The sequence below is a fragment of the Halichoerus grypus genome, chromosome 14 (genome assembly GCF_964656455.1).
Source record: "Halichoerus grypus chromosome 14, mHalGry1.hap1.1, whole genome shotgun sequence".
Taxonomy (NCBI): Eukaryota; Metazoa; Chordata; class Mammalia; order Carnivora; family Phocidae; genus Halichoerus; species Halichoerus grypus.
This window is the reverse complement of record NC_135725.1, coordinates 51,946,350-52,062,282: the sequence shown is the minus strand read 5'-3', so window position 1 is coordinate 52,062,282 and position 115,933 is coordinate 51,946,350. Positions and strand designations below refer to the sequence as shown.

The 115,933-nt window shown below is 41.5% G+C and overlaps 1 protein-coding gene across 2 annotated transcripts; it reads right to left on the bottom strand.

Moving 5' to 3' along the window:
* Positions 1-21,766: 21,766 nt before the first annotated feature.
* On the bottom strand, positions 21,767-114,895 carry TEK (TEK receptor tyrosine kinase). 2 transcript variants are annotated; one of them, XM_036106368.2, is made up of 23 exons: positions 114,494-114,895; positions 73,897-74,208; positions 64,970-65,080; positions 63,955-64,107; positions 61,080-61,211; positions 60,368-60,508; positions 59,675-59,803; positions 56,544-56,695; positions 54,774-54,918; positions 49,516-49,677; positions 48,220-48,354; positions 43,483-43,770; positions 41,211-41,510; positions 39,232-39,386; positions 37,178-37,388; positions 34,662-34,772; positions 32,004-32,194; positions 31,349-31,462; positions 27,111-27,181; positions 26,038-26,078; positions 25,021-25,117; positions 23,580-23,679; positions 21,767-22,757 (listed from the first exon to the last, which is right to left on the bottom strand). In XM_036106368.2, the coding sequence occupies exons 1-23, from the start codon at positions 114,543-114,545 to the stop codon at positions 22,683-22,685; spliced, it is 3,378 nt and encodes a 1,125-aa protein (XP_035962261.1). In that variant the 5' UTR covers positions 114,546-114,895; the 3' UTR covers positions 21,767-22,682. The 2 variants fall into 2 exon arrangements, with proteins under 2 accessions (XP_035962261.1, XP_035962262.1); XM_036106369.2 differs by having other exon boundaries at positions 39,235-39,386; positions 114,494-114,894.
* Between the last annotated feature and the right edge of the window lie 1,038 nt (positions 114,896-115,933).

Sequence of the window (115,933 nt, the reverse complement as noted above, 5' to 3'; positions counted from 1 at the left end):
ATTTTGTTGGGTAAGGTTGAGTTTTGGAGAGCCACATACCATTGTAATAGCTATGGTTTTTTTTTATTCCACAAGAGCCAATTTTGTTTGCTCAGGGGCAGTACCACCCTCACCGAGAATACATAGCATGAATTCAAATAATACAGAAAAGCATTAAAAAAAACCCAGCTAGGAGCACATGGTTGGCCAGTTGTTTAAGCATCCAATTCTTGATTTCGGCTCAGGTTATGATCTCAGGTGGTGAGATTGAGCCCCATTTTGGGGTCCATGCTGGGTGTGGAGCCTGCTTAAGATTCTCTCTCTCCCTCTCCTTCTGCCCCTCCCCCACTCTCACCCATGCTCTGTCTCTTAAAAAAAAAAACTGAACTAAAAACACAGCCAGACAACCTTCTTCGAAATCTCCTATATAGACTCATATAAGGGGGTAATTATATAAAATGAATACAGAAATATATATTTTAATGATTTAAATGAATACAATCATTTTATGTATAGTCTGACTTTTTTCACTGAATAAGGTATCATAGAAGTCTCTAGTCAATCTAGAATCTGTGTTAACATCTAGATCTGTATCATGCTTTTTAATGACTACGTAATAGTCGATTGTATAGAACCTATAGTATTGATATTCCATTGTGTGGAATGTGTAATACAGATGAAACAAATGCATCTGAGTATTAAGTTGATTACATGTTTTTACTACCATAAGTTCTGTGATTAATGGAGTGTGAACTCTGACATTTCCTCATACTAGAGCAGATATATCCTTAGCATAAATTCCTTGCACAGAGTAGCTAGCAGAAAGGGTCTGCATGTTTAAAATTGGTAAATATTGCTAACTGCCTCCAGAAAATGTTTGCCCTTTACATCCCCCACTAATAAGGTAGGAGTATATGTATTTGTCTTCACACCTTGCAAAAGTTAATCATTTATCCTCTTTCAGGGTGTGAAAGAATAGGCCAGAAATGAAGTTATTTTAGTCTTTTTTTTATTACTATGAAGACCTTCCTTTTCCTCTCTCTTTTAAAATTCCTTTTTGCATCCTTCTGCCCCCTTTTGTTATTGGCCCATCATCTGCAACAGCTTTTTGCATATCTCCTTTAAATGCGCTGCAGATGTTTTCTTCAGTTTGTTGCTTGTACTTCAGCCTTATTAAGTTTTAATAATATGGAAGGTATTTTCCTTTTTGGTTTCTGGGTTTTGTGTTATGCTTACAAAGGCTGTTCTAATTTCAAGAATATAAAAACTTTATAATTTCTTCAAGGCATTTAAAAAATATACAGCACTTGAAGTAGACTTAAACGTGCATTAAAATATACAAGGTCTCATGAACAGACATTTCTTGAAAGAAGACATACAGACATCCAGATGGCCAACAGACACATGAAAAGATGCTCAACATCACTCGTCATCAGGAAAATATAAATCAAAACTACAATGAGATATCACCTCACACCTGTCAGAAGGGCTAAAATCAAAAACACAAGAAAGAGCAAGTGTTGTTGAGGATATGGAGAAAAGGGAGCCCTCGTGCAATGTTGGTGGGAATGTAAACTGGTGCAGCCACTATGGAAAACAGTATGGAGGTTCCTCAAAAAATTAAAAATAGAATTACCCTATGACCCAGTAATCACACTACTGGGTATTTACCCAAAGAATAAGAAAACACTAATTCAAAAGAATATATGCACATATATGTTTAATGCAGTATTATTTATAAGAGCCAAATTATGGAAGCAGTCCAAGTTTCCATCGATAAATGAATGGATAAAGAAGATATATACATACATTATATTTTATATACATACATATATGTACACATACATATATACACACAATGGAATATTACTCAGCCATATAAAAGGATGAAATCTTGGCTGTTTGCAACAACAAGGAAGGATCTAGAGTGTATTATGCTAAGCAAAGTAAGTAAAAAATAGACACATACCATATGATTTCACTTGTATGTGGAATTTAAGAAACAAAACAAATGAACGAAGGAAAAAAAGAGACAAACCAAAGAACAGACTCTTAACTATAGAGAGGAAAACTGATGGTTACCAGAGAGGAGGTGGGTGGGGGGATGAGGGAAATAGATGATGGGGACTAAGGACTACACTTGTGATGAGCACGGGGTGACGTATGCAAGTGTTTAATCACTGTATTGTACACCTGAAACTGATATAATACTGTATGCTAACTATACTGGAATTTAAAAACTTAATAAAATAAAAATTAAAAAAAATATACAAGGTCGCTTAGGTTAGTATTTTTATAGTATTCTAACTTCCCCCCCTTCTTTTCATATTAAATATAGCACACAGAAATTGAACATAGAGGTCTAAGTACATATTTTGGATATTTGCAATGGAAATAGAAATGATTTGCAAATTGTTAGAGTTGTAGTCAATGATGATGAAAACTCATTGACTCACATTTAGACATACTCTAGCCAATATACAAAATATATTAGCTTTGGAAACTATGAAGCCTGACCTTTTTAGTAGTTCAGTAAATTTAACTTTTTTCTCAAGTTGGAATTGGTTATGAAGTTATTTGGTCTCACTTGTTGGGTGCTTGTTCTAAGGTAAAAATAAAGTCTTGACTATGCTATACACCTTTTTTGTGTTCTGTATTTTTTTATGAAGCAGACTAATAATTCATGGTCTCAGGAGAAAAGTTCTTGTATGTTCTAGATGTGTCTGGAAGCAGTAACAGCAACAAAACAACTGGATTGAAAAAGAATGAGAAGAGAAGTGGTAAGCTTGGTGTAATGATGACAGACCCTTGTCCATATCACCTTAAAGGGGAACTAAATGCAGCATAATGTAATTATTAAACTGTTGTTTATGAAGGATCACCTGCAGACCGTGCATACTTGATATCCTTTTTAAAAATTAGTATAAATACATGAAAAAAATGGGCTCTACTTAGGCAGCATTTGAATTCTCAACCTCTTTTTTTTTTTTTTTTCTTTGAGAGGGTGAGAGTTAACATATATCCAGCCAGCAAGAGTCGTGCTTCTCAAACTTAACTTGCATCTAATTGCCTGAGAATCTTGTTAAAATACAGATTCTGCTTCAGCGGGTCTGGGAACAGCCTCAAAGTCTGAATTTATAACAAACTTCGAGGAGCAAGAAGCTAGAGAAAAGGTGTTACTTGAATTTGGTTGTATTTTGAATAAAACCAGGTGGTAGTACTTGTCCTCCAAGTACTTGTCTGAAACAAAGTAGGTACTTCTAGAATTTCCTAATACTGCTCACACAGAAGAATTCTTCCTTTTACAAAAGGGTTTGCCAAAGGTGATCTAGCAAATTCTGCCAGTTTTAAATAATAGGAGAAATTTTAAGAATCCATTAGTATGAGGGGATTTAAGGGTTAGTGATGTTGGGAAGAGATCCTTGAACTCATGGATTTTGCCTGTGTGAAAGACACCATGTTTACTGCTTGTAAGCTTTTGCACTCTTCTTATCTCTGTGACTATTAAGAATCAATAAGCATGATTTGGAACCAGAGGATCTGAGTTTGTATATCAACTGTGCTGTGTACCCTTGGTCATGTGTCCTCATTTCTCTGAGCCTCATTTCCCTCATCTATGAAAACGAGGTCAATATGTTTGCCCTTCTGGGTTAATATAAAGTTTAAATCAAAGTCATTAGGATAGTTTGGCATACGCACTAGCTATTACTGATCTGATTCTTACTTTCCCTTCTCTTATCCAAAGTATAGGACATCAGATGATGCAGGGAACTATATATATATATATATATATTTTTTTTTTTTTTTTTTTTTTTTTTTTTCCCTTTTTGTCAGAGGATATGGAGAGTCGGATTCTTTTAGGCTACTCTCTTACTTAATGTTAATCAGCATCCTAGCTTTTCATGTCTGGAAGTGTTAGTAGACTCTAACCTTACCACTCCTTTAAAACATGCTATTTAAATTTTATTGAACAGTCCTTTTTTTTTTTTCTTAGTACTCACAGGAATTATTCTCTACAGACATCTGAAAGACTACCTTCTAACTGAAGAACAGTTACATGAAAATAACTATCCCCAGCCCAACCCTGACAAACCAGGAAGTATTATTTTAACCTCAGGCATGACAAAAGCGCTTGTAAATGACAGTAAGTATATGGGACCGAAAATGATCCTCGCTACTTACTAAGGTTAGAACACTGAAAGGATTATTTCCCTTTCCACTTCATTTCGAGTATCTAAGTAGTGTATCTTATTTTCATAATTTATTTTATTAAATCTTAATAATCATTTCAGGTAAGTATGAACATTGCTTCCATTCACAGGTCAAATGACTTGTCAAAGGTCCCTCTGAAAATAAGTGGTAGAGCCAGGATTTCAACCCAAGGAGTCTGATTCTAGAGTCCTTACTCCTACTATTCATACACATATGCAGTGTCATGTTTTGAATACTTCGTATCCTTTCATTAGGAATTCTTATCAAAAGATTTACAATTGGGGGGCGCCTGGGTGGCTCAGCCGTTAAGCGTCTGCCTTCGGCTCAGGTCATGATCCCAGGGTCCTGGGATCGAGCCCCGCATCGGGCTTTCTGCTCCGCAGGAAGCCTGCTTCTCCCTCTCCTGCTCCCCCTGCTTGTGTTCCCTCTCTCACTGTCTCTCTCTCTCTCTTAAATAAATAAATAAAATCTTAAAAAAAAAAAAAAGATTTACAATTGGTATTATTATTACACGTTTTCTCTAAATGCTAGGCATGGTTAGTTAAAACTCATTCCTCCCCTGCCAAAAAAAGAAAATATAGGATACTTAACACCACAACTGTCAAATCTTAGGTCCATTAGAGTTTGAAATGCAGTTACAGGAATATTTTTCAGTGACTACAAAATATTTATCTTTGGTATCTTTAGAATTTTTCTCAGGATTATCTTCACCATTTGTGATACCTTTTTTTTTTTTCCTAAACCCTTACCCCAGTTAAGAACATGGGCTCCGAAGGAGGAAGGCAGATCTGGGTTTGGATGCTGGTTGGATGTGGATAAGCCATTTAACCTCTCCCAGCTTTGGTTTTCCCAGTTCTGGATGATAGTAGCTACCCCATCAGCTTGTTGTGAGAATCTGTCCCGGGAATGCATGCGAGATGCTTGGCACAGTGCGCGCCTCAGAAGCTCACAGTAGACATTCAGATAAGAGTTGCTTTCATCATCGGAGCCAGTTTGAGGAATATTATTCATAAATGGGTCTAGTGAAAAGCTCAGATATACGCTCAGCGACTTCATATATATACAGGTCACTATATGTCTGAAAGGGATAAAATAATAAAGACTTGCTTATTTCAGGAGCTACTGTGTACTAACACAGGTAATTAATCAAGTTGGGTACAGTCAGACTGTGGGGCTAATGCCACAATTATCTGGCGTTAGGCTGACTCTGGGGACAGACAGGGGATGCCTGTTTGAGGAGGGGGCCCCGGTGCCGTGAGCAGGCCACCCGCAAGTCCTCCTCTGATGAGCCCTGTGACTTCTCCTGTGACTTCGTGGTCAGCCCTGGGTGTGTGATCCGTGCATGATCAAGAATGCACAGGCACTTCATTCCCTGCACTTCAATCCATTGTTCTTTTCTCTCCGTAGATTCATGAATAATTTCACTTCCTACTTTGTTTTAGCTTCCAGGAAGATATGTTGTCGTTGTGGGAAGATGTATGGTGTGACGCCCGCAGGCAAACACTGCAGAGTAGAAGAATGTAACTACCACTTTGGGCCCATGCTGAGTCATAAAGGCAAGTATTTGGTAGCTCTCTTGCACTTAGTTGACCAGCCAGTGCCCAAGTTGTTGAGAGAAAAGTGGAATAAAGTATTCCCTTCGCTGTATGTATTAAATGCAGTCCCAGAAAGAGAGACTGTAACCCCTGAAGTTTGAACCTCTGACCACCGCTTCGTACCCCTGCGGCCTGCGGGCTCGGGAACACCCAGGCTGTGACGGTCGTGCAGAAGGGCCTCCAGGCGGTCAGCTCCCCCCGGACTTCACCTGCTTTGCCCCTGCCAGGGTTAGAATAGTTTCTTTGCCACCCCGCCAGCTCCCATCTTCCCTGCAATATGGTAGTTGGCTACAGTCCACTCAGGTGGGTGTTTTGCCTACGCAAACCGAAAACCTGGGTGCCATCATTAGTCTCCCTGTACGTGTGCACGTTTTCGTCTCAGTAGTGCACATGTCTCATCGGCTCTCCCTCAGGAATATAGCCTGAGCCTGTGCTGTCTCCACCTCTCCTGCCCCTGCCCAGGTCCAGGCCACCCCCATCTCTGTCCCCAGTTGTTGCACCATCGTTCTGCTCAGTCTCCCTGCTTCTACCAACCCCCCAAATCTATTTTTCACCCCCAAACTCCCAGAATAACTTTTTTACATCTAGTCCTGTCTCTGCCCTGCTTTGATGAAAAGCCTTCGGTTACTTTGCTGACCCTGCCTGATTTGGCCTGTGTCCCTTGTTCCCTTCACAGTCCCCTGGCCCCCTGTCCAGAGCCTCCTTGCCTGTTGTTCTCTCTGCTTTTGCCGTGGCTCGATCCTCCTCATCCTCTGGGCCTCTGCTTAACTTGTCCATCCACAAGGTCCTTTCTCAGCCTCACCATCTGAACGAGGTCTGCCCTCTTCCACCCCTGCACACTGCCTCTTCCTTTGCAAGCACTTAACCACATTTTATAATGATCTAGTCATTTATCTGCCATCTCCAAAAGACTGTAAGCTTTGGGAGGAACCACCATCCATCCTTGTTTTCTCTCCTCATTGTCTCCCCAGCACTTAGCATGGTACCTAATGCATATGGACCGTCCATAAATCTTTGGGTGGGTGTGTGGACACAGGAATTATTCATGTAGAGATGGGCATGAATATGAATGAGATTGTACTAAATGCTATGAAGAAGATAACGCAAGGAAAAGGAAATAGAAAAGAACAGTGGGCTTGATTGAATGACAGAAAAAATACGTGGATAAAGAATAAAGTAAATCAGGCAGGTTTGGCCTGAGTGTTTAGAGCATGGAGGGCTTAGTTTCACAGGGAGAAGGGACTGTAAATTTCAAAAGGAGAAAAACAAAGAGGGAAGACGCTGAAGGAAGAGTAAGTGTAGTGGGCAGACCGGTTGCGCTAACCAGACAATACAGCGTAATAAACAGAACAAGAACTCTGGAGTCAGCAGACCCGAGATTTGGGGATTTTTTGCCACCTACTTTATCTGAGACCTTGGGCAAGTTATGTCAGCTTGCTGAGCTTTTGTTTCCACCTTCATAGAATGAGCTTTAGGTGATAATTCGGTGAGGTGACATGTCAAAGTCCTGGCTTATGACAGATGCTGCGTTAATACCGGTTCTCTGTCTCCCTTTCTCATCACAGGAGAAAGTAAGATAAAGCTGTGGGATGTCAAGATTGGATGAGTAACGTAAGGCTGGTTAAGCATGAGCCTTCAGTGCCAGCCTGAGAAATTGGCATTTGATCTGTAACATACAAGGGAACAACTTGAGAAAAGTGATAGAATGAATGTGTGCTTCAGGAAAATCAGTCTTAACCACATTTAAAGGAAAACTGGTGCAGAAACCACTGGAGGCAGAAGGATTTAATAGGGAACAGCTGAGAGAATATTTACCTTGTCCAGAGGGAAGAAGGGCTGAGGTGGATAAGGGAACAGATGAGCTGGAATATGGGAGTGGGGTAAGAAAAGAGTTATGAAGGCTTGGGATTATTGCTGTGAAAATGTGCAAAGTGCCTGGTCAAAGATGCAGAAGGAGAGGGCATAGGATTTGGTAGGTCCAGCCAAGGCTGGAGGCGCCATCTGTGTTGTGGTCTCAGCCTCCATAACTGGGTGGTTTCTTGGGTCAGATCAACAGCTCAGACACAGGAAGGGAGAAGGTGGTAGTTGGAACCCCTCAACCAGAGGGCTCCAGTAGAGAGAAAACGTCAAGGAGTAGGGAAGGTTGAAAAGATAGTTGAGGTAAAGTCAAAGCAGAATAAAGTAGTGACACCAGGGGTGCCTGGGTGGCTCAGCTGGTGAAGTGTCCGACTATTGATTTTGACTCTGGTCATGATCTCAGGGTCCTGGGATCAAGCCCCTTGTGGGCCTCCCCACTCAGTGCGGAGACAGCTTGAGATTCTTTCTCCCTCTCCCTCTGCCCCTCCCCCCACTTTCATGTGCCTATTGTCTCTCTAAATAAATAAATAGATAAATAAAACCTTAAAAAAAAAAAAGTGAATGCCAGAGGATTGCTGAGGGACCAGGGCAAAATCAGGGAAAGAGGAAGGAAGGAGACGGAAGGTGTTCAGGACATTGGTAATTGTAATTCACCTTCAAAGTGTGACCCATAAGAACTCTGCTTCCAGGAGTTGATTTTTCCTGTTCATTATGTAATATCCAAAACTAGGACTATGTGGAGTGGTAACATCAGATCATGTGCACGGCAGTGTCCTTAAAGGTCTTTGAGGGTAGGGTAAGACACGTGCTCTGGGAGTGAGCCACTTCTGCTTTATAGAGTTTGCCTGTTTTGATTTGTATTTTTTGTTGGTTTGCAGTCCTCGGTGGCTTAGAGACACGGTACAGCTGTTGTGAAGGTGTCCTTGGATCTGCCGGGTGTCAGGTTGCCAAGGTAGGGCTTGTCATCCAGACCACTGTTCGTGTCGGGACCAGAGGTGTTGCCTCCAGAGACCAAGAAGCATTTGAAAGAATTCATTAGCTAATTTTTAATTGAGGAAATTTTTATGAGTGTAATTGCCCCTGCACGAATAAATAGTAATTTATTTGGCAACGTTTATTTCAGCTTCACGTTCATGACCAGAAAGAAAACATAGAGGGCTTTGTGAAGACTTTCGTCAAGTGCCCACCCGCCGATGGTAATCCCGGTGTATTTGCTGTGAATTGTGAGGTGGTATGTCAGTGTTTTCTCTTCCACCCTTCTTGGAGTAATTACAAGCGAATTATTGTGGCGCACTCTCCATTGTATGACAGCACTTCACTGGGCTTTATCCCCATCCCACAAAGCTCTGCAGTGTAGTTCACATACTTTCAGAAGCAACTGAAGCTGAAGAGAGGTGACTTGGAGGAATTCCCATACCTAGTAAGGGATAGAGCCAGGAATTGGTCCTTGGTCCTCTTTTTATTTGTTAATTTTTTTTTATATATCACCCATGATGGTTCTACTCCTCACATTGCTGAACTTATATGGGTGGAAAATGTTATAAATAGTACCGTTACCCCCGAATCAACATAAAAACTTGAATAAATTTTTCAGAAACTCTTGTTTATAGAGACAGTAAAATATTTTTAGGGATTTTTCTTCATATGAGAATCAATATGAAAAAGCAGGGAACAAAGAGAACTTGGAATCCTATGACCTGGGAAGCCCCACCCCTTACCCGCTGTCACCCCCCAAGCAAGTCTCCTGGGTGCTCTAATCTGTAAAGTATGGGGTTAATAATCACTCCATGGTTACTGTGAGAATCAGGTATACTAAAATAGGGGAAAGTACGTTGGACATGTCAAACATCATGTGAACGGTTGTCTCTGCCAAAACCTAAAATTTTTATTCCCTATGGTATATTTGGAGAGCAGATTAGTAGAATTTAATAATGATAAGTAGAGAAGGGCATTGTTTGAAGCTTAGGTCTTTAACTGGAAACAAGGCTGCTTCAGGCTTTGAAATCAAGTATCCTTTCCATGTTGTCCTCTACAATGCCATGTTTATGTATTGTAAAGATTTTCTTTTGTAATTCAACAAAATCTATAACCGCATTATCCAATAGGTAACACTCAGTTCCTCAGTCATGCTAGCCATATTTCATTTTTTTTTGAGAGAGAGAGCATGTACACATGGAAGTGGGGGAGAGGCAGATGAAGAGGGGGAGGGAGAATCTCAAGCAGGCTCCATGCCCAGTGCAGAGCCCAATGCAGGGCTCAGTCTCACAACCCTGAGATCATGACCTGAGCCAAAATCAAGAGGCAGATGCTTAACTGACTGAGCCACCCAGGCGCCCCTCATACTAGTGGCTAGTGGCTGCCATACTAGACACATAGAAATAAAACATTTTATCATCATGGAATGTTCTACTGGATAGCACTAATGTCTAATAAAAATAATTGTAAAGACTAAGCCAAGAAAATGGAATGATTTTATTAGCAGAAATACTACTAACATTTAAAAAAAATTAAAGCTTGGAACATCTTTTACAAGACTGTCAGATCCACTGACTGGCTTTTGTCAGCAAATCCAAATAATATGATTAAATTGTATATTCTAGTTAGAAATATTCCTTTAGGATATCTAAGATGTTAAAATGTTTACTCAATATGCTATGTAAGTTTAATATGTCCCCCCACCCCCTTTATAGTGCTATACAGCCAAAGGTTTGGAACTTACTCAAGTGACCGTGGTTGATCCCAGCCTCCAGGTGGTCTATGATACATTTGTGAAACCGGATGAAGAAGTCATTGACTATAACACCAGGTATATAAAAGGGTTGGCTTTTGAGAATGTAGACTATTCAACATGTAGTTTAGGTGAGTTTTAGCTTAGTACTTTTATTGAGTCAATGTTACACCATGAGTTATACTGTTTTCCTTTAGTTCATTCATTTGTTCAAAAACATTCATATTTTATTGAGTACCTTGCTAAAATTATGCAGACAGACACTGTGTTAGACCCCAGGTTACAACCTTAAATAAGAGACAAGGCTTCAGCCCTCATGGTGTTGACATGTTGGAGGGGTAGGTAGGAGGCTAGAGAGGTAAAAATATTGAATAAATTATTTTATTCATTGTTCCACCATTAATCAGTTCCTTTTGAAAATACGATATTAGCCATTTCCATTAGGTAAAAATACCCATTAGATAAAAATTTCTGCAATCTTGTAGACATGTCCCTGAGTATACATGGCTTTGATATGGCATGCAAACTAATGGTTCAGTGCAGATTCTATTCGGTGAATCATTATTATTAAAATATGACATATTTCTGACCCAAACTCAGTGCTAACTTTGAAATGGTACAATATAGATGTGCCTTTAATTTTTAAAAACCTCGTATGAAACACCAGTGATATCACTGATCAATTGAACTTGGGTTTCCTAAAGGCTTATAAGCCATATAACATGACCTATTTATATACTTACTCAAATATAAAATGGCAAGGATCTAAATTTTTACTTTAGAATAAGAAGTGTTTATTATTGATGTTATTGTATTTATTCAGTTTTCTTTAACACATTCTCCAAAAGTACTTAAAATTACTCATTTATATGTGTGTATATATATATGATTTGTTTACACATATAAATATGGCTTGTATATACACATACACATATATAGTATATATAATGTACATAGTATACATAATACAGTGTAGTATATATAATATCTTATGTAATATTGTATATAAAGTATATGTATCATATATAGTGTGTGTATGTCCATAATTTTGGAACACAATAAAACAAAGTGGTCATGTAAATTAAAAGTTGTTTTGATGATAAATATTGAGAATACTTATAGAGAATTCTAATAAGCATTTTTAAACCTAAATTCCCTCACAGTTCATAAAAATGGTTATATGCATAAAAATCAGTTAAAGTTGCTATTATCAGAAAATACATTTGTATACTAATCTTTCTCCTGACCTATTTGGATTTTTTTTCCTACTCATTTTTGCCACATTTGAATAGCCCTATTTTATTGGGGTTTTTTTTCAGCTTTATTGGGGTATATTGACAAACAAAATTGTAACATACTTAACATTACTGTACTTCTAGTGGTACTTATTCTTTCATGGTTTAATGGAATCTTTCCTAACTGCTTTTTTGGAAATAATTTGGTAATTATTGATATTCATAGTGACAAAATGATAACTGAAGGGCTTGCATTATAAATAATTTTGAGTCTCAAAAAAACTTCAAATGCATTCAGTGCATTGAATTTTTTAAAAATGTTTTAAAGTAAGCCCAAGTACTCCATGATAATTTCTTCTTAATCCAAAGAGTTGATTAACTATTTATCAAATTCCCTAAGCTTGATGATGGAGCCAGGTATCTTTTTTTTAACTATTCAAGTATAATTGGCATACATTGTCAGTTTCAGGTGTACAATATAATGATTTGTCATTTGCATGTGAAATGATCACAGTAAGACTAGTTATCATCTGTCACCATACAAAGTTTAAAAACTTTTTTCTTGTGAGAACTTTTAAGATTTCCTTTTTTAAACAACTTTCAATTTTATAGTACAGTATTAATGATTAGAGTCCCCATTGCTGTACATTACATCCACTTGACTTATAAGTGGAAATTTGTACCTCTTGGTCTCCTTAACCCATTTTTTCTACCCCCAACTGCCTTCCCCTCTGGAAACCACCATTCTGATCTCTGTATCTGTGAGTTTTGTTTTGTTCATTTATTTTGTTTTTTAGATTCCACATATAAGTGAAATCATAAGGTGTTTGTCTTTCTGATTTATTTCACTTAGCCTAATACCCTTAAGGTTCATCCATGTTGTCACAAATAGCAAGATTTCTTTCTTAGAGCTAAGTGGTATTTCTTTGTAGATATTATGCTGCATCTTCTTATCCATTCATCCATCAATGAATAATTAGGTTATTTCCATATCTTGGCTATTGAAAATAATGCTGCAATAAACACTGGAGTACATATGTCTTTTCAAATTAGTGCTTTCATATTCTTCAGATAGATACCCAGAAGTATAATTGGTGGATCATATGGTAGTTCTGTTTTTAACTGTTTGAGGAAGCTCCATGTTTTGCATAGTATACGTCTATGTACCATATATACTGTATACCGGCAGTATGTTGGCTACACCAATTTATATTACCACCAACAGTGCACGAAGGTTCCCTTTGCTCCACATCCTTGCCAACACTTGTTATTTCTTATTTTGTTGACAGTAGCCATATAACAGGTGTGAGGTGGTATCTCATTGTGGTTTGGATTTGCATTTCCCTGATGATGAGTGATATCGAGCATCTTTTCATGTGTCTGTTGGCCATCTCTATATCTTTGCAAAAATGTCTATTCAGATCCTCTGCCCATTTTTTAATCCGATTGTTTGGGATTTTTTTGTTGAGTTGTAGAAGTTCTTTATATACTTTGGATATTAACCCCTCACTGGATAAATGATTTGCAAATACCTTCTCCCATTCCGTGGGTTATTTTGTTGATGGTTGCAGAAGCTTTTTAGTTTAAGGTAGTCCCATTTGTTTATTTTTGCTTTTGTTGCCATTGCCTTTGGAGTCAGATCCAAAAAAAAAAAAAAAAATGATTAAAATCAATGTCGAGGAGCGTTTTGCCTGTTCTAGGAGTTTTATGGTTTCTGGTCTTAGAGTCAAGTCTTTAATTCTTTTTGAGTTAATTTTTGAGTATGGTATAAGATAGTAGTCCACTTTTATTCTTTTGCATGTGGCTGTCCAGTTTTCCCAACACCACTTATTGAAGAGACTATCCTTTCTCCATTGTGTATTCACTCTTTCTTTGTCCTAGATTAATTGACCATATATGCATGGGTTTATTTCTGGACTCTCTATTCTGTTCCACTGATCTCTGCGTTTGTCTTTATGCCAGTACCATACTGTTTTGACTACTATAGCTTTGTAATATTGTTTGAAATCAGGAAGTGTGATGCCTCCAACTTTGTTGTTCTTTTTCAAGATTGCTTTAGCTATTCAGGATCTTTTGTGGTTCCATACAAATTTTACAATTGTTTGTTCTATTTTTGTGAAAAATGCCATTGGAATTTTGATACGGATTGCATTGGATGTGTACACTTCTTTGGGTGATATGGTAATATTAATAGTGTTCTTCCAGTCCATGAGCATGGAATATCTTTGCATTTACTGATGTCCCCTTCAATTTCTTTCATCAGTGTCTTAATTTTCACTGTACAGGTCTTTTACCTCCTTGATTAAACTTATTCCTAGGTATTTTATTCTTTTTGATGCTTGTAAATGGTATTTTCTTAATTTTTTTAATGAAATTTCATTATTAGTGTATAAAAATGCAGTAGACTTTTGTATATTGATTTTTTTGGACCCTGCAAATTTACTGAACTCATTTATTCTAACAGTTTTTTGGTGGAGTCTTTGGATTGTCTATATATAAAATCATGTCATCTGCAAACAGTTTGAAACTTCTTCCTTTCCAATTTGGATGCCTTTTATTTCTTTTTCCTGCCTCGTTGTTAGGTAATACTTCTTATACTATGTTATAAGTTATACTAATACTTCTTATACTATGTTAAATAAAAGTGGAGTCATGTATGTTTTGTTTACAGGAGACAATAATATCAATATATACTTTAAGTTAAAAATACTTTGCCAGTATTTTTATGTCTTGCTTTTCTCCTAAATTGCAGTAAAGCATAGAAGTAGCCATGTTTCTGGACAGTTACTTAGAATGTGCTTCATGGAGTCTACTAGTGTAGTTTTCTGCATGTATTTCACTTGTTCTCATAAACCATTAAGATAGGTAATTAACTCTACAGATAAAACTGAGACCAGAAGGTTAAGTAACATTCTGAAAGTCAAATATAGTGTGTGTGTGTGTGTATATATACACACACACACACACATACCACATCTTCTTCACACTTACTATATTTGACTATATTATATATATATACACACACACATATATATATGTATATGTAATGGAATATTATTCAGCCATAAAAAGAATGAAATCTTGCCATTTGCAACAACATGGATAGAGCTAGAGAGTATTATGCTAAGAAAAATAAGTCAGAGAAAGGCAAATACCCTATGATTTCACTCATATGTGGAATTTAAGAAACAAAACAAATGAGCAAAGAAAAAAAAAGAGAGAGAAACCAATAAACAGACTCTTAACTATAGAGAACAAACTGATGGTTACCAGATGGAATGGGGGGATGGGGAAATAGGTGAAGGGGAGTAGGAGTACACTTACCATGATGAGCACTGAGTAATGTATAGAATTGTTGAATCACTATATTGTCCACCTGAAACTAATATAACACTGTATGTTAACTATCCTGGAGTTAAAATTAAAAATTTAATAAATAAAACAGTAAAAAACACCCCACAAATATAGTAAGTAAGTAGTAGAGTCATAGCAGAGTTCGAACTTAGGTTATCTGGATTCTGCCTAGGGCTCTTCCATGGTACCCATATTTCATATTTAGGCTTTATATTTTTTATTATTTGAGTCCAGTAGACACACAATGTTACATTAGTGTCCGGTATAAAACATTGTGATTCAACATCTCTCTATTATTCTATGCTCACGAGTGTAGCTACCGTCTGTCACCATACACTATTAAAATATTATTGACTATACTCCCCATGCTGTACCTTTTATTCCCATAATTTATTTACTCCATAATGAAAAGCATGTATCTCCCACTCCCCTCTGCCCATTTTGACCATCCTCCCATCCCCCTTCCCTCTGGCAACCATTAGTTCTCTATATTTATAGGTCTCGTTCTGCTTTTTGCTTATTTGTTTTTTAGATTCCACATATGAGTGAAAGCTCAGTCTGACTTACTTAGCATAATACCCTTTAGGTCCATCCATGTTGTCATAAATGGTAAGATCTCATTCTTTTTTAATGCTGCATAATATTCCTCTGTGTGTGCACCACATCTTTATCCATCAGTGGACACTTAGGTTGCTTCCATATCTTGGCTATTATAAGTAATGCTGCAATAAACATAGGGGTGCATATATCTTTTTAAATTTGTGTTTTTGTTTTCTTTGGGTAAATACCCACTAGTGGAATTACTGGATCATATGGTAATTCTAGTTTTAATTTTTTGAGGAACTTCCATATTGTTTTCCATGGTGGCTGTTTTAGGCTTACTTTAATGAGAGATAAAGCTCAGATTATACAAAGAGAGTTCAAGGGAACTCTGCGAACTCCTCATGTCTCCCCCCTCCCAGGTTTACATTAATTAATCCACATTACATTTTACAAATATAAGCTAGTAAAGGATAGCTGATGGTCGTAAGTAAGATCTTTGTTTTGTTCAGTGAGTGTTTGTCACACTGGGTCAGTGATGTGTTCTAACTCTAACGGATGAAATCCAGCGAGTTACCTTCTTGCATTGTGTGTCTTACTGGGGCAGGTTTTCTGGTGTGGTCGAAGATGACCTGAAGAACACTAAAACATCGATCCGTGATGTCCAAGCCATCCTGTTGAACCTGTTCAGTGCTGACACTGTACTAATTGGACATAGCTTTGAACATAGTCTCTATGCTCTTAAGGTAAAGAATTACAGCCTTGTACTTTCACAGAACAGTATGTGTTAAGATGGTAGTCCTTATTATTGCATTATCATTGATTGTTGATTTGCCCTGTTAACTAAGAAGAAAAGAATTGCTGTCCATGTTGATAATATAGTCCAACCATCATAAACCAGAAGCGGTATAAGACAGCTAAAGTCATTGGGCTCGTCCAGATCAAAAAGAAAATCCATTAGTTAGGATAAAGCCAGAATCATTGTTTGACATTGTCTTTAATATTCAAATGGGTAAGACTAAGTTTATCTAACAGGTTATTTTATTCACCTACTTGGAGATACTTTTTCATATTAAATCAGGTAGGTCTTACAGGTAGGCTCAAAATCAAATGTCATGTTCATTTTTCTTGGCATGATAGACTTGAAAATCTACCCCTTAATATACTTCAGGTTAAAATTATCTGTTCTTTGCTCTAGAACAGGAGTTAGAACACTGTGGCCGGTGCTGGCCACCTATTTTTGCAAATATTTTTGTTAGACCCACTGCCCCCATTCACTTCTGTATTTTCTGTGGCTGCTTTCATGCTACAACAGCATTTTTAAATAGTTACGACAGAGACTGTGTGGTCTGCAAGCCCAAAATATTTACAGCTTGGCATTTTTAAGAGTTTGGTGACCACCTCTGTTCTAGAACACTAGTATCCGATAGAACTTTCTATATTTTCACTATACACCATGGTAGACACTAGCCACATTTGTTATTGAACATTTACAATATGTCTAATGTGACTGAGAAAATGATTCTTTCATTTTTTATATTAAATTTAAACAGCCACATGCGGCTGGTGGCTTACCACTTGGACAGCACAGCTCTTGAACTTTGGAGACATTTGCTGATTCTTTGTTTTAGCCACCCCGAGGACTTACCTTCATGCAGAGAAGGGCTCGTTCTTCTTTGGTGCAAGAATACAAATAAGGCCATTTAAATTTCATAGGTGAATGTCAGCCCTGTTCTCTGTAAAGCACCTGGTATTCAAAGTATAGATTTGTTTCCAATAGCAGTGTTGTGTTTGCCTGTGACAGATAAGTCTGGCATGTGCTTCTACCCAGACCTACCAAACTGTGCGAAAAGAGAGGTGGGGACAGACCTAAGTTTTCTTTGAGAAAGTTCTTCCAGGGATGTCCTTCTGTCGCCTCAGAGACCTCACGTCTCAAACTGAACTTCTCACCATGACTTTCTCTCCTTTTTCAGGAACCATTTTATTCCACCTGTCTCCTAGCCCAGACAACTCCTGGATTTTCCTATTTTTCTCTATTTCTACCACTGTCTTCTTTGATTTATTCAGTACCCCACAGCCAGGAGCTGGTGTCTGGTTGGTAGTTGACACATTAAAGGAGAATTTAAAGTGCTTCTAAACATGGCATACGGGTGCTAAATGTTAACTTTCCAACTCCTCATTTTTCAATGAGACTTTAAATTATTCTTGAAGCTAATCTTCTTGCATGCTCCTTTCAAAAAACAGCTCCCCTCCTCAAGAATCCAAACTGGTACCTAACTTTCTAGGCTCTCAGTTATCTGACTGCTCTTCTTTTTATCTATCTTAATTTCTGCTGTATGAAACTTCAGTGGAAGTTTATGCATCATCTTTCATGTATAAGCACAGGAAATTTGGACATAGACGCGACAGGGTCCTTGTCTATGACCCCTCCCCAGACACATACAAGTAAACCACTCATATGTGGTAGGACATGTGCTAAGTTGAGGTGTGCCCCCCTCACCGGAGTCCCAAGGTGGGAATGTGACTCTGCATCTACCCCGAGTCTTGGTTGGAACCTGTCTGCACATGCTGCCCCCTGGTGGTGCTCACAGGAGGAAAGTGGATCCACAAATCAGACCGCTTAGATTTGATTTCCAGGTACTCTCCTAACTCCGTTCTTCATCTCTCAGAGCTGCAGTTCCCTTGGCTGCAAAAAGGGCCAATATCATAAAAGGGACAATAAAATATCTACCTCATTAGGTTAGTCTGCAAGTTGTAATGATTAATCCATGTGGAGGGCTTAGTGACTGATAGTCTTAGCTGCCTCACATTCCTTGCCCATGGAGCATAGTTCTCCCTCTACAATGATTGTTGCTGTGATCAGTGTCGTTATTCTTTGGGGAGAGCTTCTGAGAGGATTTTCTCTTTCATTTGACAGCTAATTCATACTTCAGTTGTGGACACGACAGTTCTGTTTCCTCATCGGCTAGGCTTGCCTCACAAAAGATCCCTCAAGAGTCTAGTGGCTGACCACCTGCAGAGGATCATTCAGGACAATGGTAAGAGCCTGTTCGCTCCTGATTAATATCAGGATCCTAAGTCTGACTTGAGTAAACAAACCATGGGATTCATGGTAAAAGGTCTGCTCCCTGAAGTGCTTAAGGTGGGTTTTTCTGTATGGATTCTCTCCTAGGGTGGAGAACCCTAAAGCATCTTGTTATGTAAAAAGCACTAAAATGCCCACTGCCTGGTGTCGTCGTGGATCTTCCACGGGCATCAGAATAACCATTACAGAGAATGGTGGCCAAATCTTTGTTCGGCAAGTTGCCTGGCCTTTGAGTTCATGTATAAAACTTCTGTGGGTGTGGAGATCTAATTCCAGTCTAAATTTAGCTGGGTACCCCTTTTCATACGAGCTTTTCATCAAATGAGATTCCAGAATTCACTGGGTTTGGGTCATCTCACCCAGAGTAAATTGTGTGTGTTGTGTTAGAAAAAGAATTGTTCAAATTCAATAGATTCATCATATGTGCACTTGATTTATACTGGTGGTGTGTGTATCTTGCTCTCAGAACATCTGTTTTTTCTGATGAAATACACCCAACATTAAACAAGTTAATCAAGTAGAGCAAGGATAGCTTCCAACTACCCCGTAAGTGGCATTGCCCTGTGCACAGTTGAGCAGTGTCTGCCTTGGAATGGAGGTTAGTGACTCTCTACATTCATGCGTGCCCGTGTAGGCTCCTCTTTCGCACAACATAGAAGTCTAAGAAAATTAATTCTGCGTATGTTAAAATTTATGTTACAGTGCTGTGTTTCTAAGGATACCTAAGATATGGGAAGGCCCTCTGATCAAAATACCAAGTGTACCGTGTGGTCTTTATTCTTTCACTCTTTGTCTGTTAGAGACTGCTGTTGTCTCGGTGGGTCTTTGTCTGTTTTGCTAAAAATGCATCTCAAAAAATTCCTACAAAATTCTGTTATAAAATGTAATGTGTTCTATTGAAAACCGTCTTGAACCTTAGACAGGAAAATATTTCACTTCACAAAAAACAGCTTATACAAACATCTAATACCCCATTTTTTTCCAGAATAACACAAATGAAAAATACCATACCGTTTTAGATGTGCTGATCATGTGACTTTTCTCATTTAATCTCATACATCGTTTATTATTCTCACCAGAACTGTAGGCTTTATATTTTGGGTAAATTTCATGCACTTGTATCTAAGGTCATTCTTGGTGTAGAGAGCTGTACTTTTTCTAGGACTCTCTATTTTTTGGCTTTTTGCCAGATCTTTTACTAATGCCTGCCGCTTTGTTCTCTGTAAAAGAGGTATATGGGGAAGGTGACAATGTGAGGACAGGCTACATAGGAAGAGGGAGATGTTTGCTAATCTAGACTTATGTATAATCTTTACAAAGGAATCAGAATCGTATTTTGGTAAGTGCCCAGTGTTAATTTTTTAGACACATGAACTTAAGGCTTCGTTTTGTGAACCGCTGTGGTAGTATCACGGATGAAGTCGTTGTAGGTCTAACACGTTGTTTTATATTCTGTACCGTTTGGAGGTCACAGTTCAAGTGAAAGTGCTGCCGCCTGCATGGAACTGGTTCTCTGGAAGGTAAAAGAAGACCTGAAAGGGAAGAAGTAATCACTTTGCCTGAGCAGATCTGAAATCCCTGCAGTGTTGTTTCAGTGACGTCTCTCCTGCTGACAGTAGAGTTGGGTCTATGATGGTAGGAAGTTTCTTGACCTTTTTCTTCAAAGAGGAGAAAGAAAAGTGCTGTTGAGGTTTATTTATTACCTGTTCAAGGTTAAGCTTCCACAGTTTATTTCAGAAGCTGTGCGTGGGGTGGGGGGCGGTTAGTTGGGAGGATTAAGTTTGTTTGAATTTTCGACTCTTCCTCATGGATCGCGTGTGACAGTGGATCGCGGTTTACAGTTGAACCAGTGGGCCCGTGTCCTCCATCAGGGTCATGTCTCTGGTGATGTACATTTCTTTTTCTCTCCAAATACCGAAAACCATCTTGACCTAACAGAATTTTTTTTAGGTCTCATATAAATAGAATAGATTTTCCTCACAAAGTAAATGTAAACTTTTCAGCGTACTCTGTTAACATAAAGATTTTGGTCATTTGGCTATTGTGTAATGTGCTTTTATTCTAACTGGTGTACTGTGACTGGATTTTAATTCATAACAACTCATTTTTTTTAAGGCAGTATCCTCTGGATCTTCTAAACACAGTAACCTGCATTCCCAATACCTGAATTGTCTCATTCTTTTGAGGAGTTAGTGCCATCTTTCTTGCTTTCTCAAAATGTGGACACTACATGACTTTATTCTGTTTGATTACTCTTAAGTAAGTATGACTCTTCAATATTACTGTTGCTGACATGCTACAAAATCACAAAGGTTTTATTGCCAATAGAACAGGTGAGTCAGTGTAATCAATAGGAGGGCCTCTGTGCCGGAAGTACACCAGTCACCTTCTGACAGTTGCTTGTGCGGATGCCTTCGTATTGTGACTTACAAGTAACTTAATGATCCCTGAACATCTTTTTCTTGCTGTCCCACGTACTTCTCAGCCAGGTCTCTTGTCATGTACTTGAGGTGAAGTAAAATAATTCAAATTTAGATCATTATGAATCTAAGTAATATATAATTAAGAAGGTCAGACTATTGTAAGGAAAAAAAAAAAACGTTTGTTCCAAAGTCATATGCAAAATTTGAAGGGATTATCGGCATTTTCAGGTCATCCTTGTTCAGTTCCACGTACTTTGAAACTAAGCGCGGTCGGAGTATGTCTACAACACATGGGTAAAAAGCCAAAGGTGCTATGACAGGTATCCGGACCTGTGTTCGAGGGCTCTTCACTGAGTTTCCAGCTGTTGATTCAGGGTATGCTAGCAGCCTTGCTTGTGCTGTCTCTACCTGAACACGCTGCTGTGAACAGAGGGCCCTGCTATCGCCTCTGAATACGTGAGGTGGATTAAGGGGCAGGAATAGGGAACTTTATGCTGTATGTTGACCGATTTCACACTGTCCCATTTAAGAGAGATTGCAGTTCTAAGCCCTCAGTTGACACTGGAACACTACTGGAGGCACAGAAAGTGGACTAGACAGAACCCTTCTCGATGTTTCCAGTCCTGCGAGCTGGAACTAGCATGTCTGATGGAGTACCACACCCACTGCGCTACGGGCATCTTACTGACGGAGCTGGAGGACGGTAACTTGAAAGACATCTGGCAAGACCTAGGAGAAACATTCCCAGACGAAAAACAGGTAGGCAAGACATTTATTCACTTACTGATGATCTCAGGGCAACGTGTGCCTACGGTATGAACTGTAAACTCACAACTGATCAGCATGGAAACTTTACAATGTGTAGTATGTGAAGGGACGTCCTGTCGGTACAAATGTCACATGTCTCCCAAATAGAATCCCAGGGTTCCTGCTGGATTTCTTAAAATACACAAATCAATGTCACCAGAGAAACTAAAACTAAATCCCATTAATTTATCAAACTTGTACTTCTCTAAAGATCCTTAGACTCCTACGGAAAGAGGGTTAAGTCCCCTTCTAGATGGACTGACTCGTGGGCTCTGGAAACACATGACGGAGGTGTCCAATGACCAAGTGAAATTGAAATGGCTTCTACAGGTGGGGGAGAAAGTTTAGAGATGGATAGAAGAATCCCTTTCAAATGTTCACCTATGTCCTGATAATCTAACGTATTTCCCCCACTTTCCTCACCGGTGCTGTCAGGGTGGGTGTGAGGTTTATTAACAACATCTTTGTTCTATACGGCAAAACATTTTATAGCATTCACTATGAAGGTAAATATCAAAAACATCCAGGGTGATAATGAGTTAGGCATCATAGTAATTGTACTCGCACACCTTCCTGTAAAGTCCGTATTTTTAGAAAAATATATTATTGCATATGAAACCATAAACAGGCATTCTGAGTTCAGCACATTCTTACTCAAAACAGTATATACAGTCCTAGTAGAGTCAAAGTGTCCTATAGATTCACACACAGGGGTTTCTGCGGTCACGTCCCAGACATACAGCAATATATATACATTTTTATATTCCGTGTCACCTCCCTTGGCAGAGTCTTGCTGGCTTTCTTGGCATCAGGGGTCTGACACACCTGGAAAGGGGCAACATTACATACAGATGGATGTGGGTTGTTCTAGGCTGCTTCTTCAGCAGAGCAGTCGATCCCGGCGTAGGCGAACTTCTCATAAAGTGTAGTGTTCACGTAGGTCTGCGAGAGCAAGAGCGGTTCAGAGACACAGGCTCCCTCCGGCCTGCCACCGCCAGGGGCGGGAATAGTCAGACCCTAACTTGCTTAACTTGTTTCGATTCAAATACTAGGTACCTGGGGGACGTTTTTCTGTCCTCAGTCCCCATGTTGTATTTGACAACTTTCTTCCTGAAATGCATCCCTTGCCTTCTACACCTAAGACTTCATCCTCTTACTCTCCTCAGTCTCTGGGCCATTCTTTCTTATCTCTCTCTGGTCCCTCCGGAAATGTCCCAGTCTCACGATCATTTCTCAGTCCCCATTTCCCTCTGTGTGATCTCACCCACGTCTCCGGTTTAATTACCCCTTGAGTGGTGACTTTCCATCTATTTCCCTAACCTAAATTTGTCTTTTCAACCTCAGATCTGTATAGCCAACTACCTGCTAGACCTTTTTAAGGAATTCCTGACCCTCCCCCTAGGAACCTGCAGGCCAGGCCGTATGGTCTATCAGCTGTGTGTCCTCGGACACATCACTCTCACCTCTGTGTAGATTTCTTCTGTAAAATTCGAGAGTCAGGCTCGATTACTGAGGAGGGTCCTTCTAGCTCAGAGGCTAATTCTACCTGTTGTACCGTGTGTGACTCTCTCTTTTATAGAAATCTTATTAACTTGGACATTGTAACATCCTCAAAGTTGGGGGCCATGTCTTTTATGACCCTCTCTTGCCTCAGGCTATGCCCAGAACAGCTTGTTGAATTGTATCAGCTTTTTTTTTTTTTTTAACCATACAGGGTGCATGACGAATCGTGACTCAAGAGCCTGCCTGGAACTCCATGCTCACCTTGCGTTCTTCTAACATCCTGTTCAAGGACACCAGGATCTGGGCAAACGAGGGCCTCTCGTAAGGCTTCTCCCGCCAGCACTGTCTCATGAGGTCATACCTTTGAAAACAAAGAGTTAAGCAGTGAACTCTGGGACTCGGCTTCAGTCCTGGGCATGGCCCGGTGTGGGGTATGGAAAGGAGAGAAGGGAAGGTAGCCATTTCACACATGGGCATCTGTGCTTAACCAACAGCACAAAAGTAGAGCACCGAGTTTCTCTCTGGCCTCCCCCCGCCCCCCCTCCCCACACACACATCCCCCTTTCTTCTGTCAGTAAAACTAGTGCGTATCCTCAGTACCGTTCCTGCGGGATCTTGGTCTCAGCTCTTCTGATGATCTGGAAAGAGCTGACTCATGTGTCTAGGGCAGCATCTCCCTTGGAATACTCCATCTCTCAAAATGTAATTTGTTTTTTTTAAAAAAGGGTTCCATGCTCTAATAAATTTGCAAGAGCCACCTATTGCATCTCCCTCTTAGGGAATAGCAGACTAAAAGCTTGAGAAGTCTTGCCATTACAAACAAAAAACCTGTGTGACCTGACTTAACCTGGAACTTGCCCCCTGTAAGTGACCACAGAGCTCCTTCTGCCTTGTATCATCTATTTGCATCTTGCATGTACCAGGAACATAGTGGGGGAAGCGCCGGTCTAAGACAGTACTCCCCCAAATGTGGTCAGAACCACTTGCATTAAAATGCATATTCCTGGGACCCACCCTAGACCTATAGAAGCAGGGTCCGGGGGTAGGGCTCAAAATTTCACATTGGGAACCTTATGTGCCCCAAAGGCTACCAACGTAGCAGGGTCTAGGTTCCTGCCTCTTGTACCAGTGACCTAATTAATACCACACTTTCTTAGAAGTGGCTCCGTGTGGACAATAAATCCTTGGCTGAACCTAGAGCCTTGCTCTTTCCTATCATGCCCGTCCGGCAGCAGCGACTGCAGGTAGTTCTGGGAACGGTGGTTTCACATCATCCTTCCCTGGGGAATAATTCTTAGTCCTGGAAAATTATCCTTGCAGAATCAAGATTCTGGGATTTAAAAAAGATCCATCTTCCTCATGTCACAGCTCTGAAATCTCTATCCCCGAAGTGAGCCTCAAGGTTTCATACATTTATTCATGAATTTCAGATCTTTTCTCCATTTGTTGCCTTTCCTCATGTCCACCTTCCCGATCTCATCACCTTCAATTCCTGCTGGATTTCTACACAGATAAAGCTCTTAACTCCCTGCCCACTGCAAAATGGTCTTAGTTTAAGGAGCCCCCCTACCTCCCTTTATTTTGGCTATTTGGGAGGGCGATGTGTGTGTGAATGAGATAACCCCTTCACTAGAGCCTGTCTGTCCCAGGAACACGAGGGGAAGGTCAAGATGAAACGGCCCTAGGGTGTGGCCTGGCTTACACCTCATCATCACAGTTGAGGGGCTTCTCCAGTCGGTAGCCCTGGGGCAGCTTCTCGTACAGTTCTGCACATGTCATCCCGCAGTAGGGAGTGCCACCTGGAAGACAGACAACCACGTTGCCCTAAGCCCCTGCTAGTGTGGAACGCAGTGTCACCTGCCCCGAGCCTCTCAAGCCGAGAGACTGGGAGAAAGACCGGGTGTGTCAAGGGAGGGTGCCCACCCAGCGTGATCTTCCTGTCTGAGCAAACCCACTGCACAGCCCCGCTGCACGTAGGCCTCCAACCACACTGCAGGGTGGCCATCCCCTCAGTGGAAAGATCCAGCATGGGGCTCCTTACTCACAGTGCTATTTCTCTTCCCCAAAGTCAGCCTGCCCAGCTCGTCTAGTGTACCAGTGAGATGTTATCTTTTCCTACTTGGGAGTCTGCAGTTAGGTTATCCACTTCCTATTTGATCTATAATAGTTACTGCCCAATTTTAATTATAAAACATGCTTACTATAGAAAACTTGGAAAATACAAAAAAGTTAAGAAAGCAAGCAATAGTTTGTATTACTCTTCTGTGTACTCCTTCCAGGTTTTTCATGGGTAGTAGTTATAAAACTGGGATCCCAGCGTAAGGAAATTTCTGGATTTTGACATGCATGTTTCCACATGCTATTAAATGGCCTTCAGAAATGACTTTTCATGGCTGTGTGACATACCATCTTCAAGTTGTACAGGCAAACTTGCAATAGTTCTATGACATCCCTGCTCAGAGACAACCTCTAATGAATCTCCCAGCTACCAGGTTGTTAGTATGAAGCATGACATTAGATACAGGGCTCTCAAAAAAGAAACATGGGAACACACACACTCAGACACAGAAACCTATCAAGTTCTATTTCCCAGTCCCATCTGGCCGTGCCACATCAAAACATAAAAATGGCACCTGTGGAACGACACAGCGAGGGAGCACGGGAGGGGCCCACTCCCGTTGCCCGAAGTCTCACCTGGTAGATAAACATGGATACTCACCTAAGCTAACGATCTCCCACAGTAGCACTCCATAGGACCATCTGCAGGGGACACGACAGGGAAACCAGTAATCAGCAAACAAGTTGACCAGTTAGTTTTCTGCCTCAAAAGTCAGGGTGACGGACGCTTTGCCAGAAAAGGAAATGTCAAATGTGGGCGCTCCCTAGGACAGGGCCCTGGCGTGGCATGTGTTTACCTCCTCTTGGGCCGATGGAAGGATTCTACCAGGGAAACAGCGTTAGAGCCCCCACTCGCTTTAGGCGGAGAACATGGGATGGTGCTGGGGACAGCAGGTGCAACTCTAAGCTGAGAGATTGGGGTTAAAACCCAGCTCTGCCACCCTGGTACTCGTGTGACCTGGGACAAGTTACTGAACCTCTTGAGGCTTCTCAGTGTGTTCTGAAAGTGGGAACACCAACTGCTGCCTCTAAGCTCTGCAGAGAGGATGTGAGAGAACATACAAAAGGCACGTTGCATGCAGCGAGGACACGAGTACTCACCAGCCCTCTGCCCTTCCCCAGGCAGAAGCTAAACTCCCTGGACAAGTCACCTCAACCCTCGAGGCCTCCGTTTTCTCCCGTCAATAAAGGTGTGAGCCACCTGGCCTAGGTCTCACTCCCAACCCTCCCGTCCACCGGCAGCCTGACACTTGTCCCTGCAGGCTGAGAGCAGAGACATGCTCTTGCTCTGGCCTGCCTTCTGTCCCTGCCACCTCAGACCCCCAGCAGCTAGTCCGGGCTGCCTCCACGCTCTGGGTCCTGTACGTTGAGGTCGGTCTGGGACTTGGAGCCACAGGAAGCCCCATATGCCCCTTGACTCTCTACAGACTGAGAATTCACCACTTCTCCTTGACCGGCAGAAGGAAACCCATGGCCTGCTACCAATGGCCTTACACGATGAAAACGGTCTACTCTGAGGCTTCCTTTTGTAGACTACTATGAATTTATTTCCTGGGCTTACTGATGAGCTTTATTCCACAGAGGGACATCATAGTCCTGCTTCTCTTTAAGAACTCTGTCAAATGCTTATTTTCCTGGGGGGAAAAAATCCCTTAAAATAAAAGGCTTACTCACACGTCACTGTTGGTTGTATACACACTGTAATTCAGTGACTCGATTGCCATCCAGCGCACCGGGAGCCTTCCCTGGAGAGAGCAAAGTGAGAGAGCACTTAGGCAAGACAGGGACACTGCCCGGGGTGCGCAGCTTGCCTGGAGCTCTGCTTCACCCAAGCCCACGGGGAACTCCACTTGCAATTCCCCAGACACAAGGTATGGCGGACTCAGGGACTGCTGTTTCTGTACGTGCCACGCACAAGAGTGTTCTCAAATCCAAAGACATGCAAAGAGGATAAGCCCTGCTTGCTTCAAGGAGTCCCTATGGCAGTTTTATATAAAGAAAAATAACAAGTGTAATAAGTGTGGGTATGTGTGCGTGTGGGTGGCTGTGGGCCTTCTTGGTAGGCATCTCATTTATTCACTTTGTGGCTCTCAGAGGCCCTCAGAGGTTTGAAAGGGGAGGGAGGCAGAGAAACCAAGAATTAAACTGTAATGTGGGAGAGGCTCCGGCCATGTCAGGTGACCAACTGTGGCTGGAGGAGATGGGGAAGGCTTTCAGACAAGGGGACCTCGGAGCTGGGTCCTGTAAGATGTGTAGGTGTCATGAGGTGACTCGGGGGGAGGAGAGCTCAGACCAAAGGGAACTGTGTGCGTACACATCGGTGGAGGGGGAAATCGCTTCCCGTAGATGCAGTTTACAATGGGTTTGGAGATGGCACGAGAGACACTCATCCTTTGGGGGCTTGGCCCTGACTCTGTCCAGGTTGTCCTCATTTCTTTAAGTCCAACCTGGGAAAAAGGAATGTGGACTGGACACTGGGAAGTTTGACTTCTATGTTTTAGTCCTAGTTTCATGGTGATTTGGGGCTCCCTCCCTAACGACCCACCGTAGGAATCACATGGGCCCTACTGAGAGATGGCTGCCTCCTTCCCAGGGATTTGTCCAAGCTCCAGCAGTGGTGTTTCAGCCCACCTTAGCCAACAGGTGGGGCAACATCAGGACTATGTGGGGGATCTTCTCGGCCCCCCTGAAACAGGAGCAGGCATTCTCCCAGGCCACCCATCCTGAGACCAGCCCTGTCCTGGACCCCAAAACTTCTCCTGAACATGCCCTTGTCTCCTAGGTCTTTGTGAAGTAGTCATATTCTGAAGCTCTTTCTGATTTTAAGTCTGATTGGCACTTTACGGTTCAGTTATAAAACTATCTCTTCTCAAACCTACTTCTTCAGTGTGTCCTCAACATTCGCCTCCCTCCACTCCATGCCCACCCCTCCCAACCACCCACCTGTTATCCTGGCTGCTGCTTCCCCTCCACAGGAATGCAGAGTCATTGACACTTTCTGTCTTGTCTTCGCTTTTATGTACCTGCTAGCTTCTGACCTCATGCCTCCCAATTACTAAGTTCCATGTTCGCTTTTTTATTTTTCTCATTTGACATCTTTTGGATCTGTCCACTTCCACCTGTCCCCCTTGCTCTCTCACCGAAGTTCAGGCCACCATCGCCTCTTACCTGAGGATAACCTCTTAACTGATCTTCCTGCTTCAGAGTTTCACTCCCTAAGGATCAGTCCTCCTCACCATAGCCAGACTGATCACTCGAAATGGCAAATCCAGCCACATGGTTCCTTTTCTTAAAGTTCTTCAATGTTCCTTATTGTTCCAAGATCTCAAGTCCTTAACTGAATCCAAAATTTTTTAGCTGGAATTCAAGAATCTTCAAGAAGACCTCATAACCCCTGCCTCCTCCCACCTTGAATTTTAACTCTCCCTCTTCTCTGCATTACACTCCAGACACATTGAATTACTTGACCCCCAAATGTTTGCCTTTAGGTCTTTATATATACTGTACCCTCCAGGTCATCCAATTCATTCCTGTATCTCCAATATCTATTTAACATTTGTAAAACCCAGGAGTTGGCCTCCTCCAGGGAGCCCTCATGACTGCCCACAGGCTCAGTTCAGTGTGCATTCCTCCTCTGTGCTCTCCTGGCCCTCAGCACTCACCAACTGTTAACAATTGTATATTGCGTGTCCGAGCTCTTTAAAAGTGGAGACTGTCTCAATTTATGTTACCCCAAAACCTAGCACAAGCATGAAACACTCTAGTCATAAATAAATCAATGATGAGGGGCTGGATCTATCACGATAATAAAGCCCCAAATCACTTAGTACGTTAGTTTGCAACACTTCTAATATTAGCATCACCTTGGGGGCTTAAACAACAAACAGAAACTGATGTAGGAGCCCCACCCCAAAATGACCAAAATGACTGAATCGGCCGTAGGACTCAGCATCGGTACTTTTTGAAAGCTTCCCAGATGATTCTGAAGTGCAAAGAGAGTAAAAAATGGCTGGTTTAAACAGGAGGCCAGAGAAGGTAGCCGCTCTGCCCTCTGGTGGTACCTGGCCACACTGCACCCTTCTTGCAGGGAGCTCGTTTCTCTCCATTCCCTCACCTTTCCTCCGCCTCGGCTGCCCCTTGGTCTTTCCTCCCAGACCCTCTGTGCTGCCACAGAACACTTCACCCAGCTGCTAGCAGACAGAATTAAGTTCTGACCCATCTAAGCGCTCTGCCCCTCTAAGCATTTTCCCCAAACTCCCCAAGACTGCCGAAATCCCTGCCCTTTATGAAATGCCAAGCAAACTAGCATTTCCCCTGGGGATCTGAGGACAGCATCCAAATAAAATGTGTAGGTTGTGGGGCTAAACTGTGTCAGTGCCTCCACCCCGTCACCCAGAGCACCACAGCCCCCAAATGCCAGAGAGAAGGAAAGGGGCTCTGTGAAGGAGAGCGCAAGCCTCAGATGGCCCAGGAGAAACAGGGAGAGTGGGAGTAAATGGGTGAGTGGTGGGTCCTGCTTCTTTAAGACAAGCCCAGCCCCTCCTCAGAGAAACATTGCCGGCTTTGGGTCAAGCAAATTCAGAAAAGCTGATAAGAACAAATGAAAAAAAGTATTGCGTGGAAGCCAGCCCTTGGGGAGGCGCCTACAGCATCTGAAAGCATTGACATTGATAAATATCTGGGGCCCCACTGGATGTGTGTGATGGTCTCTAAGGGCCAAAGGGGCCCCACTTCAAACCCTTATCCAAAAAGGGACTGGAAATATCCAAAATGGTTATGTTTACTGGCATAGTAAATATATAAAAATATGTATGTTTGTGTAAGTAAAGGAAAAATAAAATAAAATGTGTCAAGGGGGTGAACTATGGGGTCATTTGCTTTTCGAAACATTCTTGAATATTGTTTGTGTTATCTTGTCAGTAACTAAAATAAGTATATTGGAAAAAAAACAACAAACCCTGAATAAGAGGATAAACACAGAAGCCTGAGCCTGGCTGAGGCACTTTGTTACCCACAAACATAAAGGATCATGTGAAAACTGCAGTAGTCCCAGGAAACCTGAGCCTGAGCAATGTCCGTCAGACCTAGGAAAGAGGGGCCATGCCACTGGGGTAGAGCCACCGAACACATACGACCACCACGGGAACTGTCAGCCCCAAGGCTCTGCACTTGCCCACCCACGCAGGGAAAGCAGAGGGCGGCGCCATGTTGTCAGCAGGGCTCTCAAGTCCCTGGAAGGGGCATTTCTGGGACTTTACGATTTCCGCTGGGCCACAAAAGCAGAATGAGTCCAGCTTCCCTCCTACTGTAGTGACGTTCTCCTGGGATCTTGTACTTGAAGATTAAATATCACTGTTTGGGAGAGGAGGTATCATCAGGCGAATGTGGATTTGATGTGGGCTTGGAGAGACAGTGGAAAACTTTTGGTGAAGAGAGAACTCTTCTGTGGGCTTTAGAAGTTACGAATTTCTCTCCAGGGCCTCCTTGTGATTTAGGAACCTCATTAATTTATTTCCTTTATATTTGGAAAGTATGTTAAATGTCTTTTTTTTTTTTTGCCCCTCCTATGCTTGCTGTGCATGAAGGGGGATTGACGGAGCTCCTCAGAGGTTTCTGGGTCTGACACTTAGGGGTCTGAACTGGATGCAGACCAGAGCCCCTGCACCATGAGGCTTGCATGTAGCATCCCTTGGCCACATGTGACGGTGGCTTTTCACTGGTAAATGTGGAGCCCTCAGTCATTTTAGGAATCAAAACTCTGAAAGGATGTTTGCTGGGCCCGGGCACTATCTCCTGGGGTAAAGAGCCAGGTGCCTAAGTCACCAAAGAACAGCAGTATTCCAAGAGAAGGGCCATTGGGAGAGGGAGGGGCCCTGGGGAGGATGTTCTCAGGGTCTGCGCTCTGAACTTACCATTGTCTTTTTCACATATACTTCTTGACCTCGGGACAATCCAAAATCTGCTATTTTGGCTACATAGTTTTCACCAACTAAAATGTTCCTGGCAGCCAGATCCCTGTGGATAAACTGAAATTTTAAAAAACATCATGTATCTTCAGCACTTTTGCTTGTTCACTTCATTCTTCTGTCACAAAGCCACTGGGGCAAGAATTTTGGGAAATAAAGAAGAGAGGAATCCAAGTCCCTTAAAGTTCCTCTCCAGAATTTTCAGTGGATTCTGCCAAATGACCTGCCATGTCTTGGGAGAAGCATTTCAGGAAAAAAAAAAAAATAGAAAGAAAAGGAAAAAAAAGAAACCCAGATCACTAAATCTTCCTGTTGCCATGTAAGTCATCTGCTGTTATGCATCATTGGGACCCAGATGCAGCTAAGATGGGTTGAGGCACCTCACCAAATACATATGCTGAGATTCACTAAATACAGGGATTGTTAGTGTTCAGCCTTAACTTCTATATAAGCAGAACAGTAACAAAGAGATGAAAATTAGGGAGATACTAAGGGGAATTACTGGGGAGGAGGACTTGAAAAATGTGTAGATTTAACTCAACTCTGATTTTGGAGAGAATTTCAAAGGAAAAATGGCCACAGCAAGGTCCTCACAACAAACCTGTTTTTGGCTCAAGTAGTCCATACCCCGGGCCACATCAGCTGCGAAATGGAGGAGCTGCTGGGAGGACAGCGTGGAGGCGGTGCTGTTGGCGATGGCGAAGGCCGGATCGGTCTCCAGCACTCGGCTCTTGCGTAGGAAGTCCAGGAGGTTTCCATGGGGGGCATATTCGATGGCCAAGTACAGGTAGCCTGTGGGGAAAGGGAGAGACACCACCTTCTCAGTGGCCCTCAACAGCTGTGAAATTTCTGAGATGTACGATGGTCCTGGGAACTGCTCATAACACTCGGTGTCTAAAAGCAACATGTCTAGCAGTACCAACCTTGGGAAGGCTGGCGACAGGAGGAAGAGAAGTTCCATGCTCCTGCCATGCTTAAAGGGCCCCATGCTTGAACCCAGGGTCTCCTCTTTCCCACTGCCCTCCCTCCTGCCACCCGTGGACTAACATGGAGGCTTCCTGAATGCTTTCACCTACTCAGTAATAAGAGTAGAATGAAATCAACATGTTTGCCTCCAGAAGATCTAGGACAGCTGGTCTCCATCACCTTTTATTTTTATTCAATATTGACTGAGAACTAATATGAGCTAGGCATGTTATTCCAGTCTCAGCTTTTCCTGAGGTTATTAAAAAAAAAAAAAAAAAGATTCAGTATCCATGGCAGAAGGACCCACACCAGGTAACTTTCTCTCTCCTGCTTCTACTCCTCCCCGAAAACTCTACTAAGTCACCGTATTGCTGATTAGCTTGCCGGTCAGCAGAGTCTAATGTCAGAGATTGCATTTTGCTTAGAGAAAACAGAAAGCACAAACTTTTAGAAAGACAAATAAAACAACGGGTTCCTTGAAAACATTATGGTCCATTGTCTTGGTTTTATTCCAAATTGTTTTTGTTTTTTGTTTTTTTTTTTTAAAGATTTTATTTATTTATTTGACAGAGAGAGACACAGAGAGAGAGGGAACACAAGCAGGGGGAGTGGGAGAGGGAGAAGCAGGCTTCCCACCGAGCAGGGAGCCCGATGCGGGGCTCGATCCCAGGACCCTGGGATCATGACCTGAGCCGAAGGCAGACGCTTAACGACTGAGCCACCCAGGCGCCCCTTCCAAATTGTTTTTTTTAATAAAATTATTTTCTTTCATAAAAACATTGATCTCTAGAGTCAATGAAAAGTAGAGTGCTTATGGTCTTTTAAAGTTAAATTTTTTTGGTATGTCATTTTTCGAATTTAAAATGTCGAATGATTTTGAACTTCAATGACATTCTAAGACATTGAAATTCTGGCAAAAAAAAAAAAAAATCTAGCACTGTACCGTGTTGCACTGTAAGGCAAGATACATCTCAATGTTTTCTCACTTCCTTACTGAACTATGAATTTTAAGAGCCAACCAATTACATGCTAAGGTGATGACAGAGTAAAAATTTAAAAGATATATTTTTCTGTTGTTGGTGGTTACTTTTTTGTTGTTGTCAGCTTTCATTTACTGCTGTCCCACGCTGATTACTCTTTTCAGGAAATAGCTCAAAAATAAATGTCATTACTTCATTATTTAACCTAAGGGACATGATCTGGCTTTCAGAATTACACCCTTATTGGATCACAGAATGATATATTGTTTGAAGCCCCAGTATTTTTAGTTTAATAAATTGAGGAAAAGGAAGTAGTCTCTTTTCTATTGTTGCTGTTTGTGCTGCAAAGTCAACAAGAGGTTGTCAAGTTTGTAAATAATTGCTGTGTGGAGCTTTTTTTGTGGGAGCGAACTTTTCCATGAAAAATTAAGTGTAAGCATTGCTGCAGAACAATAAACCCAGGTAGCCTGGAGAAGTGAACTCATAGAAGTACTCAATAATATCTGAATTAATAATATAACTTGAACTTTAAGAGTATGTGCGACAGGGCGCCTGTGTGGCTCAGTCGGTTAAGCGACTGCCTTCGGCTCAGGTCATGATCCCGGGGTCCTGGGATCGAGTCCCACATCAGGCTCCCTGCTCAGCAGGGAGTCTGCTTCTCCCTCTGCCCCTCACCCTGTTCTCATGCTCTCTCTCTCAAAAAAATAAAATCTTAAAAAAAAAAAAAAAGTATGTGGGACATAGGATAGTTGTAAAGCTCCACTGTAATTGTACCAGTAATGGTTTTGGAAAAAAAATAAAGCTCAATCAGATATAAGCTTATTATTGTTCTTATTTTATCCTAATCATCACCAATGCTTCCACATCACAGTTGATTGTTGGCATTCATGGATTTAACATTCAGACTATCAGTGTCTTGAGTTTGGAGGGAAAAAGGTAAGCAATTAAGAAGAGCCAATGCACTTCTCTCTTCCTAATGCTGAAGGCTCCCCCAGTCTACCTAAGCAATAGTAGCTGAGGAAACCTCTGGATCAGCAAGGATGGGAGTGTGCAGCAACCATGGATACCTTTGAGCAGTAATGATGAACCACATCAGAGGGCAAAAGATCCAACCTCGAGACCTACCTCGAAAAAAATGCCAAACCTCAGCACAATTTATAAATGGGACTAGACATTCAGATTGAAACTGCAACTTTAAAAAAAAAATAGGTGACATTCTTAAGATTATTATCTTTACTGATTTTAATATGGAATGTGCCTGTTTCAAAAAAAAAAAAAATTCTGGCAGGAATGATAGGAAAAGAGCATCTTACCACGATGTTCACACGCTCCCAAGAGATTGATGATGTTTGGGTGGTGGCCAAGTTTACAGAGAACCTCCAGTTCCCCAGCGAAGTCCCTGTGGTCATCTTTGGAGGCGTATTCTGGGAAGAAAGTCAAGAGTTGTGATCCCTCTCTGTTAGGCCTCTTTAGAAACAACTGTCCTCTCCTGTTCCCTTCGGAGGACCTTCAGGGCACTGAGTCACTATCAGTTCTGGAGAACTGTACAGAAATCAGAGATTACTCTAGGAAGAGTACTTGGAAGTGGTAACACTTCGGGCTGACGCTTCTTTGTTGTTGGGGGCTGTCCTGTGCCAGCAGGATGTACGGCAGCATCTCTGGCTTCTCCCGCTAGGTACCAGCAGCCCAACCAAAAATGGATCCAGACGCTGCTGAATGTCCCCCCAAGGGGCAAAACTATCCCTGGTTGAGAACCACTGCTTTAAACTTTTCCTTGTTTAAGCTCTCAAATACCCCGTGAAATGACTTGATAGAGACTCTACCTATTCTAGCTAAAGCCGCTGTCCAGCAATAAATATGCTGAGCAAGAGAACCAAAGTTTCAGTGCAACAACACAAGGAATGCACACACCTTGCTTTCTTACAATAATTTTAACTTGCTTTTCCACAAACCAGTCCTGCTAAAATATAAACTCAAATCCAACAGCATTTTCATGGAAGTGCTTGGTGGTCAGGAAACTGAATTGTGTTTGTTTCTGTTCTTTTCATCCTGTCTCTCCATTAGCACTTGGAGCAGAGGAAGAACCATCAGGTACCAACCAGGCTGAAGGGAAGGCTCTCTCTGGTTGATGCACAAACTGATCAGCCTTGATCAGTGACAGAGCACTCTTACTGTTTTTTGAAAAATAACATTGCGTAGGAAAGGTGGGAGAGGGGGACAGTTGGGTGCTGGTGGCCCTGTGCATGCCTGAATGTGCTTGGAAATTACAAAATTTTTCATAAGGGTTACGGGTACCCATAAAACTAGCTAGTAGGCAATCCCAGGTCAGATACCCTGTTCATACCACAAGAAGCCCGAGGGTCAATGCCTTGGGAGCATTTTTAAAATGAAGTTATTTATAAGGAGGCTGTCCTCCTACTTCAGTAATTGTCCTCCTTTGAATGCATCACTCTCCCTATAGACAGTTTCTGCCCTGACGCCCCATTTAAGCTATTTCACCTCTTCACATGGGCATGAGACAATCAGGCTCAGGTCAGATTTTAAAAGCCCTGGTTTTACAAGATTCTATACCCTGTTTCTTCATACTATCCTTACTGTTCCCCCAAATTCCTCGTGACTAACATAGCAAAACAGAAAAGAGATTTATGGATATTAAGCAAAATTGTGTGTGTTCATGTGTGTGTGTGTGTGTGTGTGTGTGTGTGTGTGTGTTTGAAACATACTACTATCTCTAAACACAGACACTATTTTATTTGTTTTATTTTATTTCTTTTCTGTCAACACTGCAATAAGCAGCAATGATTTAATTAGATTTAGGGTTAATTCCAACTTTAGGCTCAATATTGCCGTCAGAAAGGAAAACCTATCAGCAACCTTACAGAGCCTGCATTGTGAAGCTAACCAACAACGGGGAGTTAATGAAATTCCCTGCTCTAACACATGGCTTTCCAAGCCCTCATGCTAGACAAGCAACACCGCAGCTTCATAGTCAAGCCACGCATAAACTGCTCCTTCACACAAAAGAGAACACAGCCAGGACCGCCAGTGAGCTAGTCACTCTGCTTTCTCAGATGATGTTTATTAGCCAGCTTGGTAAGTGGGTAGGCACCAAGCAGTCCTGAGATGAACACAACTGGAAAAGATGTAGATCTTCTGACCTTAGATCGGCAGTTTTCAAACTTGAGCGTACAGAAGAATCACAGAGCACGCTTGTTAAGAACACAGATTCTCGCGTGTCCCCCCAGAAATTCACATACACTGGACCCGACAAAGGGAGAGGCCAAGCAGATGCATTTCTAACAATGTCTCTGGGAGATTTGATGCAGATAATCCATGAAGACAGTGGTTTGCAAAGTGTGGTCCCCAAACCCTCAGCATCAGCATCACCTGTGAGCTAATTAGAAATGCAAATCCTCTGGCCCTGCCCCAGACTTGCTGAATCAGAAACCAGGGTGGACCCCAACAATCTGTTTTTAACAAGCCTTCCAGGTGATTCTGATACACACTCAATTTTGAGAACCAAGTGCATCAAGAGAAACAACAGCGCTCCCCTAAAGTTAGAAGTATGTGACAGAGAATCTATATTCTCACATCCCAATGAGTCAAGACATTGGCATTTAAACAGCTCATGCCTTCATATGTATGTCCTGACCCTATCACTGGCTGACCTCAAAGGAACTATCACCTGCCATTGCACAGAACAGCTGTATTTGACATCATGCCAATTTTTTGTTTAAATAATGTAAGACCATAGCGGAAAGATTCAACAGGAAGTCAAGTTTTCTCCCCACCCTAGTGAAATGCTGACTTGATCTGGTCAAGCACTGACCTTTCATCCTCTTGATGGCAGCGTCCATCCGTAACCCATCCTTCTTGATGCGCGCCTTAAGAACCTGGCCAAAATTACCCTCCCCGATCACATCTTGAAATTTGATGTCATTCCAGTCAAGCACTGGATAAATTGTAGGATCCGGGTTGTTTTTGGCCTTCCTGTTCAGGGCCAGAGTTCCTGAGTTGAACTGCACAGCTGGTTCTTCCCTCTGGAGAAATAATATTTTCATGGTTTTGTGTCAGGATTTTTCATAATTCTAATGTGCATAAATACTCCTGGCTTGTATCCCATACCAGGTAAAACAAGAAATTGTCTATCTAATTCCAGAATGCAGATGGAAATAGGTTTCATCTAACAGGCTGTCTATAGGGCTGCATGAGCTAATTCCAGGCCTCAGGTGGAAGGCATGCTACAATCGATTAACAATGTCTGCAGAGTGCAAGCATAGGGGAATAACAGCAGGTATGCCACAGGATGGCACATCCCCAAGTTAGTCACGCTTGAGTTTCTACTGAGCTGTGGAATGAGCAGGTGTTCAGTTCTGATTTGGAAAAGAACTCAGAGATCCCGTCTGGGGCAGTAACAGGCTGTGCCTCACTAAGAGCTCTCCTTGCATTGTCTTGGCCTATTCTTGACTCTCACTCTGACTTATCCTGAACCTTAGAACCTCTCAAGCCCACTCTGCAGCAGACTCTGGCCCCAGGATGACAGAGGCTTATAGTCAAACCCAACACAGCATCACCTTTTCTCCTGAGTTTGAGAGGGTGCTGACATATCATGACAAAGCTCCAGCGCACCTAGCCCCCTTGCTGGTCTGTCCTCTCCAGTGACAGCCTGAGTTGAGTCAGCTCTGACATAGAGTCAGATGGCAACACTCCCCTTGTCCTCCAAGGAGGGGAATCTCAGGGGTTTGTGGACATGAAGCTGTACCTCCTCTGGAATGTGTAATTGTACTCAATGTTTTATACATGGAATTGATAAATTGGGTACAGATTTATCTTACAGAGCTTGAAACCACAAACTAGAAAAACGTTCAGCCTATGGCATACCGAAGAACTCAAACAGGGTGTATACTGGTCAGGTACGATTCTGTAAACCTTGGTTACTAGTCAAAATTTCTAGATGAAAGAATGAGGCAGTGCCAGGTATGAACTATGACTGCCAACTGATGGGTACAAAGGAATGGAGACACACATGTACCTAAAATTCATATATATTACATAAATAATATATATGAGGAATAATAAGACTGTGGGAGAAATTAGAAGTATAAAATAGGAACTAGAAGTAGGAAATGTGGGGAAAACTTGTCTAGCACAATACATCGTTACCCATCACACTGAGGTCTGGTTATGCTCATGTCCTTCCTTACCAACAGCATTCAATTCTTCATGTTGCAAGATTGGTCTCCCTGGTGACTCATCACTAGGATGACCATACATCTCATTTTGGCAGGGCAATAGTTCTGTTTTAGCCCTGGCTTCCTAAATAATTATTAAGAGCAACATTTCCACTCTCAAAATCATTCCAGTTTGGGGCCCCTGGGTGGCTCAGATGGTTAAGCCTCTGCCTTCGGCTCAGGTCATGATCCCAGGGTCCTGGGATCGAGTCCCACATCTGGCTCCCTGCTCAGCGGGAAGCCTGCTTCTCCCTCTGCCTCTGCACCTCCCCCTTCTCATGCTCTCTCTCTCTATCTCTCTGTCTCAAATGAATTAAAAAAAAACCATTCCAGTTTGGACAACAAATTACATAGTCATGCTGTTTATCTCCCATTTCATAATGGAAGTCAAAGAGAAGAAGGGAAATATTTGTTTTACAAGTAAACTTCCTGGTCCACATCTTTTTTTTTTTAAGTAGGCTCCACATCCAGCGTGGAGCCCAATGCGGGGCTTGAACTCATGACCCTGAGATTAGGACCCGAGCTGAAATCAAGAGTCAATGCTCAACCAACTGAGCCATCCAGGCACCCTTCCCGGTCCACATCTTTAAAGCGAAGATTCTGCATACATGCAGACTTGTACTTATTAGCTAGTAGGAAGATGAGGCACTACCACGTTTTGGAAAGCTTGGGCCATTCTCCTTTGGACATTTGCCCTCTTCAGTTGCAACATGATCAGGAAGGCCAACAGCACCGTCAGGCAGGTCATTCCCGCCGAGCCAAGGATGGCTATAAGCAGCATCTTGCCACCTCCAAGGTCCACTGGTGCTGCACAGAACACAGGAGAAGCAGCAGGGTTAGTTTAGGAGAGATAAGCCAAGACCATCTATGGGTGACATCGAGGTACAATGGATATGTAATGGCGGCCCTGGCTCTGCCACCTAATTGCTACGGGACCTTGAGCTCCTCATTTATATGTTCTGAAACTCAATGGAGAGGAGTATGACTCACAGGGTTGTTATAAGACCTAAAAAAAAAAAAAAGGAAAAGTGCTAATTATTAGTTGTTACCATTTGTCCCACTTTTACTTCCAAGTAGAGGCCCAAGCAGCAGCACATTATCAAGTAGCAGGGAGAATGACTAACTAGATATAGGACTTTGGGAAAGTGGCTAAACCTCCCTGCACAATTTCCCCACCTAGAAAAGTTCTCAAGTTCTAAGATGCTGAGCTTAGAGTCTATAAGATTTTTTTTTTTCTTGTTTAAAAAGCTGATGGAGAAAACCTGAGAATACCATTGACAGAATGAAGGAAAGGAGGAGGGGAAGGAGGGAAAGACAGAAGAGGAAAACCATTAAATTTAGGGCTCAAGTCAAAATAAACTATTAAAGATTATGGTCTAATCCATTTCTTTCCCTAATTTAAACTCAAAACTAAATGCAATATATCTTTATGAAAAACAGTACTTAGAGCATGACCCCATCTTCTTACAAGAATTCTTTTGTGATTATCTCTCTTTCCTTCCTTCTATCTCTAAGCATGGGTACATAAAGACACATCTGGAACAGAATGGTGAGGCTTTTGTTGTTTTGTTATGCCTTGTTTTTAATTTTTCTGTTTGTATTTTATGTATAGCTTGGATTTAGGGCCTGTATACATTTTACCAAAACACAAATAATTGTAAAAATAATGTCTTTATTAAGGGTGTCAACTGAAAACTCCAACTCTCTATAATTGGCAGACTCATCATTCCTTGGACATTTCAGAAATATTCCAAAGAATCAGTCCTGAAAATATGGCATGTTTCATTTTATTTCTTAAGCCCTAGGTAGCCCTCGAAAGCCAAGAAGTTTTTACTACTCTAAGATTTTCTGGAAAAATAAACTCTAGCCCAGATTATAAATCTGCAAACTTTCCATCTAATGTCACACATTGCAGAGGGCTGGCAGGTGCCACTGCAGACAGACTTCAAAGGGAAGGTGCTCCAGGAGCTGCAGTCCCACCTATCCTGGTCCCTTGTTCACTTAACTACATTTGACTGGTATTATCAGTCACAAACACTGGGCATCGTGTCCTTGGCACTCTGAGGGACCTACATCTATCTCAAAAAGCTTACTCTCACTGGAGTGGGGGTTAGTGGTGGACATGGAGGCATCATAACTTGGATCCAAAAAGTAAAAAAACAAACAAATAAACAAAAACAAAACAAAAAAACAGGAAAAACAAAAACAACAACTTAGAATTGCATGGTGTCATCTAAGCTAAAAGAGGAGTTCATTTGAGAAAGAATGGAGTTGGTTCTTGGAGCATCCCACTGAAGCACCCTCATAGGCCTGCCTTCACTAAGCAGGTTCCACATTCTTTTTCCATGGAATCGAATTCACATTCCTCAGAGCTTCCATTGCTGGATGGGGAGTGCAGATTAAATGGGCTAATTTAGTCTAAGACTTAACAAAAAGAAAATGGATCAACACAGTATCCCTCTCAGGAGCATTTTCATTTTAAGAACCTATCTAGAGATGGTGAAGCCTATGTAGACAAATGAATTATGTCACATGACATACACATGAGGTAAATATCTTAATTAAGATAGTGGGGCTTCTCTGATACTCTCCAGAAATAATCCTAGGTAAATACCTGTCCACTCTACCAACCTTGAGATTTAGAAAGGGTCATCAGTTCATGAGAAAAGGTTGGGTTGCTTGACCCTATGTTGTTCTCTGCAAAAATGTCCACCTGGTAAGCTGTTTCAGGCTCTAGGCCCTTGAGCTGATACTGGGTAATGGTGGCATTCTTGATCTTCACATCAATGTGCTGGTCTTCATTCTTGCCCTGAACCTTGTAACGGATGATAATAGAAGAAATAGAATAGCCATCCAAGATTGTCCAAGAGATCATGGCTGAGGAGTCTGTGATGTTAGAAATCTTGATATTTTCTGGTTGAGGAGGGAGAACTAGAAATTTAAAAAAAAATTCACTTAAGTTACACTACCATCTTAGATTATTATGCTTTTAAGGGATACTTACTGTCAGCTCATAAACCAAGAATGGCAAATAGGTGTTTTCTCAGGTTGTGATTCCAATCAATTGGAAGTGGACTCCATGCAGACTTGACAAAATGGCACAAGACAGGAAAATAACAACACATATATCATCACATATCTTCTCACCCTTGCATTAAATTAAGACATCAAATTCTGTTACAACCAGTAGAAATTGGGCAAAGTGTACCAACAAATTCATCAAAAAGCAGAAATCCCACTGCTCAAGAAAAGATACTCAACATTGCTAGTTATCAAGAAAATGAAAATTGAAATTAACAGTGGGGTACAATTTTTTACCTTTGAGATTATGAAAAATAAAAAGGTCTCCAACATCAAGTGATATAGATATAGGGAAAGGATATATGTACAGAGATTGATATAGGGAAAATGGTACTCTCATATACTCCTGAACATCGTACACATTGAATGAGAAACATTGCCTATCAGTTCTACTTCGGGACATATTCCCTAGGAAAGCTCTCACACCTATGCACCTGGAGACATGCATAAGGATGGTCATTGCATTTTTGTTTGGGATAGTTAAAAAAAAAAAAAAAGGAAGGAAGGAAGTGGTACAGAAAGGAAACAACCTAAATGTCCACCTCAAAGGGAATATATAAATAAGATGATATAGTCATAACATAGAATATTATGCAGAAGTTAAAAAAGTATATGTCAGATCTAAACAATGAACATGGGTAAGATAGGAATCATAGTGTTTATTCCAAAAAGCAAGAATGGTATGTATGCATATGTGCACTTGTGGATGAATCTAACACATTGAGCCAATTCAACCTTGAATGGAAAGATACACAGCAAACTTATAACGTGGTTGTCTCTGGGGAGCCAACCATAGAATGAGAGTAGGGATGACGGTCCAAGGGACTTGTGATCTGTATTGTGTTTTTACTTCCACAAATCAACAAAAGGGCTGAAAACAAATATGACAAAATATTAACAGTTGTTAATTCTGGGTAGTAGGAATGTGGGTGTTTGTTGTATTATTCTCTGCACTATTCTGTAATTTTTAAATTTCATAGAATTTTTAAAAAGTGATGAAGAATCCCTGAACGCTGACGTAGCAGGTGAGACTTCCACATGTCACTGATACAAGAGAGTGGCTGGAGGAACACGGAGCTGTTTTCTACACCTGGTATTGAGCAAGTGGAGATGCAGCTGCAGAAGAGAGCCTGAGACATCAGGTGTTGGCAAGGGACCCCATGATCCTAACCTAAGTGGTAGTCAGTGTGGCCAAGACATATTTTATCTTTCCAAGGACTCCAAAATACACAGACACAGTTCTAATGCAGTGAATCTAAACAGAACTCTTTGCTTAATGATGAAAAACTTTCAATACTACCAAGAAACCCAGGAAGTTCCAACTAATTTTAAATGACCAATCTGAAATAGAGAAAAGCCTGAGTTGCAGAATATTTTGAAAGAAAAAAGGTTTTATTACTCTCAAATATATTTTATAACCCTAAGAATTATCTACTATGAAGATTTTCAAGCAGAGTCATTTAGCTTTTAAGATTAGGAAAGACCTATCTAATTAGCCAGCATCTAGAGGGCTGAAGAAACAGGACAATCTTGAAAACTGTCCTATAACAAATTAAACATACCCCAGAAAACCTTATTCATGTTATTAATTTACTTAATAAATAACTGCATACCAAGGAAAGGTAAATTTTAGCACAGTCCTGCCTTTCTTACGTATTACACGTTATTTAAATGGTTTGGTGTGTTGGGGTGGGGGCACTAATTAGCTTCCATCCTTAACTGCCTTTTATGATGTCTAGCAGTCTTGACTTGATGGCAGCTAAGTCCAAGCAGCAGTAGTCAAATGTCATTCAGGCAAAGTGGGGCCATGTGAGTTACTTACTGTCACTAAGGGTCCAAGCGATGAGATCTTCACTCCATTCCCCCTGGGCCTTGGTGTTGACTCTGGCTCGGACTATGTACTGCTCCCTGGGGTGTAAATTGTTAAGTAGCACTGAAGTCAGGTTGCCTGGCACTTTGATATTCTGCTGGTCACTATTCATTTGTACAGACCTTCTCTCCACTTCAACATAGAAATCATCTTCTGAGCTTGGAAATATTGGTTGCCAGGTCAAATTTAGAGTGGTCTGACTTTTTGGTAGGAGAATGAGACCTCTTGGAGGAGGGAGACCTGGGAGAAACCAGAAAGATCATGATTTTTTTTTAAAAGATGTTTTTATTTTTAAGTAAGCTCTATACCCACCGCGGGGCTTGAACTCACGATTCCGAGGTCAAGAGTCACATGCTCTACCGACTGCACCAGCCAGGTGCCCCTAGATCATGATTTTTGCATCGGGTGAAGCACAACAGCCCCAAAGGGCCGCTTTACAGAAGAACCTTGGCTTCTAGAATAATAGACAACTTCACAGACCATCAAAGAAACACAAGCTAACAGCCATGTCATACTTTTTTTTCTATCAAAATTGCAAATATTTATAACAAATCTAATTGTAGTTTGAGTAACTATAATAGAGGAACTCCTTTAGAGAACAACTTGGGAGTAGTTTTCAAGAGCCCTAGAAATGAACGTCTGCTTTGGCCCTGACCGCACCAGGGATTTATCCCGAAGAAATAATCCAGAGGAAGAGAAAAACCAAAGTGCATGAAGACATTCATTATGGCATTATTTAATAATAGCAAACAATCAGAAGAAACCTAAATGCTGAAAATAGGAAAGTGCTTTAATAAATTATGATATAACCATCCAATGGATTAAAATAGATCGTTGGGAGTAGTATGGGAGGCCAAAAAAAATATTTCTAATACATGAGAAAAAACTCTAGTTGCAATTTGATAAAAGTCATGGCTACAATTGCTGAAGGGTAGGGAGGGAACTGATAAGACAGTGGATTTTCCAAGGTTGTGGGATAGGAGGGGTGGGTAACTAACTACCCAGTGTTTCGGTTACGATTCTGAGCGATATATTTTTACGCAATTCCAGGGTTACTTCCCCGTAGCAAGAATTTCAAGCCCTGGAACGGCTGTGGTGGCAGGGCCTGGGCTCGCCCTGCTCTGATCACAGCAAGGTGCTGGCTATGACCACACCTGCCCTGGCCCAGAACCTGGGCTACCAGACAGGCACCCGAATGCAAACAACATGGGTTTTGAAATGAAAGAGATAGGAGCCTGCCTAGTTTTGCGGCCTTGGGAAAATTCATAAGCTCTCCAAGTTCACATGTAACACAAAATGGAAATACTTATCTTTCAGACTCAGGAGAAGCACATGGGATAATCGATGTGAAAATAGAAGGAGTCAGGGACTCTTACATAACCTACTTTCCCTCCTTCCTTCCTCCCTCCCTTCTCCCTTCCTGTCTTATCTTGCGTCAATGGGCACAGAAGGACTCTGTATTTTCAGTTATAATAGTAAATTGACTTTTCACTTCCAGATATCAAGTATTTTCAAAACATAGAATAGGGATCCTCTAACTCATGCATTCTCAGTGGGGACAGTATTGCCCCTTAAAGGGGGCAAACACTGGTTCGTGGGATACGAGAACATTTTAGATATTACAATTGCTTATGTAGGGCCACAGTATATAAATATATCTATGGTATTAAAATTCATGGCAGGGGAGACATTAGGACAAAAGAGACATTTTGTCCTAAGGACACAGGTATCTAAAGGGGGCGGTAATTGAAGGAGGAGGAAGGTGGGGGCGGGGAGAGAGAGGAAGAGGGAGAAAAGGTTGGAAAACTGCTCTTTTCGGTTAGAAGTGAGAGAAAGGGTCTGTTTCCATACACCAAGACGGTGACTCCCACTGGCCAGTTCTGACCGGTGTTACACTAGGGAGAACCAGCGATCAGGTCTCACAATTCACTTGGCATTATGCTAAAGCAATAATTATTCTCTGTAGTCTTTGTAAATAAAATCATTATTTTAACTATTTAATATTAATACATGTATTACTCTAAATAACTATTATTCTCTATAACCTTTACAAGTTGAAAGAGGTGATGGTAACTCCTTTCGCTTATCTCTGAAGTTTAAGTTCCAAAAGAAGCCGCCCAGAGGAGGCAGGCAAACTTAAAATGACAAAGCAGAACAGAGAGTTGATGTTTTGGAGCATATATGCAAACCTCCTAAGTCTAGGCCTGGTACAGAAGAGTCACTCGATAAATGGTCATTTCCCTTTTCCTTTCCTTCAGGAACATGACTTACCCTTCACCCCTCCCTACCTGCCCTCTTTCTGCCTGTGTTCAGAGTGTGATCTCTTCCCTCCGCTCCTGGCCTCCTGGTCTTCACCATTAAATCAACATACTTATAAATAGTGCAACTGCCAGATGAATTAAAAAACAAACATCAGCAAAATTCAAATGATGGGAAAAGAAGAACCTTCAAGAATTCCCTCCCCACCAGGGCACCTGGATGGCTTAGTCGTTAAGCATCTGCCTTCAGCTCAGGTCATGATCCCAGGGTCCTGGGATCGAGCCCCACATCGAGCCCCACATCGGGCTCTCTGCTCAGCGGGAAGCCTGCTTCTCCCTCTCCCACTCCCCCGCTTGTGTTCCCTCTCTCGCTGTCTCTCTGTCAAAATAAATAAAAATCTTAAAAAAAAAAAAAAAAAAAATTCCCTCCCCACCTACCCCTGAGAACTACTTTGAAATATTCCCCAAGAGACTTCTAAATACATCCAGGCTGGAACATACTCTGAGTACTGAAGACAGTATCGTGTGGGTCTGTGAAGTGTTTTATGATCTGTTCCATAAATTCTTTCCATCTGAGTCAGATTATGACCTTCGCCTTGGATTCATCAACACTGGCCAGAGAGAGAATTAACTACCATTTGCCTTTTAGCAGCAACCTGACCACAGAGCAGAGACCCCTTTGATCTCTTCATCTTCTAACTTATATAGAGTTTCTGGTGTTATTTTTTGTATTTGCTACCTGGTGAGGTCCCGGGAAACCATCCCTTATTTGCATACTGCTTCTCCAAGGACCAGAGTAGCTCTTGAGTTCCATTTGGTTCTTAAAGGATGCTGCTGGTGAGATGGAAATTTGGGGGTGGGGGGGATCGAAGGGGGCAGTCTCTGTTAGGGATGCAACACCCCTGCAGGAGAGCACACTCATTCTGAATCCTTCTGCCTTTACGAAGTAGACTAAAAACAGAAAAATTTATCAATTGGGATAAAGAAATGGTATCTTTGGGCTCCTAGGTAAAATAATAATAATAATAATAATAATAATAATAATTGGAGAAATAAAAGGATGTGAAGTCTGAAGATCAATTTATGAACCATTCTGAGACGCTACTTGTCAATCTATAAAATGGGGAAGATAATTCTTACCCTTTAAGGTTATATGAATGAAATATATGTGAACTTCAAACTATACAGGGCTGACCAGGAGACAGTAACAAATGATAAGACACAGTGAACACTAGAAAAGCAAACTTTACAAGGGATCACTCCCTTGTTTCAGAGAGGGGTACCTGGGTAGCAGAAAGCTGGAGTCCAGGTTAGTGTCAAGGAAACTTCACAAATTCCAGGGACCCTCAATGAACACAATAGAAGGGCAATCGATACTAACATTGATCAATCAAATATCGCTACATATATTACTTAGAATGTATGGATCAAGGATCAACAACATCAAGTACAATTTGCCAACTTCTTAGAGCTGCAAAATCATGAGCCCAACCCTGGCCCCAAACCTACTGAATTAGAAACTCGAGGCGGGGGGTCAGAAATCTGTTTTAACAAGCTCTCCAGGTAATTCTTATGGATACTAATGTTTGAGAACCACTGATTTAGAAACATGGAGGCCTATATCCCATAAGAAGTAGCTTAAGGGGGACGCCTGGGTGGCTCAGTTGGTTAAGCATCTGCCTTCAGCTCAGGTCGTGATCCCAGGGTCCTGGGATTGAGCCCCGCATCGGGCTCCCTGCTCAGTGGGGAGCCTGCTCCTCTCTCTGCCACTCCCCCTGCTTGTGCACGAGCGCGTGCTCTCTCTCTCTCTGACAAATAAATAAATAATCTTAAAAAAAAAAAAAAAGAAGTAGTTTAAGGAGGTAAATCGGGCTGCCTGTAGGAGGCAGCATTTGGGGGTGGGGAGGTGGAACAGGGGTGGCTGTTCTTCAGATAAAAGCTTCTCATCTTATTTGATGTTTTAACTCTGTGCATGAGTTACTTTGGAAAATGAGAAATCAGTTTTAAAAATAAATAAACTGGGATTTCTGAAGTACATATGTGCCAAGAGTCTGGCTTAGGCCCTTAAGATGGAAACAGGAAGCTGTTGGTAAAACTCAGGAGCCAAGCAGTTGCTGCTAAGTAAATCCCAACTCCTAAGGGATGGCCCTGACTTCCTGAAGGCTCATCTGCTTCCTCCACTATCCCCGTACTGCCGCAGACACCCTCCCCCAGGGACATAGACCAGGAGTGCAGCCCAAAGAAAAGAACTATTTGGCTCCAAGCTGCCCACCTTCCTGTCACTTTCCCACCCATTCAAAAGCAAACTCCTTCCCCCTGCATCCCCACCCACCCACTCGCCCACCACCACCCTTCCTGGTCTTCCTTCCTCTTTCCCCTTCCTCCCCCCTCCCACCCAGTGCAGGAAGAAATGCTGTTTGCTTCCACTGACCGATAGAAGCAGTTGTGAACCGTCTCACCGGTCCCGGATGCCCTTCCCCACCCTCTCCACGCCGGACCAGCTGCACGCAGAGCTCGTATTCTGTGCGAGGTTCCAAATAGCTGAGTGTAACAATCTCACTTGTCACTGCAAAGAGGGAAAGTCCAGGAAACTTAAGTTGGCATTCTTGTACATTGTTTAAAGTGGAATGCTGTTATTGTGATGTGAACTGGTGTTTGGTTTTTCAAAAATACAATGTCTAAGGGAAACAGGCAATCCCCCCCTTCAGGGCCTCAACATTCCTAACACAAGGAAAATGAGGCTTTTTTAAGGAAGTTTCCAGGTTACGATGTACACACTAATGTAAGAGTCTCTGAGCCACTTAATCACGTCTGCTCTAGGGCTTTTGTCTTTTCATTTGTAGGGTAAAACCACACAAATCTTCAACTATATGGAATAACAATTAGATTTAAGGGGGGGTGGGGAATCTCAATTAAAATAATGTAATTTAATTGCCACTGTTTTTAAATACATAGTGATTGCAATCAGGCTATCAACAGAAGAGATTCTTTGAGGGTTTGCTTACAAAGACCAGAGAGCAGATTTGTAATCGTCATACTATTTACAAATGGAGGGCTCTGAAGTCATTGAAAATAGATCTCCTAAACAAATAGTATATGCATCTTTTCTCCTTAGCTATTTGCTTTAGCCAGGCTCTGTTCTCCACAGGTATTGCAAAAGTACCGCCTTACCATATGGTAAATTTCCAGTTGGTAAGAAAAAAAAATCGGGCTGTGTTCACGAGTTCTTAGAACACTTTGTGGATGTCCACTTGCAGAAAGTGACGATGGATTATTACCACCGTATGACTGCTTTTTAATAAAACCTAGCCTTTGATATTGTCAACAGCAACTTAGCAAATCAGCCTTATGTCACTAGGATTCTGAATTTTGGCTGAGTCTACAATAGAATGTGAAGAGCTCAGTAACAGTGCCATGACTTAATTCCACATATCCAGGTCAGCTGGGTTAATACTAAACCAAAACCTCCTTTTGTTCTACTTTTTGTGACTTCCTCAATTACCCACATACAGTGCATAGAGGGCCCTTTTTAGGAAATCACGGGCATAGTGAGACTAAAGGATTGGTAGGTAATTAACTCTGAAATGGAATCCTTGGCTACAGCCACTGTTACCCTGGGGCAGAGGAATGAGAGTGGGAGAAAGGATTTCTCTATTTCTATATGTGAGGAATTTTTTTTTTCCTGGTGCCACTTCTTTAGCTGGAGTCTTTCCTGTTCAAACCTTACCTTGAATATGCCGCCAAGCTTCATAATGATTAACAGGTTTGTATAGAAGCTTCTTGGATTTGATTGGTCCATCCCCAAAGTAAGGCTCAGAGCTGATGTTGATGACAGCGAAATTATGTCCAGTGTCAATCACGTTTGGGGCATTCAGGGGTTTTGGAAGAACTAAACAAAATTTTCAACAACCAGATTAGTCTCTAGAGTTTGATTATCGTACTTTGGTGAGGATAGAGGAGGGGTAATCTTACATTTCCAACAAAACCCTCTAGAGGCAAGTGCATAGGGAAACGGTAACAGCAGACAGAACAAAAGACAGGCAACGGAGTCTGACACCTGACAGACTGTTGGTGACAACTGAGTAAACCCTGTGATAGCTCTGTGGTTTCTTAGGGCCATAAGCTTCCCGTTGTTGCTCAAGCCCATGGCGCACATGCACACAGACCCAGTCAGCCTGCAAATGACAAAGAACGACTCCTCTACTGGGGGTACTAGAATACTCCTCGTACATCTTGATCATGGAGTATTTGTAATAGAAAAATTAGACTGCGCCTGCGCACAGTAGCTGCCATAGAGCATGCGTAATGATATGCAGAGTTTTTAGAAGTTCCCCGTCTGTTCTCAGAACCTTTCATGACTATATCACCCGCTCGTTATGACTACCTATAAACAGCAGAACTCCCCTACGTCTACCCAGGGCAGCTCAGATCCTGCACTCTGCCCATCCCCTTTCAGTGTGTACTTTGGCTTTGCAATAAAACTTCTTCGGCTATTCTCTGACTCCTTGAATTCTTTCTCATGAGGAAGTCAAGGACGTGGCACTGGCTGGTGGTTGAGGTCTCAGGGCTCGAGAACTCCCCCAGTCTTCCGCATCACTCAGTTCTCTGTTCATATTCAAAGCAGTCGCCTGCGCTGTGATCGCCTGGCTTTGCTCTTGCCCCTCCAACCCCCTATCCACAAAGTACTTCTTAAAATATGATCACTCCTCTGCTCAAGACCTTACCATGGATTCCCATCATGTTTAGAATAAAATCTAAAATTCATACCATGACCTGTCAGGCCTTGCACGATTGAGCCCCTGCCTCCTCTTCCCCTCACCCAATACCCTCCAGTGCCACTGACCTTTCTTTTTATTTTATTGTGTATTTTTTTTTAATTTTAAATTTAAATTCAATAAGCCAACATATAGTACATCATTACTTTCAGATGTAGTGTTCAATGATTCATCAGTTGCAGTGCTCATCACATCCCATGCCCTCCTTAATGCCCATCACCCAGCCCCTGAACTTTCAATTTCTCCAACAATGCAACAAGCTCCTTTCTGTTTCAGGTTCTTTGTAAATGTTGTTCCCCTGAAAGCAATGCACCAGACCTCTCACCTTTCTCTGTTACCTCTTAACTGATCATTCAGCAATCAGCTCTGATGTGATTTCTTCACAGAGGCTATACCCCTCAGTTAGGCTTCAAAGAACTTAGTCTTTTCCTCCATTGCAATTTTCATAATTTATTAGTCTTAGAGATTTTGTGTGAACATTTGATATTGGTCTTCCTCTAGACCATGCATGTTCTCTCTATCCTTTCCTTTCTTTCCTTTCTTTCCTTTCCTTCCTTCCTTCCTTTCCTTTCCTTTCCTTTTTTCTTTCTTTCTTTTTTTGACTTAGAGCAACACAAATTTATTCTTACAGTTCCAGAGGTCAGAAGTCAGACATGGGTCTCACTGGGCTAAGATCAAGGTGTTAGTAGGGCTGTAAGGGAGCTCAAAGGGAGACTCTATTTCCTTGTTCTTTCCAACTTCTAGAAACCACCTGCATTCCTTGGCTTGTGGCCCCTTCCTCCATCTTTAAAGTCAACAACGTCATGTATCTTGAACCCTTCTTCCACTGTGATCACTTTCTGACAATAGGTAGGTAAAATTCTCTGCTTTTAAGGACTCATCTGATTAGAGTGGGTCCACCCAGATAATCCAGAATAATCTCCCCATCTCAAAGACCATGTATTCTCAATAGGATGAAATAACACCCCCATGTAGGTTAAAATTAATTCTTGCAGGATTGAAAAAGCCTCAGATATTACAATGGTTTGTGGCCTTCCAAAGAGCCACAGTACATAAACAGATACGCAGTACATTCATGATATTAACATTTTATGGTGAGGGGAGGAGAATTTGGGAATAAATTTCTAAAGGGGCTCCTTGGTGAGGGGATAATGATCGAAATGTGGTAAAACACTGCAATGGACTCTAAATTCCATTAGGTAAAAGACCATGTAGGTTTACAGATGCTGTATAAGTGTTTGTCAATTGAATTTCTAGTGAGTTCTATAGCTCCATCAGCCCATCCTTCTTAAAAATGCATACCTGTTTTTTTTTTTTTCTCCCCAAGGATGTATGCTACGTAACATAGAATCTTTCAGATTCTGCCAGTGTTTTTACTTAGGGCAGTTCCTGAGAAGAGTGCACTTCTGTGAGTAAATTCATTTGTTAAGTCATACTTCCCTTGTACGATCAAATAAGACCACCTGTTTGCTTAAACCAGCAAATGCTTATTTTATTGTAGCTATTAATGCCAGGATCTTGTAAAAATGATACTTTTGTAAGCGTGAAACAAACTGCTCCAAAAGCTTCCTCTTAGTAATTTATCATTTTATTTTTTGTCTTTTAGTAATTTGTATTGAGATATACATATTATAAAGTGCAAAAATCTTAAGTGCATTTAGCTCAAGGGACTTTACCTGTGCACACACCCATGTAACCATTACCCGGATTGAGACGGGGAACGTTTCCAGCCCCCTGAAAGGCACCCTTGTGCCCCTTCTCTGTCAATAGGGAACTATTATCCTGGCTTTTGTCACTATCATTTAGTTTTGCCTGTTCTTTAACTTTGTATAAATGGAATCATAAAGCATGTATTTTCGTTTGCTCTTTATTATGTCTATGATATCCATACTATTGCAGGAATTCTCTTTTATTGCTGTTTAATATTCCACTGTATGATGTTACGAGCTGAACTGTGTTACCCCAAAATTCTTATGTGGAAGTCTTAATCCCCTGTACCTCAGAAGGTAACTCTATTTAGAGAGAGGGTCTTTAAGGAGGTAATGAAGTCAAAGTGAGGTCATTAGGGTGGTTCCTAATCCAAGGCAACTATTGTCCTTATAAGAAGATTAAATTAGGACACACACACAATGGGAAAACCATGTGAAAATACGGGGCAAAGACAGCCATTTATGAGCCAAGGAGTGAGGCCTCAGGAGAAATCAACTCTGCTGACACCTTGATCACTTACCTAGCCTCCAGAACGTGAGAAAATAAATTTCTGTTGTTTAAGCCACCGCGTCTGTGGAACTTTGTATGGCAGCCCTAGCAACCCATTAGGTATGAATACACCACAATTTATTTATCCCTTATAATGTGGACGGATAATTGGGCTAATTTCAGTTTGGGGCTATTATGAATAAAAATGCTCTGAACATTGAAGACGTCTTTTTGAACATATACACTCATTGCTTTTGAGCTTATACTTAAGAGAATTGCCAGGTCATAGGTCTGTGTATGCTTAACTTTGGCATATATTTTCAGTTTTCCAAAGGGGTTGTACCAACTTGTATTCTGGTAGTAAAAGCCTTGCATCTTTTTTTTTTTTTAATACTATGATTAAAGATATTGATTAATTTACCTAATGGCAATTTTGATTTTATATCTATCAGTAAATATGACATGAAGAGGTATCAATAACTTAGTATAACAGATGCTTCTATGCGTTGATGTTGTGTGCTGTGTCTTCCACTAAAAAATAAAAATTAGAACCACTGACTCTTCTGAATCTTAGCAACATAGTTTATTTTTGACTTATTTATTTTCCATGGGCAGCAAACATTCCAAGAAGCTTAAAAATAAGGTAATTTGTCTTGTTTGCATATCATTTCCTTCCTTTCAAGAACATGCAAGATATAAGAAATTGTTTTGATCATGTGAATGTTCTACTGAATAAAACAGATCAGGGCTTTTTCCAGTAATTCCAAAAAATACTAAAGATTCTGTGGCAGTTTATGTGGATGCTCAGGGTAGAGAATCCCAGTCTACAAGGCTGTATTTAGGTTAATGTTGTTATTGGTCTCTTAAAAAAGATTATGTTCTGGGCATTTACCTTACTTCATTTATGGAAATCACCTCTCGGATAGCCCAAAGATTCCTCATCAAGTAACAAAATGGGTAAAATACAAGTCAGCGTTTGTTATCTTGCTTCCTAAACTTTAACACAGGAGACTCAGAAAACGAAATGGTCTAGAAAAGATGGTGCAGTATTTGGAGCCAGGAGACCCAGGTTCAAAACTAAGATTTACTCCTTAACAGATGTGATACCTTATACAAGTTAACTAAACCCTCTGAACCTGTTTTCTGACTGGTAAAGTGTTGATAACAGTATCTGTTGCAAACAGTTCTTATAATAATTAAATAAGATGAAGTATGTGAGGTACTTAGCCCAGTGCCTTTCTACAAAATATGTCCGAGAGCCGTTAGCTGTTTTTGTCTAAATGGCCTCATAAGAAACTTCCAAATTTAAAATTCCTTGTGGTATCTATGTGTACCAGCCAAGCTAACTCGGATTTACCTCCACGTTCCTTCTCCCCATCAAGCCACAAATGTATAGCCATCTACTTAGATTAATGTGCATTTTGAAATACTAATTCATAGCAGGAAGAATACTCACAATGCTGAACATGTGAAAAAAAATTATTCATGTTCATTATATAGCATAGCCTGGGCTTCATAATAAGTGAGTAACTCTCAAAGTATTTTCCAACTTATTTTGTACAATAATGAATAGGAAGTCACAACAATGATGAAGCCAACTTTTCATGTACTATAAACACTACTAGACATGTTGTGCCAGACACAATTCCAGGTGTTTTGCATATTTAACAAATCTTCACAGTAACCCTGAGAGGTAGATGAACTAAACTTCATTGTCAAATAAGGAAAGGCTCAGAGAGGTTAAACTCATTTGCTCAGGGCTATACACAAGGTTTCTAGCTATCAGGGACAAAAACCAAAGCCAGGGCTATGTGACTCCAAAGGTCATCTACTTAATCCCTCCTTTCCATTTTCATGCATATAAAAAAAATTTTAAGGCGTAGTATCCTAGAAAATATCCAAAAAGTCATTTTAGTGTTCAGATAACATTTCTATCTGGGAGCAGCACCCAATGATACATAAACACAGTGCATTGAGGATGCAAGCTCTTCCTCTAGAAAATGGAGCTTACCTTTAACAGAAATGTTGAAAGGCTTTTCCACCATCCCAGCCACTGTGTTCACACTGCAGACCCAGACTCCTGAGTCAGGGGGGAGGATGCGGTGGATGGTGAATGTGGCCACTGACACATGACTCGTAAGGTTGAAGTCTTTTGGCTGGAAGGGTCAAATACAAATAAAAGCTTCTAGGGAGGCATAAACACACGAAAGGTCCATAACACTGACCCCATCTCATTGTTTGATAAGAAGTTTTCTAGGAGAGATTAAGAAGCCAAATGCAACACTAGTATAATCATTGGCTTATTTCCAAAGCTATTGTAGTAGCCCTGAAAGTTTATATTGGATTGATGCCCTCTCAGATCCTGCTGTTGTGTTTGTGTGTTCGGGAGTGTGGGGTAAACACTTACAGGCTAGGAATCTAATTCCTTTAAACTGCTCTGGTAACATTTGTCCCTTCCCTGTTTAATACAGAGATGGCTGGGTGAGAGGACAAAATGGCTTCCCAAAATAATTGAGGAGCTATCGAGTGGAGTATCGTGGGAAAGATCAGGGCTCTGAAGACACATGGACCTCAATTCACATCCCTACTCTGCCACTCTTGACCGATTCCTTACTCAACTTCACCCAGCCAATTTCCACTTCTATAGAAAGGGGACAGGGAATATTAAGCAGCATGAATACAGCACGGTTGACCCTCACTAGATGGTAGCTGTTACTTCCATTAACTCAGGAAAAGGCCAACAAGATTTTAAGAAGCTCTCGGTTGGCTTCACTACCTAATGAGTTGTTTAAGTGGAATCAGGAATATCTGATGTGTAGAAACCAATAATGGCACATTCTACATATCCCGCCCCCAGGAGGCCAGGGGCATCTACCCTCTTGTCAGGTTGATTTTCAGTCATCTTTGAGAAGAAAAAAAAAAAAAAAGATAACCATTTCAAAATGCTTAGATAAGAAAATACATCAACTTCCTGAGGATCTCTGGTGACACAGAGAATTTTGGGGAACTCCTTTCTGTGCTGCATTCGAGACTGTTGGGAGAGAGAAGGGAAGCATATTGAAAAGTTGCTTAGTCCTTTCCAGCAAAGAAAAATTGCTTGGACAACACCCTAATCAGTGCTGAGCACCAGCAACAAGGGCAGAGTGAAGAGGTCAGGGGCCCGAGGAATGTATTCAGATCCAGGGGATTCCATGGTTTATGGTTTCTGAATGGGAAGTGTGAGAGCAGATCTATATAGAATCAACCAAATTAGGCTGAACTCCCCTCTTTTATACTCTGCTAATTTTTGTTCCAAAGAACACAATAGAAGTAGACCAGTCATCAGAGTTCCATTTCCTGATAGCACGTGGTAGGTAACATGAGAATCTCCTGCTGATTCATGGGGCCACACCTTGCCACACCCTTTGGTGGCCACAAGACCACCTCATTCTTCCCGATATGAGAAGTTAGAACACGGGGATATACCGTGAGGAGCAGAGTCTGCATAGGCTAACGTATACCTCTCAACACACACAGTTGGAAAGTTCTGCGGGATGAGTGCGATCGGCGGCACTCAGCGTCCTCAATTCCACTGTGGTGGTCTCTTTCCAGCCTTGCCCTGGGGTACTGGCCAGGCTGCAGTGACTCTGCTCTACCTCCCCAGGGACACGGCATTTGGTCCAAGGTAACAACACTGGCTTCGGAGGATGCAAGCCCCGGCGTTGGATCCAGCCTGTAGCGAGGGGATTACCCACTGAAAGCATCTAGTGGTGTGAGGAGCCAGATTAAGAATAACTCTTACATGGAGCACTGTCCCATCTGGCTTCACGAGAGTCATTTCTTCATTGGCAGGTAGTGGCCAGCCAGATGCTTTGCAGATGGGGTTAAATTTACCACTGTTTACTTCTATGTGATCCGGCAAATCCTCTATCTTTGGGATCATCCTTGGCGTGCCTGCATGTGAAAAACAGCTCTGTGAAATCTAATCTTTGACACAGCAGCGACAGTAATAAAAGCAGCTACAATTTGGCAAGTCACGTCCCAGGTAAGAACCTTGCAAGTATTATATTGTTTTACCATCACATAATAAATTTGTGGGGGAATGCTACTGTGGTCCCCATTTTACAGATGAGGACACTGAAGCTCAGAGTCCAGAATCAAGCTCAGATCTGTATGAATCCAGAGTCCTCACTCTGCCTTAATGCCGTGCTCCCCTCAGTGGATCTGGGATGGACAGTCTCTATATTAAAATGATCATCATGGGGCGCCTGGGTGGCTCGGGCGTTAAGCGTCTGCCTTCAGCTCAGGTCATGATCCCAGGATCCTGGGATTGAGACCCGCATTGGGCTCCCTGCTCCATGGGAAGCCTGCTTCTCCCTCTCCCGCTCACCCTGCTTGTATTCCTGTTCTCGCTGTCTCTCTCTCTCTGTCAAATAAATAAATAAAATCTTTAAAAATAATAAAATAAAATAAAATAAAATAAAATAAATCATCATGACCACATCTTCCCTGGCCTTACTTTTCAGCTCCTTTTTACTTTTTAAGAGAATGTTAACAAAAACAAAAGCAAAAACAAAAACTAGGTCCTCTTTGACTCCGCAAACAATCCCATGATATTGCTGACCAACATGACCCTCCATTTTGACATACAAGACATAGCGCATTGAATCTGCAAGTAGCAAGTGATGAAAAACATTCACACTTACATGTAGGAGGTGAAGTGGAATAGAACTACTCCCTCAGACTGTTTCTAGGCAACAACCCAATCACAAGTGTTGCCACCAATACTGAAAGACAACGTCTCTGATATCAACAGGCTATCAAGACTCCTTGCCTAATACCTACATTGTAGAGAAGGAATAATCCTGAAATATAACAATTTTATTCTGAATTGTAGGGTCTTAGAGAACCTCAGACCCTTTGTAACTACATGTGAGACACAGTAGAAAACAGTTCAGCACTTAGTGAAGACTGGGGGTATTGGAAATGCCCCCCAAGAGCAGCAGGGACTTACAAGCTGTTGGACACTTGGCGGTGGGGGGGGGGGGGGGTGGGGTGAGGGTAGGCAGGGCCACGGTAAACACAACATTCATATTTTATATTGATGTCCTATTTCCCGGGCCTAGAACGCAATGCGTAAAGGGTATGGAGCAGGAAGGAAAGAGGTCTAAGAACTGTAAGGGTAATTCCTTGACCGGTCTGTAGACTTGAAGGGACTGTGATTAGAATCTACCAGATTTTTCGGTTTAAGAAATTATTCGAGTAGGAACTTTAAAAAGGGCTTTGACACTTTGAAGGCAGTTAAGTCTTTCCTGCACTGTCGCCTTGCATTTCCTGCAGTCCGCCGGAGGTGAAGGTGGGTGCACAGGTGGAGATGGAGAAGAAGCGGGGAGGAGGGGGGCGCGGAGCTGCTCTCTGAAAGCCGGGGGCCTGGATCTAGGTCTGAGGTGCTCACCCCTTTTGCAACTTCAGGCTCAGAAAAGAAAAGCAGGCATGAAATTGAAAATTCAAATCCTTCAGCTTGTTAGCTGCCTATTTTCAACCCAATCCTCCAACAGCCCCAAGGCCTTTCCTTCCCTTCCTAGACCCTCCCAGGTTCCTGCCCTGCGGCCAAAAGTCTGAACACTGGGGGAAGAAAGTGAACACGTGAAACTAAGCCAAAGCCTTTGAGAAAACAATTGTTGGTATTTTCCTCCCATATTTGTTCGATTTTTAAAATGAACAGAGAAAAAGCCGTAAAGGTCTTGGTCTTGCTGCTCTGAGTGTAGATTCCTTTCTGTAACATTTAGATTTGTAGGATCGGAAAAGTAATATATGTTCATTATTTTTACATTTTGAAAATATGTAAAAATGTGTTTCTTTTAATTTTAAAAAGCATATTCTAGGGCAGGAATGAGCAAACTTTTTCCGTAAAGGACTAGACAGTAAATATTTTCAGCTTTGCAGGCTGAAAGTTCTCTGATAACTACTCAACCCTGATGTCATGTGCAAGCAGCCATAGATAATAAGTTCTAAACGAATTAGTGTGGCTCTGTGCCAATCAAATTAACAATAGACAGTAGGGAAATAAAAAGGATAAATGCTACAATACAGTTAAACCTCAAAAACTGTGTGGTCAGTGAAAGAAGCCAGCCACAAAAGACCACATCATGTGTGATCCCATTCACGGTTTATGAAGTATCAAGAATAAGTCAACCTATAGAGACAAAAAGTAAATTCATGGTTGCCAGGGGTGAGAGGAGAGGAGAATGGGAGTTACGACTAATAGGTACAAGCTTTCTTTTGGTATGGCAGAAACATTCTAAAATTAGATTGCGGTAATGGTTGCACAACACTGTAAATATACTAAAAATCATTCAGTTGTACATTTAAAATGAATGAACTTCATGGTATAAAAATGATATCTCAATAAAGCTGTTAAAAAAAATAGCAAACTGGATTTGGTCTGTGGGTCAGAGTTTGCGGACCCCTGGCTCTACGGTAATTTCTGAACTAGAATTACTTAAAATTTCATTTTGAGGCTTCATCTTTTCTCTTTTTGCTTCTTTTTTATATCTTTCTTTTCAAAAATATCCTTTGTCCAAATCCCTCCAAAGTAGTTCTTCCCTGTTGTACGTATCCTGGGAAAAGATCGTTCCCAGGGAAGGGAGCAGACGAGGTAGGCAGAGCCCCCGGCTAGCCAGTCGTCACTCTCTGTGCCACAAAGAGCACGTGGTTTATTCCCAGTGGAAGGAGAAATGAAGGCCAGTAGGAGGGCCTGTAGCAAAGAATAAGAATGTTGTCCTTTAGGACTTGGGATATATCCTTCCCAACTTCTGGATGGAAACAGAAGGGGCTTGAGGAATTTGGCCTGCTGGGGCAAGAACTATAACCAGCAAAGCTCAGTTCAGACATGCTAAACGTGGCCCTAAGTACAGTGTTACCTTGCTTTACCTTCATTCTCACACTGGAGCCCTTGGCGTTCTGGAGAGCAGAGACATCCTTGGAACCGATCACACAGCTCCCCGTGGGTGCACCTGCAACTAAGCTTACAGTCTGGCCCGTAATAACCCGGCTGGCACGCTGTGAACCAAGACACCAGAACCATTGTTAACAGAGACGAAGGGAGAAAACTAAAGCTGTGGGTGGCTAGGAGCTGAAGTTAGTACTGCCTCTGTGAGGCCCACAGAAGAAAAGATCTTCCTCTATTTTCAAATCCCAAATCCTGTCCGGATTGGACCTCAGAGCTCTGCTATCTACAGCCCACTGAAAAAAAAAAAAAAACAAATCTCTATGGCCTTCCAACTCAAAGCGTGTTCTCAAAACCAGCAGCATGAGCACCATCTGGGAGTTTTGGGAAATGCAGACCTCAGGAGCCAGTCCAACACCTATGGAATCAGAGTCTGTGTTTTAATAAGAACCCCAGATGATGTGCTTGAGAAGCACTTTCTATAAGGTCCAGAGTCTTAATTATAAAAGCGTCATTAACTTGGGATGAAAACATCTGTGATTCAAAACCCTGTAGCTCAGCCCTGGACAGCTGAGTGAACAGTCCAGGTACCTCCCACGCTATTATCTCCAGCAAGCTAGATCTCCTTGGTATACCTGCTAGAACATTTTTTGTTCAAGGGTATGATCGGCACATACCTTCATTGCATTGCAGACCCTGCCAACCTGCGGCACAGGAGCACCCATAGGGGTCTGGGAGACAGAACACATAGGACTTGCATCCCTCTGGTCCACTACACCTTTCTTTACAAGTTCTGCCAAATGTGTGCAGCTCACAAGCTTTGAGGGGGGGGGCAGAAAAAGATGATTCAGCGTCAAATATTCAACCCCTTGAAATGTATGCATCTTCTTTTACGGGTCTCCCCTAGACTAGTGAAGATGGAAAATAATCCAATCTCAGCTGTGGCGTGGACAGCGTTACAGTGATTGGCAATAGAGAACCTTTAGGAAAGGGTACCTTTTTCCAATTCACACCGAGGTCCCACAGGGCCTAACATGGGCCATTTAGTTTCTGTTCCCAGGGGTGTACAGAGTTAAAATTCTATATCCAGCAATGATGGCTTTTTATTTTTTTTAATTTTATTTTATTATGTCATGTTAGTCACCATACATTACATCATTAGTTTTTGATGTAGTGTTCCATGATTCATTGTTTACGTATAACACCCAGTGGTCCATCCAGTACGTGCCCTCCTTAATACCCATCACCGGGCTAAACCATCCCCCCCACCCCCCGCCCCTCTGAAACCCTCAGTTTGTTTCCCAAAGTCCATAGTCTCTCATGGTTTGTCTCCCCCTCCGATTTCCCCCCCTTCATCCACAACTTACTCATCAAGCGCTCTTGACTTACCCTTCTCACAGGTCTTCCCCATAAACCCAGGTGGGCAAATGCATTCTCCTGTATCTTCGTGGCAGACACCATTGTTCTTACACTCAGTGCAGACACGGTTACATTCAGGTCCCCACTTCTGAGCTTCACATCCTTTTAAGGAAAACAAGGCTCTGGTGAGTAGAGCACACTCACTCCCCAAACCTTTACTGAGCACCTACAACATGGCAGTCATTTTAGCGGACACTAGTAAATGAAGAGAAACAAAATACAATCTCCTAAAAGCTAACAGTCTTCTGTGGGAAACAGACATGGAAACAGGTAATAAGGATAGAAACAAAGACAAGGAGGGGCACCTGGGTGGCTCAGTCAGTTAAGCATCTGCCTTCCACTTGGGTCATGTTTCCAAGGTCCTGGGATCAAGTCCCACATCGGACTCCCTGCTCAGCGGGGAGCCTGCTTTTCCCTCTCCACCTTGCTTGTGCTCTCTGTTGCTATCTCTGTCTCTCTCTCTCAAATAAATAAAATCTTAAAAAAAAAAAAAGACAAGGAGTACCTAATCCTGTCTTGGGGATAGAAGAGGGTATAAAGGAAGGCATCCCGGAGGAGGTGGTATGTGAGAGAGGAATCTGCATGACCACATAATCAGCAAAGAAGATAGGCTGCAGAGTGTGTTCCAAGCAAAGGTGAGGCAGGGAAGGAAAGCCTGGCATTTTCCAGAGCTGCAGGTATGATCAGAGCTAGAACGATGGTTTTCCAAGTGTGATCCCTGACCAATAGCTTCTTCATTACCTGGGAATCTGCTACAGATGCAAATCTCAAATCTCAAATTGCATCTGAATTGGAGGTGGCCTAGCAATCTATGCTTGCCAAGTCCTCCACGTAATTGTGATGCATGCCAGAGTGTGAGAACCTCTGGTCTGCAGTCTGTAGAGACAAGATTCAGCTCAGAAGCGAGCAGAAGCTGGTAGCATCCACCTGTTTTCAGGTAAAAAACATACAGGACGTGAAAGAATATACATAAAACCTAAAGTACAAGGAATGGTAAAAGGGTTCTAGATTCTTATTTCCTAGATACGTCTTTCTAACATTTGGTGATTTTAGATGGTTTTTTGGGTCCAAGGACACCTTCTGATATAAGGAAAAAATGCAAGGGGGTTGGCATGACCTTTTGTGGTCAGGGATTTAATTTCTCATCTGAAAGGAACTAGTGTCTTTGTCCCTGAATGTTAGTCTCACGGTGGTAAGCTTGGACCTGTGCCTACAGCTGATGTAACTTTATAATTTCTTTGGCAAGAATTCCTGGTTATCAGTATTTTCTCTAAAATAATCAGGAAGACTGTCTACACAGACCCTTTCTTACAGACTTCCATTTAATAGATAAAGCTACAAAATGTCTAAAAGTTAATATTTACATGCCTTAATATATAAAGGGAAAAATACTTCTGCACAATTAGTGATTTCTTGAGAGCCAGACCACAGGTTATTTGCACGTGTTGAAAACTAATGATGGCAGCCCATGGAGAAGAAAATGGGCTTCCTGTTACATTAAACTATGTCTCTAGCTCTCTACTTATCTATAGACCTTTCCCAGCTTCTCCCTCAGCCTGGGAAAGACAATAGAATAAAGCTTGAAGGGAAAACTGGAGTGACCTCCTGGGGATGGAGAAGCTAGGAAAAGAGTTTGTTGATAAGCAACAAGATGTAATCAGGCTTCTGTGATTTTCATCAAAAGCCCTGAGTTTTTATATTTTAGGAAACCAAATATTCGTGAATACGGAGAGAAATCCTATAAACTCATTGGTTGTTTAAGAAACTTCTTATCCTTGTATTTTCATACCAACACAATGCTGGGCACAGAGTTATGTTCAATATATATTTGTTGAATGAACAAACAAATGAATGAATATAATGCAAAGAAAAAGAATAACTATTCATGAGTTAGAGATTCCAAACATTAGAGAATGACAGAGCAGCCCAAATACTGAGACCTGAGTTGTTTAATATCATGAATACTTGGTATAGCGAGGAAAATCCAAGGCAGTTTTTTCTTTCTATAAATCAATTTCTTATAAAAACTAATGGTTGATAGTTACTCCCCACTTTGTTAGTTGTAAGGGGGGGGCAGAGTGTTTACCAGTTCTAACTAGTGAATGTTAGATGTTATTTATTTATTTATTTGAGAGAGAACACGAGGGGTTAGGGAAGAGCGGGGGGTGGGGGGGGGGAAGAATCTTAAGCGGGCTCCGTGCTGAGCGCAAAGCCCAACGAGGGGCTTGATCTAATGACCCTGAGATCATGACCTGAGCTGAAATCAACAGTCGGGTGCTTAACTGACTGAGCCACCCAAGCGCCTCACAGGAGACTTAATGTTTAACTAGATATTAGACCAATCCAGAAGGCACAACTCATCCCCATGTATCAGATACCTTTAAGGGAGACTGCCCAGCTCACTGTGATGCCCCCTTTTAATGGGAAGGAAGCTGCTACTCAAGTGTGAAGTCCTAGAGAGCACTGTGGTATGCGGTTCCACGGTTGGCTATGGCTCACTGGTCTAGGCCAGGAGACATCTGACATATATTAGGGCAATCTGATTCTTTATCCTGGGAATTCAAATTTAGTAAGTAAAAGAAACATTGCTGAAGCACAGGTAGGGTAAGAGTAGCCTCCTAGAGAGAAAGTCCATCCACCCCCACCCATGCTGAGCCCCAGATCTTCCCTGGGGCCAGTCTTTTCTGGAAACTTGTTTGTCAGCTGTTCCACCAATTTTCATGAGCCCTTAGTATACTTCCACCCAATCCCTGGTTTTTGCTTAAGTAGCCAGAGTCAGTTTCTGTTATTTGCAGCTAAAAATCCTAACAACCAAATCACAGATTGTGGCCTCTCAGTCACTTACTCCGGACTATCAGCCTGGTGAAGGCCGAGGTGAAGAGGTTTCCTCCTATGTACCTGGCTGAGTACACTCCAGCATCCTGGGGCTGAGCGTGAGGCAGATGCACTTCTAAAATATCAGGTACTTCGTGCCGGGGCACTGAGTGGATGAAGGAACCTTATAAGGGAGAAGAGTGGAGAACAGTGGGTCACACGCAGGTACTCCTGTTTCCCTATCTGGCCTCTCCACTTCATCAGCTCTCCCTGACTGGATATAGAAAATGTGCTCTAGCATATTGGATGTAGAAGAATGAAAAGGCTGAGCCAGGCAATGCTCTCCCCCGATTGAAAAAGTTATGGTGCTAGAGCAGATAGGTCAGTCTACACAATCTACCACCAAAGGTATGAAGATAGAGGTAAGGCTAAAGTGCCTATCTTCTGCAGGAAGAGATGAACGGGCAAGGGCATCCCTGCCACGAATCTATTAATCAGGAGACACCTAGAATCACTAGCCCAATATGGAAGTCCTATCCACCCACAGAGCCCAGAATAGTCCCCATCAATATTTCGCTGGCTCAGGCAACTGCCACCAGGTGGTGCCAAACCACAGGTGGAACTGGACAGATTTGTAAGACACAGTTGGACTCCCAGACCTACCACCAGCTGGCTTCCCAGGCTCCATCTGGTAATTTCCTTAACCTTGCAATCAAGCAACCCTCATTTCACATGGCTGAATTTGGGACCTCACTTATCACCTCATCATGGGGATTTATTGTACATTCAACAATTTCATATTATATATTCATAAATATAGAATGTACGTACATTCATATATGTATATGAATCTCTACTTCACTCGATTAAGCGACCGACCACATTGCCTAATAGAGCTTCTTTAATAAGATTCTGCTGGCTTGCATCATAACAGCTTTGTTTCCAACATCTGCCCCCAAGACTATACCAGGATAATGACCCAATACGTTTCATGCGATCTCATGTCTCACACCATGGTGCTGGCAGGAAACGAAACACATACTCACCGTTTTTGTAAATCACTGCATCTTCTTCTTTAGTCAACACCTTTTTGAAAGATATGTTCACATTATCTCCCCTGTCCACAGTCATGGTTAAAGTAGCTGGTAGGAAGGAAGCTTTTAAAAGAGAGAAAGAAAACAAATAAGAAAATGAGGTCACACATTTTCTCCAGGAGCAACTGAACTTTGAACTTCAGAAGATGGGGGCTGGCACTTGCCAGGAGTCAGCTGATTTGTAACAGGAAAAATAATGGCAGCTAATGGGCTTTAAACTTCGTTAAGGTTTTGAAAAATGTGATGAAAGGAATAGTCATTCTCTCCGTAAAAAGGTAAATATATATATACACACACTATACATATACACATTTTTTTCCATACAACTAGTTGGGGAGATAAGGACTTTATGTTGATTAATATCTGATATCAAACTAAGACCTGATATTAGCTATAAACTATAGTAACAATGAATCAAACACCCTTCTCCAATCCCTACCAAGTTTTCTCAAAGTGGAAAAGAATAGAAATGGTTAGATATTTGCCAGATGGCTCTTCCCTTTTGGGTCATGGTCCTTTTGGGTTGTATTGATCCAACTAATTCTAATTGCTTTGGAATGCTACAAGCATTTCTCGAATGGAATCAGCACAATGCTGGACTTATTACCAATGGTGTAAATATTGGAATATTGGACAATAAGGCAAAGATGAGACCCAGTATCTTCCTCTGAATTATATATAAATATACATTTATTATATAATATAAATATATAATTAAATATACAGACATACACACAAACTGACATAGAAATTGAACTGGGCAGTACTGGGAAGACCCTAGGGAAGCTATTGTATATTTGGCTTATAAAACCCTTTTGGAAACATCTTTCTTTGTGTCAGTCTTGGAACACAACATTGCCGGAGTCCTTTGGTTTGTTGGACAAGATGTGTGAATAAAATCTTCTAGCATTCTTCCAGCCACAACAGTTTCTGAATTCCCTTAATTTACATCACAACCTACAGAGAGCCACAATTACAAGAATAAGAGAGGATTAACTTTAGGCTTTATTGAGGTGAGCCAATTTTTTAAAATTTCAGCCTTATTGAGATATAATTGACATACAGGTTAAGCCAATTTTTAAAATTTAAGGATCACCACTAAAAGTAGAGAATCAGAATATATAATTATCCTAAACATGGAGAGCAGGAGAGATATAAAAGGAGAGAAAAAAGCCCAAATAAAAATCACAGCATACAGAAAAGATAGATTCTGCCAAATGTATGTCAAAAGCCAGAGAATCCTAGAACGAATTTTTTTAAAAATACATATATATATATGCGCCCTTTTTCATGACCTACACATTAAACATAGTAACACATAAGACTGAGGGAGAGAAAAATGTATGCCAGACTCACTAACTGAAAGAAGCTTGTATTGCAATATTTATGTCAGAAAAAATAATTTATTCTAAAGCCAAAAAAAAATTTTAGGGATAAAGATGGTCTTTACATGATGATATAAAAAATGGAAGATCTAGTAATCGTGAACTTATATATGCATCTAACAACAGCTTCAAAACCCACGAAACAGAAACTGACCGAATTAAAGGAAGAAACTGACAAATCCACAAGCATTGTGGAAACTTTCAGAAATTGATGCATCACAGAACAAAAATTACTAAGGACAAATAACGAAAACCTGAGTGACGCAATTAAAGATCTGTTGGCTATTCATGGATCCCTGACCCAGTTATAAGAACATGTGTTCAAGCATATTGCCTGCTTTATTAAGCCACAAAGCACATCTCTATAAATAACATAGAATCAATATCTTATAGAACAAGTTCTCTGACCAGAAGCACCTAAATTAGAAACCAGTAGCAAAGCACCCTGTGCCCTAAGGTTTGGATCCCTATGGCATTTCAGCCTAGGAGCAAGCAAGCCTGCTGCAGTCGGCGGGGTGAATCAGCCTTCCTTCCTGGCTCCTCTGTGGCTCTCAGACTCGTGGCTTGAGAGAGGCTGATTAGGTACGTGCACACCATGGGCTTAGAGGGCTACCCTGGGGGGCAGAAGATGCCTCGAACTACACTCAGAAGGATTCAGCTTTAGGTTCCTCTGCCTGTTCTTCTCTGTGTCTGCATACCCAGGCATGGTGCCCTGCCAGGACAGCCCCATCAATGTGTTTGGTGACATGGGGCACATCTAGAGAGAGAATGGGATAGATCCAAGGGCAGTGTGAGCGCTGAAAGAAGACAGTCCTGGGCTTGAAGCTACTCTCCACCACTTACTGGACCTCTCTGAACGAGTTACTTAACCTCTGAACATCTCAGCTTCTTCGTCTCTAATTTAGAAGTAAAAGTATTCACTTTGAAAGGTTGTTGGGAATATGAAATGATGTATTCCAAGCCCCTGGGTACTTAGAAGAGGTCAGTATCCTTTCCAAATAACAACAAACGACAACACTGCTGTGCTGACATTTGTAATATGGACAACAGTGGCAGCTTTCTCACAGTTCTAAGACGGATCAAGCATGCAGGGAAGGCACGCACGACCAGCAGGGAGACCTAATGGGGCTCCCGCTCGCAATGACAAGGGGCTTCCTCGAGCAAAACTAACGCGTTCAGCTCCTGCTCTCTGTGGCATGATCCTGGGCTCCTGTGAGAATCTTTTGTGACCATTTTATACAGTTGTTCCTTTCTCTGTGGTTTGTTTTGATTTTCTGCCCCTTTGTGTGAAGATCTGACCATGGAACTTCTCACTCAGCTTTGTATCCTGAAAAGGAACTGACATTCCCCACTAGGCTCGACTCCCAACTCCAACGGCGCTTTTCTTTTTCCCCCACTCTGTGGCTCTTTATTTTTTCAGATTTGGTGGCTTTTAAGCTCCCTGTTTTCTTTCTTTTTTTTTTTTTTCTTAAGATTTTATTTATTTATTTGTCAGAGAGAGAGAGAAAGCACAACCAGGGGGAACGGCAGACAGAGAGGGAGACGCAGGCTCCCCGCTGAGCAAGGAGCCCGATGCGGGACTTGATCCCAGTTCCCTGGGATCATGACCTGAGCTGAAGGCAGACATTTAATAGACTGAGCCACCCAGGCGTCCCATAAGCTCCCTTTTTTCTTAGGTGGAAACATGGTCACAGCAGAGTCCACCGCTATCCAGTCTGCCACCTCCTGTATTAGGGGCTCTAGGTTGACTGTTCTCTGCTGAGTATTAATAAAGGGGTCTACAACCTTCACGCTGTACTTTGATGACAAAGGAGCCCCACTTGGACACAGTACGCATAGATTAATGTCATGTGATTTGACTGGATCATGAAAACAATAAGCACATTTCAATAGTGCCTACTAACAGGCCCTACTTTTTCTAAGCACTTTATACAGATTTAATTTTCACAATGTTTCTATCAGATAGATAGTACAATTATCCTAATTTTACAAATGAGGAAATTAAGATACAGAGAGGTAAAGTAACTTGCCCAAAATCACACAGCAAGTTCATGGGAGGGTCAGGATTTGAGCTAGGTTACTTGGCTTTGGAAGCCTTTCAGAGATTATGTAATGTTAGCACTCAAAAGGCTTTAAAGTCCTAGTACCTCATTTATAAATGAGATTGCTAGGGCCTGAATCTGAAGGTGACTTGTTCAAGGTCATTTGGATGGGCTAATTCATCAACAGAACTTAACTAAGAACATGATTCACTAATTCTTTAAGGGCTGGTGAAGAGAAGAGATGGTAGTAACAGTTATAAACAAAGATATTTCTCATCGATGTAAAATAATTGAGTTAATTTTGGGTGTCTCCTTTAATGACAAAGACTAAGGATAATAATGTAGTTTTAAGTCCGTTATTATTGTGTAGTCTCATGAGTGTGCTATCCACTGTCTACCCATGTGGGAGATGGAGTTAAGGGTGACTTAGTCCCTTACTTAGTCCCCTAAGGGTGACTTAGTCCCTTACTGTGAATCCATGTGAAAGTTGAGACACAGGGCGCCTGGGTGGCTCAGTTGGTTAAGCAACTGCCTTCGGCTCAGGTCATGATCCTGGAGTCCCAGGATCGAGTCCCGCATCGAGCTCCTGCTTGGCAGGGAGTCTGCTTCTCCCTCTGACCCTCCCCCTTCTCATGTGCTCTCTCTCATTCTCTCTCTCTCAAATAAATAAATAAAAATCTTAAAAAAAAAAAAAAAAAGAAAGTTGAGACACAAACTCAAGAGGCCCACACTTGCCTCAACCACACTAGCTCTCCAGACCCATCTCCCTCCAGGCCCCGTGCCTCAGCTCTCAATGGCAGCCGTTCTGAACTATATTCAGTTCTGCCAATGGGCCACGGATCACTCCCACTCAAGTCATGAACTTCCTTCTTCTCTGCCCCTTCCTTTCCCATATGTCTCACCAAGTCCCGCTCATCCTCAGTCTCCATGTAGATGTCCCTTTCTCCAGGAACCTTACACATCCCCTGGGATCCAGGGTAAGGGCCCCAAGGCTGCTCTCTGAATGCCCTTGCACGTCCCCACGCCAGGCCCTGCACAGCGCAGCGCCCCTGCTAGACTGAACTGCCAAGACACAAGTTCACGTCTGTTTTGAAAGGCAGCGCAGGGTGTTGGTTAGGGCCTGGCTTCTGGGATCAGCCTGCGTGAACCCTTCCAGGTCCAACAAAGGAAACCGGGTGTGTGAATGCACCTAAGTTGCAATAGGTATAAGCCTCATCTATTAAAACCGGTCCTAACAGTCCTCACCAGAGACACATTTGGTAAAGACTAAATTATACAGTAACGTATACAAAACGGCTAGGGGAACGTCAGGCACGTAAGTATTCGGGAAATGTTACCGTCACTGCAGCTCCCATGTGTGACACAAAAAGAGGCCTAAGTGTACTTGAGGAATGAAAGAATATATGAATGAGTCGGATCCCAAGTTTTCCTCTTTATGCTTTTAACACATTCCTTTGTGTTGTTTGGATATAAATGCTCCTCCCTATCAACTTCACAAATCCTCTTTGCAAGGTTTGATGTCCTTAAAGTAAAGCTCTTTCTCAAATGAAACTAGGAAGGAAATAACCTATGTTTCCTCCTGATGGACACTCTGAGACAGCCGTTTAGATGTGAAAAGGTTTCAAACTTCATTTATACCTCCCTACCGCCAAATGAAATCACCACTGAGGTTTGAACAAATTGCTTTTGAATTTTTTTTTTTTTTTTTGCATGATGCCATTGATAAAAACAGTTTAGCCATTTGGAGTGTGCGAGCCAAGGTAAGCGTGCTTTGGCACATCTCAAATGGATTTTCCACTTCCTCCCCAGATGCACGAGTCAGCAGCAAGCAGGAATATATCGCTGTTTATCCTATCCTGCTATGTCCCTGGGCAGGCACCTCTGGGATCCCATAGTGTTTTGCTAGGGAATTAATAGTGTCACGAAGACATCGTTGTGGAGGTTTTCCTGATTCACCATAAAGGATATCACTTTCCTCCCACTGTATTTCAGCTACTAGACGGTCAGCGAAAGAAACGGAGTCAGTTCAACAGCCTGAGATGTTGTTATTAAAATGCAGGAGAGAAAGCACTACCTCTTTTTCTATTTTGTATAAATTTCCACATTATGTTAATGGATGGTATTACATTTTTCCACAACTGAGTAGAAAAATAGTCTTACTAAATTATTGCTTATTCCAAGGCACTATGATGATTACTGAAGACTTACTTTGAGCCAGATATATTGGTGGTCTCATTTGATTCTCAAACGTCTGGGGTAAAATCCCTACCTCCACTATTTTTTTCAAATGAGAAAAATGATTTCTTTTTTTATTTTAAGATTTTATTTATTTATTTGACAGAGAGAGACACAGCGAGAGAGGGACACAAGCAGGGGGAGTGGGAGAGGGAGAAGCAGGCTTCCCGCGGAGCAGGGAGCCCGACGCGGGGCTCGATCCCAGGACCCTGGGATCATGACCTGAGCCGAAGGCAGATGCGTAACGACTGAGCCACCCAGGCACCCCAAGAAAAATGATTTCAATCAAGTAGTTTGCCCTGCATCCTATGATTCAGTTGCAGAGCGAGGCTCAAACCCATGTCTCTACACTGTGCCCTGGGTGGCTCTGCAGGCTTTCCGTTGGAGTTGCTCTACTTTATAAACCAAGCGCTCAGAATGGGGGAGGGTGGTTAACAGTAAGTGGGAGGGATGTGCCAAGCGTATGAATGGTCATCCGCACAGGCTCTGCAGTCAGGTCTCTTGGCATCAAATCCCCATTCCCACCATTTACAAACCGCTATTGTTACTCTCTAACTTACTTTGCAATATCTCATTTCACCCCAGCTTTTAGCAAAACAGCTACTGTATCCATCAAATTTTCATGTAAATTCACTTATGGGACCTGGTTTTGGTATACACCATCTTATTTCAAACTTAAGATGATTTTGAAGGTACTGTTATACTCATTTCACAGGTGATGCAAAATGAGACCAACGGATGTTAAGGAACTTGCCCAGGGCCCCAGAGCTGGTAAATGGTGGAGACAGAATTAAAACTCAGGTGAACAGGAGTCTAAAAGCCATCTTCTCTCCATGCTTTCTCACTAGCAAGCCTGCCTTTACCGCATTTAACTGAATTTAAGCTCTCCTTTACCTGCGCTGGCCTAGACTTTCAGTTTGGAGCCATCATGACTGTTGGTCCTTGACTCCCAAAATTCTGGTTTAATATACTCTACAGGTTCTTACTTCCGCACTGTCAAGGACAGACCCAGGCCAGCCTGAAAAGGGCACATTTCATTCCTATGAAGGCAATGGGCACAAATCTCAGGTTACCTTCATTCAGAATGTGGAAACGTCAGCAGAAAGGCATAATTTTATACGAGGCAAATCCCGAATGACACGTGTGAAAAATAATAGGGCTGACTTTTTAGCCATGATAGCTTTGGCACACCTCACATCCCTTTGTTCAAACTCTCTTCCCTCACCGGAGAGCGGCATTCCTGGGAACGTCTGTTGTGCACTTTTCCCACTCACCCTAGTGTCATTTAAAGGTGACCGGTACAGTTTTGCTAAGAAAACCTTTTCTTTCATTTGTAATGAAGAGTAATTTTATCACTTTTGACTTTAAAATGAGCTTGCTGCCTTCAAATCTTTTAATTACCAACATTAGCAAATTCAAAGAAATCTTGTCAGGTGGACCCCAGTGAGGGGCTGACTCTAAGTCCTTGCTACCCAAAGTGTGGTGCACAGCCCAGAGGCACCTTATCACCTGGGACCTTGTGAGAAATGCACAGTCTCGGAACTCTCCTCAAGGACCTACTGAATCAGAGTCTGCATTTTACCAAGACCCACGGGTGATCTATAAGCACATTCAACTTTGAGAAACACTGGTCTAAAAAAATGCAGACTCCTATCTAAAAAACTGTCAATCAGAGACATGTGTAGAGGTGTGTTATTCATGTGGATCAGTTTAGCAATGAAAAAATCAAACCCTGACAAGTTCACAATGTCATTATCTCATGAAATGACACATTCTCGGGCCACAGTCCCTGTGATTATGATGGCATGGATCTGGAAGGGACTCCTTCGCTATAGGTATGACCAGCCCAGAAAAAAGGGCTGATGTGTGAGTGGCCAGATCATTCCAGTCAGAACAAGGAGAGGGCATCTCTGCTGGAATTCTGTGCCTTCCTCCCAGCAAGCAGCATCAAGATACCAGGAGTCTACCTGCCTGTCCAGGCCTGGGGGCCTGAGGGCAAAATAGAACCATTAAATAATATGCACAACATTGCCTTCTCCAACTGTCATCAGTTTGGTGGCCTCGCCTAAAGATTTAGCTTAGAGCCACTTACATTTTGGGAGAAAAGTTCCATCCCATCACTGCCTTGTGAGGCGGTAACAAAGAATAATATGCCCCTTTTGCAGAAGCCCCTCAACATCTCCCTTCAAAGTTCCAGTGCTCTGCGAGCTAAGTGTGGCCACTCAAGTTCTAAAATGAAACCGTGGTCTCTTTCCGAGAATGGTAGCCTGCAACAAGGGCCCCAATTCTTCATTCCTCCCTGTCTCTTTGCCATTTAATAGTGGGATGCCCATCCATTTCAACTTTAGGCTCAGCTATCTGACTTTCTTGGACAATAAAATGAGACAGGAGTGAGAGCGTGCAATCCTGAGGCCAGCTTTCAAGAAGCCTTGTGTGTTTCCACTTGGCCTCTTGCACTTCTGCCATCTCCGTGAGAATAAGCCTAGGCTAGGCTGTGAAAGGAAAACAGACGCAGGGAACAGAGCCAGGCTGGCGCAGCCGAGGCCGGCATAATACGCCTACGGTCGGCCAACATCCATGTGGGAGAAAGCCCAGTCCGGAATGGCAGGGCCCCCCGATCAGCCCAGCTGACTTACACTCACAAGCTATGAATGCTCACTGCTGTGTGCCCCTGTGGTTCGTGGTTGCGTGGCCACAGATAACCCATACACTAAGTAACCAATTAAGTTATTGATAGGTGTTTCCCTTTTAAGTTTTTTATTTCTACCACATTGTCCCCTGAAAACAGTAATTTCTGTTAAGAATACTCAGGGGCAAGCAAAACAAAGAATCAGATGAAAAATCAACGAGAAACTCAAAACAGCTAATATTTTGGCATAGACTGTTGTCTTCATCGTTGTGATTTCCATATTACATACATGTAACACGTTCATATCTCCCCAAAGGCCACAGAGCTCTTAGTACAATATGTCATACATTTCATTTCATCTCATGAACTAGGCACAATGTCTAGTGAAGGGGTTGAATGTGAGCGAGGTGGACTGGCTGGGCTCTTCTCTCCTGAATGCTATGTGTGTATGAGACACAAGCAGCAGACAAGGTCTCCAAGCTCCACACTCACACAGCCCAGGCCCGGTCTCCGACTGAGCGGCTGCCAACACAAGAGCTGTGTGTGTGTCTCAGCCAACCTCACGGCTCCGACTAAGGGGCATGTTACCTTGCTGCCGCATCTTCATGGTCCGGATCCTTATTGCTTCTCCTCGAACGCGCCCTTCACAGAAATATGCACCGTTGATTTTGCTAGCCTTTTCTCTCTTCCAAACGACTTTTTTAGCCCATTCTCTGGTCACATCTTGAGTAACTTCCAGGGGATCCTGGTGCTGGTTCATTAAGGCTTCAAAGTCCCTTCCTATAGTGATGGGTTCATGGGGGCGCCATCCAGAGGCGATGCAGGTGAGGGACGTTTCCGCGTCAGACACGAGAGGTAGGGAATTGATCAGGATCAGGTCCATGGCACTGTCCACTGTTCCTAAAAAAGAAAGAAGGTGTGTCATCTATGAGGAAGGTTATTAACATGGCTCCCCAGGATAAATGGGTGCTTACCAAGTCCTGGCTAAAAATAGCTTGGGAGCCGTCTTCCTAAAATGCTACTGTTCCATAGGACAAGATCCAAAACTCTTTACCATGGCATCACCTAGACCCTACTAACCTCTCCTGCCCCACTGCACACCGTAGCTGCCGTGGACTCTCAGTTATTTTCCATTCCCCAAAGCAAAGCTGTGCGTTATATCCCTACCCAGTTTAGTGTCTGTGACATTAGCTAGGTGTTCAGCAAATGCTTGTTGAGTTAAATTCACAACAATAGCATTATTGTCATTAATTATTAATGAAAATAATTCTAATTATTAAAAATTAATGATAATGTGGTACTGCCACAGTAAAGTATTCTCAAGAAATATATCAACTATATACACTGTATGCTAACTTTATACACTCTCATCGTTGTCAAAGAATTCCACTAGAGAAGGACTGAGTGAGGTCCACATTTCCTTCTGAGCTTCATTTGCCTCATCTTTAAAATGAGGCTAACGAGGGCAACTGGGTGGCTCAGTTGGTTAAGTGTCTGCCTTCGGCTCAGGTCATGATCCCGGGGTCCTGGGATCCAGCCCTGTGTCTGGTTCCCTGCTCAGCAGAAGAATCTGCTTCTCCCTCTCCCTCTTCCTGCTCCTGCTCTCTTGCTCGCTCACTCTCTCTTTCAAATAAATAAAATCTTTTAAAAAAATAAAGTCATTTTAAAAAAACGAGGCTAACAAGACCCATCTTGCAGGATTCTTGTAAAGATTAAATGAGATAAAGTACCTAACTTCCTAAGCACCGTGTCAGCTGTATATGGGGTCAACAATGACCATTATTTCGGTTCTCTCTGTTCTGTTTCCTGAACACCTAGGCCCAAACCTCAACCCTCCCCAAATGTAAAAATGAAATTCTATCTGGCCTTTAGAAGTTATTCCATAAATGATGAAGCGCATTTTAGAAAAGAAAATCCCTTCTTTTCATGTTCTTCCCCTTCTCTTACCTCCCTCCCCTCTCTTCTCTTCTCTTCTGATTTCCAAAGTTTCTAAGATGAACAAATGAAATCTGTGCCTATGCTCTGCTCCTGTCAAGTGTGGAATACTAGGGATGGAGGATGTTCTCTGGCTCAAGTGATGGTTGATCCCCAAGTCTACATACAATGATCAGGGGGCTTGACAGGTCAAGCACAATGGATGGCAAGTTCCATGAAGACAAGGATTGAAGCTCTTTTGTTCACACTGACATATATAGGAATACCCTGCCTAGTCTCCGGATATAAAGGACTTAATAAATATTTGTTGGATGGGTGGGTGGGTGGGTGATGGATGGATGGGCAAATTTTATTCCAGATCTGCTTGATTCAAGTTCACCATTCCCACCTCCAGAATAATGAGGTTAAAAGTGAAAGTGTTCTTCTGAATCTAAACTGACTTCCTTGCCCATATTTAAAAGGCTGTTCTGAGAATTACTGAGTTTAAAGAAAAAAAGCAAATGTTACGGTTTTTATAAAATGCCACAGAAAGCTGATCAATGGTTGCTAAGTATTTAGGGTTGATTGGTATTCATTTACCAGATCTTTTTTGAGCCTCTGCTTATGTTAAGCATTATGCCTGCCATAAAGTCCTCATACAATTTTTTTAAATGGCAACTACCAGTGTTGGATGCATGCAGTGATGTTTTGAGAATGACACTATTAGGAGTTACATTTTTATCTGATTAATTAAGAAGAATGTCAAAGTCAAGTCTTAATGTAAATGGGAATGTGAGCTATTTTTTTTTCTTGTAATGTTAACTCCATACATGGGATTGAGGGAGAAAATCTTGCCTTGAATGGGTGTATCTTACCCTGAAGCATCTATCTGGCTCCAAGCCTCAATAGTAACTTCACAATCTCCAGAGAAGAGACAGGGGTTGGGATAAGAAAAATGTTGTAAGAGAGGGTAAGTGAGGAAAACTAGTAGTGGAACTAGGGCCTCCAAAAATAACACTGGAGCCCAGCTCGCCTCCATATGTGGGTCCAGCTGTGCCTCAGAGTGAACAGCACCTTGTCTCCCACATTCACTCATTCCAGGCATGTTCCCAGAGAGAGTCATCAGAGGAAGGAAACGCCGTAATTCTTTCAGCTCCGGGTCAATCCAGCCTCATTTCTAGGACCAGGGGAGTGACTTGCCAAAACCAAGGGATCTGCTCTGAACTCACTGAACTCGCTCTGGCACTGGCTCTGGTTTATTTAATGACTTTAGGAAATAATAGAAAACGCAGCTGATTTGAAAAGACAGCCACACTTCATCTGTACATTGTTTCTGGGTATGGATCTGGTTTCTTTTTCCTTTTGCTCCTCCCAGTTCTCTCCCTTTATTCTCAGTGACAGAAAGGGAAATCGTGTACTTCCGAGGGTCCAGACTGGACTATGCTTTCCTCCCCTTATTCAGCAAGCCACTTACAGGAAGCCCTCTCCCACCAGTGAGTTGTCTGTCCTTTGTAATGCCATTTACAGTGAAGTATCAGAAGGATTTTGTATGTGAGCTTTGGAGAGGAGAAGAAATACCTATCAGATCCTGGGATGGATCTTAAAAATCATCTACTTAGTTTTCCTGAAACGAGAGTATGTATTTGTACTTGTCCATATATGCCTAAAAAAATTCTGGAAGGTGAGACATGAAACTGAGAACAAGAGTGACCCATTAGGGGAGAGCGGGGTAGCTGGGGAACATGATGAGGGAGGTTTTTCACCGTATACTTATATATGCTGGCTTTTGAACCATTTGAATAATACCTACACATAAAAATTGAATGTAAAGACTAAATGCTATCACTCTTCCCTTAAAAAGATGCATTTGGAAGGGAATCAAGAGCCAGAGGAATATATGCGTCTCTCATCATTTGTCCCTACAACCAAATCTCTTTGGATTGCTTCCAAGTAATACATTTTTCTCTTTCTCTCTTCTTTGGACTAATAGGAAACATGACACCATTCTACAACGCTGGGGGAAAAAACATGGGTTTGTTTGTTTGTTTTTGGGAAACAAACAAACCAACCCTTGCCAACAGGGAGAAGAAGGGTAGCCACACTTGGCTTCTCAAAGAGCATAAAGGAGCGGGGGCCCTAAGGCAATAGGCACAGCTGTGGCCTGTGGCTTCTTGAAAGAGTTCAGCCGCTGACACTGTGAGAGGTGTGACTGTGGGTGCACAGCAGCTGCCGCAGAGGAACCCACTACTGGGGACGTGTGCCTCAGAAAAACTGCCACAGACAGACCCCATCTGGGCTCACACCGTATCAGCCCCTGGGCCTAACACCTTTTCCTACATTATAGCGCTGTCTTCCCCAAGTCCCGCTGGGGACAGGCGTGCAGTTGTGTCACCTCAAGCATAGTCTCAAGGGCTCTGGTCAAATCCAGTGCTTAGCTCTTGACACGTCCAGCATCATGGCTGCGTTTGCCAAATGAGTAAGTAAGACGCATATTGAATTTCCTGCATCTTTTATGCTTTGGGGATTGATATTATTTTTCCTTAGCAAAGACCTTGCAAACGCTTTTTAATATTTGCCTAAAATGTGTCTTATTTGTAAGGAAATGCTTTCCATCATGACATGGCATCTGCCAAGTTAACAAATGATTGTCCAACACAGTTGAAGCATAATATCCTAAAATGTTATTTTGCTCATTCTGTCATTTGTGGGCTATACAGCACGTCATCTAATCTTTCACAGTAACATTTGCTTATTAAATTGCATTGTGGTACACTCAAAATGTTTATTAATTGTTTTTGCACTTAGATTTTCTTGTATTCAATGTTGCTCTGAATAATGACTCATTAAGTAAGACAAAGAAATACTTTTCTCTACAAACAGTCATAGATGTGGATGGAGCTAGAGTGTATTATGCTAAGTGAAATAAGTCACTCAGAGAAAGACAAATACCACATGATTTCACTCATACGTGGAATTTAAGAAACAAAACAGATGAACATAGAGGAAGGGGGGAGAAAAGAGGGAAGCAAACCATAAGAGACTCTTAATGATAGAGAACAAACTGAGGGTTGATGGAGGGCCGTGGGTGGGGGATGGGCTAAATGGAGGATGGGCTAAATGGGTGATGGGGATTAAGGAGTGCACTTGTGATGAGCACTGGATGTTATATGTAAGTGATCAATCCCTAAATTCTACTCCTGAAACCAATATTACCCTATATGTTAACTAACCAGAATTTAAATAAAAACTTGAAACAAACAAACAAAAATAGCCATAGAAAAATAGACACACAGATCAATGGAACAGAACAGAAAGGCCAGAAATAAACTCGCAATTATATGGTCAATTAATCTTCAACAAAGGAAGTATGAATACGCAATGGGAAAAAAACAGTCTCTTCAACAAATGGTGTTGGAAAAACTAAACAGCTACATTCATGAATGAAACTGAACTACTTTCTTACACTGTACACAAAAAGAAATTCAAAATGAATTAAGGACCTAAATGTGAGACAAACCATAAAAATCCGAGAAGAGAGCATAGGCAGTAATTTTCTGATATCAGCCATAACAGCATCTTTTTAGATATGTCTCCTGAGGCAAGGGAAACAAAAGCAAAAATAAACTATTGGGACTGTATTAAAATAAAAAGCTCTGCACAACAAAGGAAATAACCAACAAACTAAAAGACAACCTACTGAATGGGAAAAGATATTTGCAAATGACATATCCAATAAAGGGTTAGTATCCAAATATATATAAAGAACTTATACAACTCAATGCCAATAATAATAATAATAATAATCCAATTTAAAAATGGGCAGAAGACATGAACAGACATTTCTTCTAAGAAGACATACAGACGGCCAACAGACACATAGAAAGATGCTCAACGTCACTCATCATCAGGGAAATGCAAATCAAAACCACAATGAGATACCACCTCACGTCTGTCAGAATGGCTAAAAATCAAAAACTCAAGAAACGACAAGTGTTGGTGAGAATGTGGAAGAAAGGAACACTTGCACACCTTTGGTAGGAATGCAAACTGGTGCAGCCACTGTGGAAAACAGTATGGAGTTTCCTCAAAAAATTTAAAAAAGGACTACCCTATGATTCAGTAATTGCACTACTGGGTATTTATGCTAAGAATACAAAAACATGAAATCAAAGGGATATATGCATCTGATGTTTATAACGGCGTTATTTACAGTAGCCCAATTATGGAAGCAGTATATGTGTATGGAAGCATACACATACACAATAACATAGTATTCAGCCATAAGAAAGAATGAAATCTTGCCATTCACAACAACATGGATGGAGCTAGAGAATATTAGGCTAAGTGAAATGAGTCAGTCAGAGAAAGACAAATACCATACGATTTCACTCATATATGGAATTTAAGAAACAAAATAAATGAATAAAGGGGGACATAAGAGACAAACCAAAAAACTGTTTCTTCACTGTAGGAAACAAACAGAGGGTCACCAGAGGGGAGGTGGGTGGCAGGATGGGGGAAATAGGATAAAGGGGATTAAGAGTAAGCTTAATTTTTTTTTTTTAAGATTTATTTATTTACTTGAGAGAGTGAGAGCGTACGGGAGCAGTGGGAGGGGTGGAGGGAGAGGGAAAGAGAGAATGTGAAGCAGACTCTTCGCTGAGAGCAGAGCCCAACGTGGGGCTGAATCTCACCACCCTGAGATCATGACCTGAGCTGAGATCAAGAGTCGGACGCTTAAAGGACTGAGCCACCCAGGTGCCCCAAGAATACACTTATCTTGATGAGCACTGAGTAATATATGGAATTGCTGAATCACTATATTGTACACCTGAAACTAATATAACACTGAATGTTAACTACACTGTAATTAAATTTTTTTAATAAAAATATTTTTAAAAATTATTATAGAAAGGATTGTGGCCCTAAATCAACACCCATATACTAGAACTTAATTGATTTAGAAATTAGAGATTGAGCCATTTTTCAAACTGTATTTCAAGGAGTTATTTCTCGTTTTCTAAAATGTTGTTCCAGAAGTTTCTGAGACTGGTGGAGGTGAAATTATCACACGTACATGCTCTCAAGGAGCCGCTCAACTTCTGTTTTTTTTATACTTACACTTCATGTAAGCTTTCATTTCTCAAAAAAAAATTATTTTGCTTAATAAAAACATATAAAACCTCAAAGATCACCACTTTTAACTACTTTTCTTTTTACAGATGAAAAAACTGAAAGGTTAAATGTGATTATCAATGAAAATACATTCCAATGCAACACAACATGCTTATTCTCATTAGCCTGCTGTCACTCTCTTCCCACATTCAAGTTCGGGACTGCCGCAAATAGTGAAGTTCTGATTAACCCGGCTCCCCGGCCTTCAAATCACTGGCAGGCTAAGTAGAAAAAGCAGGTTAAATTATTGCATACTGAGGCCATTTCTTTATGCTTCTTCTCACCTTAGAATTGTAGTATTGGTAAAGTTTCATTGATATGTGTTTAGAGTAAGGTATCATGTCTTCAGAACAACTGTATGAATGATTTCTTGGAAATTTGATACTGACCACATTTAAAACCTTTCTTTCCAAGGTGTTCTTGGATGTCTCGCCTTTGTAACAGCAGTAGATATCTTAAACTTCCAAATATTTAAAATGTCAATGAACACTATCTTAGCCAAAGCATTTCTGGAATGAGGGAATTGGCAAAAAGCCAAAGAAGCCAAGCCAACCCCCAAACTATCCAGGATATTTGGCGGAATATTTTTTTTTTTATTTACTGTCCAGAAAAGGAAAATTATCTATAGTTTAAAAACCTCTCATAAAGCCATTTATATGTCCATCCATCTACTAAACAAATGTCCTGAGCACTTCCCTTGTACCGGAGACTGTGCTCCATCTTGGAGACACAACAATGAATAAAGCTGATGATCTCAACCCTCATGTAGCTTACAGGCAAATGGGAAAGACAGATGTGGGAAACTAAGTACATAAATAAATGTAACCCTGGAACCATGATAAATACTATGAGAAAGAATGACAAGTTGCTATGGGATAGCATAATGGTGAACTTAATCAGACTTGGCTAGAGTGGGGGAAGGGTTTGTGGCTCAGGTAAATCTCCCTCAGGAAGTGACATCTGGCCTGAAGGAGAGATGGACTTACTCAGGTAAAGCAAAAGGGATATGAAAAGACAGAACAGTTTTCCCCGAAAAGGTAACTATGAAGCAGGCTTTTAAGAATGATTATTTAATAGGACTCACTTCTAGAATGTTCTTTCTTAAATCTATCCTAAAGTTGGCATTAGTTTCTTCTTACTGGATCCTAAGAACTACTAGAGCCATTTCTATGTGTCCATGTTAAAATATTTTTAGTATCTTCTCTGCTTTCTTGCCTCCTCTGAAGAAATCCAGTTCCCGGGCATGCTTCCAACACTTTAATCTCTTTTTGTTCTCCATGATCCTTTTATGTATGTAGTAAGTCTCTGAGCAATAACGTTATCCTCAAGGTTCCTTCCAAGAAGGTATTGGGCAATTAACGAGAAGATACTAAAACGTACAAGACTAGAAATAACTAAAGGAAGTTGCTAACTTTTTTATTGTATAATTGGGAGCTTGGAGTTAGACAAGGACATCCTTGATGTGACTAGGCCTTGCCTCTCTAACAACAAACTGTTCTCACCAGGAGTTGTGCCAAGCCAGTTTGCCCAAAGGGCATGCCTGTTTCCCATCCCTGCCTCCCAGCCAAATAGGGTCCTTGTCTGTCTCCTGGAGGAAATGGCACCCTCTCCCCACCTTAGAACACCAGGATAAGTAACACATCTTCTAGTTAGAATTAGCATAAGTCAGTTGGCAGGAAACTTTTTATTTCCAGGGAATAGGCAGAACGTCCACACTGTGAGACTTCACTGAGTATCAAGCACACATGTACACTTACTTGCAAGCTCTGTTCCATATGGTAGGGGTGGAGGTAGCATGGTACCATCACATCAAGGCTTGTTTAAACTGAAGGGGACTTGAGAGACTGCCCGGTGCAAGCCTCACAATGTATAAAAGGTAAACTGAGGCCTATAGACAAGAGACTGATCAGTGATCACATGAAAGGCAATGGTAAAGCCAGTCCCCAAATGTTGATTTCTCTCCAGGGCCCTTGCTGTCACCGGGAGTAGGAGTGTAAATGGACAGATCTTTAATGTGAGGGAATTTGGAATGTTTACAGATCTGGCAGGATGGTACCTGGAGAATCCTGGAGCTTGGTAGAAGCTGAGGCAAGGGAGGAAAGACCTTGAGGAGAGGCAGCCAAAAATCCGGAAAGGGTACAGGACAGAGAGATTGGGAATACCCAGAAATGAAGTCCGCCCACCTCGCAAATTTCCCCAAGCCTTGCAATGCTGCCTTACAATCTTTCCTGTCCACTTCACCCTGAGAGAAGACTGCTCCCTAATTGGACCACGTTCATTTGCACCAGGAAATGTATCAGCTGTGAGAGGAATCCACAATTGGTGCCAGGCCACCTATTCTTTCTGGGCCCTTCTCCCGATTCAATCACCTGCCAAGTTCACCTCCACCCTTAGGCTGCCCAAAGGTATGCATGTCTACTTCTACAACCTAATATCTATATCCTCCTAGACAGAATTAAACAAAACTCTTTAACTCCTCTGTGCCCTGATCTCCAGTTCCTGATAGAGAAGCCAATTTGATTGACTTGCTTGCACAAAAAAGAGAATAATCAAGAATAGCCTAAAGTGACCACACACTGAGAACAAACAAAAAGAAGAACAAACAAAAGAAATGAGTCTGTAATGGAAAAAGTTTAGGATCATGATAGTTGCTATGAAGAGATTGACAAAGGAAGAAGGGTAGCCTTGCCAGCAGGCCTCAGATTATACCCTGTAGGGACAAAAGCTAGCACTCTTTATCATACACTCCTTAATAGGTACTGTGCTGGGTGCTTCACAAACACTGTACACCAAAATTCTTATACTAATAGTGAAGAAAGGTATTTATATTCCATTTTATAGGTCTACTGACACCAACTCTTTTTGGGTTCCTGGACCCAATTCCAACGTGGGAGTTCCCCAACATCCCACACCAAGCAATGCTTGGACACCAGCAAGGTGTCTGAGAATTCCACCCAATTCTGACATTATGTACCCGGAGATAGCATCAGATTCCACAGAGTAAGGGCTCACTCAGTCTTGTAAAACTACCCACCCCCACCCTGTTTCAGACACCAGTCACAAGTCCAGGCTGTTATCTGTGCTTCTCCACTGGGCTACAGATTGGAGGTTCCCAAACCCTCTTCCTTGGACTTCGATGTCAGCTGCAAGGGCAGGGTGTTCCTTGTACTTCTGACTGACCAGCTATAAAGCAGAGGTTCCCGGAATCTCCTCCTTAGGAGGTTTGCTGGAGTGGCTCCTTTTAATTTGCTAGAGGGGCTCAAAGAACTCAAAGAAAGGGGTTTACCAGTTCATTAAATGATATGATAAAGGATACAAATCAAAAGCCAGATGAAGAGGTACCGAGGGCAAGGTATGGAGAGAGGTCTGGGAGCTTCCATGCCCTCTCCAGGAGCACCACTGTCCCTGAATCCCCAGCTCTGTGCTCACCAACCTGGAAGCTCTCTGAACCAGTCCTTTTGGGTTTTTACGGAGGCTTCACTCATTGACTCATAACTTAGTTATTGGCCATTGGCTGATTCAACCTCCAGCTCCTCTCCCTTCCCCAAAACTTTAAGTTCCAACCCTCTAATGGAAAAACTTATATATATATATATATAAGTTATATATAAGTTATATATAAAACTTAAAGTGTTGGGGCACCTGGGTGGCTCAGTTGTTAAGCGTCTGCCTTCAGCTCAGGTCATGATCCCAGGGTCCTGGGATCGAGCCCCACATCGGGCTCCCTGCTCAGCGGGAAGCCTGCTTCTCCCTCTCCCACTCCCCCTGCTTGTGTTCCCTCTCTCGCTGTCTCTCTCCCTCTGTTGAAAAATAAATAAAATCTTTAAAAAAATAAAAAAAATTAAAAAATAAAACTTAAAGTGTTAATACATATAATATATAAATAAATTAGTGTCAATTCATAGATTTAGAAATACAAATAGCCAACTAGTAGGTTGAAGAAGAAATGGTTGCAATATTTTGTATTTTCTTGGAAATGCACTTACAGGACATGCTTGCGATACCCACAGTAATTGTAAAGTTATATATAAGCTAACCCTAATTCGTCACTTACTACATGTCAGCTGCTGCTTCAAGTGTATTACACATAATCATCACCATAGCAATCTTATGGAGTAGGCACTGCAACTCTCTTTGTTTTACAGAAAAGGAGACTAAGGCAAAGGGAGGTTAAGTACTTGGTCATGGTCACACAAGTAATTAGTGGTAGAACTGAGATTCAAATTTAAGCAGACTGGCTTCAAGACCCATTAACAATTAAACTAAACTCATATTACACCATTTCACATCAAAAATGTTTCAACAATTCAGTGACAACAGGTCGGTCTTTTCAAGAAATAGTGTTGGAACAATTGGACATCCATATGCGAAAATAACTGAGCCCTGAACAAAAATCTCCAACCTTAAAAATTAACTGAAAATGAATCCTGTAAAATGTTAAAATATAAAAAGTTGGGGATATGGAAGAAAAATCTTCATGATGTTGTGGTTAGGCTGTGAGTTGTTAGCTATGACACCAAGTGTGATCCATAAAGAAAAAAATGAACAAATTAGATTTTATCAACATTTAAAACTTTGGTCTATAAATGACAGTGTTAAGAAGACAAACTACAGACTGGGAGAGGATATTTGCAAGTCACATATCTGACAAACAATTCGTATGCAGAAGGCATTAAAAAACACTCTCAAAACTCAACCATAAGAAAACAATTCATTTTTTGTAATGGGCAAAAGACTTGAGACATTTCACCAAAGAAGGCTTATGGATGGCAAAAAAGCATACAGAAAGATGTCCCATTTCATTAGCCATTAGGGAAATGCTCATTAAAACTACAATGAGATACTACTATATACACCTATTGGAACAGCTAAAAACAACACTATCAATCAAAAAACCCTGATAATACTAAGTGCTAGCTAGAACGCACGGAGACTGTGCCTCTCATCTGTTGTTGGTCGTGATGTAAAATGAATGGGAAATTGTGTGAAAATGCTCCAACATTTTTTTTATAAAGTCAAACTTATATTTATCATATCACCCAGCAAGGCTACTCCTGGTATTTACCCTAGAGAAATGAAAATTTTTGTTTATGCAATGAATGTTTATAGCAGCTCTACTTATTTATAATCACTCAAAACTGGAAATATACAAGCGACCTTCAGTAGATGAATGCATCAACATGCACACAATGGAATACTACTCAAAAACAGAAAGGAACAAACTGTTGGTACTTGCAACAACATGGTATTATGCTGAGTAAAATAAGGCAGCATCAGAAGGCTACATACTGTGTAACTGCATTTATACGACATTCTGGAAAAGGAAAGCCTTTTAAGGATGAAGAGCTGATGAGTGGTTGCCTGGGATTAGGAGTGGGAGAGATTTGACTACACAGGGTCCGTCCGATAAGACTTCTGCGGTGATGGAATGGTTCTGTATCCTGATTGTGGTGGCAGCTGCACAAATCTCTAAAACATTAAAACTCATAGGGCTGTACACACACACAAAGTCAATTATGCTGTATATTAATTTTTAAAATTACTATAAAAAGCTATCTTCCATAATTACTGGTAAAAATATGCAAAGACACGGCAAGGATATTCATCACAGCTTATGGCTACAAATTGGAAACACCACAAAATTCATGAATAGGAGCACGGCTAAATAAATGATGGATCTTACATACAATGGAATATTAGAAGCTTGCATGGATTTATGTCCCTGATACATTAAGAACACAAGATGTAAAAAACAAAATAAAAAATAAAATAAAGACAAGACACTGACCAATTATACATGATCTCATCTTTGCCAAATATAGAGAAAAGCCTAGAAGCCATACACCGATTTAATAACAGTGGTACCTTTGGATGATGAAATTGTCAGGCTTAGAAATCAAGGGTGGGGTGAGGAAGACGGAAGACGTTCACTTATTGCTTCACATACTTAGTGTTGTATTTCTTTTGTAGTTTTAAAATAAATATTTTTATTTACAGAAAAGCATACACAAATAATCTAATGGCAGTGTTCTAATTAATAACTGACATGTCTGTTTCCATCCTTAGACAGTGAGCTCCCTGAAGAAAAGAACTGCTTTGTTCGTCCTCAACTTCCCAGCACCAAGCACTGTGTTTGACAGACTGCATGTATTCTCAGTATGTTTAAGATGAATGGGAAGAATTCCACAGTAATTGAAAGTAATACATCTTAAACACAGGTGACTTTTTTGTGAATTACTAATTGCCGGCACCATCAACAGGATGGTAGAGCAGCTAAAAGCTTTGGTCTTGAAATTTTGTCTCATTTTACTCCACTGTAAAATGGGAGAATGACATCTAAATCACCGACTTCTGTGTCAAGGACTAATTTTGTCAGCCTGGCACAAAGCCAGCTTGATCTCTATCAAATCATGGTCTGCGTTAGCCTTAGGGGAAGGTTGGGTTTTGTTTTTTTGTTTTTTTTTTTTTAAGTCATCTTGGAAGTCAAGCACCCACAGAAGGAAGAACTGCTAAGGGCTTTGTGTCCTGCGGTGTGCCTACCCTCCCACACACTTCAAACCCGCAGGAGCAGGAAACAGGCCGATCCTGAGCTAATGAAGATTCCCTTTGTTTCCTTCAAAAGTACTTTGATTCTTGTCCCCTTTCTTACAGGACTGACCTTAACAGGAAACCAATTCTCGGCACATGCAAGTGATTCTAGGAAAGAAGTCTCACAACCAGCTTGGTGACATGGGGGCAGCGTGGGGGTCGGGGGGACAGGGGGCCACGTGAAGATAACATAAGCAGTCGCTCCATGAGCCTTTGCTTCGCCTCAGGGAAACCACTCACCTAACCCAATGGCCGCCCACTGTGTTTGTCCCTGGGCCATAGCACCCGCTCTGACATTTTCTTCATTGTCTTTAAAAAGTGAGTCTGTGCACCGTCTCTTGAAAGTATAGTTCCTATACTTTGCTAGTCTTTACTCTTTAACAGGACAGTAGCTCTGCCTTCTAGAAGCATCGAACCCTCTGGCTCACCAATGGGGTCATGATCTTAACTCATAGTAGAAGAGGGCTCAGGGGCCCTCTGCCCTCGTATTGTTTAGAAATTCTTTTATGACAATTCTGGAATCTGTTGTCTTCTGGGCCTTACATGAATTATTTCTGTGAAGGAGGTCACCTATTTCTGGAAGCAAAGCAGCATATCTGGTCACATTCCCTCCCCTCCATTAAAAAAAAATCCTTTGTACTTCCAAATTACGGACACATTTGCCAGGTGGAATACCAACTAAACTTTCTGTCGGGTTTTCCCCTATCATGCTGCAGGCCTGAATGTCTCAAGAGGTACTAGGCTGTGTGTCTTCCTAAGAGAGGGTTCCTGAGAAGCCCTGGGTGCCCGAGTTAGTGTAATCCCTGGGGGCCCCTGCCAAGCCCCACATTTATTCCAGTGCCAATGACATCATTTCAAACATGTCGGAGCTCTTCTTAAGGACTCATCTTTGGAATCTCTTTGCATGAGCCACACTCCTTGCCTGTAAGGCCCTCCTCCAGTGCTTTTATGTCCACCTTCAACCGGCTAACTCTTGCTTAGCCCACAAGGCTTGGCTAATGCTCTCGCGTACCCTGGGAAGCCTCCCAGGTGCCACAGGGCAGGTGCACGGATGTGGTACCTAATACGTATGGCCGTTTGAGAGGCTGTGATCCTACAGATCCTACGCTGCTGGGCAGTTAATCACTGTAATGGTTTGGGAGAATGATTCCTTTATCTTCCCAGTTAGACCATGTGGGATGTACTTAGATTGTTCTGGCAGCAAGGAGACAGAGGCTGTCTGGGCAGTCACTTGAGGGAAAGCAGTCCAAAACCAGGAAAGCCAGAGAAGCGATCTCATTAAATGTTCAAGTCAGATACTCTGGGCATAGATAGGCTGGGTCCATTTTTAAGTCAACTTTAGTGCACAAATGTGAAGGTCATAGTGTGAGAGTCTCTCCTGCTAGGGCCAGGCTGTTCCTCAGTTCTATTTTGACAAGGTGTGCCCCATACCAGCCACTCTCCTACCTCCTCCACCCAGCGCTGGGTCCATGGAGGCCCCCGTGTTCGATTGGGTTCCGCTAGTAGGAAGCCCCAGCAGGAGACTGGAGGGTGGAAGGAGTGTGTAGCCAGGGCGTCTGTTCTCCCAGCTCCCCCGGTGCTGAGCCATCTACAGAGAAGTCACAGCTCTGGTGGACAGTCCTATGTTGCCACTGCTCCATCTGGGTTCAATAACGGTTCCTTTCCCTCGTGCCTTCAGGTCTATGCTCATTTCAAACCACTCTCATTTTTCAGTTGAGTCCTTTATGTAAACACAGTTTTGTGCTAATGCCTGATAACTAAAACAGATAAAACTGTGCTTCCTGTGCCTTGGCAGGGAAATCAGAGCCCAGCATTGTCCCTACTCCCCCAACCTTGAAGCAGTCCCTTGGGCACCTCCCTAGAGCCATTTGTTTAAGCAGCCCCATTTGCAAATCAGTATTATCAAGTATTTGCTAGTTTGGTGTTTCAATAGCATTGTATCAATTACACAGGAACAATTACTAAAATTGCTAGTAACACAATAGCTACCACTTATCAAGTACCTACTATCATTCAGAACTCTAAGTGCATTGTTTTACATAATTCTCTCAACAACTGTATCTGTCATTTATATCTCCCTATACCACTGGTGACGAAAGTGATTTAGATGAGCCAAGCAACCCGTGATGACTACATGGGATCTTAAATGTAAAACATCCGCAACAGAGTTAAAATTTTATCTCTGGCTTTTCCCTGATGGAGAGCTTGGCACAGGAGGTTCTCCGTGTGCACTGTTTCAGTAGCCATATGCCTTAGTACTGAGTCATCCCAGCAGAGGTACGGGAGTACTCTATGTGTAACACCGTGCATCTAAAATAGCAGATTTCCCTTGGATCTCATTTCCCATTCACCCTCCTTGCCAAAACTCAGCAAGTGGCTATGGCCTTAGCCCCGAGATTATGGCCTGACCAGTGCTACAGAAGACCCCATTTCCGTGTTCACGGTGATCTCACCAACTCCCAAGGCTTCAGTTATCACTTGTTCCAAATCTGGGTCTCCATTTCTAACCTCTTCCCAGCTACAAACACAGGTTATGAAAATGCCTACGAGCCCCTTGATAGACATCTCAGATGTACTAGGACTATGATGAACTCAGCATCTTCTCTTGCCTTAACCTTCCCTCTCTTACAATCTCTTAAGCCTCCAGCTTTCCTAACACAGATGCCTGAAAACTCCGTATTATTGTTGACAACTCTCTTTCCCTCACTGTTTAGAGCCAATCATTGTGTTCTGAGCATTCTAGCTCAGCTCTGTCTCTCACATTCAACTCCTTTTCATGCCTTCATTCTTTCTCACTTCAAATACTGCAGAATTATAGTACCATTTCTCTGACTTATTTTGCTTAGCATAATATACTCTAGCTCCATCCACGGCATTGCAAATGGCAAGATTTCATTCTTTTTGATGACTGAGTAATATTCCATTGTGTTTATATATATATATACCCCCTCTTCTTTATCCATTCATCTATCAATATACACTTGAGCTGAGGATCTCAGATTTAAAATGTTATCTGACTAGTGCCTTTGGTGTAGCTTCTCTTAACTTTTCACTAAAGACAAGACAAAAAAATGAAGAATTGTAGCTACAGTGATCAGCCTATTATCAGCATCTAATAACCACAAAGGTCAATAAAATTGGACTGAGAAATGTATTTGCTTTTATTATTGAAATATTTTTAGTGTCAAAAGTACCTCTTAAAATTAAAAATGTGTAACTTAGATCTCAAATTCCTTATTAAGTAAGCAAAGATTGAGAAGGGAGAATGAAGGATGGGACAAAGTTTAAATGTGCTGAGTTCCTCATTGATATGTGGATATTCAAGATATGGTTTCACTATTTACTATTATAAATAGAGAAGTATAGGTTAAAGAATGTTTTTGACAAACTCAAGAGTAACCACTAATAAAATTAAAAAACAGGATGTATGTATCAAAAAATGACTAGAGAAGATAAATGTAAACAAAATACAAGTCAAATAAGCAAAGGACAGAAAAAAAAAACCCTAAAAGGAAACATCAGGGAAGTATAAAAAACAGAAACATAAAACAGGATGTCAGAAGTTAAGATTAAACATATTATGATTTAAAGATAAGTGTTTACGATCACCTATCGACAAATACTCTCAGAAAAAATTAAATCTTCCTAGATGATGCTTATAAGAGACTCACTTGAACTCATAGAATCTTAAAAACAAAGAGATGGGCAAAGAATTTATCAAGAAATGACAAGAAAAAAGGATAAAAAATAAAGAAAAAAGAAACCAAAGATAATAATATTAGTTTCAGACAAAGGGGAATTCAAGATAGAAAGCATGAAATGGAAATGGAACTAAGTCTATATTATGTTGCTGGAAAATAAAGTCCACAATGAAAGCATAGTGGTTATGAATTGTTGTGCTCTAAATCATATAGAATCAAATATATAAAGAAAAAACAGGTAAAAGCAAAAAGAATATAAGTAAAGTACAGTAGTTTGGGAGACAGCATCACATCTCTCTCAAATTTTGACTGATGAAGTAGACTAAAAATCAAACAATTATTATAAATTATTTAATAATTATAAATTTTTATATATATTTATACATTATAAATTATATATATACACACACAAACACACACAAACACATATATGTATCGTTCAGGTATATATAATTCTATATCTTAAAACAAGGAATTCAGCTTGTTTTTTTCCCCAATCATCCAAACAGTATTTACCAAAATTGAGTACACTCATTGGAGCAACACATTTAGTAAGATCAGTGTGTAAGGTAAAACTGTATATAGACAAAACTACTCTTGACCATCCTTTAACTCATCCATAAAAGATAATGTGGAAGTGTGTCATTAATCTACAAATGTAACATGTAGGTTTTCTTCCAGCACCTGAACAGATCACTGCAGCTTTGGGTGAGAACCAGATAAAGGAGCTGGCTGGTATTCAGGAACCAGGTGGCACAAAAAACACGTACCTCCACAAACAGGGCTCACAACCAGAGCATGGGAAGCAGTCGAACAAAGACCAAGCTCAGTGGAAGAGGGAGGGCACGTGAAATTATCTGCACTGTTTGTATGTTGTTTAGACCAAACATATCTAGTTGCAATTTAAATTTGGTTCTGCTCAGAGATAATATTCAAAATATTTAACAACCTGAGCCAACCAGATTAAAATGCACATTGATCTGAGTGCCAGAAAAGGTTCTGAAAGACTCTGATAGGCCAGATAATACCCTTTAGTTGCTGGATGGTTGGGAAATGTAGAGGGACCAGGCAGCACAAGGTGGCAGGACGGGGCGCATTCAGGGGGAGCAAGCAGCATTTACCAGACGGCACAGAATGATTTCACTCTTGTAACAATCGGTACAGATGAACCAGTACAAAACAGTGGAATAGTAGCCCTGCTGTAACTCATGCTGCACGTGCTTGCACGCGCACACACACACACTCAACTCAGTGAAGTCCAGCAAAGACAAACCACCCATGCACTGTTTCCCAAACACAACCTAATGATCCCATACACAGCATAATAAATCGAGTTTAACAATCAATGAACAAGAAAAGACAACCCAACTCTTAAAAATCATAAAGCAGTCTTCTAAATAATTAATTCTCAGAAAAGATCATAACTAAAAAGACAAGATTTCTAGAAAATAAAAGATAATCATCTTACTTTCAAAACCACACAATGAGTCCAAAACTGCTTTCAGAGACAAATACATAGCTTTAAATACTTTGCTTACTAATGAATATAAATAAACCAAGAACTCTACTCAGGAAACATGTGTAAAAGAACTAATAAGACTTAAGAAAGGCAGGGAGAGGGGCTCCTGGGTGGCTCAGTTGGTCGAGTGTCCGACTCTTGATTTTAGCTCAGGTCATGATCTCAGGGACCTCAGGTCCATGATCTCAGGATCCAATCCCACACTGGCTCCTTGCTGAGCATGGTGCCTGCTTAAGATTCTCCTCTCCCTTTGCCCCTCCCCCTACTTGCACTCTCTCTCTTTCTCTCTAAATAAATAGCTAATAAAATTTTTAAAAATCTTAAAGGCAGGGAGAAAGAAAAAATAAAGCTAAATACAGATATTAATAAACTTAAAAATAGAAAAATAAGAATTCCAAGAGCTGGTTTATGGTGTGGATAGAACTCACAATAGCAAGTCTCTGAAATCTATTTAGAAACTAAAATTGTCAATAAAACACAAGGTAAAATAGCCTGTGAAAAGATGCTTTAAATCACGAGAAAATCCCACATATAATTCTCAACTAATAGATTTGAAAAAAATATATTCAGTGATTTTATTAGGAAATATAAATTCCTAAAGTTAAACTCCAAAAATACAAAGCCTGAATTAGCTCATCAAAAATTCACAGGGCCAACTGATTTTGCTGATGAGTTTATGTAATACAAAAACATGTTTTAAAAAATAGAAATCTACCAATTCTTTTAAGGTAGTATAATCCTGTTATCTAACCTCAAATAAATAGCTGACTAACTCCTCATCTCACTTATGAAAAAGCAAAAACCCCAAATCAAATATGAGCAAATCACTTCAGCACTTTATTAAAGGATTCATTTTCTGTAAGTACCTCTATGGATTGCAAGCAGGAAGAATGGTGTTGTTCATCATGGTTGTATTAATAGCCCAACATGAAACGTGTGGGACCTTTATGAAAGTATCTATGAAATTTTACCAAAAGATAAAAAAGCTCTAAAGACACGGAGAAATGTTCTGTGTTCTGAAGTGGAAAGATAACTCTTCCTAAATTAATTCATAAATTTAAGATAATCCCAATGGGTGGCACAAAAGGAAAGAGGAAAAAAAAAGAGAAGGTACAAGCAATAAAATGGGCAGCTGAAGGACTTCAAGAAGTAGATGTGGTTGCATTGCCCATCTCTGGGATGGGGCAAACCCCATCTCTGTTTCAACTTGTCAAGTGTGTTATACTCACAAATGCATTATCTGTCTGTGTGTCTCTTCGTTTATGATTGCATCTGTCAGTACCTGTGTGTCTATGTGTTGAAAAATTGTTGCCTTTCTTATTTTTAATTGAGATAAAAGGCTGAGCTGCATGTCTAGCCTGACACCAAGTTGAACAGAGACTACAGCAGCAGGATGGAGCAAGGGAGGGGTGCATAAATTAAACTAAAACTGAAGACAAACTTCGTGTAGGAGGGAACCATGAGAATGTAAGTGCCCTGGGAATTCACAGGGGAAACCTGGTAGGAGGCATGTGAATTCCACAGGGAGGGATTTAAAATTCAATCTTATCTGGAAAATGTTAACAGTGGCTCTCTCTGGATGGTGGTACTATACACACAATAAAAAGATAAACATTTTTAAATAAATTCATTGGAAGGAAAGCAAATGGCTTGTGCTCTGCACGCCAAGCTTTGGATTTACAGTCATGCCTCTCACGGTGGTGATGTGTCTACTTGAGCCTCCAGGTGCCCTGCACAGGGCTATGCCTATCTCAAAATAGATCCCACCACAGTGAACAGCCAGGGAGGCAAGGCTTGCTAAGAAGCAGAGCCATGCAGTACGTGGTCAGAAGCTAGGGAATCAAGCCAGCCTGTGTTTGAATCCCAGATCTGCCGTGTATTACTCATGTAACACAGAACCGTCCACAAGTGACTGAGCCTTCTGTGCCTCCACTTGGTCATCTGTAAAATGGAGGGGATGATCCCGACCTCTTAGCATTTTGCTGAGGATGGATAAATGTATAGACCTACATCATATGAAAGAATTTTTTTAAAAGATTTTATTTATTTGTCAGAGAGAGAGACAGAAACAGAGAGAGAGAGCACAAGCAGGGGGAGTGGCAGGCAGAGAGAGAAGCAGGCTCCCCGCTGAGCAGGGAGCCCGATGCGGGGCTTGATCCCAGGACCCTGGGATCATGACCTGAGCCAAAGGCAGATGCTTTAACCGACTGAGCCACCCAGGCGCCCCCATATGAAAGAATTTTTGTAAATTCTATGAATGATGTGTTAAAGAGTGTGTGACAATAATGCAATTGTCAATAAACAGCGATGATGGTGATGAAGATGATGATGACGATGGGGACTCAGGATTCCCTAAAGCTGTGAGACCAATGAAGAGAAAATAGGGCCCACTCCCCTGTAAAATAGGCACAACCCTCCCCTCCTGAGGGGCGATCCTGCCTGCAGAGCCAATCACAGGGAAAAGCTCAAGTTTATAGTAGCATTTTTATCTTACAGCCAGAGAAAACAGGGTCCAGAGAGTGAGCTGTCAAATACCACCCAGCACAGTAATGGTGCACTAGGACAAAGATCCTTTTTAAAATTTATTTCACACCCTTTTGGTGTCTTTTTTTTCCATGTAGTAACAGCCCGGAGAAGCAGCACAAACAGAGGGAAGAAATGAGCTTCCCTCAGCCTATCAGCTTCTGAAAATTCAGAACTACATTCCTTCTACATCCTGGCTTTCGGGGCTGTGTTGCTCAAGCCTCCATTCTCTTAATGGGTCAGATCTTCAAATGGACTTAACTTCTAGTAGGGGCCATGAAGTTTTAATCTGTGGTTTCTTTAATGACAAAATCTGACTCTATCTAAGAATGACACACATTTATAGTCTAAGGTCACCACTGGAAAACAAGACTTACCATCTGCTTTAGGAATGTAAGTTCAAAATCCCTGGATTCCGAATTTTAAAATATGACTCATCAGCCAGAGCCCTAGATTTCAAACAGAATTTCTGATACTCCTAAGCGTGGTTCCTAAAGGAGTTAAAAACTAGAGCAAATTGACTTTAGTTCTTAGATTGTATGATGTAAAATGTATTCAAAGGAAGATAACAATTTGTCTCTATTGTGTGTGCTTGAAATTAAAACTTGACCGCTGAGGCCTGTGTGACTTATTTCCAAATTTTAATGTGTGAAAGGATCAACACTCAAATGTCAATTTAAAAGGGAATACCTGTACATATTCAATAGATTTCCCAAGGACCTATTCAACTTCAGGTCTGTTGGCAGTAGATCTCATGGAGTAAATGAGATGATGTTAACTCCTAATTCAAGTATATGAAATATGATTGTCAATACAGTAACAGTTCATCCACCCAAAACTCTGCTTTTTTGCAAACAAGCTTTCCCCTAACACTAACAAAAATCAGTGTTATCAAGTTCATGGCTTAAAATACATTCCCTTTACCCCTAGAAGAGTCTCTCAAGCCTTCAATCAACACTTTATCAGCCTTTACAGACAGACGTGATGACCCGGTTTCCAGTTTCCAGTAAATGGAAGAAACCGATCAGCTTTCATATTTCAGTTTCAAAGCCTGTACTTCTAGCCAGTATTGGCTGAGCCAATAAGTCCTCATGTGGGATACGTGTCTACTAAGCCCACCTCAGGGCTGTCTTTGCCCGAGCGTATCTTGTAACTTACGTCAGCGGTTCGCCCACACGCTTTTGTTTAAGCAAAGGCATCCTTTTACCAAGTGAAATATTATATAGAAGATGATGTTAACTACATAAAAGTATAGTTACCCTGACTGAAGTTGGTAAAGTAGGGCTCGAGACCAACAGGCATCGGCTCGCCTTGGCCAGCTGTGCCAGCCACACAGGTGCTCCTGGCAACCCCAGAGCCCATAAACCAAATATGAGAGCCACTAATGGGAGATCTGTAGAAAGGTCAGACATGCTCTGGTAATTAGTTTGGATACAAATGCTAAGGGGCAGCAGAAAGCTGAGCACACTGGCTTTTGGGTTTGGCCACATCACAGGGCCACTGTAATAACAAAGGAGGCCAAGGAGCAAGATTGCAGAGGGCACCGGGGCTACCATCCTCACCTTACTCCAACTCTGCTGACTGTGGCCCCTGTGGTTTACAAAGGAGGTAGTGACGTGGAGAGCAAAAGACACAGAGCCAGAAGGACACAGCATTTTGAAAGATGCCCTTTGACACCAGGTGTTCTTGGACATTCTCAAGTCTTTCGTTACCCTAAAACAAGCCATGACCCTCTTCTTCATTAATAGCAATACCTCTTCTTTATGAACAAATAATGTATATATGACATTCCAACTCCATTTCTGATATTTACCTTCATCCTTCACACTTCCCTGAATTCTCACTTCATCCTCAGGGTTAAGTCTAAATGATGAGAGGCGGTCCAGGGGTAAGAGGAAAGTATTTGTTCCAGGGCTTGGTTGATTATAATACGGCAGCATCCGAAGACCTGGCTTAAGGGCTCCTGGGTGGCTCAATCCATTAAGCACTTGTCTTCAGCTCAGATCATGATCTCAGGGTCCTGGGATGGAGTCCCGCATCAGGCTCCCTGCTGAGGAGATTCTCCCTCTCTCTCTGTCCCTCTCCCCAATGGTCCTCTCTCTTCCTTTCTCAAATAAATAAATAAAAATCTTAAAAAAAAAAAAAAAAAAAGAAGAAGAAGACGAAGACCTGGCTTAGCTCTGTTCCTTCACTTTGTATGGCCCTTCTGGTTTATGGTCAATGATTCTGTGGTTGAGACCCCTTTTTTCCCTCTCTCAGTTCCCATCATAAAAGGAAGCCTGCAAAACTGGGTTTATGCTTTAAGACAATAATTAACAGATGTTTAAAACCAAATAATCAAATCTGTATTTCTCAGTCTGTCTCTTAACCTTTCTTTCTCTCTTGATCTCTTTGTAAATATGTTATTTATATGTTATTTTATATTGTTTATATATTAAAATGTATTTAATATATTTGTATATTAAAAGGGTATATAATTCATTTATATACTAAAATGTTTTTCTGCATATCCAAATTTTTCAACAGGAACATGAATTATTTTTGTCAACATTTTTATAATCAAATTATTGTTATAGAAAAGTATACATTTTAAGGAAGCTAATGCATACAAATGCTATAATTTGAAATAACTACCCATAGTTCCAATGTGTATAGTACTTTTATTCCCAAACATCAAAAATTAACTGAATCCTGTGAAAGAAATATTTCTCACTGTCTTTTCTGGTCTTACTTCAGTAGATCACCTGAATGTCCCAATGTAAATGTCCAAGGAAGAGATTGCCCCAAGAATCTCTTTTTTCTGTAATCATACAGCATTAATTAATACCTTGACAATCATTAACATTTTATGTATGTGAAATAGACAACAGTCCTGATAAATGTGTGTCCCTTTGTATTATTTTTATCCTTTAGGTGGTAACAATTTAAGAATAAAAATTATCATCATGGACTATCTAAAACTACAAAAATATTATACTTAATCTTCTTTTTACAAAAGTCAGAATGTAAATTACTTCAAAACATATATTATCATGAAATCTTTCTTTATTTTACTCTTGTTAACATTTTGATGTATATCCTTTATTTTTTCCCCAGAGAACATACAAAGAGGAACTGCAGAAACCAACATATATAGTTCTTTCCTAGGTTAAAACAGAACACTTTCATATCCTAAATTTTTAATCTTACAACATTTTAAATTTTCTAACAATTTGATTTACATTGCTAAGTTTCTATCTAAAGAACTACAGTGTATGAAAACATACTCATCTCACCAACCCCCACCATGTAGTCTTGAATATTCCCACTTGGTTTTTCATCTTTGCCAGCTTGATATAGAAAAATAGTATCTTATTTTGATTTTATTTTTTTTAAGATTTTATTTATTTGACACAGAGGGAGGGAGAGAGAGAGAGAGAGAGAGCACAAGCAGGGGGAGCTGCAGGCAGAGGGAGAGGGAGAAGTAGACTCCCTGCTGAGCAAGGAGCCTAATGTGGGACTCGATCCCAGGACCCAGGGATCATGACCTGAGCCGAAGGCAGACGCTGAGCCACCCAGGTGCCCCTTGATTTTACTTTAATTTAGAGAGTGAACTTTTTCACAAGCCTATTAGCCATTTATATTTCCTCCTCTGTGAATTATTTGTTCCTCTTTTTCTGCTGATGTTTTTGATTTTTTCCATTGATTTCAATGAGCTTCTTTTATGAAAATACTTTAGTCTCTTATATGCCATATTTGTTTCAAGTATTTTTGTCGTTTTTTCTTTGCCTTTTAATTTTGCTTATTGTTAAATTAACAGTTTAAATATTTATGTAGCTAAGTGTACTGATTTTTATTTTTGTGGCTTCTTCCACTGTTTTTAAACATAAGAAGTCTTTCTCCATATGAGATGTCAATAAATATGCACTTCCATCTTCTTTTGATGGCTTGATTTCTTACATTTACTCTTTAACCCATTTAGAATTTATTTTGGTGTGTGGTAACAGATGGATTTTTTAAACAGTTCTTTTTTCTAAACAGAAAACGAATTTTCCCAGAACTGATTTGTATCCTTTATAGATAATAAAATTTTATATAAACTTATGTCTGGTTTTGGCTTTTTTAGTCTGTTAATCTGTGTCTCCAGACGCTTATACTGTACCCCACTGTTATTATAGTATTGTACTCTGCCTTAAGATCTAATAGAGTTATTTCCAAAAATTACTTTTTTTTCCCCAGAGTTTTCTCAGCTGCTCCTTCTGCTCATTCCTTGAGATAAAATTCACATTTTAAGTTTCAAAAATAGTATCATTGGAAATTTTGATGAGAATTATTAGGAAGAAATGTTCAGAACTTAATGTGATGAGAATTATAAAACCTTGCTGTGAAAGGTGTAAGAAAATGACAATAAGTAAAATTACCTATCACTTTTGAGGAGGAAAACATTACAAAAATGTCTCCTTTCCCCAAATCATCAGTTTAGTGGAAATCTATTCATTTATTAAATATCTAACGTGGCTAGGGCCCGGACTAGGCTCTTTAAAAACTGTAGCAACCGGGGCGCCTGGGTGGCTCGGTCGTTAAGCGTCGGCCTTCGGCTCAGGTCATGATCCCAGGGTCCTGGGATCGAGCCCCGCATCGGGCTCCCTGCTCGGCGGGAAGCCTGCTTCTCCCTCTCCCACTCCCCCTGCTTGTGTTCCCTCTCTCACTGTGTCTCTTTCTGTCAAATAAATAAATAAAGTCTTAAAAAAAAAAACAAAAAACTGTAGCAACCATGGGTCATGTGTCCAAGATGAGAAAATACTCTATCAGGGATAAGTGGCAGTAATAGGGAGAGGTAACTCATCTGGGACCTTGTACTTCTTTATTGCTTATGCCAAAATATGCAGAAAATCTTTTACAGAGTGAATATTTGGATAAGTGGGGAATGAAGCGTAGAGTAAAAACTCCCCGAAGCCATGCTGGAGTCACAATACAGGGCTCCTGCTAAGATTCCAGAGGAGGGGGGCTGTATAACTAGCTGGCCTTTCATTTGCTGAGGGGTATGTGCAAGCGGGGCTGAAAATGGAATGGCCTGGAACCTACAGTGGAGGAAGGGAGGAGAAATCAGGAGACTGGGAGCTGGAGATGAACTTTGCCAGAGAAAGAGAGAGATGTCTACTTGTGAACTTAGTATGCTCTGTACACTGTACAATACAAAGCATCTTTCCCTTCCACCCACTGAAAAGTCTTACTCACTATCACTATGGAGTCAGATTGTTTCATGTGTGTTTGGTGTCTTAGAGTGCTGGGTCTTGCCTCTAGATGAATGTGGGCGAAAAGAGGACTGCTGAAGGACATCCTGTCAAGTCAGACCACGCGGTACAGTGCTGGAGGCAGAAAGCCCTCCACCCCGGAGCCCCAACCTGGCAGCCATACTGTTATCCCTCCATGTTTCCATGTCTGCTCATCAGAAATGCCTTCCTGAAAGCCCCATTCCCATCAGTGGAGCAGACTGTCCCAGAAGGAACCCATTTCTCTCTCTCCTGTGCTTGTCCTCTACATCTATGGACACTTTATTACTACCTGAATTTAGTCAATTGTATCAAGAGTCTATCCTCATTATTTGTTGATTCTGTACCTGTCAATGTGCCTACACCTCAAAATCAACCCCCGTGGTGGCTTCCCAGTCATGAGAACACGCGGCAGAGCAGGAAAACGCCGAGTCCTCAGATGCACATGTTGCCAACTGTAAATCAGTATCCTCCTCATGGTATATTTAGTGCTATTTTTTCACATTTTTTGTGGTTTTAATTGGCTATTTCACCATTTAAAATGACCTCTAGGGGATCCTGGGTGGCTCAAGCACCTGCCTTCAGCTCAGGTCATGATCCTGGGGTCCTGGGATAGTGCCCCATGTCAGGCTCCCAGCTCAGCGGGGAGTTTGCTTCCCCCTCTCCCTCTGCCCCTCCCCCTGCTTGTGCTCTCTCCCTCTCAAATAAATAAAATCTCTTTAAAAAAATGACCCCAAACAAATCAAAAGCACATCATAATACAGTCAATGATATTAGAATAGTGATGTAATAGGACGGATGGCAGTTGTACTTGTGATGAACACAACATAATGTATCAATATGTCACATCACTATGTCCTACACCTGAAACTAATGTAACATTGTGCACCAACTATACTCAAAAAAATTTTTTTTCTTTTTTAAGATTGTATTTATTTATTTGACAGAGAGAGACAGCGAGAGAGGGAACACAAGTAGGGCGAGTGGGAGAGGGAGAAGTAGGCCTCCCGCGGAGCAGGGAGCCAGCCCGACGTGGGGCTCAATCCCAGCACCCTGGGATCATGACCTGAGCCAAAGGCAGACACCCAATGACTGAGCCACCCAGGCGCCCCTCAAAAAAAAATTTTTAAGACAAACCCAAAAGATAAAAAAAAATGAAATGGCCCCAAGTTTAGTGTCGAAGTGCCGTCCAGCGTTCCGAAGCATGAGAAAGCGGTGATGTGCCCCAGGAGAAAATCCATGTGTTAGAGAAGCTCTGTTGAGGCAGTCGGTAGTGCTGTTGGCCATGACTTCCATGCTAATCAATCAGCCATATGCACTAAATGATTTGCCTTTAAATAGAAACACACACAAAACTAGGTGTATCCATTGGTTGACAAAAATGTTGCGACTTGAGGCGCCTGGGTGGCTCAGTCGTTAAGTGTCTGCCTTCGACTCAGGGCATGATCCCAGGGTCCTGGGATCAAGTGCCGCATCGGGCTCCCTGCTCAGCGGGAAGCCTGCTTCTCCCTCTCCCGCTCCCCCTGCTTGTGTTCCCTCTCTCGCTGTTTCTCTGTCAAATAAATAAATAAAATCTTTAAAAAAAATGTTGCGACTTGCCTGAATCTAACCCTTGCCTGAATCTAACTCACCCTGAATAGTGAGAATCTACTGCAAGTCCATCTGCAAGTCACACCCCACCAGCCGCCTCCGTAGCAGCAGGGACTTCATTTTATTTATCTTTACATCTGCTGACCCAGGGTGGGGCACAGAGAAGGAGCTCAAGAAATGTTCATAGAATAGAATAGGCTGGGAGGGAATGAGATGTTGAAATGGGATGGAATGGAATAGAGTAACATTTACACAGGTTCTTAGCAACAGGGTGCTCTTAGGAACATAGGGAAACATAAGAAATAATAATGGTAGCTAATGTTTATTGAACTTTTTTTAATGAACCTGCACTTGCTAAGCATTTAATCTACTTATATCATGTAATTCTCACTACTCTTTAGAGAGGGTACCATGGTCTCCATTCTGCAGAAAGGAGAAAGGACTTGTCCAAGGTCACACAGCTGTCACATTGAGCGGGGCTCCAGCCCAGATCCATCTGCCCCCACAGTCTGTGCTCATAACCACCTGGGTAGGGTGAAAATGTGGGCTTGGCAGGGGTGATAAGCCATGAGTTCCATCAGAAAATGATCTCTAGGAGAGGAAAAGAGGTTTTCTAACAGAGGTTCGCCTGAGTCACAGGCTCTCCCCAGCCTTAATGGGAAGACAGTGATGCAATTAATGGTGATTTTTTTTTTTCTCCCTGGCTGGCAACAACACTGTTTTTCTTTGTTTGATTCCAGAACCATCTGGCAGAATGCATGTATTACTCATGTTGGAATCACACTTTGCTGATGGCTTATGTACTCTAGAGTCACTCAGTGGTCAGGGCTGTGTCCAGGCCTGCTGGAGATTACTGCAAGCCTCTAGATGTGGCTGAGCTTCTGCAGCTGTTGTGTGTTTCTGGCTCCAGTTCCACACCTCTTGGCAGACTATTTGTGTGAAAAGCACTGCTGACTCTGGGTGTGAGATACACAGGGGAAGGGGGCGGGGAGGGCCGGGCAGCGCAAAGCAAGCCAACCCTGCCAGGGGCCTTACAGCTGGGTCCACTGAGTGCTTAAAAGACAAAGAAAAGAATTTTTAAGTGGGGGCTCTAACTTAAGCTGCATAGGTAGTTCGACTCTACAGTACACGCATTAAGCTCTAATTTCTATTGCCTTCCACATTCTCTGTTAAAAGGAAGAAACTTAGCCTCTAATGAGCTGAGTGGGTTTTAGCAAAGTGCTGAGCCTCAGTGTTGGCATCTGTAAAATGAGAAAGTTGAATGAAATCAGTATTTCTTAAGGTACCAAATGTTCGCTCCATATGATACTCAAAAAATAAAAATAAGGGATTCTAGGATTCTCCTGGACTTGGTATTCAGAAATGCTGGACTAGATAATCTTTTAAGTCTTGGACAGTTCTACTATTCTGTTACTCTATGTAACAGTTAGTGTGTTGCCCCTCCATGAAGACTCCTGCCTCTATTACCGTGTTTGTGAAACTAAAATAATTCCCTAACTCATGTAACTTGGGACCACACCCAGGGGCAAGAGAGAGTGTCTGTGATGGAAGAGTTCTTTCCCTACTATCTCCAGACCTCTGTGTATCCTCCTAGCATCATGAGCCCATGTTGGCAGAGAGGACCTCATACCTTCTCCTACCAGATCACTCAGGATCAAGCTTAGAGAAAAGCACATGGTAACAGGAACCTGCCCGGATAAGGGACATCTCTCAGAAAGGAATTTATACTTACCTACTCTACTTCCCCACCTCCCACTTACTCCTCAACCCCAGCCCGGCCCGGCCCATCCACTAAGAATGCTCTGCCGTGCACAGCACCTAATTGCCAAATTCTCTTGTCCCTCTCTTTACCCTGCTCCTGCCTCTGCAATTTTGGATGTGGTTGAAACTCCCTCCTCCCTCGCCTTCTCTCATTGAAAGCCTTCGGTTTCCTCTTCCTCTATCCATTTCACCCCTTGATATAGGTGTTCCCAGACCCAGTCTGCTGTCTTCTTCTTGGGCAATGTCATTCCCTCACACAGCTTCACCCTACATTCTAATGACTCCCAGAAGGGTTTCTACAGTGTCCTTGCCCACTCAGCCCATCTCAAACCAAGTTACCTTCTTCCCAGCTCATCTCGCCAGCTGTATCCCCTGCCACCTCCTTCAGCGTGCCCTAGAGTATAGCCATGTAGGACCACTGCACCAATGTTGCTTCAACATTCTATTCCCCATTTTCATGCTTTTTCCTCTGCCTGGAATGCTCTACTCCTCACACCCACTCCTGATTTTCCACAAAGCATAATCCTATTCATCCTTCTCAAACGTCACCTTCTTGAGGAGACTCCTGTTCTGCAAGATTACCCCTCCCCCCCATTTTCCATGCTCCCAATGTCTGCCTCCAATAAAGCAGAGCTTTTCACCCAGCAGACCACAAGGCAGTGGAGGTCATGTGCCTCTCTTAACCATCTTTCTAACTGCAATGCCTAGCAGATGCCCAGGACATGGAAAGGGCTCAGAAAAACTTAGCTTGAATGAGTGGATATAACTGACCTACCCATTCCTCCCCTGGCTGACGATGCCTACTGGCTTGCTGGCTGACTGCTGGGCCTATTTTGATGGATGCCCAGTATGCCCAAGGGGGTAAACTAGGGTCTATGATTTATTAACAAATGTCCATTTTCCAGGTTTACTGGGAAAAGCAAGATTAGAGTCCTAGATGGTCCTTTAAGACAGGTTGATCACCATAGACCCCTTCACTTTGTTCATCTCACTAGGATAGTATTAATTATACGCCAAATTACTTTTCTACTTTTTATTTGGACACACCGAGTTCTAAAAAGGATGAGCTAACTCATGCAGTTGGAGCAGTGTCTCCCAAACTGTGTAATTTATGTGTCACAGTCGTGATTCTGGCTGACTGCACCTGCTGCTTGTACAATTACTCTATTACCCATTCTCTCTAACTCATGTTTTCTTAGCTGCGTATTAAGAATATTCAAGAAATTATATGATTGCTATACATATACATGCATCCATTTATACTTACATATAAAAATGAATAGATAATTTTAAAATATGCTTCCAAGAACCACATCAAATCATTTTTCAGGCCAGCAGTAATATATACAGTACACTTAGGGAAGCAATGGCTGCAACATTTAACCCAATGCAAAACCATTTATTAAAGCATTTCTCTGCCAGCCAGTATACTATGTCTGGTGCTGAGAATATTGAAATGTCAAACACAGCTCCCAGCCTTGTGGACAAAAGCAACAACAAGGAAACTGTTAATCGTAATTTAATGTTCTAAGTACGACGACAGAGGCAAGCATAAGGGTGCCTGCATGTCTCATTCATAAGGCTCCTCAGGATGTCTGGAGGATCCGGCGTCCATAGCAGTGGCCAGCATGATAACATATTCTAGCACAGTTCTATTCCCCTAGTCCCTCACTCGTCCCTGAGGTCACTTCCCAAATAATCTACCTACACACGTGCCTTTGCCTCAGGCCACATTTCTGATGGAATCTCAGGCAAAGTCAGGCCCAAACCCATGCAAGAAGGTTAAGGAAGACTTCTTTGAAGACATGACACCGGAGATAAACCTTGAAGCATGAATAAGTCAGATGAAGAAGGGAATGTGAAGAGGGCATTCTGGGCAAAAGAAAGAGCACACACAAAGGCATGGAGGCTTGAAAGCGTATCTTTAGAAACCACAAAGAGCCTGATATGGCTGAAATACATCTCCAACATGGCATGAGGGACTGAGAATTCCAAGAGTCTGGTGAGGTAGGCAAAGACTGGCTCCTGAAAAGGCGCTGATTTTAACCGATGGCTACTATCACCCTGCCCTCTGATTCTCAAGAGGCAGCAATGAGTAGTAAAATAGGTGGACATTTAAAGCAACCCCAGAAGATGAGAAAGTGCTTTCTAAATGTGAGGGTACTAGACACAAAGAGGAATTAAGAGTAAGAGCAGGAGTAATTGGAGCGAAGATAGTGGTGAAATGGGAAAAGAGCTACACACACACACACACACACACACACACACACACACTTAATTTAGATGGGTCCAAAAATCCAATAATGATCTTAGTCAAAAATGAGACCTGCCTTCACGCAGGGAGATGTGCTTTGAAAAGATTGTCATAAAGCAATGTAAGAGTCTCTAGCTTCATTTATAAGAAAACATTTAAGAGCATCTGATTTTTTGGAGTGCTCATCATGTACCAACACTGTACTAAGTATTTTAAGTAATATTTCTTTTCAAATCTTTTCCAAAACCACATGAAGAAGTATTGTCATCAGCCTCATTTTCCAGGAACCAGCCTGAGGTGACCATGAAACACTAGTTAGAAGACTGCACAGCGGAGAGTTTAAAAGAACTCAGAATTTGGGGTCTGGTCATCTCAGTTTAACTCTTGTCTCTATCACTTTCGACTGAAACCATGGGGTCACTCAGCACTATTCACTTTAAGAGACAGAAACAAATTCAAAATAGTGGAAGAAAATGAAGGTAACTGTCTCCCATAACTGGAAGGTACAGGGGTGGGTCTCTGATCTAAAACCACTGGACTCACCACTCCAATAATCGCAGAGTGCCGGTCATGGTTCTGTTCTCTCTGTGCGAATGAACTCATCTCTCTTGCCCAAGACCAGCTTCTTTCAACTGTACAGGGAAGCTGGTAGCTCTGGGTGTTCAGCTTCCTCACTGGAGAAAGAACCTCTTGCTCACGAATTCCCAGAGAAAGAGTCTAACTGGCCCTATTGGGTCATGCATCCTCCATCTGAACCAACTGCTGTGGTGGTCAGATGAGTGGTATACTCGGCAATCAGTGATTGGCAGTCCCATCAGGGTCACATGGAGGGAAATAATGACAGCTCTTGAAAAAATAGGGGTGCTACCCCAATGTTCATAGCAGCAATGTCCACAATAGCCAAACTGTGGAAGGAGCCGAGATGCCCTTCAACAGATGAATGGATAAAGAAGATGTGGTTCATATATACAATGGAATATTACTCAGCCATCAGAAAGGATGAATACCCACCATTTGCACTGACATGGATGGAACTGGAGGGTATTATGCTGAGCGAAATAAGTCAAGCAGAAAAAGACAATTATCATATGGCTTCACTCATATGTGGAACATAAGGAATAGCAAGGAGGACCATAGGGGAAGGGAGGGAAATCTGCAGGGGGAGAAATCAGAGAGGGAGATGAACCATGAGAGTTTATGGACCCTGGGAAAAAAACTGAGGGTTACAGAAGGGAGGGGGGTGGGGTGATGGGGTAATAGGGTGATGGGTATTAAGGAGGGCACATGTTGTGATGAGCACTGGGTTTTATGTGCAACTAATGAATCATTGAACACTACATCAAAAACTAATGATGTACTATACAGTGGCTAACTGAAAATAAAAAAAAAAGAAAAAGAAAAATAGGGGGCGCCTGGGTGGCTCAGTTGGTTAAGCGACTGCCTTCGGCTCAGGTCATGATCCTGGAGTCCCGGGATCGAGTCCCACATCGGGCTCCCTGCTCAGCGAGGAGCCTGCTTCTCCCTCTGACCCTCCCTCCTCTCATGTACTCTCTCTCTCATTCTCGTTCTCTCAAATAAATAAATAAATCTTTAAAAAAAAAAGAAAAAAGAAAAATAGGGATGCTAGGCAGTCCGAAATAATGGATGTCTATTAATTTTTAACCTTGGGCAAGTCGCTTTTTGAGCCTCAGTTTTACCATCTATTTAAAAAAAAGTATTATCTACTGTGCAAGGTTGTTGTGAGTTATTAAAAACCCTATTAAGTACTTGGCACATAGACATTCAATCTATGGTAGTCATTTTTGTTATCTGGTACTATTATTGTTTTGTGGTTGTTTTTGACAGAGGGATCGGAATTTGAAGCCCATCCCAGATTCCCAGATGTCTAAAGCAGTCCCGTCCCCAGGGCGGAGTCCCCTTTGGCTCCACAGCCAGACGCCTTGCACAACCCAGGCCCTGTGTGCCAAGGTTAAGCTGGTTCACCATCTGACGGCCGCAGAGCCATGAGTGCCTCCCCAGCCCCAGCAATGTCAATACTGCCTTCCTGACTCCGCCTATTGTATCTGGAGAAAAGTGGCCGAGCATTGTCTTCCAGCACTCCCCCCAGGAAGCATGATATCACCCTCTAACAAAAGCGGGAAAGCTGACAGATCTGCTGAGATGGGTGTGACCTCCACATATACCTCACTGGTCAAGCCCCGAGCAAGGGCAGTGGCCAGCAGAAAGCTAACAGCCGCCACCCACAATGTCTGTCATCTGGCTGCCGGACCGGCTCCCTTGTTACATCCACACCATGTCCGACAGGGAACCACCGGACAGAAGAAACGCACCCCTTCTAATCAGCGGATGTGTTGAAAAGAGTCAGGACTCTGTCCATCTGGCAGACCCATGTCCCCACACCTGCCCCTGCAGCCTTGGGAAAGAGACACGGAGAGAAGGATGGTCAGATTCTTGAAGGGACAAGAGGAGGTAGTGGAGGGATGGGATGCAGAGGAAAGCAGGCACAGCTCAAGCTAACAAACATTATGCACATGTGCTAGGAGTTAAGGAATAGTCTGGCCAGACTGGTAGGCATTGGATTATCAGTTCGAAATTCCAGAAATAAGGGAGGCAACTTTAGACGTTCCCTTTCCTGAAGGCTGGGAGTCATGCCAACTGATCCTCTGACAGCCCTTCCAGTTCTGGTCCATAATGTAGTGAGTGCTGCTGGTGTTCTGTAAAACAACACACCTGTAATCTGGTGCCCCCATGTCAAGTGCAGAGGCTGTCGCTCTGCTGTCCCCATCCTACTCTCCTCTTCTGAAAATGCTCTTCTTAGCTACCACCACACCAATTCTCTAGAATTCCAGAAAAGAAATCTGATTGGATTTGCTTCTCCTACCAATTCCCTTGACTGCTTCTTCATAGAACCCTTGACTACTTCTTTTTTCTCCCTTCACTTAATTTTCATACACATCCATGACCATGGCTTCACTTCCCATAAACCAAGGATGCTTATGTCTCAAGCCCTTGCCCAGTCTCCTTCATCTAAGCTCAGACCCAGAGAGCCAAATTTTGCTAAATATTTCCCTATACATGGAACCTCAAAATGAACATGTACAAAATAATGATTGGCTCCATCTCAGCTCATCTCCAACCAGTTCCTTCTGCCACATTTCCCAGCACCGTGAATGGCACCACCATTACCCAAACCAGAACCATGGAGCAATACTTATTCGCCCTGCTGTCACTCAATCTCCCATACGCAACCCATCACCAACACTTACAGTTTCACCTCCTGAACACTCTCAACCCCCCTGTCCATCCAGGCCTTCCTTCCTGGAGTTTTGAAAAGACACATTCATTATTAGTCTGGGCCTACACTCTCTGCCAGTTCAACCCATCTTCCATACTACTGTCACAGTGAATTTTCCAAGATATAAATCAGCTATGATAGGACAAACACCATACTAAATTTCAACATGTACAGAATGAGGTGCAAGTTACTTAAAATGGTCTACAAGGCCCTTCCCTTTCTGACCCCAACCTTAATTCTCCATATCCACCCTACATTCCAGCCTTACTCGACTTCCTTGAACTTGCCCTGCTATTCCACACTCCCTGCTCCCTCTAATGGGAAGTGCTTTCTTCCCTTTTCCTTTTTATAGTCTTAGTTTTCAAATCATTTGGCTGTGAGCCACTTATAACTACAATTGGCAATAATTGGCAATATCCACAACCATTTAGGAATTCTTGCAAAGTGAGGAAAATCTAACCTACAGATTGTTGTCAAATATTCATTTTATTCATGCTATATTCAGTAACTAATGAAGTTAACATTCTATGTTTTTAGACATTTAATTTAGATTTTAAAGTTTCATTTCTTACTACTGGAGCCACTAATAGTGTTTGTAGCTCTTGAAAAGCTTGATTTTGTAGGTATCCCTATGGTATCATTTATCACAACATCATATAATTCATCGGCCTATAGTCCTCTTTCCTACTAAAATGTGAATTTAGCCAGGGAGAAAAAAATCACTCATCCTTTTTTGCATTCCTGATATCCAGTACAGTACTTGGCTTAAAGTAAATCCTCGATATGTCTTCACTGACTGCAATGATAGTTGAGTAAAGGAATGAATAAATGAATCAACAAAAGGCAGGCAATAACTCAAAAGTCTATTGAATAAAAAGCCTATATATCTAATATTGGGTAAAGGTCAGGTTAGACCCATTTTCATGAATTATTTTTATGTTTCACACCTAAGGGAATAAGGGAATTTTCTTTTGACCTTATTCACATCATATATTTAACATAAGCCAACCTTTTAAGATTTGAGCAAATACCTCTTGCAGTTTATATGAAATTGCTTACTGTTGTCACATTATTTGTTATTTTTGTCATTATTATTATTATTATTTCAATGTGACTAAAATCCTCTCTACAACATTCCCTCTTTCTTTCAGGCCTGCTGGGGCATATCAATAATTTCTTATTGCACCATATTAAACTCTATCCAATAAAGATTATTGAACATAAAATGCATGAACTATCAAGAATAAAAAAGAAGTAATATCTGTTGTCAAAAATGTTAAAGGCTAATGGAGCTAAATCTATGTGCCCAAATCACAAAGACACAGCCAATACGGTAAGGGAACTCAGGATTAGGGGAAGATCATGAGGCAAAGTTGGCCTAGGCAGGTTGAGTTGAACTGTGTTTGCAGCGTAGGCATGGAGAGTGTCCTTTCCAAATGGATGGAAGAGCATGAACAAGAGCCAAGAGGAAAGAGTGCATAGATTGTAGAGATGGGCCTGATTGAATGCAAAGAGCCTAGAGCAAGGATGAATGGGGAGGTGAGGGGAAACACTGGATAATAGCCCACATAGAGAGATACAAGCATAAAATTTGTGGAATTAGATTATGTTGAGGTCTTTTAGAAGGAGAGTGCTTCTATGAGCAGTAAGTGACTCCCCTACATGCTGGAAAATATTAGACCAGTCTTGAACTAACACAGAGGTCCTCATAGAAACACTTCTTTTTTTTATTATACTAGCTTCATTTATTAAGGAAATTCTTACTGGTTAAGCTCTCTACTTGCATCACATGATGCTCATAAGGACTTTGGGAAATAGGTCCTCTCATCCATAAAAGATGAGGAAAGAGTGGCTTCGAGAAATCAAGTAACTTTCCCATAGTCATCCAATTTGAGCTTCACCCCAGGTCTGTGATTTCACAGTCCATATTCTTAACTCTTTCTCCTGCATTCTTGATTAGCTCCACCTCAGTCCCCTCAAGCAGTGGCTTCAGAAAAGTCATCATAGCACATGTACACATATGCTTTTTTTCTCTTAAGACATGTTGATTGAGTTAAAATTCAGGAAACACACCCAATTTGGTTTCACTGGGCAAAGATGTTGATGCTTTTCTGAATTCTTCTCCACCTAAGTGATCAGGGAGGAGGCACAAACAGTAAAATGAAAGGGATATAAAAGGGAAGTGGAGTAACCATCACGCTCCACATTCTTCAGTGATCCTGCTAGATGATCACCCAATCTATGCCTCAACACTCTCCAGTGTGGGAGCTCACTCTTCATGGGGATGATGATCCAATATTTAGAAGGTTTCCATCAATCAAGCCAAACTCCCTTCATCCCTGTATCCTAGATCTGGCAAAATACAACGTCAATCTATGGTATCTTCTCTACGGAAACCCTTAAAAACTTCATCTCTTTTCTCCTGGCTAAATATTTTTCTAAAGTACTTACCTTCCTGCTTGCCCACTGTGTTTGCTGTCAAATTTCTCACTGTCTTCAGTGTTTAATGGATATTCTCTGAGCAGTAAAGTGACTACCATTTCTAATGTGGACCTTATATTTCTACTAAAGTGAACTGTTGCAGCTTATATATTACATTTTAGTAAGCAGAGCACATGTTGACACCTATGAATTGTGTGTATCACCAAAATGTAGGTGTTATTCCCTAGAACTTTCAACAAATCAAGACTTTCTCACACTGAACATACATACATACATTTTTTGAAACCAAACTTATAACTTCACATTCATCTATTTTGAAATGCTATCTTTTGGGTTTGGTCCACTTATCCACTTTAGAGAAATCATCTGAATCCAGATTCTGTGCTCTCACCAATAAGCCATCTACAGGGAATAAGCAGGTTACACAGTCGCACACATATCTTTTTAGTTAGACAAATTTATAATGTCAGAAAAATTTGGAGCCCATCCAATGAATCTCCCAGAAGACATAGCACAGTCTTCTGAAATGGACTTGGATGAGTCCTTCCCTCCTCGAGGGATGTCTTAAAAGAACTAGAACTCTAGCAGGAAGCTCTCCCAGCATAGAGCTGAAAAGGAAATGCTGACATTTCTAACAAAGACAATGCTTAGTAGGGAGCATCTATGGAGAAAGCAAAACTCCTCCCTGTGAGAATAATTCCCAGGTGTGTCTCTGGTCCCAGCTTCTGGACCTCCACCCTTGATTACTCACACCCGATACAGCCTTCCAAGACCAGCCCTTATGAGAAGGTTCCATCTGGGACCACTTCCCTGACCTTGTAACCGAATTTCCACTGTCATTCCAGACAAGATATCCACTATTAGAGATAATGGTTGTTATTTAAAATGTCAAATGAAATAGGAAAGAGATATGAAGGCACACTACTAGAGACTTCCCACTGGGTCAGTGTTGATCATATAGGACATACTATGATAAAGCACAAAGAATAATTTGTTTTATTTTGTATTTCTGCATATACAATTCTTTAGACAGAACAGCCTGATTTGGTGAGGATGGGAGAGTAGGGAAAAGCTAGTATGTTTATTAGAACTTGTTTGTAATTTGGTCATGATTCTCAATTGGGAGGGGAATGTACCAGAATCTAGGGAAGTCTTCTGAAAATTATATACGTTTTCCAACTCCTTATGGGTCAGTATCTGCCACCCAGAGCCACTTTTATTGAGGCAAATGTGACATATTGTTTCAGTCTTATATGTTCAGAGAAAAAAGGAATCAGAAAGAACCCACTGGAATAGAGAGAGAAACGCATAAGCCGTAAGTCCCTTGCTCCATTACTGTAGTCTACCAGTGGAGTTCAGTGTAAAGAATGGGCTCCTATACCTGTAGACACGACCATGCTGGATTCTTGTTGCAATTCCCAAGCATTGTGTATCCATGTCCATGGAGGGCTATACTGGGAAGGTAAGTTAGGATTCCAATACAATAGACCTACCCCAGAAACCAACCTTGCTAGTGTCACCCTTCCTTTTCAGTAGGAGCATGAAATCCCTCTCCCTGTTGAAGTCAGGGCTTTGTTTCCAGGGAACTAAGATCTAAACACAGAGCTACTATTTCAGCCACATAATTTTTTTTGTCTGATTTTATGTCTAAGCCTAAAGTGCCATGACATAGTCACTTTGAGGGAAAAAAACTGAATTAAAACTGTGTGTGTTTGCATGTGTGCGCACACAGGTGATTTAATTTATAATTTATAAAGTATCTCAGAGCAACTGCAGCCCCCTGGGCTTGGATTACTATAATCCCTGGTGTAGAACAGTTCCAGATTTCATGTTACTGATAAATATGTCACACAGAAAATAAAGCAAAATAAATATGCAATCATGATAATTGTTTGTTTTAAAACTGCCTATTACTGGAGAAATCAACATTTCTATGTTAATATAAGTAATTTGAACAAAACATTGAAACCATCTCAGCAATTTATATTACACATTCTTAGCCTTAAAAATATTACTAAATCCTCAATATAATTGGGTGTTGAAAACAAACTGAAAAGCTATAGACAAATTACATGCAATTCTCTTATCTTGTTGGATTAATTTTTTGAATATTTAATATAATATTTCAAACATACAGAAAAAGATCAAAATAATGTAACACATACTTATGTATGTTCGGGTCAATTTCTACTAACATAATATAGACTGCACCATTGAATTCAGCACATTATCCCAATTTGATTTCCACTATCAATTCTATTTTCGTTACAATAATTAGAATGTTTTCAAACTAAAAGGGAGAGCATGCTGGCGATTAGAGTTGTGATCTGCACTTCAGGTTTTAGTATCACTCTCAGCCAGTGTCCCACAGGGTGAGGGAACAGAAGAGGCATGCCACTATCTGGAGAACCTGAGCAACAGACATACGAGATCGAAAAACATCCAAGCCCACCATTCCTTAGCTCTACAACAGCTTTCGATACTCTCCTGTGCCTACGGATCGGGGTAACTGCCCCAACTTTCAGCCCATTGGGCCAATAAAGACTATAAATCACTACATGACAAATATTTTTAAAAAACTAGCAAAAATTCTATAGCCCTGACCGCAGCCCTAAGGAAAAAAAAAACAAAAAGCCTAGCCTTTGACTGTTTCGATTAAAAAAGGATGTGGATATGAAATCCTTATAGAAAAGCATTTTTGTTCTCATTTAAAAATGGCAATCTGCACATTGCCGTTAAGTGGGCCCCATCATTCTCTGCATGACTTTCATTTTTAAAAAATTATGGAAAACTTTTTTTGAAGCAGGTAAAACTGGGTTTCTAATTTTTTTTTAAATGAGGAAACAATCCCAAATGAAGAGCAGTAAAATAATGTATCATAGTAAGTGAATCTCTACAGAGTGACCTGATCAGTGCTCATAGTCTGTGGCAACACAGGCAATTACGTGGCGATTACGCAGGAGCGAAACTCTAGAAAAATCAGTTCAATGCCACAAAGACATTGCATTTCAATCCCCACATAGATTAAATGGAAAGTCATAAACGGTGCCTATATACCACAGCTGCCCCTTGTTAACCAGCACTAACAGCTGGTGAGAGAGCCCAGAATCACCAGCTCTGTTAAAAAAAAAAAAAAAAAAACTAAATTAAAAAAACAAAGCCAAACCTTACCAGAAAGGAGCAAGCTGACTCCATAGAGAACTAAGCCAGCTAAAGAATCCATGCTTCCCCAAATCTCTCCATCCAGTTTCCGCAGATGTGCATGAGGTCCCAAGGATCCTTTCAAACACACAGAGGTTTGTGACTTTCCATTCGCATGTTCTACTAGGTCTTGTTTACAAGTCAGAGGCAAGAAGGAACAGCACAGAAGCGGGCTGTAACAGTCTCATTTCTGTCTGAGCACAGGGAGTTTTTAAGTTCCTTTTTCCTGTTTCCTTTGTAGATTAGGATGGGAAAGGCTGTATCTTAAAGGCATTTGGTATCAGCAGGGCTGGGGCCACTGCAAGCCCTATCCATCTTGCAATTCATCAAAACACTTCTCTATTGCTGCTGCTTCTGCTGTTGTAGGGGTAGAGGAATTTTTGTTGGAAGTGTGGGTCCTGGTCAGCGTTTTCAGGAACAATAGGTATCCTCTCATAGGGGGGAAACAGAATAACAGACCTCCACCTATGGATGGTATGTGGTGATGACCAGCCCTTCTCGGCCTCCAACAGCAACACCGCCCCCCGGGTCCACCTGGGATCCCTGACAGAGGGGCTTTCGGGTATGGGGTGGGGAGGACTTTTTGCTTTTGTTTTCTCATTTTAACCCACATGGTTTGAATTGGGAAAGGAAGGTTTCCATGATGAGAGAACACAACCCAAAGGCAATTAATTTGGATAATTACCGGTGAGGTCAACGCACAATGCAGCCACGGAGACCAGAGTCCAAAATGGTCAGCCTGTTTTCTTTCACACAGATGGTTTATTTGCTGGCCAAGAGCCCAAAAATACCCATGCTATTGGCTATAGCTTTAATTTTTATTAACAATTCATCTGAAGGTGATCTCATTTCTTAAAGCACTTAGCCTAGAAGGAAAGGAATTCCATGGTTATTGGCCAGTGGTGTTTCAGAAGCAAATTATATACAAAACTTTACAAAATAACCTGTGTCAAAATGTAATATAAGTGATTCAACTGGGATAAAAATAGCATTCATAAGAGCAGAGAGAGTACATAGGCCAAAAGGAAAATAGCCATTGGAGTAACCATACCTAAAATGAGATCAGAAAGCCTAAACTGATCCAGAAGATTATTTCTCCATAACACAAACTATGACTTCAGAAGAGAGCGTCAATGCTCTTGTTCATCACCCTGCCTTCGTGCCTGAGGAAAGAGCTATCTGCTCCTCCTTTGCCTGCTCACTATAGGAAAAGGCAGATGCTTGCTAGCCTTGCCTCATTTCTGCCCCAGGTTTTACCGCAACAGTGATGATCTTGAGAACCAATGGATGTTTCCAACTGCTCAGGTAGAAAAGTGCAGGCTGTTTTCAAGTGGACCTGGGTTCAAATACTCAGCCACATGTTTACTTAATCTCTTTGAGTCTCAGTTTCAACAGCTGTAAAAGGCAATA

Bases quoted from the DNA above. Each gene is read 5' to 3' on its own strand.
- TEK (XM_036106368.2), bottom strand. From the start codon at position 114,545: ATGGATTCTTTAGCTGGCTTAGTTCTCTATGGAGTCAGCTTGCTCCTT. The intron at 60,509-61,079 runs GTAAGTCAAGAG...CCCCCCTCAAAG, and splicing joins GGGGAAGACCTGTGAGAAGG to CTTGTGAGCTGCACACATTT. The intron at 32,195-34,661 runs GTAAGATGCTCT...CTTTCCCCACAG, and splicing joins GGGAGCGTGTGAACATCGTG to GCTACCTGTACTTGGCCATC.